At 39.5% G+C, this 130,360-nt stretch overlaps 2 protein-coding genes across 3 annotated transcripts; one reads left to right on the top strand and one right to left on the bottom strand.

Annotated features, from left to right (window-relative positions):
* Window positions 1-17,327: 17,327 nt before the first annotated feature.
* Window positions 17,328-59,827, top strand: GFRAL (GDNF family receptor alpha like). 2 transcript variants are annotated; one of them, XM_072142262.1, is made up of 10 exons: window positions 17,328-17,395; window positions 23,286-23,420; window positions 29,773-29,925; window positions 32,354-32,773; window positions 42,410-42,466; window positions 45,136-45,466; window positions 47,193-47,443; window positions 52,146-52,214; window positions 53,874-53,955; window positions 56,428-59,827. In XM_072142262.1, the coding sequence occupies exons 1-10, from the start codon at window positions 17,374-17,376 to the stop codon at window positions 56,495-56,497; spliced, it is 1,590 nt and encodes a 529-aa protein (XP_071998363.1). In that variant the 5' UTR covers window positions 17,328-17,373; the 3' UTR covers window positions 56,498-59,827. The 2 variants fall into 2 exon arrangements, with proteins under 2 accessions (XP_071998363.1, XP_071998362.1); XM_072142261.1 differs by having other exon boundaries at window positions 53,853-53,955.
* Window positions 59,828-63,741: 3,914 nt separating this feature from the next.
* On the bottom strand, window positions 63,742-129,436 carry HMGCLL1 (3-hydroxy-3-methylglutaryl-CoA lyase like 1). The gene is made up of 10 exons (XM_072142260.1): window positions 129,329-129,436; window positions 128,676-128,806; window positions 124,419-124,496; window positions 122,198-122,305; window positions 102,978-103,073; window positions 94,089-94,237; window positions 84,310-84,373; window positions 79,762-79,950; window positions 70,447-70,572; window positions 63,742-67,080 (listed from the first exon to the last, which is right to left on the bottom strand). The coding sequence occupies exons 2-10, from the start codon at window positions 128,769-128,771 to the stop codon at window positions 66,979-66,981; spliced, it is 1,008 nt and encodes a 335-aa protein (XP_071998361.1). The 5' UTR covers window positions 128,772-128,806; window positions 129,329-129,436; the 3' UTR covers window positions 63,742-66,978.
* Between the last annotated feature and the right edge of the window lie 924 nt (window positions 129,437-130,360).

Genomic DNA, 130,360 nt, shown 5'->3' with positions numbered 1-130,360 from the left:
GACTCTTCTGAGTCTGACTGAGCTCTTCCTCAGATAACTGAACTCCCCTCTCAGAGAGAACACTCTAGAAGTTTCCTGACCAGGGGTATTGTTACTCCCACTGGTCAGGTGGTGGCTACTCCTCCAATTACATCTCAGCTCACAAATACAAGATCTGAACATATGTGATTGGCTGACACATATTACATCACATTTAATACTTAACTCCTGCCTTACCAGGCAGACTCTACCACTGCAGTGTTCCCCTTTGTTATGTAGTGACATGCTGTGGGGTTGATCAGACCCTACACAGGCTGCAAGCTACATGGTGGGACGTATTCGCAACAACCCCACTGCCTTGCATCGGTGTTGCAAATGCATTTCCCACCCTAGGCTTATGCTCGAGTCAATAGGTTTTTCCAGTTTTTTTGTGTTAAAATTAGGGGTCTCGGCTTATACTTGGATTGGCTTCTACTCGAGTATAAACGGTAGGTGCATCACAACTCCACTATCTATATCAGTCAGAAGGACCCACAATTTAAAGGATCACCTTACAAGAAGGGATTTCACAAGACCCTCTATGAATTTGACAAGGGGCATTATATGAAAAGGTTCCTTTCAATGCATTATTTCTAAGTCTATGAAATCACCAGAAACACTAGAGGACCCAGCTGATAGTATATGTTATTCAGCAAAATTTTATATCAGTTGCACAACTAAAATGTGGCAAATATCTTGATGAGCTCATGTCCAAAGATCTATGTAGAGAAAAATCATTATCAAAGCCTAGCAGAATATGACATGAGGTAAGAATGTGACCTCAGTGGCAACACACTGTTTACTTGAATATGGAGGTAAGTTTATAGACATATGAGTTACTTTTTATTGTTTTTGAAAGCATAATATTCAAAGCATAACTATAAAGTTTTAGCAAAGCTCTTGAGAACTTTTATCAACAATTTCAATGATACCTGCATCATTCTGGATTCTTCCTCGCTTGAGATCCATCCTAGTATATCTATCAGCCCTTTTGGTAAAATTTTCTCCAGCTTCTACTGAAGTGGGTGTGCACTTCTTGGTTGTGCCATCAGCACTGAGGGCATTAAGGCCAGAGCTGCTTCCCCCCTTCCCATAATGCTGAGCTTTCCTATCTAGCACTAGCATCCCAGCCAATCAGAACACAGAATCTCGGGTTGAAGCCTCTCCTCGGCATTACTGGTGTACAACACCCAAGCCTAATAAATTCAATGTCACTTTTACATCCTCACATTATACTTACATGCAATACAGTTACAGTGACCTATATACATAGATTACTACACACAAATACACCAAGTCACTGTTACACTAGTTGACCTATAATCTAATACAGCCTTGTGACTACTATAAATACCTGCTTTGATGTGTCAGCCAAGCTGTTTAGCAGAGGCCAATATTTTACCCTCTTCCCACTTTTAAACATTACCTGGCTCTCTCCCAGCTTGCGCTCACAGGTCATGGGTGTTGCAGTTTTGAAATGACAACTAATGAATACTCATCCCCTGCTGTTAGGCTCATCCCCCGCTCATTTTGATTCAATACAAACCCCCTCCCTGACATAGGCTACTACTACTAATGATGTAGGTTTTGTAATCCCGACATTAGCAGTGAGGCAGCTTTCCACACTTCGCTGCTCCCATTGCTATGCTGTCTTCCTTGGCAGTGAGGAGGTTCAAAAACTGTGTAGTGATCTGGGGAAAAGCCTATCATGGATTCAAATGAGCAGGCGCCATTATCTTTTCAAAAGTGTAAAGTCCCTGGGACTTGCGAGCACGAGCTGGCAGTGAGCCAGGTAAGTAATGCTAAGGTATTTTCACCCTCAATTTTGCTGGGGAACTCCCAGCCAGATGTATACAAATATAAGTTTATTAGGAGCGGTGCTACTGTAGTTTGGTTAAAATGAACATTTATCTTTAAGTAAATGAAATAGAAGGGCTTTGGGGGAGCATCACCACTGTATATTTGAGTTGTACATTCCTATCCTTTCAACCTAATATATTTCAATATAGTTAAATATAGCTAAAACTTTGTTGGAAGAAACTAAAAGGCATAAGAATACAGATACTAATAGTGCAATATGTTTAGCTTGCACAGTGAAAGCATTAATACATGAACAGTTGTGCCTCACCTGGTAAAGATATTCTGTATAAGCATATGCTGCATAACTACATAACTCCTTGTTGTGTCACGTAAGTCATCCGATAGCTGCTGGCTGCCACCTTGACACCGGTATTCGCTTCTGAGGAGCTGGTAACCCATAATCAGGTTCTTGGAGAACAGAACAGCGTGCTCAGTGACTGTGCTTATGCAGATGGAGGAGACTTCAGCAGTAATTAAGCTACTGCTTCTTTATTGTTATCATAAATATACATACAATGGGGGTCATTTACTAAGGGCCCGAATCGCGTCTTTCCGTCGCGTTACCCAAATATTTCCGATTTGTGCCCTGGGATTTTGGCACATGCGATCGGATTGTGGCGGATGCGATGGAAATCGGGGGCGTGGCCATCGGAAAACCCGTCGGATTCGGATTTTTAAAAAAAAATGTGTCGCTTGACACGCGCTTACCTGCACCCGGCCTGGCTTGGTGAAATTCAGTGAACTCCGACGGAATTCAGCGCAGCAGCGACACCTAGTGGACATCGGGCGCACTACCTTAGTGAATCGCCGGAAGACCCGAATCCTCCACAGAGAACGCGCCGCTGGATCGCGACAGGACCAGGTAAGTAAATCTGCCCAATGTGCTTCAGAGAAATAGTATTCAATTCATCGCTAAATACAATGTTGAAACTTTAGTAAATCTGTATACATACTAAATATTTGGCATGGTATTGAAAAGAGAGATGTGACATTTGAATCTTTGCTGTGTTTGGCATGGTAACAGATGCAGAAGTACAGCAAACAAGGCTATGTTTGGTTGCTATATTCAGATAAAGATTCAGCCGATAATTCCCTGCTGAGTGCAATGTCATACCTCTTTTGTGAACACTTAGTATTTATCTTTTTCATTGGATGATTTCATTGAAGAATGTATCTTTCTCTAAGAGTTTCATTGTGCTATAAGCCTTGAGCAATGAAGTGAATACTGCTTTATGTGTCAATATGTCATTTATTGTTTCCATTTGTGCTGCATATACTGTATCAATATCTGTAATACTAGCTGTAACACTTCATGTATTGTTATCCATATGCAATCTGCTGTTTTGTACTGTTACAGTTTTGTTCTGTTACATTCCTGCTGAGCCATTTAAGAAAGCCAATTTCTAGGAACTTGGTAATGTGCCATGGCTCTGTTATTCTTCCTATAAATGTATGAAAACATTTACAGTACAACTAGGTGTTAACAAACTTAGTGTCTATTGCCCTTTAAAACACTCATATAGACCCTATTTGTCATCCAGCATATTGCAAAAAGAAACGTGCGTTTTCCTTGTGGATCCGGATACATTTCTAAATCAGTTCCTCACACTTAGTGGAATTTATCAATGTGTCGCAAGGTATGCCAGTGTACAGCTAGACAACACTAAACTTTTTCTGCACCATATGTATCACTGTAATGTAAATTCTGGCACAGTGTAAGACTGTTGAGTTCTACTTTAGACTTACTTTCAGTCGGCCTTATGATTTCTTTGGTGCATCGACTATATTTGCCTGACCACACACTCTTTTCAGAGACCACACCATTTCACGGAGGCCACATCCCCTTAATGGGCCCAGTTGGAAAAATGTAAAACGAATGTAAAAGAAAAAGCCTTTATAAATGTCACACATTTTAAATGCAGATAAAGCCTGAAGTTAGATGCAAGTGGATTAACTAACTCCCCGCTATATGTAAAGTACATTAAAGTACATTTCATTCACAGTAAATTCAAGTAAAGTTTGAAAAAATAATTTAAAGAATAAATACATATTTATAATCACAGAGAATATAATAAAATGTTGAGGCATTGTAAAGTAAGATGATATTGAAATGGGTTTGGAATTTATTTATATGATATATATTTTTTACTTCTCTTCTTGGCTTTAACAAAAGAACGTGAACACTCATTTTCACACATTTTCTTGATTTTCTGTGATTTTGTTACATTAAGTTTTTATTAGTCCAAGTTTTTACTAGTTTGACTGCTATTTTCTCTTTTCTTGCTTTAAGTCTTATTGACTTCTGCATTTTGAATTCCTTGACCCTATGTTTCACCCATATTTGTTGACTACTGTTCTATGTTTTTATCATCTGGCCTTTGTCTCAGTCTTTGCACTTTTGCACAGGAAGGGAGCATTGATCAGTTGTCACCTTACAATTAGGGTGGGTTGTGCAATAAGGTAGGAACATCTGGAAAGGGGATATTACAACTAGCCCTCTCTGTTCTTGTCTGTACCTTCAGTCTATCCAGCCCACTCCCTTACTGCAACTTAACAACTGCCATGAACCTGTGCTTGAAAATTATCAAGTTCTGCTCATGGCAGGTGTTTTGAAATTGCCAATAAAATCTTATATATGCATATATATTGATATTAGTTCAAAGATTCTGCAGGCCATAGATGGATGTTTAGGCCACACAGCCTGCTTACAGTAGCAGTAGTCAGAGTAAAAAGAAAAAAAGACAACAGAGGACGGCGCCTCGGGTGATATCGTTGGGGAAACCTCGCAGACGTATGAAAAGGGGGTGCTCACCTGCTGGAGTCTTGTACAAGCAGCTTATAAGTCATGGGGCATATGGTAGCCTTCGCAGTCCAGTAGGGTCACAGCCTGTTTGGTATTTGTAGGGGGTATAACTAGACCTGCAGCTCCCACAGCTCTTAAAACCTGGAGACTCCACTGGGGGTCCAGTAGAGAAAATGTATATAAATGCACAAAAAAGAGCTGTCACGGGTGTGCTGGTGGTGTACTCTCCCAAAAATTCAAATACTTCAACAAGCCTGAAGATGATGGATTTATTGAAAAAAGTAGGGTATGTAGCATGTGAACGTGTAAGTATGCGAGTGTTGTCCTGACAACGCCGGCTTAACAATCCTTGCCAGCTACAGAAGGAACATGGCACATGCGCAGAGCGCAGTGAATAATTACCCACTGTGCATGCGCATCTTCACGGTTGTCCGTTTGTCACCCGGATTTGCACACAGACAGTAGGCACGTGCACTCCCAACTGGAACGTCCCCTCCCAATATGCTAATTGGAGTAAGTGAACTTGTTTTTGTAGACCATTTACTTTATAAGTGTGTAAATGCATTGTGTTGTCTTGATTGCCCTATGTTTGATAAAGGGTTGAGAACGCGAAACGCGTTACGAAGGACTGCTTAAGTTTTTGTCTTTTATGTAACAAATTTTTTATGGAATTTTACTGTTTTCAATAAATCCATCATCTTCAGGCTTGTTGAAGTATTTGAATTTTTGGGAGAGTACACCACCAGCGCACCCGTGACAGCTCTTTTTTGTGCACTTATTTACATGCTTACAGTAGCACACAGTTGCTCACAAGCAACACACATCCTTCTATTTTTGTGTATTAAAATGGTTACTAAAAGAAATGACCATTCCTGGGAGAAATTACCATACACATGTTCCATGATAAATTCAGAGGTCATAATGAGAGATGCTCAATTGGGTTTTTGTCTGGGCACTGACTGGGCCGGTTAATAATTGTCAGAGTTGTTCTGAAGCCACTGCTTTGTTATTTTTGCTGTGTGCGTTGGGTCATTGTCTTGTTGGAAGGTGACTGTTCGGCCCAGTCTGAGATCCAGAGCACTCTGGGATAGATTTTCATCCAGGATATCTCTGTACTGCTTTCATCTTTCCTTTAATTGCAACCGGTCCTCCTATCACTGTAGTTAAAAAACACACCATAGCATGATGCTGCAACCACCACCACCACCACAGTGATCTGGGGGATCTTGTTTACTTCTCTCACCAAGGCTCTTTTCCCCCGATTGCTTAGTTTTGCTAGATGTCCAATCTTCTTCCATTTAATTATTTTGTAACCTAAGCCAGATCTGTGCCTTGCAACAATTTACTCTCTGAGCTCCTTGGGCAGTTCTATTTAAGTCCAATCAGTTTAATTAAACACAGCTTGACTCCAATGAAGGCATAGAAGCATCTCAAGGTAGATCAGAAGGAGATGGACAGCATGTGAGTGTCACAGCAAAAAGTGTAAATACTTATGACCATATGATATTTCAGTTTCTTAATTTTTTCTTTAATTCATTAGCAAATATGTCTACCTATCTGTTTTGGTGTGCAGAGTGTACATTAATGACCAAAAAAAGAACTTTTTTGATCTTACCAATTGGCTGCAATGAAACAAAGTGTGAAAAAATTTAAAGGGGTCTGAATACTTTCCGTACCCACTGTATACATCAAATCTATACAAAGTTGTATTGAGGTATCTTATATTTCAATATGAGGAGGAATAACAGGTGAATGGTACAAAGTAGACCTTCCTAGCAATGTTGTCAGTTTTTCATGGGGAATATTTATGATTTCCCTGAAATGAGTGAGCACCTTCAGCTACTTAGTACCTCAGGGGTGAGGTGTTATGCTGGAAAATAACAACTCTAGTATTTATGTGCTTATTACGCTATAAGTCTGTTTATTGCTAGGTGGTTTATGATGCATAACATTGTAAAAACATTGTGCAGTTGTAAAATAAAACTGAAAGCAGAGTGAAAATAAAAAGATTTTACAGTAATCTCAGCATAAGACATAAGTCTTTTCAGCTGCTCTATATATAGTGAGCACAGGTATAATTCACAGCACTTATTCAAAGTACAGTACACGTTATTCAGGAGGCAGGATTAGCACTATAGTAAGAGGTTTCTAACTAAGAAATTGGTGGCGTATCAATAAATCTTACTACTGAGAAATCATTTAATACTAGAATAAGAAAGCAGCTTCTCATGTGATGATAACATTTCTAAAAGTCAGGGAGTGTATCTCTGTTCCATTTGTGTAGCCTGGGAACTTTATTAAAAGAAATGCAGGTAAATAGAGTCGGTCCATGTTGAAGGGGAAGTGTGCTGCGGGGGCAGTTTTGAGGCTTTCTCCTGTACACCATATTGTTCTATTCTTCTAATCTAAGTTAAATCATTTTGTACCAACTACTGCAATGATTATTTTTTATAAAGGTGAAATGTAAAATCTATTCTGGACACAGGTACTTACTGATTTACATATAAATCACTTTTAACTGAAAGTTAAGTTGCTAGATACATAATATAGACAGCGACACACGTCAAAGTAAAAAAAAATATGACCTGTTCTTTCATTTGCGGCCCAGACAATTGGTTATTGCACTGGGCTGTGGACATGAACCCATAGAAGTAAATGAGAAAATGTGCTTGCTGCTGACAAATGGTTAGAATATGGCTTCGAAGAACAGTCGTGTTCATGAAGCATCACAGATGAGGCTTTCAGGTTTATGCTTCATGTAGCTGGAATAATCAAGTTCATGTTTCTCATCTTTGTTCCACACTTACAAGGATGGTCCTTAGCTTAAATTCAGTGCTGAACACCAAGAGTAATTCAAGACTTTTATAACTTCATGAGAAACACGCCCTTTAAACTTGCAGCTGCTTTATCTCTAGTCCACAAGTTATATGCAGACACAGGGTATTACCAGTGGTCCCCACACGTTTCCGTACGAACGTCACGCAACACAGATTACAAGTGGTGTTGGGCAGACTCACACATAGCAGGTTTAACACCCCTAGCTCCAGAATCGAATAACAGCCTGTAGTTCTGGCATTGGGTTTGTCATGTTCAGACTCAGCACAAAAGCATAGTCTTTTGTATAAAACATAAAAAAGAAAGTAATATCTGACATATAACATCTAATAACTTAGACATATCAATGTCATATCTCTTGACACAAATTCACCTCACCAATCTAATATTCAGGCTAATTTTTCAAAATCAACACATATGTCTTATGATAATATCCACAGTAGCATTCAATAATATCGTACCATAACAATGTCTAGTCCAACATCCACCCTAAAAGGGTGCAAGAAAAGAAAAAGAGAAAAGAAGAAAGAATAAAGGAAAAAAAAAGATCAATAATAATTATATATTCACCTATTCCTATATAACACAACCCCCACACAAATCTGGCTTGGAATTCCATGGTTCCATCTCTCCGTAAAACTTGGAAGTTTACTTTTCTCTATAGCTGTCCAAAATTCATATTGGTAGAATTTATTTATTCTTGCTATTGTAGCTTTTAAGAAGGGACCCTGCTCTTCTCTCCAATGTTGAATTATTTCAATTCTTGCTACACATAATATATGAGACACCAGAAATCTTACTCTTTTTGGAAGCAAATCCAAGATCATTGTTAAAAGAGCCAATTCCACTGATGGAGATACCTCCTTCCCAACAACTTAAGATATAATCCTAAATATATCCATCCAAAATTTTTACATCAGTGCACATCCCCACCAAGAATGTAGAAAACAGGAAGTCATGTTTAGACTCCTAACAACCATCACCATGCCCACTATGGGCATGGCTGTGATTGACCAGGCAGGACATGTGACTTTACCATAAAAAAAGGAGTATAAAAAACCCTGACCGGAACTCCCAATGATTCCAATACGGCTGTTGTTCAAAATTCCTTCAAAGATCTTCAATTATATTCTACCGATGAGGAAAGTTTGGCAACAAGATGTAGGTCACTATTCAGAACGTCCTTAAGGTGCAGTTTTCTCCTTAAACTCACTCAACCGTGTGGTAGCAGAAACTAAAAGAGAAAGTAGGCACCAAATCGCATAGTACGTTCTTAAAACCTTGGATTTTATTCTTAAAAGTTATACTCACAAGAGTATGTTTAAAATGCGCATAAAACAGTATACAAAACGGGTCGCCAGCTCCACTCGCACGCCCGACCCTGGGTTTCGCCGTTCTCAGCTTCTTCCGGGGTGTGAGAAGCTGAGAACTGCATGTTGCTATTCATCAGCTTCGATAGTGCAGTATCAATCTGAGTACTGTTTGCATCGTAAAATACTACTTTACAGTTCCATACAGTAATACTAAAAGTTTTTCTAAATAGTTTCTGCTTTTTAAAAAGTTTTTGTTACATTGGGTTATGGTCTTCTGCCCAGACAAATAAGTAACAGCACGCTTGATACTATTTCCCAATGGCTGTGCTTAAACCGGTGGTGCAGGCACTATGATGACTGGATGAGAAGGCAGGAGAGGATGAGGCAGAGTAGAACTAGGAGGCAAGGAGTGATGTCCCACAATCCTGCTGCTGTAGAAGTGTATGCGCCAAAGCGCTTCCTGCCTCTGTCTAAGACACTATAAAATTAATCTAGTTGGCATTTAAAGAGATGTAATGTCCCTGTCTATGCTTACTTGTTAATTGTGATGTGCACCTTGAAACTAAATGGCATGTCTTTTAGGCAGTGACCTGAACAGCATTTCTTTTCCCTCTTTACGCCAGCTCCCCGTCAAAGGTGTAAGGAGGGGAGTAAAGGGTGTTTGGAGGGGAGTAAAGGGGGGAGGCAATGCTGATGAATATTCATATGACGAAGTATGCTAAACAACCCCCGTTGAATCCGATTTTGATAAATGATAATGTTGATATCACAGGTTCCCAGTGATGAAACACGTAACAACAGTTGCTATTTAGTATTAAAGGTAATGCAGGAATTGTCTTTGTAAGGAGCGGTGTGATTTTTAAGGGTAAATGGACATATGTGATACTCAGCTGCAGTATATGGAGCATATATCTGCAATTCATTGGCACTAGTGGAATAGTGGTTACAGAAAGGAATCCAAGTGTAAACTTTGCTCACATAAAGATGCAATCAGAAGTTTACATACATTATATAAACAGACACATATACATGTTTTTCTCAATATCTGACATTACTTCATAAAGTTTACATACATGGCCACCAAAAGCAGCCACCAAATGTTATACCTTCATCCATGAAATCCTCATAATTTGCACAGCTCTCATTACATATGTACACAAAAGCCATTTTAGAACCTTTGAAGGTCCTCCAAAGTCCTCTAGAATGAAAGCAGGCAGAAGGGACACATTCTTCATTTCCCAAGATTCCCAGTTTGATTCTAGTACCATATGTAGGCAGTGAATTCCAGACTTGTAGGGGCTACAATACTCATACTCCCCAGGGCCCGGGGCCCCTGCTTGCTGCTCTAGAGCAAGAGTTGGAAATTTCCAGATGTCCTGAAATATAGCGCTGTTCACACTACCAACTGAAGAACACAGAATAGAATTGGTCACAGAAGGTTTTTAGAAGCCACCAATACACGGTAGATCATCTACAGAACATGCCAAAAGCAAGATAAGCAGAAAGTCTCTTCATGACTTACTTGTCTATTACCATTGGTTATACTGTAGCTGCATAGATAACTCATAGATAACTCTATCTAATCTATTTATTGGGGATGTCAATGCTCAGAAATGTAATATATATGGAAGTACAAAGTAATTACTGCTAAATAAAGGAGGGGTTGTGAAATTATTGACAGAAGTTAGAATTTTTTATAAATTTTTTACTACCAATACCAGTTTGTTATACTTAAGGAAACTTTAACATGTATTAAATTTGTATTTTCTACTGCATCAATCATATTGCAGAATTGTACTGTGGTTTGGTGCAATCATTACATGGATAAGTTAATTAAACCTATTTAAATGTGTTGACAACAACCTTGGAAATGTCTTGTACTGCCTCTAGCACAAACTTCTTCAGAGCTTTTGTAAGCAATTTGATTATTCAGAAAGTAATTCTTCATTGGCTTGTATTCAATTACAACAAACACCAAGAGGGGATTTGTTCCCAATGTGTGTGACATGTGTAATTATAATGCCTATGATGTCTTCGTTTTGAATTTTCCTAAAGGGATTAAGATATTTTGTAACATTTTTAAGATATTAAGTTTTAATAATAGGCACATAATCCTTTTAAGTCTAATGAACTGTGGCTGTGGCTTTTCAGCCTGATTTCTTTACCTACTAATGTATGACAAAAAAATGTCATCATTGCCCAATTTTGATCTTCAGGATACAGAGATTTTTATCATGCTTTAATGTTGAGGATAAGTTGTTTCCTAGTGTTCCAGCGTTCCCAGGTTTCCTCTGTGTGTCTATTCTCCAGTGTTCCTCCAAGTTCCCGTGTTTCTGTGGTGTTCCTGTGTTCATGTGGCGTTCCTGTGGCATTCCTGTGCTCCTGTGGCGGTCCCGTGTTCCTGTGGCGGTCCCGTGTTCCTTTGGCGGTCCCGTGTTCCTGAGGTCTTGCCATCCAGAGGTCCTGCCATCCAGAAGTCCTGCCTAGCTGAGGTAGCCCCTACATGAGGTCCTGCCATCCCTGTGTCCAGTTTCCTGCTTCCCTACCTTGGCTGGCACTGTGGGCCTAGTCGCACCTGTGGAACAACCTGGTGGCTTCCTGCCGCAGCAAAACCATCCCGCTTTGTGGTGGGCTCTGGAGAAGACCAGGGACCACTTAGACTCCAGTCCTGGGTTGTGGCTGGTACCATCATCCCCTGGGGTGGTGAAAGGAGTCCACAGACTCCAGTCGTAAGAGACTCTCCCTCACCCCCATGTGTGACACTGCCATTTTATTGGAAGCTTCATTGTTTATTTAATGGGATGGAAACCTGTCCATGGTCATGTGATAAAACCACAGAATGGGACTAATAGCACCAATAAATCTCTCCAGAGGACAAATACCATACTATGTTTGCATGCGGGATCTTAATGGCCCTTCCTCAGATTAAAAAACAAAATAATAAAACAGGTTTAAAATAAAATTCAATTGGCATACAAACCACATATACAGGCAGTCCTCGGGTTACATACAAGATAGGTTCTGCAGGCTTGTTCTTAAGTCGAATTTGTATGCAAGTCGAAACTGTATATTTTATTATTTTAACCACAGCCAAAGATTTTTTGGTCTCTGTGACAATTGGATTTTAAAACTTTTGGATTGTCATAAGAACCAGGATTAACAATAAATCTTAATAACACCTTTGATAGCTCTTACAGCTGATCATTGTAGTCTTGGACTAAAATACAGTAAATTACCAACATCCAGAGGGCCGTTCGTAACTAGGGGTTGTCTGTAAGTCGGGTGTTCTTAAGTAGGGAACTGCCTGTATATACATTTCTTTTTGGGTATGTGGAATAAGAACAAAAGGAATAGGGATAGGGAAAACCATATAAAGTGCATGTACACAAATGCCAGGAGCCTAACAAACAAAATGGAGGAACTGGAACTCTTGATGTTGGAGCGGAAATATGATATAGTGGGTATCAGTGAGACATGGCTGGACAGTAGCTATGACTGGGCTATAGATGGTTATAGTCTTTTTAGAAAGGATCGTATAAATAAAAAAGGGGGAGGGGTTTGTTTGTATGTGAATTCTTACCTCAAGCCTGTCCTGCGAGATGACACCAGTGACGCAAATGCAAATGTAGAGTCCCTATGGGTGGAGATAAGGAGAGGGAAAAGGAATAATAAAATATTACTAGGGGTTTATTATAAGCCTCCAAATATAATGGAGGCAGCAGAGGAAATGCTGATAAGTGAAATGGATGCGGCTTCAAAGCATGGTGAAGTACTTATCATGGGGGACTTCAATTACCCAGATATTGACTGGGGGGCAGAAACCTGCAGGTCCTTCAAAGGTAGCAGGTTCTTGTCAACAGCAAAAGACAATTACCTGTTGCAACTAGTCCTGGAGCCAACAAGAGGGGGGGGGGCCTGCTGGACCTTATCCTTACCAACAGACCTGATAGGGTATCAAAACTACAGGATGGGGTGATAGTGATCATAATATCATTGATTTTGTATTACGCTTTACTAAGAGCGTTAGGGAAGGGGCAACCAACACTCTAAACTTCAGGAGGGCAAATTTTCAGCAACTAAGGGAAGACCTTAAAGGCCTACACAATGTTCTCAAAGACAAAAAAAATGGGACTTTCCTTTCATATATTCTGAAAAAGTCCTGTGAGAAATACAAACCTCATGGGAAAAAGCATAAGAGGAACAAGAAAAAGCCAATGTAAGGAAAGCAATAAGAGAGAAAGATAAGGCGTTTAAGGTGCTAAAACGTGAAGGTAGCGATGAGGCATTACAGGATTATAGAAAATAAAATAAATCCTGTAAAAAGCAGATAAAGGCTGCAAAAATAGAGACTGAGAGAAATATTGCCAGGGGAGCAAAAATAATCCCAAATTATTTTTCAAATATATAAATGATAAGAAACTAAATATGGAGAGTGTGGGCCCCCTTAGGAATAACATGGGGGTCATGGTAGAAGGAGATGAGGAAAGAGCCAATCTACTGAAGGTCGCCTTCTCAACTGTCTTTACCCAGGAAAATCCCCTGGTGGAAGACACAATGAGGAATAATGTAAATTCTCTTTGGAATGTCAACAGTTTAACCCAGGAAGAGGTACGGCGCCGCCTCACAACCACTAAGATGGATAAATCACCGGGGCCAGATGGCATACCCCCCCCCCCCTGGTTCTGCATGAACTATGTACCGAGATAGACAGGCCATTATTTTTAATATTTGAAGATTCACTGAGGACTGGTTATGTTCCACAGGACTGGCGCATAGCAAATGTGGTACCAATATACAAAAAAGGATCAAAAAGCGATCCTAGAAACTACAGACCTGTGAGTCTAACTTCTGTGGTGGGGGAAATATTTGAGGGGTTTGTTAGAGATGCTATCCTGAAGTATCTCACTGTGCACAACCTTATAACCCAGTGTCAGAATGGTAGTATAGCATCAGAATGGAGGGGGAAACCCTGACTCCCACATGGGGCTTATCAAAGCAGCTACTGAAACACATATTTTGCAGGGTTTATAAGGCAGCAGAATTTATCTTCACCTATTAACCCACTTCCTGCCAAGGACCTATCTTGTACATCCTGGCAGGGCGGCTCTTCAGTTGGATGTATAAGATATGTCCTTGGTGTTTAGAGGGATAGCTCATGATCTGTATGCTGTAGAAACATATGTTTGAGCTCATTTTAAAGATGAGAATCAGGATTCCTGCACAAAGGGATCCCGAGTTATAAGCTGTTAAAGGGAGTGTGCCCTGTCAGTGTGAGTCTGCATAATTCATCTCCTGAGAGTAGGTATAAGAGTATTTTACTCGTAAACTATTGTGAATGTGGTCATGAATTATAACTGTTATAAATGTTTTCATTGCATCTACCATTTAGGCCACTGCAGGCTCAGGCTCAGGAGGGAAAGCTGCAGGCTCAGGCGGGAAAGAGAAGCATAGATCCTCCTCTGTCTGACACAAGGGGTAATATTCAATGCTCTTCAGAGGCCTACTTAACCGATTGTATGAGAACACTTATTTTTTAATACATATAAATAAGTCTAAACTCATACACTGCACTTTAACCCTTTAACCTTTTTTTTTTTTTTCATGTCCATTTTTCACTCCCCACAATCAAAAATCTACAACTTTTTTTTAATTTTGCATGTACAGATCTGTGTGATGGCTTGTTTTCTGCGTAACAAATTGCACTTCAAAGAGATGGTATTTATTATTCCATGGCGTGTACTGGAAAGCAGGAAAAAAATTAAAAATGCAGTGAAAATGTTGAAAAAATGCATTTGCGTCGTTTTCTTGTGGGCTTGGATTTTACAGCTTTCGCTGTGCACCCCAAATGACATGTCTACTTTATTCTTTGGGTCAGTGCGAATCACGGGGATGACACATTTGTATAGGTTTTATAATGTTTTCATACATTTAATTACATTTCTTTTAAATTTATCTTCTGGCGCTAATAACTTTTTCATACTTTTTTTTAAAAACTTTTTTAAAATTCTTATTTTTACTGTTTTTCAGACTCTCTAGGGTTATTAACCCTCAGTTGTCCGATTGATCCTACCATACACTGCCATATTACTGTATGGCAGTATATGGGGATTTTCCTCCTCATTGATTACAATGTGCTGACAGTACATTGTAATGAAAGGGTAAAAACGAGGCAGCCTCGGGTCTGCTCCCTGATGAAGTCACGGGGAGCAACGATCCTCGTCAAGATGGCGTCACCCATGCAACCAACCACAGCTCAGTTTTCATTTTACCAGTGCTCATGAATATTTTAATGGGGGGCTGTAATTGATTGCTATGGGCAACTAAGCACATTCTTACTCTTAGACAGCTTGATAAATCTCCCCTTATGTCTGTATATGGTATTGTATGTATCTGTGTGTTTGCTGTGTATATGTGATGTGCTCTATATGTGTGTGCATATGTGATGCCTATATATTGTATATATGTCCATGTGATGCATGCTTATATATCATATCCCTGTCTGTCAGGAAAATTTATTACAGCTAGGATGTGAGCTGGCTGGAAACCCATTTAGCTGTACAACATGTCCCTCACCACATGCCTCCTGCCAGGTAGATCTTCCTTTGCCCCCCTGACAACATTTCTTCTCTTGAAGGCCTGACCAGTGTAGCAGGTATTAGAGGAGAAGAATGGGGAACCATGACACCAAACACTAGCACATGTGTGCTCATATGTGATCCCTATATATTGTATATCTGTCCATATGATGCATGCATATATATGGTACTTTATGTATATGTGTATATATGGTATATTGATTGTGTGATTGTAACTCATGTGCTAGTATAGAAATATTTCTATATAGAGAGGGCATTACTGTGAATTGGGAGCACTACATTATAAAGGAGATATTACTTTAAACTGTGGTGTATTACTATATAGAGAGGGGGTTACTATGGCCTTGAGCATTACTATATAGAGAGGGAATTATTGGACTGGGGGCAATAGTGTAGAGTTCAATGTACTGTATTTTATGTGGATTATGGGCATTAATCCAAGCATTGCTGTATCAAGTGTGAACTTGATTTAGTGGCAAGGCACTATTAGGTAAGGGGCAACTTTCAGTTGGCAATGTTAGGAAGGGAGCCACAATCGGGGAGGGGAATTACTAGGAGGGAGAAACCAATAGGGGAGGGGGCATTATCAGGAAGAGGGCCGCAATTATGGGGCATAAAGTGTAGTGTCCTTAATGGAGTCATTAGTGTTAGGGGTCTTAGTGAGGGAATTAGTGAGATCCATAGGGATTAAGTATGGGTGGTATCATAGCATGTAAGGCCACATTTATGTAACATTTATTGGGTAGGTGGCCACAAGAGAGAGGGGTCATGTAATGCAATGACCATATACTAGGGGGGTAATTAGGTGTTCATTATAAAACGTTATGACCACAATAAAGGTTGCATTATAAAGTGTGGGGGCCACAAGAATGTACAGTGTCTAATGCTTGTGGGTCAATACTCCGTTTGTGGGACGAAAGCACACTGGGGGAAGGGGGTTATTATACAGTGCATGAATCATAAAGAGGACTTTTTACTGTGTAGGGCCTTGAAGGGAGGGGATTTTAAAATGTGCTATACTAGGAAGCATTATTTGTATACTGCTAGTGATTTTCAGGGGTACGTACCTAAAATACTGTTGCGGTATCTGGAGAGAGTGTTAGGGGTAGCAACAGTTTGACACTGTTACGGGGCCTAGATTTTGGGGCAAAAGGAAAATGAATAACATAAGATGTGTATGTGGTAAACCACACAGGGAGGACACATGGCTGGAAGAGGAGAAATGGATATGCGGGGCCTAATAAAGATGATAGAGAACAGGTACAATATGAGGACACATCACCTGCGTTCAGTGGATGGAATAGGTAGGGATTTCGCCTGTGTTTTCTGTAGCTCTATAGGTACAGTTGTTTATGCTGCAAGAACATATGAACAGGTTATTTACAGTAGTGGACACTTTCAAAAATTTGGTGCATATGCAATGGGGCCTGTGCCCCGGATCTTTTGCTATCCTAGCAACGCCCCTGGTTAGACTCAACTTCCTCTTTTCCAGAACCCAAGCTTTTTACCCACAGTTATTAGAATTGGGTTTCCATCCTAATTTAAAACAAAATAAAGGTTGTGATGTATGTTGCTCAATTTTATCCTGATGCACACTCTTAAAATTTAGATTACTTTCAGTTGTATTGTTTGTTTTTTGTTTTTTTTTAAATTGCTTTTTAGAATAACATGATATGGAAAATTATCCATATACAGTTACAAAGTCCACAATTGCATTTGTATTGTATATTTTAGTTGTAAAAGCCTGTCCCCTTAACAAATCCTTCTTGTTTAAAATTGGAATACTAGACATACATGACAAACTACTAATGACAGGCAAATAGCTCAAGGTCCTGTGGGCTGGAGCTGTTCTGTAAGAGAGGTGCTGAAATCCCAGCTGATGGTTATTTGCTTGCGCTCATTAGACACTTGCACTTCACCAGTAACGCTGGATTCCCTCTCTCCTGCAATGAAGTACATCTGGTTCACAGGTAACTACAGTCATGGACAGCTTACACTGCTGAGAGATGAAAATTGAAAAATATGTATAGTTTGAGAGTTATCCTTAGTATAAATGATATTTTAGCATGGTTGTATTGGTATTATGTCCTTGTTTTCCACATTTGTGTCTAACTTTTACTAATAAACCAGTACAATATATAGTCTGTATAACTGACATTAGATTATATTTGAAGATTACTTTTATTTTATAAACAGTTAAGAGCTTTACATTATTTTTCAGGTTTTTTTCGGATCTTATGCATGTGTAATTTTAGTAGCTATTATTGTAGTAGCGTATGAAAGAAGAATAGCCGCGAGACACGTGTACTTACAGCTTGTGAGTGCATTGCCTGCTATTATTACCCAGCTGATAAACCACAATTGAACAAGTATATTTAGACCATTACACTGTGATAGTTTAAGCTCTGCAAATACAATCCTAGAAGAAAGCTTGTTGGATAAATGTAAACAATGATGAACAATGTAGTTGAACGGATAGAAGATAGTGATTGTACAAACCTATATAAAGTGCAGTGTAGAACAGGAAAATAGAACACAACTATACAATCCATTACAATAAACATTTCATGTTGACTAGTTTTTTTTGCCAACTAAATATGATTTTTATTTCTATTTTTTAATGAAGATAAACTATTTATTACATACAACAGAATCATAAAGATCATGTGTGGTGGTAATTTGAGTACAGCAGTGCTATTATACTGTTTTATCACACACAGAAATGTTAGTAAGATAGTACTAATATTGAGAAAATATAATTGTTTTCGAATGGTAATACAACTATTTTAATAATCATTATTATCAGCATGTTTTGTATTGGTTAAAGGCTCTAAATCAATAATTAATGATAGCAGTAATCACTCTAACTTTTTACACTGCTGAAGTTTCAGACTTAAAAAAATAACTAAAAAATTGACCATAATAAATTATTATGGTCAATTTTTTGTTATTAATAATACAAACTTTGTGAGTTTATCTGTGGTGTAAGGCTTGATAAGTCCCACACATTGACTCAAATTGATAAGAACATTAATGTTTTGGTATAATCCAGCTATATCTACTCCATTTTCATATGTATTAATGTTTAATAGATAAACTGGAAACTTTATCAGACAGTTAACTGTGAGTGGTAGCATATGATACTGAAACAATAAAAAAATGTCTGAAGGGCAAACAGTTTATCAAATCTCTTATCTTAAAGTAGTGAATAGATGGAGAAATCTGTTGATGGATTACAATGGGGCACAAGCACTCAATCAATAGAATTATACAAGAAAAAAAGATGAATTGGCAAAATAAATGAGCAATATTAGCTAAAAAATCTAAAATGACTAAAGATCTGCTGTAAAAGTATCCATAAAAGCAGGTCAATTACCGCTTTTATATAAACGGTTATTTTTAGCTTAAAAAGCCCTACATTGGATGACATATTGATTACCAAGTAGATGCTATTTCCTAGAAATGTTGAAGGACCTTTTCATAAAAGTTTCTGCAGCAACAATAAAGAGTCGATATTTAGTTTGGTCTGGCCTGTAATTTATCGTTAGAGTTTTATACTCTTTTTATTTTTTTTGTAGGTCTTTAGTTATTTTGGTTTTGAATTTATTCTGGAGTACATTTATTGCAGGGTTATTTTGAGTTGTATAAAGCTTAATTTCATACACATTTGATAACTGTTAAAGCAGCTTGTTGTTGCCTTAGGCCTAAGTACAGTAAATTACCAACATCCAGAGGTCCGTTAGTAACTAGCTGAAGTACCCAATTTTAACACAAGAAAATGGGAAAACCTATTGACTCAAGTATAAGCCAAGGGAGGAAAATGTATTGGTCACAGCTTATAACCAGTATACAGCTAGCCTGTTCCCTTCCCCCCAGTATATAACCTGCCAGCCATATTAATTAACCTACCATATTAATGGGAATGACATATTTTTTGTGGGACAAGCAGTACTTATTCTTGGTATCATATTGGGGTAAATGTTACTTTTTGTTGACTTTCAATGCTTTTTTTTTTAGGTCAGTTGTAAAAAATTTCATAATTTTTGTGAGTTTTTTTGTGTTGTGGTTCAGTGACAAATTTATTTTATTGTACGGGTTGTTAAAGCTTCTATTGAAAGCAGCTCAGGGGTCCTTCATCGGACCCCTGCCCTGCACTGAGGATCCCGATCAATGTGGCAATGTATTATAGACGCAGCAGTCACTATGACTGCGGCATCTAAGGGGTTAAAAAGGCAACTATCATGATCTCAGCTTATGAGCCCGGGCGATCACTATAACGTAACTCTACATCAAGGTGCGCAAACTACCCCCATCCTATGACGTAGAGTTACATCAAAGTGCAGGAAGAGGTTTTATATAGAATAATTTTAACTGATTATCTTTTGTATGAGTCTATCAAACTGTCATATTCTTCTGAAGAAATCTCTGGAGGAATATTTTTTACAATATTGCTTCATTTCATTGGGGTTTGTAGGATTTCATTTCTATACACCTCCCATAACCCTTTAACACTGCAGAGTTCTAGTCCCTTCTCCCAAATACCAGAACATTTTTTCATTTTTCCATTTACAGAGATATATGATGATTGGAGAAGTCAAGGTTTAATCACCGGAGGCGACAGGGCATTTTTACTAGGAGAACTGTCAATCTGTGGAATAGCCTGCCTCAGGCGCTGGTCACAGCAGGGACAGCGGAGAGCTTCAAGAAGGGTCTAGATGCCTTTTTACACCTAAATAACATTGATTGTTATGTTATATAGAATTGTTTCCCCTAAATCCCTTCCTCATCCTTCCTTGGTTGAACTTGATGGACAAGTGTCTTTTTTCAACCGTATAAACTATGAAACTATGATTATTTTTAATGCAGGTAAATTATATTCCCTTTGTAACCTTCATTAAATTTCTGTGTAGTATATTTGAGAGTTTGAAAAAAAAATGTAGTTTTGTTTTTAAGACTTTTACTGTGCAGTTCAAATGACACAAATGTTACTTTTTTTTAACTGTGTTTTATTATTTAACCTATAGTAAAAAGTTAGCATACTGCATTTTTTTCACATAATTTTTAACTTATTTCTACTTAAGGTCCTTTCACATTGTCGTTGATGTTCAGCTTCAGTTGCGCATCAGTTCCGTTTTGTCTCTGTCATGTCTCAGTTTTCCTAATGTTTTGTCTCCATGATGCATCAGTTTTGTCTCCGTGTCTGCAAAAAAAAAAAACTGAAGGTTTAACATTGCTTTGAAAACCTGGTTTTTAAAGCCTCATCATTGAAAAAAAGCGGATATTTCCTCAGTTTTTTTTTACAGACGCATAGACATAGTGGGGCACATTTACTTACCCGGTCCAGTCGCGATCCAGCGGCGGGTTCTCCGGCGCTGATTCGGGTTCTGCCGGGATTAACTAAGGTCCGTGCCGATATTCACCAGGTGTCGCTGCTGCGCCGAGGTCCGCCGGAGTTCACCTGCTTTTTTCTGGTGTATGTGAGTGCTTGATTTTGCGACACAAATGTCTTTTTAAATTCCGCGATTTTTCCGAATCCTTCGGGTTGGCCGGTGGCCACGCCCCCCGATTTCTGTCAGCCCCCCGACTGCGCCAAAAATCGATCGCGTGCACCACAATCCCGTGAAATACAGCGCAAAGCGGAAATATTCGGGAAAACCCCAACGGATTCGCGGCTGTGGACCCTTAGTAAATGTGCCCCATTGCTTTCAGTAATCCGCATCAGTGAAAAAATTAAGGAATGTTTCATAATTCTTTCCCTGTACAACGGATCAGTAAAATACAAGCCAATGTCAAAATACCCATACATATTAAAGTCTCTGTCAGGAATCCGTGGAAATGACTGAACCACGGACGTGATGTATGAAGCTGTTTCAGGTGTCCTTGTTGCTGGAGCTGCTTACTTTTGATTGATACCATTTTGTGAACTGCATGATCTTTTGATCCTATTTGTTTTTTAAAGGGACTAAATAACAAAAATAAAAGCAAGGCAGAAATTTGGGAGATGTTTTTATTTTGATAAATCTGTCATTTTGAGATGCAGAATACTTAATATGTTTATCATTATTGTTTTTATCAGATTATTATCGGACAGCACTGAGGTGTATTGTGGTTATCTGCTTTATCTTGCTGGGAATGCCCTTCTCCAATTAGGAATTTTTCTCTCCCCTCATGCAAAAAGCCAAAAATTTTGAAATAATCAATCAAAGAAAAAGTAGGTTACAGTCAGACCTCTACTTAAGAACACTTAACTTACAGGCAACCCCTTGTTAAAGACAGACCCCACTGCCCCCTGTGACCTCTGGTAAAGCTCTCTGGATGCTTTACTATAGCCCCAGGCTGCAATGATCAGCTATAAGGTGTCTGTAATGAAGATTTATGGATAATACTTGGTCCTATTACAGCAAAAATTTTGAAAATCTAATTGTCACTGGGGCAAACAAAAACTACAATTATAAAATATACAGTTCTGACATACATACAAATTCAACTTAACCTAAAGAACCTATCTTGTATGTAACCCAGGGATTGCCTATAATGATCACTTGTAGGGATCAAGGATTGCGAGCGGTGGGAGCGAGAATGAATCCCTTGGTTTCAAAGGAAAAAAATATGTGAAGATATTATACAAGTGTAATGTGCTATAACACATCTCTCCAGGGTATTCCAATAAGTATAAATGTATTGTCCCAATTACATAGAGACCAATCTATATAATTCCTTTGATAAATAATCAAATACAGGGTCAATCTGGCCCTTTGTATGGGGCGGTGAATCCCCTGGTGGGCCCTGACTTCTGCCACTATGGCAGGGGCCACCGATCGGATACATGGGAGGCCCCTGCCAGTGGCTGCAATAAAACTCGATGTGGCTGGGTGGGTATACCACCATGCGCTGGAAAGGCGGAGGAGGTAACCCCTCCTCCCTCCATAGAAAATAGTGGCACATGGGCGCAGACATGGGAAAAGATAGAGCATACTGTCTATGGGGACGTATATGCAGCCGCAAATTTGCGGCCACATATACATCCCCACAGACGGGCATCTGAATGAGCCCTAAAATTAATGCTCTGAGATAACGTCACCACTGCAGCCCTGAACACAAACCAAGAGTGAAGCACTAGCAGAGAGGGAGGGAGAAAGGGCTTAGTTTATCCTTTATTTCACTGCCCCACTAGTGATTAGAAATTCCAAATTCTCTTATCCCAGAATATTTCTATTTAGTAGTAGTGGGCCCCTAAAATCAATTTCACTGGTAGGCCCCAGGCACCCCAGTCTAACCCTGATCAAATATTTCTTTATTATTATCAAATTAATTAAATACATCATAAAATGAAAAAGTAACATACGGTATATAACACAAGACTGATTTAAAACATATTTTATAAACTTGTAAATTATGTTTCTAATTTGCATTGTGTGATACTTTTTTATTTGATATTTTTATCAATTATCGATTATAAATCGAGTGATTATTTTTATATAACCTAAGTGCAATAAAGGGTGACTTTAGTTTGTCATTGCTTAATAATAAGGAATAGATGTGTGATAATTTCTACTTTTTGTAAATTTATTTACCAATTACATAAAGGTAAGGTATAGAAAAATGAAAATAAACCAGATGATAAGATAAATCATTTTAATCAATGTATTACAAAAAAAAAACAACCCATACATTTAATATAATATTCCTTTGTGGGAAGATAGCCTTTATAGCCAGGGAGAAGCCAAGGACACTTTTAACGGCCACTTAAGTACAATAAGAGAACGCAGTGTTTATCTATGTTCATTTGCATTCAGTAAATCAATTCCAATAATTATAATATATATGTTTTGTTTATTAAGTGTTTTGTTTGTGTTTTAGTGCTTTGTTTAATTCTTTCAAACTTGCCAAGATCACGAGCTGTAAATTGTCTAAACCTGAAAGAGAGGTGCCGAATGTCTGGAGATGAATGTGCAGGACTTTGGAATACTACAGAACGGATGTGTGATCTTTCAGGTATGTGATAAGAGCCTCAAGTGTTTACTTTAATCAGTTGTGAAGAGGCTAATAGAATAAAAACCTACAATTAATATTCTTTGTAATGAAGTAACAATTTTATAGCATATATAATGCATCTGATAAAAAACAATGGGGTAAATCTATCAGTTTGTTTTTAATAGCATAAAATTTCTTAAACCCCTTGCACTATATTTATCAAGACTAAATATATAACAAGTACGACAAATGTGGTGTGTATTTGCAAGAAAAAGTTTGTGCCCCTAAAATTGGTCAGAATTTTGAAGCAGTTTTTTGTTGCAAAATAAACCAACTAAAAGTATGAAGTGATAGTCCTGCATTTGGACATTCCTGAACATCCTGTTGTGGGAGGGGGATTATGAAGAGGGCTTACGGTCTGTACAATGCAGCAAACACCAATAGCTTACACCCGTGATCAGTGCTAGCACCGATTGCGGGTGTAAACCCTTTGATCATAGCCAGCAAAGTGTTAAAAAGCTGTGCATAGGGGTGCCGCCATTTTGGTTTAGTTCATTGCATTGGGGAGCACAGATCTGTTACCATGACAGCATCAGTCATACAAAGACCCAACATAGTCTAATTTTAGGCTATTACAGTGTGCAATTTGCACATTCTAATTGATGATGTGCCAAATCCCCATATGCTGCTATACTGTAGTACCGTATGGCAGTATATGGTAGAATCAATCAGATTCTTTAAAACGTAAAAAATAAATTTATAAAAAAACAAAAATTTCAAATAACCCCCTTTTCCTAGATCTAAAATATAAATATAAATAAACAGTAAAATTGATATACATGTTAGGCGCATCCCAAAATGTCCGATCTATCAAGATATAATTACGGCTATTCCCGTCGTTTAACCCCGTAATGGAAAATAGCGCCGAAAGTCAAAAATGCCACCAAGTGATCAAAAGGCCATACAGTCTTCAAAATGATAGCATTAAAAATGTCATCAAAACTCGCAAAAAAATAACATCAGACACAGCTCCGTACACTAAAGTAAAGAAAGTTATTAGCGCCAGAATATGGCAAAATGAAGAATTATTTTTGGAACAGTTTTTAATTTTTGCAAATGTATGAAAACAATATACAACCTATATAAATTTGGTATCTCCATGATCACACCATCCCAAAGAATAAAGTAAACCTGTTATTTGGGGTGTGAAAGCCATAAAATACAAGCACAGATGAAAATGGTGCAAATGCATTTTTTCATCAATTTCACTGCATTTGGAATTTTTTTACCACTTCCCATTACATGGCATGGAATATTAAATACTGTTACTATGAAGAGCAATTTGTTACGCAGAAAACAAGCCCTCACAAAGCTCTGTAATGTAATGAAAAAATAAAGTTATGGATTTTTGAAGGTGGGGAGTGAAAATTAAAACGCAAAAATGAAAATGGGCCTGGTCGTTAAGGGGTTAACTATGCCTGAATTTTTTTTCCTTGAGCATCAGGTACTCTAATAAATGTTTTACAGCATAAGGCTTTCTAGTCCTATTTAGAGACATACTGGGCGTTTGCACACGTTTTGGGATCAACTTTGCACTAGTAAGACCGTGCAAACTGCTTGTACATTTTTTTTTAACAGTGTATGCACCAGTTTTTTGTTGCCGCTGCACTGTGTCCGATAAGACAGAAAAAATATGTCACAATTGTGTGTGTGCCAGAATTCTGCAGAATGAAGAAAATTCACCAGAAAAAAAAATGGTGCAGGGGTCACCAGATGCATGTAAATGTGTTACACCTTTCATGAATCTGTCGCACACTGCGCCCTCTACAGATAAGCTGGACAAAGTGCAGTTTGCACTTTTTTTAATAAATGTGGGCCACTGCCCCATTTTCTTGCTGTCTTCTGAATATAAAAGATTTTCTGTGAGGCAGAAACCAAGGGCAGTTTCTAGTTAATTTATTGTAGAGGGTGAGTCCCAAAGAATGCCCACCCACAAGGTCATTACAGTACATACAATGGTCCTCAATTTTAGCATAAACAGCCTCCCAAATAATAAAATAGTAATATTGTGCCTGGCATGAATATATACATACTGTAATAAATATAGACAGATACTGTACCCCCTGTATTAGCTATTTACTGTGCCCCACAATTAAATACCAGCCTCACTTTATTAGATATAAATATACTGTGCACCTCTTAATTAGATATGTATATAGAAAGATGCATCTGTACACATGTACATAATGACTGAAACCCTTTAATCACACGTTGTGCTGGACTAAATAATCCAAACAATGAATATTCTAACAGCAGCTTAAAAAGATGATAAGAAATACCCTTCAGTATTTAGTTGTCCAACACACTGCCTCACAATATATGTATCCAGTACACTACCCAGGAAATATATGTATCCAGCATACTTCATCCAGTGTATATGTTTCCAGCACACTTACCTCCAGTAAATAAGTAGCAAGCACACTGCTCCCCAGTATATAGGTAGCCAGCACACTGCCCTCCAAGTACATAGGTATATAGGTTTTCTGCTTTTCTGCAGACTGTCCCCCAGAACATAGGTATACAGCACACTGAAACCCCAATATACAGGTAGCCAGAACAGAGCTTCCCCAGTATATAAGTAGCTAGCATACATTCCCCCAGTATATAGGTAGCCAGCACACTGTCCCCCAGTATAAAGGTAGCCAGCATGCTGGTTCCAGTATACAAGTAACCAGTATACTGCACCCCCACTATATAGATCAGCACACTGCAGCCTTCCACCCCCAATATATAGGTAGCCAGTACAATGTACCTTCCCCCCAGTAAAGAGGTAGTCAGCACATTAAAAAAATAAATCAGTAATCACCTTCTGGTGCTCCCCATGGATCATCTTCTCCCCTCTTCTATCTTCAGCAGTAGCACTGGCAGCTAAGTCTGTGTACTCTGCTCGTGCACACACTATGATGTGTGCACACATGACGTCATAATGTCAGCGCAGGCAAAGCTCATGGAACTGGCCACTGGCGCTACTGCTAAAAATAAAGATGGGAGGAGAGGAGCCACAGGGAGCATTGGAAGGTAAATACTGATTTTTTCTTTACTGGGGGGAGTATAGCTGCTGGCACCCTCCCATTTCCTCCACTGCGTGGCACCTATGGCCGTCACCTGCCTGGCCAGCTGGAAGAAATGGGCCTGCAGATACCTATCAGTCTAAAGTCTCTTACTTGACATTTGATGAAACATGATTCTTGAGGCAGTAGTAATGGGCCACCATGGTCAAATTATTTTATGTGGACCATGTCATCCCATACAGCTAGTTGGCATAATGGTTAAGGGACTTGTGCAAATGCCTTTCAAGGCAAATGTGACAAGTAAACATACCATGGCAAGAAAAAGTCAACTACAAAAGTAAAATAAATTGTCTTTAGAGTTGGGTGTGTATTGTATAGTTCTCATTTATTTCAGTGGTGCTAAGATGCAATACCATTCCAAAGGGACTAATGACCCTGCTCCCCTCTTTTCAAAAGTAATAACTTTTTTATTTTCCTGCCTACACAGACATATAATGGCTTGCTTTCAGTGTCACAAATTGTACTTTCTAGTGGCACCATTTAACCCCTTCCCACACCTTGAGATAATTATATGTTCAGTGTTGGACTGGGATGCCTACAGCCCCCAGGACAATATGTTCTTGGGGCCTACCAGTGTACATCTCAAATGTTACCTGACACTCTGTAGCTTTCTAGTCCTTATCTCTTTTGGTTCTTTCAGTAATCTGTTGACTGTCTCCTGCATTGAACTTATCATATGACATGGAAATGTTTAGATGATGAATACTGAATATCTGTGTTACATACAGTGAGGGGACTAACAAACTCACACATGTAGTGTCAGGGGGCCTACCTAGCTTGGAGATTCACCGGTGGATAGATCTGTTTACCTGTTGCCCAGTCTAAGCTTGTGTAAGAGTTTTATTTTTTTTTTTAAACTGTGTGATTTTTTATAGGCCACAGACAAGAGTACTTGAACCCTAGTGGGGTTACTATTATATTGGGGTACACTACTGTATTGCAGTATATGGAAAATATATTTGAGATTTCTATTAGCAGACCATCAAAGATCTTGCGGGGAGTCTCACAGAGACTCCTGGTTGTCATGTCTTATGATCTAGCTAGATGCTAGTGGGTATTAGAGGTGGGTGTTTGTCGAGATATGCACAGAACAATACAAAAAAAATGTTAATAAATATAGAATTATTGTAGATATTATTCATGACATTATAGCTCTATTCATCACCAAATAATGAAGATACATTATAATAAAGCTCAACTGCACCTTATTTCATATGATCTTTCTTTTATATGATTTTGGCTGATAGTCTATACATGTTATTATTCTCAGTATCATACATGTTACTACAAGTTGTATGTGTTGCAATATAAATGTCCTGCTCAGGCCTGTGGTTTGTTGATTTTATGCCTCAGCGCAGGCATCAATCCCTTTTTATCAATAATCAGTGTTTGCTTTTAATATTTATTCAGCTGTCTGTAGAGAACAATATTGGTGTTCATCCATTATCATCATTTTATTTGGTCCCTCAAGGCAATATGAAAGGAATCTGCTTGAACTCTTAGCAATAGCAAATTAATATCTGCACATAGACTGCTGTTTTCTATATTTTAGGTTTCCATTTCATCTTCTTCTGACTACAACTTACTTGTAGAAGAAATAGAAAGTTTACATTTTCTGTACTTCTTTATATTTTCACTAACTTATTAATTACTAACTAATTAGTAATTGGAGAGATAACCAGAGCAAAATGTGACAAAATTCTATTCACAGTGTTGGTCTGTTTTAAGATATTTTTATTACTTTTATTAGACAAAAGGGTTTGCTTTACTGGAAAGGGGAGTTGAAATATCACGTAGGGGAAATCCACCAAATTTGCAACATGGTTTTCTGGAACTACGGTTAGTTCACATTTCCTTTAGGTGTTTGGTTTTTTATATAAGTTATTTTTAACCAAAACCAGGAGTGATGGAACACACAGGTGCAAGTATTTTCAGTGACAACACAGAGAGGAGGTATAAGGGAAATACTTGCACCTGTGCAATTGGGGGAGATTTATCATTAGTCCTATGTAGCTTCTTGGCGTATAATTGTTGCAAATTTTTGTGCAAACCTTGCTTTTAGCGAGAAAAAAACGTAGCTCTAAAGTCACGCAATGGCGGAAAAAATACACCACAGAGTATGCAACACCACATTTATCAACTGAGAATTTTCAAAAGAATGCAAATTTAATTGCAAAACTACACCACATAGGCGGTGGTGTATGTGGGTCCATTGCTACTACAGGAAAGTTTTGCTCAATTTTGAAGTTTTTGCTAAATTTTATGTTTGAGGTATCTAAGAATTTCCTGTGCAAAAACATTGCGAAAAGGCAGAAATTAAGCAGATGTTAAACATTTGGGGCGACTGGTGCAGTGTATTCACATAGAGCACACACAGCTGATGCTCACATCAGAAGGCATTTAACACTGCACATACACTGGACTATAAATCTGACTGTTGGAAACCTGCCAGTCTAACACATAGACAACTGCTCAAAATCCTGCCTAATGATAAATCTCCCCCTATGTATTTGACAGCTTATGGTTTTGGCTCCAAATGACTGAAGGAAATACAGTAACTGAAGAACTAACAGAGATGCCCCTTTGACAGTTAACATGAGTTTTAAAGCTAACTAAACAATCCAAAAATCTAACTTCATGCTTAGACTTACTCAGTATATCTCTTACTCAGTATACCTCATTGGGGGCACGAGCGCCAGCGTATGATAGCCCCACCACTGCAAATTCGCAGCCTGATACATCAAGAGGCTTCTGCAGCGTAGCGTTTATCCTATGTCAGGCAGGGCCTGGCTTAGAAAAAAACGCAGCCGGCGACTTTTCACATATGACAGTAATGGCCCGCGCCCTCTGCTCGGCCGCCCGCGCCCCTCCCCCCTTCACGCCCCTTCACGCCCCTTCACGCCCCTTCACGCCCCTTCACGCCCCCACTGGCGTGAAGGTGGCGGATCGGGGCAAATATAATCGCAAAAGCTAGCAATAAGCTAGCATTTGCAATTATTTCAGGGCCTCTGCGCCACTGGCGGTGCACAGAGGTCCTGATAAATATCCCCCATTATATTTATCATTAAATAACTGTACTCTGGTGAATGTATCAATGCCTAATAAATATATATATATAGTTATTTTCCATAAATTATTTTTGTTATCTATATGATAAAATAAGGTTTTTCTGTCCCTAATAAACTTCGCTTAGCAATACTCATTGTTTAATTGACTAATTTTGGAAAGATTCTACGTTTTAGGTGTCAACTGTCAATTAAAGAATCTGATGAACTGCAATCTGACTATTTTCTACTTCACTAAAACATATCCAGATTTTAAAGCTTGTACTTGTGAGGAAGATATTTACTGCACTATTAAAAAATTACTGGGAAAGAACTGCAATTCAAAAACTGGTGAGTAGCTTTTTAATCAATTTATTCCTTGCTTTAATTCATATATACATCCTTTATATATTAGAAATCTACTACCATGACAATCCATCATCCTTCTCAAAGCACAGACCTTTACTAATGTAACCTTTACTAGTTGGTGCCTTTATTAAGACAGTAGGGCAATGATACTTTTTGTAATTGATAGTAGGGTGTATTGATACTTACGGTACTGATATTTTTTACAGCCAATTTATAGCCTGGCACATTTTTAATTGTAAATAGTAATTTACTTAATAGTAATACCGTATTCTGCTCCAATATATTAGGGAACATGTATAGTGAAAAAGAAACTAGGAAGAAGGCAACACAATACATTGTAATCTTACTATACCTGGGTAAAAACACAAATACATATGACACATTTATGATAAAATATTATTTTTGCTCAAAATATTCATCAAATGTAAGGTTTCACTTGTCTTCCTTTGTGAATTCTGCAGTACAATAAAAGATGAAGACACTGCTTTGAGATAATGAAAGAATATTAGCCTTTTCTCTCCTATGTGTATTTCAAAGCTGTACAGATAATAAAATGTGAAGAAAGTTTCAGTAAGAGGAACAAAAGTCACTGCATGCAATTCTTTTTAATATTATTTTATTATTCTAAACTTTTACTAATCTCAGAGGTTCCGTTTTTTCTGATCTTTCCTTGAAGGAAATGTTTGCTGCATGTTGAAATATGGATTTACACAAGTTAAAATGTAGGGAGGCACACAAGCAGTACATATAAATATACAGTATCCACACTATAAGGTTAAGTCCCAATAGACTGACGCCATGGCAGTATCTGCAAAAGACAGGGAAGAAAATTGAAACAGTCAGAGATATATCTTTCATATTCTATTAATCATACTAGTGACGTGACTGGCGACATCAGTGGCTGTGTGCTCCCTAAGATAAATACTTGAATTCTGATATTTAATAGTGTGTCAGAGGAAGTGTTGTGAACATTTTTCTAACAGGCTTCATTAAGAAATTCTGCTTAGTTTATAAAGAAATCCGTCACAAAGTTCCTTTTAGTAACACATTTTTTCCAAATAGCTATGGGGTTCTTTCTCTTCTTTCACACCCGTGCGCCTCTGTGTGCCCCCGCTTCACGCCATAGCTACTCACTGGTCCTCGCTCCTGCTTCCCAGTCCTCGGCCATGCACATGCTTTCCCGTCTACTAGGGCGTGCACACCAGCTTCAGAAGATTTAAAGGACCAGAGCGCCGTTAATTGGCGCTGGCCTCACACAGAATCCTATTTAACCCTGCCTCTTCCTGCACACCCTGCTGGATCTCTGGGCTTATGCCAATGAGAAAGCTTCTTTTGTGCGATACCTGTGTTATGACCTCTCGTTGTGACCCTGGACCTGTTTGACCTTGCTCCTTCGCTGCCAGCCGTGTCCTACTGCTCCGTTCCTGACCTTGCATCCTTGCTGCCTGCATTGACCATCTGCCTGACCCTGACCACGAGATTGGCCGCTTATTCTGTACCTAGACCTTGGTTGCCCAAGTTGCGTCTGTGGAATGACCTGGTGTCACCCCACCACAGCAAGACCAACCCGCTTTGCAGTGGGCTCTGGTGAAGACCGGGTGGCAGAGAGTAGAATGGTTTCATCCTCCCTTCTCAGAGTTGCATTAACACACACAGGGAGATTAGATTTAAGCATGCAGTCAGCCTCAAAGACACACACTATACAGGCTTATATAGAGTGCACATTTATTATGCAGAATTCTGGCATAGACTTGAAATAAATAGATATGAAAAGAACTAGATATATATGACCCCATATATTTATGAAGTATTGTGGCTGCACTATGCACACCGCAACACAAACCCTTGCACAGAAAAGTGCACGCTCTCTGAAAAAAGTAGCATATCCTGGATCCTGCACAGCTACGGGCTGATATATGCAGGTGACACCACCTATGACAAATGGTTCATCTTACCTCCCTGTGAGTCTTTATATAAAAGATAGGAGTAGTACTGTGCTGTGTCTATGTATATAAGATAGGTGTGGTTGGACAGAACAGTTTCCATATTTGTTGTAAAAGTGTAGTAGCTCTGGACATTGCCCATATACAAAGGATAGGAAGTAGTGATGTGCTGTGCCACTTATTATCTCTAAGTATTACCTTGGTATCATCTTCAGTAAGTGGTTTCGGTGTCAGTGGACCACCCTGGCACCTTAGGTGCTGTCAGCTATCCAATACATCCATATTTGAATCCACCACTGAGCAGGTGTAAAACTTTCGTGGGACCGGAGGGTGCATCCTCTACTATTTAGGTCTTTGCATGACTGTATAGGCCATCTGTCTCCTCTGATATTATGATATTAAGCTATGTGTTAATAGTTTCAGTCTAATTCTATGATTCCAATACTAAACCTCTCTTTTGCATGCAGTGCCTACAATCCCCACAGGACACATGAAGCAAGAACATTTTATTACTCAAAAAGGATTTTTGCAAAAAGGCGAAATATCAGTGAGAACTTCACTAGAAAAAGTATATGACTGCACTGAAGCCAAGCAGTTGTGTAAAGCAGACCATAATTGCCTTTCCTTGTATGAAAACTTTAAAATGAAGTGTATCCACCAACATGAATGCATTGCCAATCATGCTGTACAAAGCTGCTTAACAGCTTGGAGTGTGCTAAAGAAGACTCTTATGGGAAACTGTGTTTGCCTGAACTCAACTAAAAGAAGTTGTACAACAGTTTGGAATAGCATTTATAATAATACCTGTTTACAACACGCAAAAGATGGACAGATTTCCTCATATTCAGAAAATAAAAATTATTTCACTGCTTTGGAATTGGACTCATGTAAGTAAAATGAGTGAGTGTAACTAAACTAAAATATACAGTCCACGTAAACAAGCAATGACAAGTGATCCAGGACTTGAAATTTACAGATACAGGGGGTTATTTATCATTAGGCGGCTCCTTGGGACAGTTCTGTGTCTGATTTTGGAGCTACTCTGCTCATTAGATTGATTAAAGTGGATTTGGCCCTTTGAAAAATGTTCAGTTTCTCAAATTTCAAGTCACACCAAAGTCTCAAAATGCATAAAAGTCCCAGCACATACACCAGCATGGGGCAGGAGTAACTATGAGACTTTTTGCAAAAGTCCAGAGTCAAGAATCTGGCTGTGCACACATAGTCCTATGAGTCTTTTTGGCAGTGAACAGTCCCAAAAAACCTCAATGGGACTTTTTTACACCAAAAAAGCCCAGCAAAACCAATGATACATAACCCCCATAGGCTTCCTGCACACAAACATTTTTTAAACTATGGCTCTCTTTTTTGCGGTCAGTGTGTCTTACTATATCATATTATTTTTATAGTTTCTGACCCATCTGTCCACAAAAACAGTCCATGTGTTATTTGTATGATATCCATTTTTACAGATCCACAAAAAGAAAAACAAAAGACTGGTAAATATTGTTAGTAGCTTCTCCCAAACCCTTGGAGTTAATAAAAAGAGAGTCCATATAACCCGCTATAATGACTTGATTGAATTTAAGATCAACATTACATATTTCCCTTAAAGGAAACCTACCACTTGGGATAGGGCTTATAAGCAGAACATGCTGTGCACCAGCTCAGGGTTTGCTGATGCCGGCGCTTATCTCCGTTATGTTTTTAAACAGTTTTAAAGTGTTTTAACAGTTTATTAATCTTTATATCCTTACTAGCTTAAAAACATAACGGAGATAAACGCCGGCATCAGCTCACCCTGAGCTGGTGCACGGCATGTGCTGCTTAAAAGCCCTATCCCAAGTGGTAGGTTTCCTTTAAGTTAAGTAGACCCAACTGTCATGCCAGATTTCTATAACTTTTTAATGCTACACATTGTAATACTGTGGCATGGATCTGTTAAAGGGGTATTCCCATGAAGACAAGTTTCTGAAATATACTCAGGATAACAAAATAACACATTGGGATGGGGGGGGACGATGTGTCTCAGTTTCGGCCAGTCTCTAGCTGAAAAACACTTGTGTTTTGCTGTGCCAGTTTTTTAACAGTGATGATAAATGCTGGTGTAGTATAAGACTGTTGGTTCCGACTTTAGACCTACTTTTAGTCGATTTAAACTGTGCGCCAGAAATTTGGGTGCACGGACGATTTCCTGCAAGCCTCACCCTTTCTTGTGATACCATGCCCATATTGAAGGCCACACCCCCTTAATCAGTCAAGTTGAGAAAGTGCCCAAAAAAGGTCTAAAAGCCTTGATAATTGTGGTGCAAGGCATTTTAGACAGTGTTTTCGGCGCAAAACAACCAGAATTGTGGCGCAATTCACTGTTATTATCAAAAACGAAGCATTTCACAGATATAATTCCAACCTGTCTCTATCAGTACCGGTGAACACAATTTCAGTTGCCTCTGGTTTCCGACCCTGGATCTTCTGACTTTAGGGTCAACAGACATCTTGTCTGAGGCTGTGGAGTTGACCTGTTCTCTGCCCCCACCTTTGCATTCCAGGACGAGCTCACACACTGGGGCAGATTTATCAAGCAGCCTAAAAGTAAGAATGTGCTTAGTTACCCATGGCAACCATTTACAGCTCAGCTTTCATTTTACCAGTGCTTATGAATATTTTAAAGGGGTGCTGTAATTAGTTGCCATGGGAAACTAAGCACATTCTTACTCTTCGGCAGATTGATAAATATGCCCCACAGACTTTCTGCCAGAAAAAAACACATTACAGCGTGAGGAGAGCTACCAGCTACTGGCAGATAAGTTCTTTATCTGGGAAAGGGGAGGGAGGCACATCAGATCTAACAGTATTTGTGTTTAGATGAGATGTAGCAGAGCTAAGAATGATATTGTGTGTAATATGCATCTCATCGATCTCATTATCTCATCTTTGATCTGTCTCATCTCTCTTTCTATGTGTCAGATACTAGTACAATGTTTAGAACCTTGTACCCTGATAATCTAACAACATTGCCCGCTCACTGTATCTCACAGCACTACAGGGATCATAATGTGACCACCCACACTCTGGGATTTTACACTGACCAGGAGTGATAGGAAGAGAAAGACTAAGAGAGTAAATTTGTAAAGTAAGGGGTTTAAATTATCTTTATGGTGTAAACATCACAAGGGGATTGAAATTTGAGAATTTTCTTTCATAGGCAAATGCCTTTAAAGGAAATCTACCATTTGATTTCATGCATTATGAACCAAACATACCTTGAGAATATTGTAGCTACACTTATGTAGGGACATATCTTGTTTTTTTTTTTTTTTTTTTAACATTATTTTTATTGGTTCCATATACGCAATTACAAGTTCATGGTACATATATATCACATACATGTATATAGTCTAATTGGAAACCATATTTTATATTTTTACAACTATTAAACATTAACTACGAACATAAACAACAAATCATCAGGCGTTTAAATGTTCATACAATGAACGGTGTATTGCATACACTTTCTATGTTGGTCGTTTTTGTCTAAATCATTATAAATCTAGTGCTCTTTTGGTAACGTGTAATCAATACCTTGGGCTTTGTCTTTTCTCCTATTAGAGTAAAACTCTTGAGAAGTTAGTGAGTATTAATAGATTCTGTGATGCTGTAGTGTGGCGTTGCTTTGTAATAATGGGTTTCCATCCACAGTTCCCAGTTCTTATGGAATTTGTTTTGATGTCCTTCACTGTATGCGAAGGATCTTTCTAATGTGCAGTTATTGTTTACCCTTCTAGTAAGTTCTGTAAAGGAAGGGATTTTGTTTGTTTTCCACAGAGAGGCTATGAGAGTGATCGCGGTTACTGTAATATGAAATATTACTATTCTTTCATTGGGGAACATGTTTGCTAATCCCACTCCCAACAGAGCCATTGCCGGTGTAAGTGTTGTTTGAGTAGTTATGATGCTATTTATTAGAATCTCTAATTGTGTCCAGAAACCTCTCAGCACTTCGCACTCCCAAAATATATGTAATAGGGTTCCTTTAGCTTTAGAACATCTCCAACAACTTGCAGACGCATTGGGATAAATTTTACTGAGTCTTTCTGGTGTATAATACCACCTATATAATATTTTCCTCCCCGTTTCTAGATGCATAGCGCATTTTGACAATGTTTTTGGAATTCTAAAAATGAATTCCCAATCTTCTGGTTCAAGCTGTATATTCAGATCTTTTTCCCAACTCTCTATGCAGCTTAATGTTTTAATTTCTAAAACTGACTCTATGGCCTTATACGCCAATGATATACCTTTTTGAAGCTTGTTTGGATGTAAGAAGCTTCTTTCAAAAATGGATTTAGGAGAAGTATTACCCCTTGGGACATCTGCTAGGAAATGTCTAAGTCTGAGATATTTGTAAAAGTCTTTCTTTGTTATACCAAATTTTTGACATATTTCTGTGAAAGCTATTAAGTGATCTTTTTGCCATATATCAGATATCAAATGGACTCCTGCGTTAACCCAGTTTGACAGGTCCAGATTTTCAACTAGTTTAGAGATTAAAGCGATTGGGATCTCTTGAGGCCTTAAAGTTATTATTTTGTTAGTTATGCAATGCTTCTCCCATACTTTAAACCCCGCTTTTGCCGTCAACAAGGGTGGTGGAGATGTGTTTTTATCCCAAACCAATGACCAAATTTTTGCTGTCGCCGATCCTTCAGGGCTGACCTCATTTTCTATTTGTATCCATGCTTTATTGCCTTTGGGATCTAACCATTGTCTTGCTTGTTCTAATACTGCAGCTTCATAGTAGCTAATGATTCGGGGAAGTCCCAGTCCTCCTTTGTCCTGCGGAAGATATAATAAATTGGCTGCGGTCCTAGGTTTTTTATTTAGCCATATATGTCTATTAATTAGCTGTTGCAATTTGCTTAGGTATTTGTTGGATAATGGAATTGGTACATTCCTAAATAAATATATTATCTTCGGTAAGATCATCATTTTTATAGAAGCTATTCTCCCGACCCATGAGATCTGGTGCTTTGCATACTCTTTTAGATCTGTTTCGATGGTATTTAACAGGGGTATAAAGTTTAGTTGGTATAATTTTGATGCTGGGGATGTTAGTTGAACACCTAGATATGATATAGAATTGTCTGCCCATTTAAATGGAAAGTTGGATTGTATTTCTATTTTGGTTTGTTCTGGGACATTCATGCCCAGAATTATAGATTTGGTTGCGTTAAGTTTATAATATGAAACTTTACTAAATGTATCCAGTAAACGGGATACTGCTTCTAATGATGTTTTTGGCTTCGTAATTGAAATAATGACGTCATCTGCGAATAGCCCAATTTTGTGACATGTTTGGCCTGCCTGGATTCCGGATATATTGTTTGATTGTCTCACTTTCTCAGCCAATGGTTCCATAATTAGTGTGAATATAAGAGGAGATAATGGACACCCTTGCCTTGTGCCATTTGTTATATTAAAGGGCTTGGAAGTGTAGCCCGCTAGGGAAACAAATGCGGATGGTACTGAGTACAGTGCCATTATTCCCCGTTTGGCCTCTTCTGTGAAGCCAAATTTTTCCAATACAGCCTCTAGATATCCCCAGTGTACTCTGTCGAACGCCTTCTCTGCATCCAAGGAGAGGAGCAGAGAAGGCGTCCCTGATCGCCCTACCACTTCTATCAGATCTATAAATCTGCGCGTTCCGTCAGATGTCATTCTCCCTTTAACGAAACCCACCTGGTCTTTATGAATGAGCTCAGGTAAGATGGGAGACATTCTTTCTGCCATTATTTTCGAGTAAATTTTCAGGTCTGTACTTAGTAATGATATCGGACGGAAGTTAGATGGTTTGTCCGGACTTTTTCCCGGTTTGGGTAGCGTGGTTATAGATGCTGCCAACATCTCTTTGGGAATTTTACCTGTTTCTTGAATTTTGTTATAAACCTTCACCAAGTACGGGCCCAGAATTCCAGAGTATGTTTTATAGTAATCATTGGATAACCCGTCAGGACCAGGAGCCTTATTGTTTTTGAGTGTTTTAATACATTTAATCACTTCTGTTAATGTGATAGGTGACGCTATAGACTCTGCTTGTTCCCTTGTCAAGGAGGGGAGGTCTATTGAATGTAAAAATGCGTTGATGTCCCCATCTTGAGGTTGTATAGTATCTTTATCTTTTTTGAGATTGTAAAGATTCTCGTAGTAGTTAGCCATTACCTCAGCCATATCTTGAGGATCATATATTTTTTCATTGTTACTATTTAGGATAAATGGTAGCCTATTTTGTGCTTCCCTTCTTTTTAGCTGGTTAGCTAGAATCTTACTAGCTTTATTACCTAAGTTGTAATGTCTAGCTTTCATTTTCCTCAACGCATTTTCGTATTTATACATGTCTAATTGTTTTAATTGGTGCTGGAGGATAGATATCATTCCCTCTCTATGCGAGCATAAGTTAGATTTGTTTAATGCTAACAACAATGTTAGACTGTCTAAGATGTGGATGCGCCTTTCCTCATTTGCCTTCCTGTGTGCTGCTTCTATCCCCTTATAATGCCCTCTCATGAACATTTTATGAGCACACCACAAAGAAGCTGAGGTTAGCTCATCTGTTTGATTTTCTTCAAAAAATTTCTGTAGCGTGTTTACCGTTTTGTTATGAAATTTGGGGAGGTGAAGCAAAGAACTCTTGAGGCGCCATGTCCTTGAATTTGAGTTTTTATATCTTTCTTCTATTTCTAAATGTATTGAGGCATGGTCTGACCAGCTAATTACGTCTATTTTTGACGTGGTGATTCTTTGAAATAACTGGTGATCCGCTAGAAACATATCAATTCTAGAGAAGTGTTTGTGGGGATGTGAATAAAATGTGTAGTCTTTATCTAGTGGGTGATGCGCTCTCCACACATCTAAATACGCCTCTCGATGGGTATAATTGAATAAGTCCGTAGGATTATTTGAGTCACTAGGTTTTGAAGTGTCTACCGCTGGCCACATAGACATGTTAAAATCGCCTGCCAGTAAGACTGAACCCTGTTTGTGGTCATTTATTAGTGGGAAAAGTTTGCTAAAAAATTTTTTCTGGTGAGTATTGGGAGCATACACAGATACTATTGTGTATGTGATATTATTTAGGGAACATATTAATATTATATATCGGCCTACTGGGTCTATATGTTTATCTATAATTGTGCATGCAATTGTATTTTTGATGGCAATTAGTACTCCTCTTTTTTTGTCTACTGCCGGAGCTAGAAAAATATGGGGAAATTGTTTATGTTTGAGGCGACAAATGTCTTCTTCATTCAGGTGCGTTTCTTGAGCGCACAGAATATCTGCCCTTGAGTCCTGTGCTTCCCTCCACAAACGAGATCTCTTAAATGGGCTATTTAGCCCTTTAGCGTTAATTGATGTTACTCTAATTACCATATTTAAATATATGAGACAAGCTAAGTGCCCAAATTATTCTATACCTTACAATCATTGTTTTACATTGTATGCCATCATTTGTTAGCCTGATATTAACCATTTGAACAAAAAACACAAATAAAACATAAACAATGGTAGCTATTACTACCCAGGAACAATCTACAAGGATCCCATACTGGGATCTGTGGGGAAGTGAAATGTATATACTAGACATAGTATAATCCAGTATAGTACCGTGACCCGACCCCATATCAAACTTTAAGGCAAAATATAACCCCAATTATTATAAAGTGAAGTAAAGAAGAATTCACTTATCGACATTATTCGCCAATAGTCCTCTTTTCTTTCAGGTTTTCTTTACTGTATGCCATTCTTCTTCCACTCTCCTTGGAACTTCTGTAACGGATTCTTCGGGTGACAGCCCCCAGTCTTTCAGAAGTTGCATTAACTTTGCCGGTGAGGTAACCACAATTTGTTTCCCTTCTTTTAAGATGATCATTTTAACGGGGAATCCCCATTTATAGGGGATATCATGCGCTCTAAGGATTTTTGCCGCGTCCTGAAACTCCCTTCTTCTGGCCAATGTAACGGCTGAAAGATCCGCAAACAGTAATATGTCTTTAAATCTTTCCGGTATCTCTCTTGGTTTCCTTGCTTCTCTCATAAGGCTTTCCTTAAAGTGGAAAAAGTGTAACCGGGCTATAACATCCCTCGGTATTGTAGCCGGTAGGGCTTTAGCTTTAGGTAGTCTATGTACCCGGTCTATGAGTAAATCAGGTTGTGGCGCATTAGGTAGCAAGGCCACAAAAAAGTCAGTGAGGAACTCTTCCAGCATTTCTGGTTTAACCGACTCAGGAATACCTCGGAATCTTACATTGTTCCTGCGGGATCTATCCTCCATGTCTGCTATTTTTAGTCGCAAGTCTCTCACTTCTTCCTCTAAGTTGTTGCTCACATCTACAAGCTCATTATGAGCTGCCGTCACCTCCGCCATTTTGTTTTCTACATGTGCCGTTCTTTCTCCGAGTTCTGTACACTCTTTCTGAAATGTTTGTAGTGCCTTTTGAATATCTTGTTGAAGGGATGCTCTTAGATCACTTAGCATGCTTTTCAGTAATTCCTCTGATAGTGTAAGTGACGAGTTCTGAGGTATAATGGAAGCATGTAACTGCTGGTGTGCTTGGCTCACCTGGTATTGCTGTTGTTGGTGAACTACCAAGCTAGGGCTACCACTCGGGGTACCTTCTCTCCGCTGACATTGTTGAATCAGAAGATCATCTCTCGATGCTGGCGAGGAGCTGCTTGAGTAGCACTGCGACGGCGGCGGTGAAGTTGCCGTCTGTGCGCCGGAGTAAGCTGCTCTCGATCGTCCGCCGCCATCTTGAGACCTCGTGGAGGGGAAGAATTCTGTGAGTTTCGCCGGTTCTCCACGCTTTTTCGCCCTTCCCATCTCGGCCGGTAAGTATGAGATGCCAGAGGCTTCTATTGGGGTAAGTTTCTTTCTGCACAAGTGTCGTTTTTAGCCGCTTTCGGGGTCAGATCGCACGGAGCAGCAAAACACACGTCCTACTCCATGTCCAGCCGGCCACGCCCCCCGGGACATATCTTGTTTAATCCCTGTGCTGTGACATTGGGGAAGCTGGATTGCTTCAGCCTGCCATTGATAAATGCATTACAGGGAGCTTTTCTGAACAGTCTAGGCAGGGCTAAACAACCTGAGGTGGACCATTCATATACAGCAACTGCAGTGATTGATTACTTATGCAGTGCATATGTGAGAGGAAAAGCTACAGGCCCTACAGACCATTTCAACAAGCCTCCTGTCGTCTCTAGCTGTACTTTACTGTTTCCCCTGGCAACAAGAAAGCATGACAAATGGAGAGTAGACCTGGGGACAAGGTAAAGCCTCTGAAAGCTGCTAAACACCTGCAGATAGCTAATTATAGTAAATGAGAGAATTGCTTATTTTTGCTTAGTGCAGAGTTAGGAAATAGTTTTTCCACTTTAAAGTTGTACTTTAATGGTTATTATTAATATTTCTCTGTTTAAATTATATGTTATTATTAATATTTCTCTGTTTAAAAAGAAACAAAACTGTTCTCATTACATACATATAAGTTTCAATCTACAAATTTGTTAAACAAATGGACAATCAAAACACTTTTCACATTAATATTTTCTATAGAATTCTAAACTATGAAAATTCTCTATAGAATTCGAAATTGTTGCAAAAACTAAGTTAGTATTAATTTGTATTAGTTAGTATTAATACATACGATGAAAATGAAGTGATCTCCAAAAATATATTTTTTTGATGGCCAAGGATAAGCAATTAATATGTGATTATGGAGATCAAGAACCAACATTGCACATATTAGCAGTAAAGTGGCATGGGCAGTATACTGTACAATAAGCCATCTGCTTCAAACATCATACAGTGTGTAGTGCAGGATCATGTATTGATATACAATGAACAAACTCAGAATAAGATTCAGTAGCTGTGTCTACATTGCAATATACAAATCCTGGAAGATCTCTTTAGCCTCAACATTTGCATAGACTCCTGAGGATATCATTACCTCCCAGAGAACCCATTTAACACATCAAATTAGATATTGATTAAAATCTAATTTTTGCTGTAGTATAAACATCTCTACCTTACACCCCATCCCATCCTCTGGCTGGCCGGATGACAGTGGAGTATGCTCAAAAAAGAAAAAATAAGGCACAAATTTGAAGGCTAAAGATATATTTGCCCTGATATGTTAATGACTGAAAAGGATTTTTAACTGCAAAAAAATGCTAAAAAGTTTATTTTGTGTTTCTAAGGCACTGGACTGGATATTTTGTAAAAATTTGTACTATTGACTTTTGATTTTAAATGTGGAGTCAGTTGAATGAAGTTAAAATTGAATAGGTTGGCAAGAAATCATAAATTTGTGACAATTTTTCTCAACTGCAGTTATGCAACCCCTTCATTTCAATTTGCAGAAATAATAATTATATAAATAAATAAATAATTATTAAAGACTGAATATAATGGGCTTTGGTCTAAACATTGTCTACATTCACTGAATTCTTTTGCATTTTTTCAGATTCTTCTCAAGGGACAATTAATTTGGAATGGGATACGAGTTCACTGAAGAATATGAGTAAGTTATATCCTTAAAACATTTAACAAAACCAAAGTCTGAAGTCTATTGTGCTGTAGAAACATGGCCGATGCTACCATTTATGCTGCTAGAGGCAAAAATTAAAACGCTGCCCTCCACTAACACCTCCACCAATCATAAGAAATCCTAACCAAAAATAAATAATTACATATCCCTAAGAATAACTAATGAAACAACTAATATAAATTTTAGATGGGTGTAATATGTGTGCCTTTGTATTAGCACTGTGATTACTGAGCCTCCTATAGTTCATAGGAACTTGAGTTAGAACACCATAACTGTCATGGCTGCACCCGAAATCCTTGGTACGGAATGCAGGTAAACCTGTGCCCTTCCATGTGGCGCGGCAAACCCCCATCCCAGATTCACCTCCCCAACGCTCCTGCTTCCCAACTAAGCTGCATGCCTGCTGCCCAAGTAGGCCGCGTGCATGCCCACTCACTAGGGCACGCGACGGCTCTCCTAGCCTTAAAGGGCCAGTGTCCTCCTGATTGCCACTGGCTAATCCCGCTCGCCCTTATAATCCGGCACCTCCCTTCCTGCCTAGCCGGATCATCAGCATTGTTTCCTGTAAGTGAAAGCCCAATCGTCATTGCCTAAAGGAACTTCCATGGTTTCCGTACCAAGCTTCCCTAAGCTGTTCCTGAACTGACGTGAGAGTCTCCAGCGTCCCCAAACGCTCCTGTGTCCTGTGTCTCCAATGTTTCCAGACGCTCCTGTGTCCCGTGTCTCCAGCATTCCCAGATGCTCCTGGTGGCTCCTGTGTTCCCAGAGTTCCCAGACACCTGCAAGCCACCAACGCTCCTCCATGGGCTTGTCCATTCCTGTCTACCTGTGTCCTGTGCCAGCTCCTGCTTCCAAGCTGTACTCCTGCTTTCACCCCAGGCTCGGACTGTGGCCTGCATTTTGTCCTGCATCCCTGTTTCCCTGGCTGCAACCGCGGGCCTAGTTGCTCCCATGGAACGACCAGTTGGCACCCCGACGCAGCAAGACCATCCCTCTTTGCGGTGGGCTCTGGTGAAGGCCAGGTGCCACTTAGACTCCGGTCCCTGGTGTTGGCTAGTACCATCATCATCTCCCGTGGTGGTCCTGAGGGTCCACATACTCCTCCCGGTACTCCTTAGTACCCTCCGTGACTGTGACAGTTGTCCCTACGAACTGTGAAAGTTCAGTGACAATAACATACCCTTCAGTGACAATAACATAGGTAGAAATAGGTGAGGGACAGTGTAAAAATTTTTTAAAAACTCATTAATGTGTGTGTTACATGTTCTGTGCAACTGTTTGGACAAGTTCTGGACGGCAGGTGACATGAACGTGTGCAGATCTTGAGGCACATAAAGTGATGAGTGCAGATGACAATAAAATAGACGGCACGGGCAGTCTGTTCATAATATGCCCATGAAAACCATTGCTGTGTATGCGCCCATAAAAAAGTTATGGAGATGTGTTCTATAGAAGCAAAAATTTTAACTGTTTAAGTGTCCAACAGAAAACTGGCGCATGTGCCCCACTGTTTTATTCATTTTTTTAATGCAGCTACACAATAATTGCAGCACTGCTACATCTCAGCATGTGCATGTGTATATTGCATATATAATTCATGAAGACAGTCTGTTTAAAACCATGAAAAAAACATACCCATACACCAGGAGGGGCATTTATATATGTATGCTGGGATACCGGGACCTGCATGTCACGGACAGTTTAATACTCTGGTAAGTGCAGCAAGTCCTCACATATCTTCCAGCATCTAGTATGCTGTTTCCAGGGCCAGTCACCTGCTTGTCTGTGTCTGCTTGTCCAGCAAGAGGGTAAGGACTTCGGGAGAGGATACAAACAGTGTAATGAGACAATAAGTGATCTCTCTCTATCCTGCACGGAACTCATACTTCTACATACTGTATCAGCCACCAGCTTCTCCTGCTCTGGGTTTGGCAGGGAAGAAATTGATCTTCTGTGCAGCAGCATTAACATCTCTGTGGTGACACTCACCTACAAGGACTTCTTCTAGTGGAGCGGCTCTAGAAGCGCACGCTGAGGTTATTGTGCCGCCCCCTACAGGAAGCTGCCATATGCCATCTGACGCAAGATTTTCATCTTGCCTCATGGCAGATGTGGACCTGTGTAGAAAACAGTGGAATAAAAACGGAACAACACTAAATGAGTTTGGTCACAAAATACTCTTCAGGCCAGGTATACTAGGAGTCTCCGGACTTTTAGTAAATCCAGACTTGTTCTGAGCCAGGTCAGACGTGTTTAGACCATGTCTGACCTGGCGGAGGTTTCAGGTATAATCTCTGCTGGTTCTCTAGAGGAAACTATAGAAAATATATTTTCCAGAGCAATCACACCCCCTGCCTGTCTCTCTTTTCGCTATGACATACACCAAGAGGCGTTTAGGTTGGATCTCCAACAAAGCTGTCAGAATTGGGGCTTTTTACATGCCATGTCTGCCAGAAATTGGAGGGAAAGGCAGAGTACTTTCCCCTAAATGAGCCTTTAACACACATGATGAACTTAATTACTGTTTGTTAAATAATTAGATAAATACTTAAAATCTTAAAGCCTTCTTTAAACCAGTCCATGACTGTGTTCACAAAGTTCATTGTCTAAAAAGCTCTTATTTTGCATGATTTGCCTTGTAGAATTTGGAGGTCCAAAATCCTGCTTAGATGTTGCTGCACAGTGCCTTGGAGATTCTGTTTGCAATAGACACCTGGCTGCCCTTATGAAGGCCTGTCCAGTCAATGGAACTACATGTAATGTGAAAGACTGCAAGAGAACAATAAGAGCATTTTATGAAACGATGCCTTTCAACATGTCTCAAATGATGGCCTTTTGTGATTGTGATCAATCTCATGAAGCGTGTCATCTTGCCGGAGATGTTCTTCATAGCAAATCATGCACAGCTCATTCCAGTGTCCCAATATCTTGTGTTGATGTGGTTTCAAGTTGTCTTGACAACAAAACATGCAGGTTAGTTATGTTACTGTACTGCAAATATTTAATTTACTTAAATATTAAATCTACTTTTGGTCATCTTCCCTAAGAATTGCACTTGTTTCTAACATGTGAATCACAATCATATGCATTCAGATTCTCAAAATCTATAATTCAGCAGGAAATAATAAATCTATCAATATAGAAAAATAAGCAGCAATTATAATTGTAAAATAAAGGTCGTCAATGCAGGAGCAAAGTCAGTAGTTGGCTCACAAAAGTTCCCTTAAATAAAGAAAACAGCATGGTACTCAGAAGTATGTTACAAATGTTCTTTTTTGTAAAAATAACGGATAAGAGAGTTAGGGAGGCAATTGCAACATGCTGGAAAGTGAAGTGCTATGTGAAACAACTGTGATTATATTAACATTTCCAAAAGTACTTGTTGAGAATGATAAAGATAAAATTATTACTGTAAATAAAATCATCTCTAGAGTATAGCAACTAAATTATCTGGGACTCCATAATTTGACAAACAAGACAATTTCTTGTTACTTCCTGGTTTCATACATGTTGAAGTCCAAAACTCCAAATTAGCCAATATCTGACTTAGGTAGGTCACATAAAACTTCAAATAAAAAAAAAAACAACTTATATCTCTATATATAGATGCAATACAAATCTTCATCAATTCATTCATAATATTAAAATGTAGCAAACAGTAAAAAGTGGACATGGTTGGTAAAATATCCCATATAAAGCCCTACAAATGATAGCATAGTAGATAGTAATTCTACATATAAATATAGTATAACCATAATAATGCATTTACTCAATTATTCAATCTCTTTAATTCTAATATAATTGTGTGTTTTATTCTACCACTGCATCCTTACATACTCTCAACAGGACTACTGCCCCTAACAGAAGCCATGTATAGGGTATGAGGCACATACAAAGATTACTATATTGCTGGAAATACGGACAATATACAGTATTGTTCACAGTTCTTGTAAACTGTCAAAGCAACAGAAAACACATGAATAGATGCTCACAGTTTGGGGTAAACCTGTCATGTAGACAGTTGAGTCTCAGGAAGCACCAATTGTAGGAATGTAGGGGCTGTATCAGAGACACAGTAAGGTGCTACAAAGCCAGATCTGTGCCATAACCTACATCAGGAACTGGTCCCAAACTACACACTACAGTTAAGTATGGGCCGTAAAGCCCACTTGGCATGGAGGTGGAGTAAGGGGGAATTGCTACTTTATCAAGGCCCCAGCACAAGTCTAGATAAATCCAACCCAGGTCTTTTTACACCTTATGGTTGGCAGACATGAGCAAATTACTTGCTATATAACTATTAGATGGGGTGGAGGTGAGGTCACTTTCTCTAGTTAGCCTCAGGCAACAGAGAGGCTAGGTTCAACCGTTTACCCCTGCTCACAGACCGAACTATTGAATCAAAACAGAAAGCATAAACTGGAAATTTAATTCTAAATACATATTTGGTTTTAGTTTCTGAATTTTTCTGCTTATCATTGTGTTCATTTTTAAGATTGTATACAACAAATATAAACTCAATTTATTCTTTAATTTATCTAAAGTAATAAACTTGTTTCTAATATTAATAACATTTTATTACTCGGTCTTATAAATTAAAATTGAGACATATCAGATAACGCACATTTTTCCTCCAGCAGCTTCTTTTATTAACCTGCTAAATTGGTGAACCACATCCAGTAATATTTTATTCCTACAGAGAACGATATGCAGTCTATCAATCAAAATGTTGGGAGCCTGTTAGCAAATGTCACAATAATAGGAACTGTTTGCTGGGTTTACACAAAGAAAGCCTGACTTGTTCTGGAAGTGATGAATGTCGTGCTTCATACATCCGCACTCTTGGGACAAAAATTCAAATTCCATGCACATGCAACACTGGACTTAACTATGAAGAGCAGCATTTATGTGCATTGTACTCTCAAATTTTGCACAACAAATCCTGTATAAGTAAGTATTTGCCCTAATGGTTATTTTTATAGACCACTTGGTGTGTAATTTATTATATGTTTCACATGGCAATTAAAATACATTCAAGTTTTTGTTAAAAATAATAATAATAAAACAAAAATTGAAATAATAAGTTCTTTACCCTCTGTCTAATGCTCGCGAAATGGTAAAGCAGGTACTCGATTCAGTTGTGAACAGCGGTAACTCTACTACTACAGCAGCCAATGAGTCAGCAGTCAGCAGTATAACTGGGCCCAATCTGCATAGCCCAATGCATAACTTATCTGAAACTTGTCACTTATAGATGAGATGGAGTGGGAGAATTTGTTCAGGAAACTGTATTATATACTTAAAGGGGTATTCCCATCTGGGCATTCACATTTAATTTAATTCATTTGCCATATGTAAACATTTCTTCAATTAGATATTATTAAAAAAAGCTCCTGTGTGAACATAATTTCTCATAAATGTAGTCATGTTGTCCCTTAGAAGCAAGATAGCTTCCTCGGATACGACCACCCCAAACTCTGTCAGCGGTTGCCAGACATGTACTAATGATCTCTGCCTGACCTCCTGGATTCAGCGTTCATTACCACAGAACGGCTGTGGGAACCTTTTATTTATTTGTTTAAATCACTCCAGCAGAGGTGGTCGTTTCCAAGGACACAGTCTTGTTTCTAAGGGACTATAAGACTACATTAATGAGAAATTATCTTCACACAGGTAATTTTTTTTAATAACATCTATTGAAGAAATGTATATATGTATATGGCAGATTAATGAAACTGAATGCGAATGTCAAGACAAGAATACCCCTTTAACTCCAACTGCTGCTTTTACTATGATGCAGTCCCCTTCTGCTGCAGCGAGTTTCAGTAGAAATATAAAGTGTGTGATCTGCAAGTGTGTGTGCTGTTTATATGTATGTCTGTTGTACAACATATTACAAAAGAATATGATGGTCATAATTAGAGAACAGCATTGACAGTAGTACAGAAATAGAATAACTAAGTTTTCTGAAGGTAACACCAGTCACCAATCAGTAGGAGGTGTACAGGCCTTTGCTTTGAATGATTTCAGCACATCTGCAGCCATAGGACATCACTAGTCTCTCACATTGCTCTGGTGGGATTTTGATCCACTCTTATTCCAGTCTCCTACAGTTCTGTGACTGTTGGGAGTCATTTTGTCACTAAGGATTTTCCAAAGGTTTTCTACTGTGTTTATATCACAAACTTGGCCCTTTTTCAATGCATTCTATTTCAAAGAACTGCTGTATTGGTACCTGTCCAGCAACAGCACAAACCACTACCAAACTTGGCGCTAGCTGTCAGACTGGGTAAGTGATAGCTAACTCACCCTGTGACATCTCTGCGGCCTATGGATCATCTGCCGCAGCGAAACCGCACTGACAAGGGCAAACCCAATATCAGGAACCTAACTTACAATCCCTGAGAGACCCTAAAAGGTGACAGGAAAGATTTAGTTAATCTGCCAGCTGCTGGATGTTGTAACGGACAGGTATTAGGAATACTGATGTTCACACTAGTCTACAGAAAAATGTCAAATCAGAACCAAACAAACCTGGGATGGGGAAGCGAGGTAACACCAGGAGATACACATCACTGATGGACAAACAACAGATACAGACAGACAAGCAGAATTGGGAAGAACCAGGTCAAAAACAAGATGGCGGCAAAGGTACAGAATCATATAGCAGTAGACAAGTTGGTAAGCAAAGCACAGTACAAATAACACAGAATAGAAAACAAAAAAATAGCAGAGTATTACCAGGAACTGGGCAGAATATAAGGAAGCAATGGACACTGCCTCTAGCACTGACTGGTTCAGATGTCCATCTCTCAAGCCACAGCTGAAGACAGAATGAGCTCAAACACACACCCAGCTTTCCCAAGGAAAGATCCTGCAAAGGAGTTGTCAATCACAGGCAGCTCTGGGTATGGTTTTCAATCACAGAAGCCTGAAACCTGATCCCATTCAGAACAATTTTCGAGTTCTGACAACTTTGTTACCTGTTTTGCAGTGTGAGAGATAGTATTGTCCCATCTGAAGCTTTCTCTGACTTCTTTATGAACATAATGTTTTCTCTGAGATCCAAATAAATTAAACTTGCTCTGCTGAGCAAAGTAACTACAGGCGGTCCCCTACTTAAGGACACCCGACTTACAGACAACCCATAGTTACAGACGGACCCCTCTGCCTACTGTGACCTCTGGTGAAGCTCTCTGGATGCTTTAAAATAGTCCCAGATTGTAATAATCAGCTTAAAATTGTCTGCAATGAAGCTTTATTGATAATTCTTGGTCCTATTACAGCAAAAAAATTTGAAACTCCAATTGTCACTGGGGCAAAAAAAAAAAATTGTCGGGAACTACAATGATAAAATATACAGTTTCGACTTACATACAAATTCAACTTAAGAACAAACCTACAGTCCCTATCTTGTATGTAACCCGGGGACTGCCTGTATAGTCTTTTCATTCCTTCTGCTAATGAGAGGTTTGGTCACTGCAGAGTGAGCTTTCAGTCCAAATGCTCTTAAACTTTGTGACGCTGTATCACAAGACAGATCCTTACCCTGTTCAGTGCTGAACTGGCAAGCAATTCCAGCTTAGTTTGCGATGTTAGGCTACATGCACACGATGTATGCCCACTGTACCGTACTACAGCGGGCATACATCGGCGCTGTGGAGAGGAGCAGGGGATGAGGGCAGCTCACCCCTTCCCCTCTCCATAGGACTATACAGCGCCGTATCACGTAGAAAGATAGGACATGTCCGCACGTGTGCAGCACCGTACCGCTCCCGTACAGGGCCGTGAGCCCATAGCAATGTATGGGGGATGTATGTCGGCCGTATATACGTCCCCCATACATGTGTGTGAATGTAGCCTTGAAGATGCAATATTCTAGAAATCACAGACTCTGAACAACAAACTTCTATTTCTATGGCTGATAAGGTCACTTTGTTGGCCTTCATCTGGGCAATATGTTACCTAAGGGGCTTTCAGTTTAAACCAGGCAAACCATTTTTGTACAGCCAGTGCAAACTGGAAAGTTACGCTCCCAACTCAGGGCGCGGTCATACATTGTTTTTGGTTGCGTTTTCATTGCGACATGTCATTTAATTGCTGCAGATCATAAATCATTTTTCCATTAGTATTTTTATGCATATAAGATTGTCATAAACCCTAAACACTACATTGCTTCCCTATTATATCATATATTATAATTTCTGCAATTTGTGCACATACCCTAGAGGTTTTGTTCCAGAAAACCCTTTGAGTGAACCCCCCCCCCTCATTCTGAAGAATATATCAGTGCAAAACTATTGGGCCATTTCTGAAAATCCTCCTTGGATTGTGCTCTACAATAAAATGGAAAAAAAGAGCTATCTCATATTGAGTTCTAGTTGATCAAAAGACCAGTCTGAAAGAAGCAGAGAAACAAATATAATACAGAAATTTTAATATCAAAGTGAGCAGAATGGAGAGAATTAAGACCAGAATTATGCCTGTGGTAAAATCTTGGATCACAGCACATAGAATATTCCATAGAATATTGCACATATGGCAACTGCACATATCTTAAGAAAAGTAAGAAAAAGGGGTATTCCAGGAAAATGAACTTCTGATACATAAAAAAGCCATAATGCTATAAATAAATAAATACAACAAAATTTAATTTCATTAATCACAAAATGGAGTCTAAATAGTTTGCTTTCGTGATTCACAACATTTTAGGGACTTTTTAAAGTAGGTGAAATTATCTCCAAGATGGCACTCCGCTTAAACTACAAGTCTCTTGATCCGGCAGTTCTCTGGCCATCCTGAATGCACTACAACCTACCGACTATAGCCAAACATAGTAATGACCACATAACCAGCCAAGGCAGATACAGGGCATGTGAGAACCTGTCTACTGTACTACAGGTCTACTGTCCTGTTCCTCCTACACTGGGACTGAATAAAGGGTCGAAAGTATTTTTATGCTCCATCATAGTGTCATCATGTCCACAGCATATTTCTGCTAAGGGGAGCAAAATTTTAAATAACAATTAATAACAAATTATCGTATATTTTATTGACCCATTTGAATCGGAATTATGCAAATTCACGGAATACCTCATTAAGTTCAGGCCCTATGAACCTGGTCCTCATTTAAGACACTTACAGTGAGCCGTCACATAGAATTATCATATCTAATATGATGCTAATTATTATTCTTATCGAACAAAATCTGAAACTAAAAAACAATTGCAGTGTTTATTAAATAAAGAGAATAAATGGAACCAAAAGAATAAATTAACCTTAAAGCAAATGGGAAGAGTCATTGTTTTATATAAAGCATATACGATAGAATCTGAAATAAAATCTACAGTAAAAAAGCTACATTCACACATGTAGTCTTATACTGTACAATTTTTCAGATTTTATACACGGCCGTTATGGGAACTGGTTGCAGTATACAGTATATACTTCTTCAACTCTTTTCAATACAATTTTTCTGAATCTTCACCTTGGATGACAAAAGCCATAGAAATACAGTAACACTTCACTAATTATGTTTTTCTTGATAAGAAGAGCAGATAAAGCTGTTTGTATTATGTGAAAGTGATTATTCTGCTTTTCTGGACAATGTACAGAGCACTCACTGACTATTGTAACTTATTTCTTTGTACAGAAAAAATGACTGCAATAAACATTCATGCATCTTACAGTGAATCACAAGAGGAACAACGATTTGAAACTGGTGAGTTTTTCAAATGTGTATGTTAAAAAAAAAATCAGCTATTTAACAACCTAAAAAATTGTGAAGAGGGATTTGATATGTATCAGCTAAAGCATTATGAGGATTTTTAGTAGGGAATTTTCAAGTTATTAAAGGGGTTTCTAGTTATTAAAGACCTATCCACAGGATTATTTAGTGGGTGCAGCTGCTCCACTACACTTCCATCAAAGTGAGAAGTGGTTAGCTATGTACAAAGTGTAGTGGCTGTCCAGACGTGATCCAGGTACCGTGTCCATTCACTACAATGAGAATTATACCTGCTGTGAGGATGGGCAGCTGATAATCTATGGATTGAGCTGGGTGTATAGCAGCTGTTTGGTGGGATTGTCATGTGTCACACTCTTACCAATCAATTATTAACCCCTTTTCGCCACTGCTCTTTTTCATTTTTTGGTTTTCATTTTTTTGCTCCCCTTCTTTGTAAATCCATCACTTTTTTATTATTCTGTGTCCTGAGCTTTATTAGGGCTTGTTTTCTGCGTAACCAAACTTTCTAGTAGTAGTATTTCATTTCCATGCCATGTACTGTGAAGCGGGAAAAAATTCCAAAACCAGTGAATTTGAGAAAAAAACACTTTTGCAGAATTTTCTTGTGGGCTTTGTGTTTATGGCTTTATGACACCTCCCCTTTATTCCTTGGGTCAGTGTGATTACAAGGATACCAAATTTATATAGGATTCATGTGGTTTTAAAACCTTTTAATTGAAAAAGTCTTTATGTTGCCATTTTCGGACACTAAAAACTGGTTCATACTTTGGCGTAAGGATCTGTGTAAGATGCCATTTTTTGCGGGACATGAGGATTTTTTTCATTGCTTTGATTTGGGGAACTGTAAAATCTTTTGATCACTTTTTATAAAATTTTTTATATGCTGCAAAATGACAAAAAAGTGGCACCATCACGTTTCATGCATGAGCCGCCATAAGCCCATGAGCCCATGAGCCTGTGAGCCATTCTTAACCGATATGTGATATACAGACATGTCAGATATCAGTAATAGGCTAAGGACCTATGTCCCTAGTTAAGATGATTAATATTATGTGGCACATTTACTTACCCATCTGAAGGGGTTCGCCTCAAGTGCCATGTCTGACGAGAATGCACTGTGCCGTAATTCACTAAAATCGTGCGCCCGATATCCTGCATGTGTCTCTTCCCCGCTTCACCTTCTTCTTCCCGGTGTATGTAAGTGCTTGATTTTGCGACACATTTTGAATGTTAAATCCTGCGCTCAGTCCAAATCAGTCGGATTGTCTGACGGCACGCCCCCCCCCCCGATTTGTGCCGCATGAAAGCCAGTGCAGCTTTGCCAAAATCCGATCGTGTGTGACGCAATACCCGGTTACATACCTGTCAAAGCCTTGCTCTTTTGGTTAAAATTATTGATTATATTATCAACAATTAAACCCAATATTACAAAACTGAGATGAAATGTAGTTTATTTAATGTTCGTATTTCACGCTTTTGACAAATTGCATTGGAAAATAACTAGGGAAACAATCAATCAGCAATATTTATGATAATATGTAAGCAATATGCAATAAGCAATATGTTAGAGATGAGCCACAATTCTAAATTATTCATGTTTTTATTAACCAGCAGATTACGTTTTGTCTTTAGATGCTGTGATTTATATCACTGCATACACTTCTGGGATAATACTGATTTCTGGAATTATTCTTCTGACTTTACTTCAATCACGGTAATAATTTTATATAAAAGAAAATTATCAGACAATTATACACCCTTTCCATGAAAAAAATTATATTTAAAACAAATGGTGATAGCATAAGTTTAATTGTTTTTATACACTTTTTAGACATCTGTATTTTTTTGTTTTACTGACATGATAACTTGTTTTACATTAAAATGAGCACTATATCCAACAAATGGCCTCAGCAGTGATTTCCTGCATGTATGGCATGATAACATCTATGAGTGGCTATATAAGCATTGTGACAGTACGGACATGTTGGACGGCATGACTTACAACATACGGCACAGATGTATGCCACTGTAAGCGTATACGTCAGCATGAGATACCTTGCACGGTGAATCCTCCTCTCCCCTGAATGCCAGCAGACAGAGATTGGCTGCTGCCAATGTACGGAGTGTTTTCCCCAAAGATGTCACTGTCCTTTTATGTACAGTGACATCACATATGGTTACTCCAGGCCTGCTACCTTAAAGGGATATATCGACGAAGACAAGATTTTTATATATACTCAGGATAACAAAATAACACATTCTCTTATTCACTGTTATTAACAAAAATACAGTATTTCACAGATACAATTTCAACTTGTCTCTCTCAGTCCTGGTGTGTACAATTTTGGTTGCCCCAGGATCCAACCGATGGGCAGGAAAATTCTTCTCATGAATAGCTTCTCCTGTCCGCTTCATGCAGTGTGATCTCTGCCCCTCTCCCTCCATTACAAGACAAGCTCATACATAGATACTCATAGACACTTCCTCCCAGCAAGCAGTGTGCACAGACTTACTCTACAAGCTACACTACATTGTGTGTTATATGCATCTCATGGATCACATCATCTCTGGTCTGTCTCAATTTCTCTTTCTCTATGTATCAGATACTAGTAGAATGTTCAGAAGCTAAATGAAAATGTAAATAAACCCGTACCCTGATAATGTAACTACATTGTCAGGAAAGAGGGATCATAATGTGTCTGCTTAGAGAATCCCTGCACATACCCTGGAGTTTTATACAGACCATCCCTGAGTCATAGGAGCTAAAACAGTAATAAAACTGTGTAAAATTATAAAGTAAAGGGGTTAAAAATGATCTTTATTTCTTTCATGGGCAAACCCTTCAAGTGATATAAGCGCCAGGACTGCTACTTAATATTATCCATTGATTAGTATGATCAAGGCTGCTGTTAGTTTCCTTTTAGTAAAGGGACAACAGTATTACCACTTTCGTTAGCAACAGGTAGAATAGTATTACCATATATACACGAGTATAAGCCGACCCGAGTATAAGCTGAGACCCCTAATTTTACCACCAAAACTGGGAAAAACTATTGACTTGAGTATAAGCCGAGGGTTCATGCATTGGTCACAGTCCCTCCCCAGTATATAGCCAGCAAGCCCCCAGTAGTATATATTCAGCCAGCTCCCAGTAGTATACAGCCTGCCAGCCTTTGTAGTATACAGCCACCAGCCCCTAGCAGCATACAGCCAGCCCCCAGTAGTATACAGCCAGACAGCCCTCAGTAGTATACAGCCAGCCAGCTCCCATGTAGTATACAGCCAGCCTGCCCCCATTTAGTATACAGCCAGCCTGCCCCCATGTAGTATACAGCCAGCCTGCCCCCAGTAGCATACAGCCTGCCAGCCCCCGGTATTATACAGCCCACCAGCCCCCAGTAGTATACAGCCAGCCAACCCCCAGTAGTATACAGCCTGCCAGCCCCCAGTAGTATACAGCCAGCCCCCAGTAGTATACAGCCAGCCCCTAGTAATATACAGCCAGCCCCCAGTAGTATACAGCCAGCCCCTAGTAGTATAAAGGCTGCCCCCCAGCACTTAAAAAATAATTAACTTTTATACTCACCCTGCGATGTCCGGCACGGCTCCCCGATGTTGGTGCGGCTCCCCGATGTCCCCTACGACTGCGCGTCCTGTCTTCTTTCTTCTCTGTGGCTCCTTTTCTTTCTTCTCTCATGGAGGGGGCCATGTTTTCTTCCAGCAGGTGCATCTATGACACGGCCGCTGCTGACGTCATAGAATGCGCCGGGCAGGAAGAAAACATGGCCGCGTCCATGAGAGAAGAAAGAAGAGGAGCCGCGGAGAAGAAAGAAGACGGGACGCGCCGACATCAAGGAGCCTCGCTGACATCGGAGGGTGAGTATTTAAGTTTATTTTTTTTAAGTGGGTTATTTTTTTAAGTGGGTTTTATTATAGACTCGTGTATAAGCCGAGGGGACGTTTTTTCAGCAAATTTTTTGTGCTGAAAAACTCGGCTTATACATGAGTATATACGGTAGTCTAATTTACAAGTTTATAGGTATATTTCATTTTGACTATCCTTATTATTAGTATTAGCAATCCAGACTATCCAATGTTTTTATTTATCCAATTTTGTTATTGTTTTAAAGTAATTTGCTTTATAATTATTGACCATCTTTGTTTTTTTTTTTGTTTTTTTTTGCAGGGCTTGTAGGTCTCAGAAAAAGACTGTTGTCCCACAAGGAAATGTTTCAGAAAGCTTAATAAATCCCTAGTCATTGTGAAATATGAATGATGACATGGGTGTCACATGACTGGGATGTCTGAGCCCAATTAGAGTACCCGAGCTTTAGATTTAAGTTAGCTCTTTGCTTTTTATACTGCAAGGTGATGTTTTCAATATGTATTTATAATGATTTATTATATGCATAGAAAGGACAACTTACATTAGTGATGTCTGAGACCAATCGGCCTACCTACAACACTCCATTGTCTGTCAGAAATAGAAGGTGGTACATATAATTGTTCAAAAACAGTGCAAAAATATGTCTAAGAAAGAGAAATAGAATGTCTTGTATGTTGTGCTACAATTGTGGATTATATATTGTAAGATATTTGTCATGTAGGGCTTTTTGGAAGTATTCAAGTGTACTGTATTTTTGGGAGAGTATGTATACGTACATTCAGAGGTTCTTCTATATTTGTGTAATACAAATCAATAATAAGCAAACATTTGCTTTTTTAAGAGAACGACATTCTTCAAACAACATGCATACATTGTTACTGTTATTAATTATTTTATTGCAATTATTCCTATATAGTGTTTTGTATTTTATTTTACAACTATTGCAATAGATTGAAAATATCTTCAGCTGTGATATAAAAAGAAAAATGTCCCAAATTACCCTGGTGTATTGCATTTGCTCTTGCCTCATTTGGTACCAATGATGAATTGTGAATTATTATTATTGTAGGATAGTTGACCATAATATGAATAATAATTATTGCCACCTGTCCACAACAGCAGCCAGTGTACTCGGTGTTTCCCCAGTGATGTCACTGTATTTACATGGATAGTGAGATCATTGGTGTCCTCCCTGTGCTGAGAAACATCAGCTCAGCCATCCTAGAGAACGATAGGCTTTTATTACCCATAGGCTTCTATTATTTCCACTGACCTGAGTGAAGTTGGCCCCCCCACCTTGTTCAAATCAAACAAAATTGGTGTCAAACGTTTGTGCTGGTTTGTACAGCAGAAATTTTCGTTTGTGCCTCTACTATTTTTAAGATATTAATGAAAGTTTCCAGAGGTCAACCAGCCTCCCCACATTGCCAAATCAAACAAAACTGGTGCCCAACAATTCTGCTACGTTTGTGCTGCTCAAATTTTTTTTTTCGTGCTGCTTTTGTTTTGAAAATATGAACCAAAAAATTAAAGGCCAAAAGTCCAACCAGCCCCCCCACATTAATTGAATCAAACAAAACTGCTGTCAAACGTTAGTGCTATGTATGTGCTGGTTTGTCCAGCAAAAATTTTTGTTTGTGCCGCTATAATCTTTAAGGTATGTTCAGGTGTTTACTTAGGTTAAGGTGTTTAGGATGAGCTGGTAAAAAACAAACCTAGTGACACTTCCCTTTTTGGATGTACATTCTAAGCGTATACCAAAAACAAGATGTGAACCCAGCCTAGCGTATACTTTTTTTTCCAGTAGGAAGCAGGATGATATGGTGCTATCTACTATGCCTTTTTATCCTGTATTTCATGCTGGATACAATGTAAACTGTGCAGAGGGAGACCAAAAGGATGTCTCTATCTGAAAGGAAAATTTCTATAGACATGTTTAGTGTGTACATTTCGAAAGTTGTCCTATTGAACAGGCGATACATGGCTGTTTGGTATAGAAGATTAACTTCAAAAAGTTTAAAAATCCCAGGTAAGCACATATTTCCTGAGGAGAGCCAATCAACTTTCTAATTATTAGATAGTTCATTTGATATAATAACCAGTATGGACTAATGTAATATGCAATGTTTCAAAATTGCAACCGTGTGTAATATTATGGACAGCACATAGCCATTTTTATTGTTATGACCTTGAGCCCTAAGTTTTTTCAAATCTTCCCCCACTTCTGCATTTCTTAACCACAGTTGGGAATAGTACTTTTATGGTTATGTTATCTGTCCTAATTACATAATACAAATGTAGTAATCATATTGGCACCAGCTAAAAAAACATCCACTTAATTGTAGTGCTGGTGCCAATGATATAACTACATTTGTTTTCCTTTCTTTTCCCTGTCATACCCAGGGTTGTATTTGAGCTATTGGCTATTCAGCTATTATACCCCCTATCACTCAGCCATTAATGACCTCTCAGCTAATGTTTGCAAAAGACAAAAAGCTACATTATAACAAAGATACTGAGGATGAAGTGAAGAACATCAATATGTGTCTAGCAGACTATTAGTTAATGAGATCTATGTCCAGAGGATTCAAAACACTCAACCAATACAAGTTGTAACAAAGTCGTTTATATCAGGACTCTGTACTTGTAAGGCCCCTTCTGCACTTGCATTTTATGCACGTGTTCTGGGTGTGCTTTTGAAGCGCAGAACTTGCATTGAACTCTGACCCATTGTAATCAATGGGCTTTTTCAGACTTGCATTTTTTTTTCACGCACACACTCGCATTTTTCTAACGCGCGTTTAAATCTTTGCATGCTCTACTTTTGCAAGTCACGGGCGTGAAAAATGCACCATACAAGTAACATCAAAAACACATTGCACTCTGAGACACTTGCAAGTGCAATGCGTTTTTCACGCATCAATTGCATAGAAAAGATAGATCTCAGTCCTGACTCCTTTTCACGCGTGAAAAATGCATTGAAATTGCATTGAAAATGCACGTGAAAACTGAAAACTGATTGAGCTGATTGATGAGAAATGTCAGTTTTTCACTGACCAAACCCTGATCGTGCCCATGATCTGCAACACAAGTGTGGAAGGGGCCTAAAAGTTAGCAAAATTTGCTTCAATACAAAGGACCATATCATTGTCTGAGCTAATCGTAAGTGGTGACCAAACTAGTGTCACGTGATAGGCAGGCTTTAAGCTGCCCAGAACCCAGAACCATCTCTGACATGCCGAATGCCATAAGCTTGGGACGCGGAGCAACATTAGGTGAACACTGAATTGACACCGACACCTTGGGTAAATCTCAAGCTTTACAACTGTTTAAGCCATATGAAATATAAATGTATACCATCGACAATTATAAACAACAATATGGTAGACAGTCAGATGAAAGATTCATGTTGAACAATATTTAATGTGATGTCCATGGAACCATTACCACTAAATCATAACTCAAAACCTTAATGGTGCAACCATCGATACCAGTATATACTTTACAACATTGTGGTGTCCCATATATGTAGAATATATCTAATCATATCTGCTTAAACCTAAAAAAATATTCATTAGTACAGTTGTACAAGAGATAGGTAGGGTCTTACCATCCTGCATCCAACTTCATAAGTATATACAATCTTTAACATACAAAGACAATAAATGCAATGTGTCACTAGATGAGCTGATATGTGTAAATAAAGACATTTACATTTATTTCCTTTTTATTGTATTTTAATACTATTTTTTATATGTATAATAAATACTTACATGTAAGATTTTTGCCAGTGCCTGATTATATCTTCTTCTTTAAATATTTCAAATACTTACAAGTGTAATTACTTTAAGAAATGCAAATCTGTCATGAAAACCATCAAACAGTATGATGAGCTTGTCAATAGGAATGAAGATAAGAAAAGACAATACTCAATCCAACTATATATATGCTGACACTTTATTCACATGTCTTTACATTGTCTAGAATGGGAGAGAAGCAATGTGCTGGTTCTGATAAAATACTAGGTATATTCCTTCCAGCATAGGAGGTGCAGAAAGTGAGTTGCCAACCTGTGCCATATTCTTACAGCGGATGGTATGATAATCCCTGTGTCTACAGATATGATGGATAGCCATCCATCTTGCCTCGTAGTCTATCTGGGCCTTTCCCTACAACTCCCATCATCCACCGCAGTCCAAGATTGCTGCTATTGACTGGTCAATTCAGACCAGTCATATGATGGAAAGAACACCAGAATTGCGTCCAGAAGTTAGTGGCAAACTTGTTTGGGATCCGTGCAACCACTACTGGATAAGGGTTACCATCTCTATGTGTATAACTTTTATACTAGAATTCCACTATTACAATCCATCAATTCCAGTAATACCATAGTAAGCGGTACGTAGAACCAGATAGGCCTCCCTGGGTCCCTTATTAGACAGCCACTGTACAAGGTACCACCACCACTGCCTGTGGTCAGACTACATCCTGGCCCACAATATAAATACATGGCTGGCTTCAAGCTGTCAGATCAAGTGCTAAAGTCGTACAGCACCCTATGGAAAATGAAGATGTGGTACAAAAAGCTGGCCATGTACATTATACAGAGGGAACTAAGCAACTCTTAAGTGGTGTTCCAAAGTGCAGGTCATGACGTATCATTTCTCCATTTTCAAGAGGTGGTGATTAAGATACAGGGCCCCAGTACCTGTGGATCAAGTGTCCCCTATATTGTGCCAGGTCAACATTTTCCTGGTGAAGTCCCCCAGACTGCTAAAAAAGGAAAGAACCAAAAAAGATGCAGAGTCTGGTTCAAAAGGAAAGCAAGAAAGACACTTTATACCCCTGTAAGACCCAATCTGACAAACCTGGCCTCTGCATGAAAGAGTCATGTATTCCCTACCGCTCTAGTGTAATACAATTTTATTTGGTGCCCTGGTTTATTCTACCATCTCATACCCATTACACTCTGAACACTCTGCTGTGCGTTTATTTTGGTAAAAGTAATTATTGTGTCAACTGTTAGGACTGATTAGTGCCTATACCCCTTTATTATTTATATAAGTGGTGTGGTTTGCAAGCTAGGGCCACCTGTTGGTCTAGTTTTTTAAGATTTTCTATTTCCCCTCTAAGCCTCTGGAGTTGTCAGCAGAACCTTTGTAATCATTCAAATGAGGCTTCATTCCTGAGCCATGTTCTATTTTGTGGCTAGGGATTAGGGTCACGCTTTTGTGTTTTTTCTAAAGTCAGAAAACATGACTTAATTGGAGTGCTGATTATTCACAGTGGCACAAACTGGGCATCACATATTGGGCAAGGAACTTGTGTATTTCCAGAAATAATTACAATTTCTCTTTTTTAACATACACTGCACAATACTTTTGGAAACCACCTGTAGATTCAAAATGCTCACTTGATTAAATGTATAAGGGTATAGAAGGGTGTAGATTGTCCCCCCCCCACCCAATACTTTCCTATTTTCCATATGTCTTGGCCCCATATTAAACCCAATCTTTTGGCTTGAAACTGTGATGGTCTGCTCTTGACATTAAGGAATCGGAAGACTGAGAGTAGATAACTTTTATTTAGCTTTTCCTTTATGGAAATATATATCTAAAATTTTTTAAATATAACATGACTACGATGGGCAATTCTAGGTAATAGTGAACGCGTTTCTCTTGTTTAACAGCTTTATAGATTAACATGCCTATTTCAGCTGTTGTAAAATGAGAGATTGTTTGATTTCAGAATCTCTGTGGTGCTCTAACAGGCTAATGGACAAAACATGTGTTTCTACAGTGACTAGCTAAAGATGAGTCACAATAGAGTCATTGCAAATAAGTGCACAATGTAAGTGCTGGTATAAAAGACAAATCAGAAGTGCACAATAAGCTTTCAAAGTGAGTGATTTTAAGCATTGTCAATAAAAGGACAGTGTACAGAGGTGACATCTCCTTGCATTATGTAGTCATCTGAACTTCCTGATTAGGCCAGCTTCTCAGTAACCAGCACAAATACAGGGATGAAAAAAGTTTCAGTAAAACTGATAGTTCTGCACAATTTCTTTTATTGCAATGATGTAAAAAACAGACCTTTCCATGCTTAACTGCACAATTACTGTATGGTACTTAGCATAGGATATCACTACATTTAACCCCATGTGGTTCATTTAGTACAACTGAAACTTGTCATTATATCACAGATTTCAGCTTCAGTAAATCAATGAAGAAGGCACAGTATACAAAGTAGCCAATATGTTCTATTATATTATATACCTTTTATTAACACTTTGGATATAGCAAAATAAAAGGAGGACAGTTATCATAATACAAACAAGAAATCAATACATGATCATAAAGTTTTAATTACATTCAAACACTGTGATGACCACTGTTATAACCATATAAATATGTAATTTTAAGGGTTTGTTCACATGGGACATGTTCACTGCTGATTTATCTTTGTGGTAAACAGAAAAGGTTGAAATTTGTGAGTTACTCACTTTTTTTGGGCTTCTTTTGGCATCATACAAATGGCGTACTATAGGAACATGTAAGGCTTTCTTTACACATCAGTATTAAGTATGGGGATTTGAAAGGACCGACTTATGAATCAGTAATTTTTGAATCAGTAGAGGTGGTGCCCTACTTAAAGGGGTATTCTCGTCTGGGCATTTACATTCAGTTTGATAAATCTGCCATATATATACATTTCTTCAATTAGATGTTATTAAAAAAAAAGGTTCCTGTGTGAAGATAATTTCTCCTAAATGTAGTGAAATGGTCCCCTTGAAACAAGATAGCTTTCTTGGATCCGGCCACCTCTACTGGAGAGATTGCACAAAGAAACAAATTGTTTTTGTATATGAAATGTCCGGGAGTTACTGCATGCCCTACAGCCGTCCTGTGGTAATGATTGCTGAATCCTGGTGGTCGGGCAGGACTCTATAGCGCATGCTATCTTCACACAGGAACATTTTTTTTTTATCAACATCCAATTGAAGAAATGTTTACTTATGGCAAATGAATTTAATTAAATGTCCAGATGGGAATACCCCTTCAAGAACACCTGACTTACAGATGACCCCTAATTACAAATAGACTTCTCTGCCCATTGTGACATCTGAAGCTCTCTGAATACTTTACTATAGTCTAAGACTGCAATAATCAGCTGTAAGGTGTCTGTAATGAAGCTTTATTGATAATTATTGGTCCAATTATACAATTTTAAAACTCCAATTGTCATTGGGCAAAAGATTTTTTTGTCTGGAGCTACAATTATAAAATATACAGTTTCAACTTACATACAAATTCAACTTAAGAACAAACCTATAGAACCTATCTTGTACGTAACTCGGGCACTGCCTGTAATTGTAGGAGAGGAGACTGCATAGAGATAACGTATACTAGACAGATCACTCCTGTATTAGGTCTCAGTAACTGATGAAAAAATGGAGAAGCTGTGAAAATCAAAAGTGGAGACTACAAGAGAAAACTAAAAATTATGTATCAATTCTGTTTTTGACCTCCTCTTTGGTTTACAACAACTGCTGTAAAATACTGACAACATGCTAACGTGATGCGTAATGACTGGTGATCTTCTCAGTGCTAAGGCTGGTTTTACACAAGCTTTGCAGATATTTGAAATCTATTACAGTAGTTAAATACTTATGATTTTTTTTTTTCAGATTTATTCGGTTTTCTGTCAAATTTTATTCAATGTGTCACTTTTTAATATCAGTTTTACATGAGCATTCCATTTTTTTATAGCAATGGATTAGTAAAAAATGTATTACACTTGGATGATGTACATTACTCTATTATTGACTTGAATGGTCAAATCTTGTCCATGAAGACAAAATGACATCCTGAACATTTCTCTACACTCCAGCACAGCACATACAGGAAAAACAACTGCGAGGTGCAAAAGGCTGTAAATTGCATATATCATACATTTTTCAAAAAAGTCGTAAGATATGATACATGAAGGCTATTGACATCTTTTTGATGTCTGGATGAAGACTAGTGCTTTAAACATCGACTCAATATTAGGACTGTGTAAATTAGACATGAAATAAAGTGGTTGAACTACTTTACATTATGAGGTAGTAGTTCAGGCCTGGGGTACAAATGCAGTTATGAAGAAAATAATGGTAATAACACAATGAACTTTCTTAAATTTGCTAAATCCACATTAATTACAAAAACATCATAAAACACCCATAACAACTAGAATAACATCTAGAGTTCTACCAACTTCTCAATTTTTTCGTCACCCAAAAGCATCAAAGTGCATGAGTGGTGTAAGGGCACTAAAGTGCATTGGACCTACTAGAACATCTAGTGTATGTGAAATATAATAAATAACGGTAACTATTAGACAATGGATTTGTGGCGTTCCCTGCACTGGCCTGCAGAGTGCACCAACTTTTTTTTGGTGTACTTTAACCCCTTAACGACTTGGCCTTTTTTAGTTTTTTCACTTCCATTTTTCACTCCCCACCTTCAAAAATCTATAACTTTTTTATTTTTCCACATAAAGAGCTGTGTTATGGCTTATTTTCTAAGTAACAAATTGCACTTCGTAGTGATGGTATTTAATATTCCCTGGTGCGCACTGGGAAGCAGGAAAAAAATTCCAAATGCAATGAAAATGGTGAAAAAACACATTTGCAACGTTTTCTTGTGGGCTTGGATTTTACAGCTTTCACTGTGTGCCCCAAATGACAGCTCTACTTTATTCTTTGGGTTGCTACGATTATGTGGATACCAAATTTGTATAGGTTTTATAATGTTTTCATATATTTAAAAAAATTAAAACCTCCTGTACAAAATTTTTTTTTTGATTTTGCCGTCTTCTGGCATCAATAACTTTTTCATACTTTGGTGTACGGAGCTGTGGGGGGCGTCATTTTTTGCAACTTTTGATGGCGTTTTCATTGCTATCATTTTTAGGACTGTGCGACGTTTTGATCACTTTTTATTAATTTTTTTATATTTTCCAAAATGGCAAAAAAATTTCATTTTTGATTTTGGACGCTATTTTCCATTACGAGGTTAAACGCAGCGAAAAACCGTTATTATATTTTGATAGATTGGACATTTTTGGACGCGGCGATACCTAATGTGTTTATGATTTTTACTGTTTATTAATATTAATATCAGTTCTAGGGAAAGGGGGGTGATTTGAATTTTTAGTTTTTTTTATTATAATTTTTTTTTTTTTTACTTTTTTTTACTTTTACTATTTTTCAGACTCCCTAGGGTACTTTAACCCTAGTTTTTCTGATCGATCCTACCATATACTGCCATACAGCAATATGGTAGTATATGGGGATTTTACTCCTCATTCATTACAATGTGCTGTTAGCACATTGTAATGAATGGGTTAAAACGAGACAGCTTCGGGCCTCCGTGAGGCCCGAAGCTGTCATGGCAATGGATCACCGCTCCCCGTGACGTCATCGGGGAGCGATGATCCGCGGCAAGATGGCGGCGCCCACATATGTGGCGCGGACACTTCTTAAATATCTGTGCAAGCAGTTTGCACATAAAAGAATGTGCAAAGTCTGGCACAAAAATGGCGCAAGGACCTTAGTAAATCTGCCCCAAACAAATATAATCAATATAAAATATAAATATTTATTTAGTATACATCATTGGATTTATGTGTATCAGCACAAGAAATGTGGTGATACATGAGGGGTGTGTGGCACCCATTCCATTTTTTGGCTGTTTCCATTTTTTCATTATTTCTTTATTTCCTTACCATTTATTGGTAATTTGTTTGTCTGCATTTGTGGTGATGATTAAAATATACTATTCTCTTAAATCCACACAACCATTACTGTTCACATACACAGCAGAGAGGGGTTAGTTCTGGCAGTTAGTTTTTATATAACTTTTTATTCTACACATGTACATGTTTTTCAGGGATTTTACGGTATAGTCAATAAAGTATTTTATATTTATTATAAATTTTTATTTTATATTTATTATATAGTTATTATAGTTTTTAGTAGTTACTCTGTATTGATGACATGATGGGGCTCATTTACTAAGGGTCCGCGGACTGCATTTTTGCCGGGTTTTCCAGACGATTTCCATGTTGTGCCGCATTTAACAGGGGTTTTTGACGCACCCGATCGGATTTTGGTGCATCGGCGACAGCTTTCACGCTACACAAATCTGGGGGCGGGCCGTCAGACGATCCAACGGATTCAGACAACGTGCGGGATTTAACATCACAAATTGTGTCTCAAGACATGCACTCACATACACCGGGAAGAAGAAGGTAAACTCCGGTTGACCTCAGCAGTGAAGCGACATATGCATGATCTCGGGCGCAAGATGTTGGTGAATCGTGCCGGACTTCATCTTCTTCGGACCGTCCGGATCGGGGATCGGAACAGGACCGGGTAAATAAATGTGCCCCATTGTCTTCTTAACCAATACTTTGTAATATATTAGTATTTGCATGCAAATATTTTGGGTGTGAAGGGAGCGGGATGCAACTACATCCTAAGCATGTTCAGTATTGAATAGGGCGCATATAATAGTGTAGTTCTACACCCCCCAATGTCTCCTCTCTAGTGATTTTGTTACTACTCCACCCAAATGTGGCTAGTATCTTATAAAGCTATGCTGATTGCATTTTATATATTTCCCATGCAAATTACTGCATATACTGTGCATAAGAGTAATCAGAGTAATCTTGACAATAATATGGCTACCTATAGTACAACTGTTATCTGCAGTATGATTTTATATCTTAGATTACAAAATAAAAATTTACCCTAAGATAGAGATCATTTACTTCTTGGAATCTAACATACGTGTACTGATGTATTAATTAAGTGGAAAATGATGCTAAAGAAACTTTTGAGTTTGTCTTCTTCTTTAATGCAGAGCAAATAAAATGGCCGGCTTCCATGACTTTGTAGAGGTCAACCCCCTGGAAACAAAAAACGATGAGACCAACTGTTAATGAGAGAATGTATGGACATGAGGCATTGTAGATGTACCAACAAGATGTATAGGTTATATCTTGAAGAATAAAGGAGGAAAGAAAGCCCCTATAATACAGTGACCAACATTTATCAGAACTAGTGCAGTCTGTACTATGTGTTGTTTGCCTGTGTAGTGTGCAGAGTGCAGCAGATCAAAACTGGCGCACGGTCTTCATTAATCTGGCGCCCCCTGCACTGCTCCGGAAGTGTGCACCATTTTTTTTTTTGGTGCTCTTTGTTCATGCTGCCTAATTGTTGTCGCACGTCAGTAATAAATGTGGCGTATACTCTGAATAAGCAGTAACACGCACCTTTAGGTGCACATTTTTTCTGTCTTGTCGGACACAGTGCAGCCGCGATACAAAACTTGCGCAGACACTTTATAAACACATGTGCAAGCAGTTTGCACGTTCTTTTCAGTGCAAAGTCAGACAGAAAACTGACACAAACACTTCAATAAATGATGGGCAGTAACATCTAGAAATAAAAAGACTCAGATACAGGGATAAATAAATACAATAAAGCTGCAGGGTGTGTACTGTATGCGCTAAGCAACGGGTGCTGCAAGTCATTGTCTTGGGAATAAAAGCTATTTCTCTTTTTATGAGAGCAGAGCGGGTGTTGTGACCAGCAGCTCATAATATTTGTGTTATGACCAGAGACCATAAGGTATAGTGAAGAAGATAAATGGGCAATATTTGCTTTCTACACATTAACAGCTTGAGAGAGAGCTACAATCATAATGGCAAAACAAATACATAAATTGGTCAGATGAGTGCTGGACAGAACGGCCGTGTATTACCGGCAGCCAAAATCATCAAATATACCCTAGGATGTAGATTTTATATGGTACAAGTACATTTAGATAACACACATGATCAGCTCTATACAGGACACATTGAGATTTTCAACACACATTGAAAATTTCCATTTAATGTATCTTGAATGCAAGATTTCAGTTTTCTGGAACAAAATACATTTGGCTTTTACACTGAAAGACCTGAAATTATAATCACCAAATCAAATTTACTGAAGTGAAAAGGCCGAAAATAGAGCAAGTGGTTTTTGTGGCTTCGCAGAGCTTTACGATTTCCTACCCCCATCACAACTAATCATTATTATCACTATGTGTGGTCAGTTGTAACTTGGCTACCATAAAATGTTTGCAAAATTTGGTATGTGCACGTTTTTTTAATGCTGTATTTTAGCAATGTCTACAAGTTTGATAATCACCTTGAGAATAAAGAAATGTGCACTGCATTTTATAAGCTTTCTAGATACTATTCCTGATTCCAAGTCTATTTAAACTTTATTTTTATCTATATGCATAACCAGCCCAACACATTAAATTACTTCTTCAGTAGGAAAAAAGACCCGAATCCTCATCGGACAACGCACCGCGGGATCGCGACAGGACTGGGTAAGTAAATCTGCCCCTTTGTTTTTCTTCTGCTAAAGGAGATACACTAAGGTCTTTTTGTGTCATTTTCAGAATCTGTGGAACAGTACAGTGGTGGTGAGTTGCAAGCCTACAAGCCTTTTGAACGGGGTGTTCATTATTTTGCAAACTCATGGTAGAAACACCATCCTCAGGTTTTAGGAAAAGGCTTCATGGCACAAATATACACAGTATTTGATGTAACTGTAAATAGTATTTAAAGGGAACCTGTCACCAGGGATCTCATTTTCACTAAAGACAGGTTGCAGAAGGGTATCACACCTGCAATGCAAATATGCCTTTCTGCCTTCTCTAAGCATTTGCATTAAAATATACACTCACCGGGCACTTCATTAGGTACACCTGTCCAACTGCTCGTTAACACTTAATTTCTAATCAGCCAATCACATGGCGGCAACTCAGTGCATTTAGGCATGTAGACATGGTCAGGACAATCTCCTGCAGTTCAAACCGAGCATCAGTATGGGGAAGAAAGGTGATTTGAGTGCCTTTGAACGTGGCATGGTTGTTGGTGCCAGAAGGGCTGGTCTGAGTATTTCAGAAACTGCTGATCTACTGGGATTTTCACGCACAACCATCTCTAGGGTTTACAGAGAATGGTCCGAAAAAGAAAAAACATCCAGTGAGCGGCAGTTCTGTGGGCGGAAATGCCTTGTTGATGCCAGAGGTCAGAGGAGAATGGGCAGACTGGTTCGAGCTGATAGAAAGGCAACAGTGACTCAAATCACCACCCGTTACAACCAAGGTAGGCAGAAGAGCATCTCTGAACGCACAGTAAGTCAAACTTTGAGGAAAATGGGCTACAGCAGCAGAAGACCACACCGGCTGCCACTCCTTTCAGCTAAGAACAGGAAACTGAGGCTACAATTTGCACAAGCTCATCGAAATTGGACAGTAGAAGATTGGAAAAATGTTGCTTGGTCTGATGAGTCTCGATTTCTGCTGCGACATTCGGATGGTATGGTCAGAATTTGGCGTCAACAACATGAAAGCATGGATCCATCCTGCCTTGTATCAACGGTTCAGGCTTGTGGTGGTGGTGTCATGGTGTGGGGAATATTTTCTTGGCACTCTTTGGGCCCCTTGGTACCAATTGAGCATCGTTGCAACACCACAGCCTACCTGAGTATTGTTGCTGACCATGTCCATCCCTTTATGACCACAATGTACCCAACATCTGATGGCTACTTTCAGCAGGATAATGCGCCATGTCATAAAGCTGGAATCATCTCAGACTGGTTTCTTGAACATGACAATGAGTTCACTGTACTCAAATGGCCTCCACAGTCACCAAATCTCAATCCAATAGAGCATCTTTGGGTTGTGGTGGAACGGGAGATTCGCATCATGGATGTGCAGCTGACAAATCTGCGGCAACTGTGTGATGCCATCATGTCAATATGGACCAAAATCTCTGAGGAATGCTTCCAGCAACTTGTTGAATCTATGCCACGAAGAATTGAGGCAGTTCTGAAGGCAAAAGGGGGTCCAACCCGTTACTAGCATGGTGTACCTAATAAAGTGGCCGGTGAGTGTAAACTTACCTTACACCCTGACACAATCCTTTGTGTAGTCCCAGGGGTTGGGCTTTGGTTTGGATGCACTTAAAAAAAACATTTGACTTGTACAGCGCCTCCTTTCTGCTCCTTCACTCATACAGAGACAGAAGTGGGGGAGGAAGGAGCTGTAGAAGAGCAGAAAGGTGGGGGCTGAGAGCTGAGGAGTGAACCGCACAGACAAGACATGTTTTTCTTTTAGTGAAAATGGGGTCCCTGGTGAAAGGTTCACTCTACTGTATTCACTTTACAGTGTAGATAATAAAAGAAACTCTAAAATGTTCAGACAATATTACCGTATGGATGCCAAGGCCATTTAGCATGTATAATACATCTTCAGTTGCAACATTCCCTGTTGCGCCATTTGCATAGGGACAACCTCCAAGTCCAGCAACTGCACAGTCTACAACACTGACCCCCATCTACAAAGAAATGAGAAGATTAATTCACAAGATATAATTACTCTTTTTCTTGGTATTTGTTATGCTGTGCTTAATAGAAAATACATTTGACGACTCAATCACTAGGAAAGGATGCAATATTTTACAAACAGTAAGTACACACAATCAGAAATGTTAGCACACTCTCTATACTGCACACTTGAACTATATTTTTGCATGGTTATAGACTTATTTATATGACAAACTATTTTCATTGCTTTCTGAAAGTCTTAAAATGTTAGAAGCCCCATTAACCCCCAATATAAAAAGAGTATTGTATTGCCTCTGGTCCTGAGGACCTACCACTCTCTTATCCACTCCAATATCTTATGAATAAATATATACCTTCTACTGTTACAAGTGTAGGACAAATTTGCTACCTGGAAATAACTACTTAATTACTAATCTGTGACCTACATATTCTATCTACCGCTAATAATTGTAGTAAACACAGCGCAAAACGTGTCAAACCTTTATAAAGTAAGCTATACTTGTGAGAGGCCAGCAATTTTCATACAGCCCAGGGTCCAGAATAGTTTTAATCTACCTCTTAATATCTTTAAACTACCTCCTACAGCTTTTGATAATGTTCTTATAGATGTTTATAGTGTGCAAATAAGATTTTATAGTGCCTCCTTTAGTGACTATAGTGTCCATAATGCACAGGTGTTTATTGCGCTCCAATTGGTGTTTATAGTGCCCTTACAGGTGTAAATAGTTCTCCCATAAGTTATAAGTGCCCACTTAGAGCACAGTGGACTCCAAAATCCTTAAATAGAAGAAGTTTGTGACAAACACAAATCTATCTCAACCTGGCCATCCAGCAAAAGTAAGCAATAGTGGGAGAAGATCCTTAGTGAGAAAAGGAAATAAGCAGCCCAAGATCACTGTGGGTGAGCTTCAGATATACAGTAGGGAGATGGGAGAAAGTTCCACAAAGTCAACTATCACTGCAGCCCTCCGCCAGTCGTGGCTTTATGACAGTGTGCCTACAGAAGCCTGCAAGACATATAAAAGCCTTCATACAGTCTGCAAAAAACACATGAAGTACTTCCAAGCTATGAGAAATAAGATTCTCTGGTCTGAGGAGACGAAGATATAAACTTTTTGGTGTTCATTCTAAGCGATATGTGTGGATAAAACCAAGCACTGCTCATCACCTGTCAAATACAATCACAACAGTGAAATATGGTGGTGGCATCATCATGTAATGGGAGTGTTCTTAAGCTACAAGGATAGAGAAGGAAAGACGAATGCGGCCAAGTACATAGATATCCTGGATGAAAACCTCTTCCAGAGTGCTTTGAACTTGGGCCAAAGGTTCACCTTCCAACAAGACAATGATCCAAAGTGCACCTCTAAAATAACAAAGCTGTGGCTTCATAACAACTCTGTGACCAGCCAGGCCCAATTGAGCATCTCTGGAGAAACTTGGCTTTGCCCCAAAGTTCACCATCCAGCCTAAGGGAGCTGGAGTGGATCTGCAAGGCAGAATGGCAGAGGATCCTCAAATCCAGGTGTGAAACTCACACAGAGTTTAGACTCATGGCTGTACTAGCTCAAAAGGTTCTTCTAGTCAATGGTCTGAATACTTATCACCATTTCAGTTTTTCTTGCTTGATAAATTAGCAAAAATATCTACATTTCTGTTTTTTTCTGTCAAGATGGGGTGCAGAGTGGACATTGATAAGCAGAAAAAAAAAACTTTTTGATCTTACCAATTGGCTGCAATGAAACAAAGAATTAAAAATTTAAAGGGGTCTGAATACTTTCTGTACCCACTATAGATTAATGAGGGAAGTAAGGCAGGGTTATTAACATGTGCTGAAGGTAAATTCTCACTTTACTAATAAAACTGGAGGTACACTAAACTATATTTGAAAAATCCTGGATTGTGTAAGGTTACCAGGAATTATAATTTAAAAGATGTGACAGATAAGAAACACACGGCCCCTCAAAATTTATTCCATTCCTAGGGAACTCCAAATAGCATTAAGACCTCGAAGAAACATGGCAGGTAAAGTATATTAGAATTCTTGCTTATTTTTGTATGTTCCCTCCTCGGCAAAATGTTCCATAGTGTGACCCCACTATGCCCCTAAACTGGTTTGAGTTAGGAATACACTTAACTGTATTTTCTAAATGTTCCTCTGGTTTTCCCTGTTTACCCCCCTCGCCACAAGAGATTGACTAAGTCTGAACTGGACATGCAGGGAGATGCAGGTAAACAGCATTGGTACAAGTTTAATGACTGCTAACCTCCAAAAGTACAAAGCCACAGGTTGGTAGCACAGACAGAGACATTGTCAGAGAATTATCCATAAATGTTATTTGTTATTTCATAACAGAATAACTGGCAGAGGTCAAGGCAGGTAGAACTGGCCTGAATACTATAAACAGGTGGGGTCAAAACAAGAGCAAACAAACTTAGGTAAAATGTCTTTGAAGGACTGCCAGGAACTTTCTTGCACTGGTTGGCAAATTCGGCACATAAATTATTGTGTTAAATATAACTTTTTTTTTAAATATATATATGAAATTAAATATGTGATACTGACAAGACCAAAACAGATAATAATTTTTTTTAAAATGCTTATTCAACATTGATCGCATATAAAGAAAACTGTAAAAATTATGCAGTATATCAAGTAATAGCAATATGATTACCTTGAAAATGTTAATGAGGGGATTTTCACAGTCCCTACAAATATGTAAACCTTTGCATTTACTGAAGTCTTACAGGGAGAACCATATACAGTCTTACACGGTTCTCAAGCTCTAGCACTGCCCTCTAGCTGCTACAAACTAAAACTACACTGAAATATTGCACAATTTCCCATTATAGGCCTTCCTTTCTTTTCTTTTTACTTAATACTACTTTTAAAATCATGATCTACCATAACTTACATGTTAAAATGTTTATCATTATTTTAAAGCAATAACCAGGATTAATTTTAGATGTAAATATTCTGTTATAAAATGCAACAAATTCATTGGATCTTTGCTACATGGATGTAGCATAAATGTAAAAGTATGTTTTTTCTTATCTTTTTATTAAAATTAAGAAATTGGTGTATTTTTATAGCATTCACAGTGCTAAATGAACTAAGGCTACGGCCATAGGTCTCCATAGGAAACCATTTGGACGATTCCAACATATCCTTACAATTGAGGCTGACAGAGTATACCACTGTATGACTCCTCTACTCCAAAAGAGGGAAGAGGAGTGAACATCAGAAGCAGCCAGTGATATGTTGATGCTCAAGAATTTGTTAGGCAGGTTTCAGAAATAAGCCGCCCATTACATGTTTAATATATTAATACAATTAATACAATACAATTAATACAATAACAATGATAAATGTAATAAAAATATTAATAACCTACAGAACCTGCTGTAAAACATCCTAAGACCCTATTATGCATACATCAGCTGCTGCTGAACATCTTAACAATACATCAGAGGCCACATGTCTCCTTCATATAACTACATATATTGCAATATAATGATTGGATCATGTTCATCTGCATGAGAAACCAGAATAAAACAAGTTCTTTTACACCACATAGCTCCAAGGTGTTACATCTTTTATATGGGCACAAAATAGAACTACCATGACAAAGTGGCATGTCGTCCATAGTCAGACCATGACTAAGGACGACATGCCAGTATTTTTTTTCCGAAACACATAGGTCTGCCGTCTCTAAACATTTTTTAACAGGGAGCATTTCAGCTCATTTTTTTTACCAAGGCTTTTTTGTTTTTTGTATTTGCATAAAATGGATTAAATAAAGAATATGCAATTTTAACATATCTTCAACGAGTGCTGGATCTATCAATTCCTTCATTCTACACCTGAAGCGGCACAGGCTCCTTCTTTCAACCAGGACCCGAGCACCGTTCACATTTGGACTTTGGAAATCGCATAACAAGAAGCGGCCTATATACAGAACAGGTGAGCTGGATATTTATATACGAACTATCTTTACCTCCCGGGTGTTAGCGCCTGGCTTGGTTGTGATATCACAGTCCATCCCCGGCACCTGTAGATCTCTTAATGACCACCGAAGAAAACATGAGGGGATCATTAAGGGGTTAAGGCAGTAGCGGACTCTTCCTCAGTTGCATATGCAGATATGCAATTGAGGAAGATTCCGATTCCGATACGGACCTGAAACGTGCCTTTATACAGCTCTGTATTTGGAAAATTAAAGGGAACCTGTCACCAGGGACTTATTACACCTGCAGTGCAAATGTGACTTTTCTAAGCATTTGCATTACAATATAATTGTGTGTTATAACTTACTCTTGCACCCTGACAAAACCCTGGGGTAGTCACGGCTGGACCTTGGTTTGATCACAAACACAGCTGATCTCAGAAGTAACTCACTCTGCACTCAGTTGCAATTGTTCACTGCACCTCTACAGTAGTCCCAACAAAGCCCTGCTTTTCACAGGCAAAATAGAGTTGCTTATACCTCTCTACAGATCCTATTCTGAGCAGTGCAGCAATGGTAACCACAACGCAAACGTCGCTGTCAGCAGTACTGGTGCCGCTGACATGATGCGGTCAGTCAGCGGTCTGTTTATGAGCCACACTGAGAGGGAAAGTTGGGAGTAGTATGTTATCTGGTAAGTGTCATTGCTGACCAAGCTGTCCCTAAGAGAGACTATCCCTGCATTGATTCAAGCACTAAGTACCGCCGACGCACGTTTCGCCTAGTACCCTCAGCTTTTTCTGGGGGCGGCCAGGCATAGCTTCCCTTTAACCTCTCCTTGTAATTGACACATGGATAAGCCTATCACTACCACTAAACATTTTAACTCTTAATATACCAATGAAAAATGCTACAATGTATTGTTATTATTTCAAATAAGTATAATACAATCAGTATGTACTTGAATTGTTCATTACTTAACTTTTTATTTTTAATATTGTACTATCTTATAACTAACAAATATACAGACTATCCTATTAAATTTAATCCTTTAACCCTTCGTCTTCAGGGCACAGGAAACCTTAAAGGGGTTTTCCCACAAACATAAGTTTTGTCCTATCCACTTGCAACCCCTTATTACTCTGTCATAGTAATGGAGCAGATGGTCGCACATGACCGTTCAGCTCCACACTCCTTCCTAAGGCTGATGCCACATATGGCGTTTTTTAAGCATGCGTTTTCAAAGCATTTAAAAACGCATGCATTTTTAAAATTCATCAGTTTTTTTTACTGTTTACCATTAATTTGGCTGCTTTGAACCTGTTTATCTATTAAGATAAACAGGTTCTAAGCAGCCATACGCATGTATGTGATTCCCTCAAATGACCTCAAAAGGATCCAAGCGTATAATAGAACGCACCCGATCATCTTATTTTGTTATCCTGCGTATATTTAAGAATCTTGGGAATATCCCTTTAAAAAAGCATTATAAGCCTGTTTGATTTGTCTGCCTGAGTACTGTACAGTGGTGGCTAAAATTATTGGCACCCCTGCAATTCTGTCAGATATACCCAGTTTTTTCCATAAAATGATTTCAATTAGAAATTCTTTGGTATTATTATCTTCATTTAATTTGTCTTCAATGGAAAACCACAAAAAGAATTGTCAAAAAGCCAAATTGGATATAATTTCACACCAAACATAAAAAAGGGGGTGAACAAAAGTATTGGCACTGTTTGAAACCTCATGTGATGCTTCTCTAATTTGTGTAATAAACAGCATCTGTAACTTACCTGTGGCAATAACTAAATCACACTTGCAGCCAGTTGAAATGGATTAAAATTGACTCAACCTCTGTCCTGTGTCCTTGTGTGCACCACATTGGAGCATGGAGAAAAGAAAGAAGACCAAAGAACTTTCTGAGGACTTCAGTATCAAAATTGTGAGGAAGCATTGGCAATCTCAAGGCTACAAGTCCATCTCCAAAGATCTGAATGTTCCTGTGTCTACCGTGCGCAGTGTCATCAAGAAGTTTAAAGCCCATGGCACTGTGGCTAACCTCCCTAGATGTGGACAGAAAAAAATAATTGATGAGAGATTTCAATGCAAGTTTGTGCGGATGGTGGATAAAGAACCTCGACTAACATCCAAACAAGTTCAAGCTGCCCTGCAATCCAAGGGTACAATAGTGTCAACCCGTACTACCTGTCGGCTTCTGATTGAAAAGGGACTGTACTGAAGGATACCCAGGAAGACCCCACTTCTTACACAAAAACATAAAAAAAAGCCAGACTGGAGTTTGGGGCTGGAGTATGAGCCTTCAAAGAGAAGAACACAGTCCCTACAGTCAAACATGGTGGAGGTTCCCGGATGTTTTGGGGTTGCTTTGCTGCCTCTGGCACTGGACTGCTTGACCGTGTGCATGGCATTATGTAGTCTGAGAACTACCAACAAATTTTGCAGCATTAGTAGGGCCCAGTGTGAGAAAGCTGGGTCTCTCTCAGAGGTCATGGGTCTTCCAGCTGGACAATGACCCTAAACAGACTTCAAAAAGCACTAGCAAATGGTTTGAGAGAAAGCACTGGAGACTTCTAAAGTGGAAAAATGTCAGTCTCAAAATGGCAGTTTGTAGAAGGCACCCTTCAAATCTAAGGGACCTGGAGCAGTCTGCCAAAGAAGAGTTAAAATTCCAGCAGAGCATTGTAAGAAACTCACTGTTGGTTACCAGAAGTGGTTGTTCGCAGTTATTTTGTCTATAGGTTGTGCTACCAAGTATTAGGCGGAGAGTGACAATACTCTTGCACATTTTTTTGTGTAAAATGATCAATGATTTGATTTTTTTTTCATTCTCTTTTGTGTTTTTTCATTGCAAGCAAAATTAATGAAGATATGAAATTGCAATCATTTCCTGGAAGAAAACGAGTATTATATACACTCACCGGCCACTTTATTAGGTACACCATGTTAGTAACGGGTTGGACCCCCTTTTGCCTTCAGAACTGCCTCAATTCTTCGTGGCATAGATTCAACAAGGTGCTGGAAGCATTCCTCAGAGATTTTGGTCCATATTGAAATGATGGCATCACGCAGTTGCCGCAGATTTGTCGGCTGCACATCCATGATGCGAATCTCTGGTTCCACCACATCCCAAAGATGCTCTATTGGATTGAGATCTGGTGACTGTGGAGGCCATTTGAGTACAGTGAACTCATTGTCATGTTCAAGAAACCAGTCTGAGATGATTCCAGCTTTATGACATGGCGCATTATCCTGCTGAAAGTAGCCATCAGATGTTGGGTACATTGTGGTCATAAAGGGATGGACATGGTCAGCAACAATACTCAGGTAGGCTGTGGTGTTGCAACGATGCTCAATTGGTACCAAGGGGCCCAAAGAGTGCCAAGAAAATATTCCCCACACCATGACACCACCACCACCAGCCTGAACCGTTGATACAAGGCAGGATGGATCCATGCTTTCATGTTGTTGATGCCAAATTCTGACCCTATCCAAATGTCGCAGCAGAAATCGAGACTCATCAGACCAGGCAATGTTTTTCCAATCTTCTACTGTCCAATTTTGATGAGCTTGTGCAAATTGTAGCCTCAGTTTCCTGTTCTTAGCTGAAAGGAGTGGCACCCGGTGTGGTCTTCTGCTGCTGTAGCCCATCTGCCTCAAAGTTCGACGTACTGTGTGTTCAGAGATGCTCTTCAGCCTACCTTGGTTGTAACGGGTGGTGATTTGAGTCACTGTTGCCTTTCTATCAGCTCCAACCAGTCTGCCCATTCTCCTCTGACCTCTGGCATCAACAAGGCATTTCCACCCACAGAACTGCCGCTCACTGGATGTTTTTTTCTTTTTCGGACCATTCTCTGTAAACCCTAGAGATGGTTGTGCGTGAAAATCCCAGTAGATCAGCAGTTTCTGAAATACTCGGACCAGCCCTTCTGGCACCAACAACCATGCCACGTTCAAAGGCACTCAAATCACCTTTCTTCCCCATACTAATGCTCGGTTTGAACTGCAGGAGATTGTCTTGACCATGTCTACATGCCTAAATGCACTGAGTTGCCGCCATGTGATTGGCTGATTAGAAATTAAGTGTTAACGAGCAGTTGGACAGGTGTACCTAATAAAGTGGCCGGTGAGTGTACAGGCGGTCCCCTACTTAAGAACACTCGACTTACATACGACCCCTAGTTACAAACGGACCTCTGGATGTTGGTAATTTATTGTACTTTATTCCTAGGCTACAATGATCAGCTGTAACAGTTATCAGAGGTGTCTGTAATGAAGCTTTATTGTTAATCTTGATTCTTATGACAAAGCAACATTTTTAAAATTCAATTCTCACAGAGACCAAAAAAAGTTCTGTCTGGGATTACAATGAGAAAATATACAGTTCCGACTTACATACAAATTCAACTTAAGAACAAACCTACAGACCCTATCTTGTATGTAACCCGGGGACTGCCTGTATATATACACCCTGACCCCAATGTTTTATATATGTATATATACACACACATACAGAAGTGCAGAATGGATAATTAGCATAATATCAGATTCGCTTTTACAAAGAAACGGACGGTTTCTGTACTTAACCAAGACATGTTCCTGCATCATCTCAGCTACACCTATGTGCAGGTATGTGGGTGTCAGAATATCCATTTTCAAATGGTAGGTTTAATAATAATCCTGCTTACAGTACTGAAGCTAAAGCACCAGACTTTTACTAGTTTCAAATCAGAATAGCAATATAATGTAGGTATTTATATTTAGAAACTAACTGAAGAATAAAGGGTTTTTTCTCAAATTCTATTCAACCATTTTTAAGTATAAAAGACAAGCAGCCTATTTGCAGATTACAAGATGTAGAAAGTACAGTCTAGACAGAGATTATATAATGTTCAATGTAAAATTAAAAAAAAAACGTGAAAGACGGAGCATAATTCAAGATAGGGCATACATCCAGTGCCATGGAGAGGAGGAGGGGTGACCCCTCCCCTCTCCATGGAAATGCATTATGTACGGGCCGTACACACGGGGAAAGATAGGATATGTCCTATCTTTTTCTCATGTACAGAGCTGTACAGTGCCACACGGGACTACAAGCTTGCGTCCATACATACCTGCCCCATAAGGTCTTGTGAATGTAGCTTTATATTGTAAATACCAGTTTTGCTAAGTAATTGTGGTATCAACATTGTGAAAAAAATGACAGAAACTAACCTGCATTGCTGTAAGAATATTGGCTAACGCTTGTCCATAAGTGTCATGGCAGTGAACAGCCAGGGCATTGACTGGTATTTCTTTCATCACAGCTTCCAACATTTTTCTTATGCTGCCTGGTGTTCCCACTCCTATCGTGTCCCCAAGCGAGATTTCATAACAGCCCATACTGTAAAGCCTTTTAGCTACCTGTGTAAAACAGCAATTATTATATATATATATTATTAGTTCCTTGTAATAGCAGTAATAAAAGTGTCTAATTTCAATCCTTTAAAGGGGTTATCCGAGTTCCGGAATAACTTAGGGCTGGGCTGGGGTGGGTTATTTGAAAATAATAAACGTGTACTTACTTCCTCTGGCGCCGCTGATGTCCCGCGCTGCGGTCCGTCTGATCCGTGCCCCTGTTTCCTGGTTCAAAACCAGCAAAGTTTGCAAGAAATGCATGAAATACTGGCATGAAATAATTTTTGTAATTTCTCTGTTAGCAGAGAAGGAAATCTGCTGCTCTAACTAACTTCAAACTTAATCAGTGTCCTGAAGACACTCATACAGTTAAAGGGCTCTTTCCTGTTGGCTTCAGCTGTTACGCTTCAGTTGCGCATCTGTTGTGTTTTGTCTCCATTGTGTCTCCGTTTTTCTTCCATTATGTCTCCATGATGCCTCAGTTTTGTCTCTATGTACATAAAAAAACGGAAGGTTTTTCAGCCTCATCAGTGAAATAAAATGATTCATCAGTTTTTTTTGTGGACCCATAGACTTCTATTGCCTTTTGTGACCTGCATCTATTAAAAAATAGGACATGTTTCATATTTTTTCCATGGACAACAGATCAGTGAAAACCAACGCCAATGTGAAACCACCCTTAGGCAGGGGTGCGCAAACTTTATTGGGCCACATAGTCATACTGTTCAACTTCAAGGGGCAGCACCTTTGATGCACAAACAACCACAAATATCATAGTACATAACTAAACACCACCCTAGGAAAAAAGAGCTGCATTTTTACAATAAGTTATACAGATCCCGAGCCTGTCAATGTATAAAATATAATATATAATGGGCAGATAATAATAGTGGAGACCCACCCAACATAACAAACACTTAAAATGGAGACCCCAGGACTGAGAAATAATAAAAATGGAGACCCTAGAGCAGACAAGTATAATAATGGACACACCCCAGAGCAGGCAACTTAAAAGAAGGAGATGCCCCAGAGTAGACAATAATAATATTAGAGTTCCCAGAAAACACAACTTATACTGGAGACCCCAGAGAAGGCAATATTGGAAGTCCTTAGCTGACAACTGGAGACCACCAGAGCAGGCAGATACTGGAGACTTCCAGAGCAGACAATAATCATGGTGACCCCAGAGTAGAAATATAATACTAAACACCCCCAGAGCAGACATATAATGCTGGAGACCCCCAGAGCAGACATATAATACTAGAGACCCCCAGAGCAGACATATAATGCTGGAGACCCCCAGAGCAGACATATAATGCTGGAGACCCCCAGAGCAGACATATAATACTGCAGACCCCCAGAGCACACAATAATGTTTGAAGGGGCGTTATCTATGTGTCTCCTCCCTCTCCCTTCCTGTTTCCTGCTCATTATAAGGGACTGGCACCCTGTACTCGCCCTTTTTGAACTGTGGCACCTGAAGCAGTAGGAGGTGCTCGCTGAGAGTCTTTTCAGCGTCTGTGGCTGGTAATTATCATAGATGACCCTTTGATTGCAGGTTCTGTCACTTGTTGCTTTATGCCCCCTCCATACCGGTCATGGCGCACTAGGTACTCTTTATCGCCATCCCCATGGGAGGACCGCGGGCTCAGGCACAGGGTCTCTGCAGAGCATTTTTCCCAGAATACTGGCCGCAGGTCACCTAGAACTAAGCGTAGATCCAGGGCGTCAAGTTGGCGTTCTCTGTCATCTTCGACCTCTCAGCGAGGTCTGATCCACGTCCCCGTGTACGGCTGAAGTGTGACAGTAGTGGGTTGTCCAGGATAGCCAGCCTGGTTTTGGCGGTGCAAGCATCATTGCCAGTGGTTCCAGCCTCGGGTGCTCCACAACAAGGTACTTTTCAGTTTGCATGGGCTTGGGGTGGGGGTGAGGATGCTTCTGTGGGTCCTGAGCTTGTAGCATCTATTAATATAGAAGAGCATGGCAAACATGTAGAATAATCTTTCTTCTTCTTTTATTTAGTGCAAAAGAATTTTTATCTTTACTAATAGCCTTTACCATAATGCATAATAATAAAGAGGTAAGTATAACAGATCAAATTTTTTTACAATGTTTTGGTCATGGCGACCATGTCAAGTTAGATCTGGCTTTCTCTGTAGTGTGGTGAGGCAATATGGATTGAGAATATACACAAGGATTCGGTATATTGTATTGTTAGTCCGCTTGGCGCACATCTGGACGCAGAGGTGAAGGATAAGATTTGGGCCAATTCATACATAGATATATGGTCCCTAGTATTGGTGGATCAGCACACAGTCGACCGTGAAAGGGCTGTGGATACCACCTGACCACAGAATCAGAAACCTAAGGTTGCAAAGACAATAAATAATTGGCTACAGGCTTTCTCGTTCTTGGGTCATGGCATGGGCCAAAGGCACCCGGAACGTTGTTCCAAGTTGTTTTTGTACCAGGATGTTATGTATTCATCAATAAAACACATGGCGGTAGCGCCTTGTGGGGCTTTGATGAGGATTTTAGGCGGCGGTTATAGCTGCAGCCTGAGATGGGGTGGGGAGTTAATGTGACGGACGTCTGGTTGTGCCTCATGGTATCTCAGAAGCCGCCTTTTCAGTCCACGTCCAATGGTTCCCCAGTTTCAGTGGCTCAGGGATCGGTGGTTCCCCACCGCCCTGGGGCATGCTGGCTATTTAACAATGGGCACTGTTGTTTTCACGGATTGTGCAAGTAGGCACGCACCTCCCACTGATTGGAAAGATGCCGGTGAACGTACTCGAGATGGCGCCTTGGCTCAACCAGCATCCTGATAAGGATGCAGTGGAACAGCTGCAGCGCGGCTTTACTTATGAGTTTTTTTATCCCCTTTACGTATAGGGAGGACAGGGTTTTTCACAAAAATTTAAACTCTGCCACTGAGCACCGTGTTGAATCAAAAGGAGGTAGAACTGGGTAGGATTGAGGGCCCCTTTCCTTCCCCACCATTCCCGAACTTGAGGGTTTCCCCCTTGGGAGTTGTGCCTAAGGAGGAGCCGGGGAAGTTTTGTCTTATTCACCACTTGTCCTTTCCTAAGGGCTCGTCGATGAAAGATGGGATATCTCCTGAGAAGGCATTTGTCTCCTATGTGTCCTTTGATAGGGGGGGTTTATCTTCTTTGCAAGGTGGGGCGTTGTGGCCAAGTCGGACATTGAGTCCGCTTACATGTTCATCAGTGTGTTATCACCTTCTAGGTTGTTGTGTTGATGATCAGTATTATTTTGACACTTGCCGACCTATGGGGTACTCGATTTCTTGCAGGTATTTTGAGTTATTTAGTCTTTCTTAAAGTGGGTGGTACATTACGAAACTGGTTTTTGTTCCGTCACCCATTAACTGGATGATTACTTTTCATGGGTCCTGTGGATAGTGTAGTTTGCCCTCATTTGTTGTCTACTTTTCAATTTTGCATGTGCCGTTTCGGGGGTGCCTTTCCCTGCTGAAAAAACTAAGGGGACTGCCACGGCCCTTTCCTTTTTGGGGATTTAGCTTGACTCCGTTGCAATGGTGTATCGCCTCCCGAAGGACAAGTTGGAGAGGTTGCTAGCAGTAGTTGCAGGTTTTTGTAAGGTTAAGCGGGTGACTCTTTGTCAGATGCAGTCTTTGCTAGGTCTGTTGGTGTTTGCCTGTCGCATCATGCCAATGAGCCATGTTTTTTCCGACGTCTTTTCCTTGCCACTAGAGGGGTTGTCCACGCTGCTCGCCACATCCGCATCTTGGCTCCATTGAGGGCCGACTTGCGGGTCTGGCGACAATTTTTGCTGTCCTATAATGGTAGGACCTGCTGGCAGCCGGAGGAGCTTGATAATGCAGAGTTATCACTCTTTACTGATGCGGCTGGCAGCACAAGCTTTGGGGCTGTCTTTGGGGATGATTGGTGTTCCGGCGAGTGGCCGGTTTCATGGGTTGAGTCTGGTCTTATCCGCAACCTGACACTATTGGAACTGTTTCCAATAGTGGTGGCCGTTGAGCTTAGGGGGAATTCCTACTTGCCCGTAGCAAGAGATGACCCCAGTGAGTACCGAACATCTGACAAGTCCTCACCCCTTCCTGGTCTTCTCCTGATGCATGTGCATACAACCAGCGGAAAAAGTCAATGGACCAGGGAGTGGTGGGTACTTTTCAGATGTATATAGAGCTACCCAGGCTCCTGTACCAATCAGTGATGAAGTGCTCATTGGTCTCTGGAGGATAGCAGGGTATGTGCCACAACCTGAGGCTATTTTAACAACAAGCATAGCACTGCAAATTGACACAAGTCTACATTATTATTAGTCCTAGAAATTATATTCTTACTAGAAATTACATCTTACCTCAGCTACTTTATGAGCTTCAATGTTTCCTTCATAAGGGCAGCCTATTACACATGACACATATCTGTAAAGCAAACACATGTATACATCAACAAAAATGTAATGTGTAATGAATTCACGCTTGGGCCATAGAGAGCAGTATCAGTATCCACTCCTCCATATGACGCACACACAAAAGATGCAGGCAGTGGTAACATTGATGCTTGCATCCAGTGATCAATGCTGTGTGCGTCTTAGACGCACACAGTTCTGATTGCTGTTTATAAGAGATTTGTCTGCGAGCCAGATGCAGCCATCAAAGGAGCCACATCTGGTTCGTGAGCCATAAGTTCCCGAGCACTGCATTAGCCTATGCCAGTGATGGCGAACCTTTTAGAGACCAAGTGCCCAAACTGCAAACCAAAGTCCGTGTAATCATTGCAGAGTGCCAACCCGGCTATTTAGCCTACAATTACAGTCAATCCCCCTCTATAAGGGACATATAATAAAGTAGTATCATGACCATTACCCCCATCCAGTGAGGAGCACTACCCCCATCCAGTGAGGGACACTACCGCCATACAGTTAAGGGACACTACCGCCATACAGTGAGGGACACTACCGCCATACAGTGAGGGACACTACCACCATATAGTGAGGGACATTACCGCCATACAGTGAGGAACACTACCGCCATATAGAGAGGAACACTATCCCCATACAGTGAGGAACACTACCCCCATACAGTGAGGAATACTACCACCATCCAGTGAGGAGCACTACCCCCATCCAGTGAGGAGCATTACCCCCATACAGTGAGGAGCACTACCCGCATACAGTGAGGAACACTACCCCCATACAGTGACCAAATAGCAGGGGCAATATGAAGGATTGTTGAATTCAATTCGGAGGGGGGGGGGGTTGTAGGGCAAAGTGTGTGTTGTGGAGTGGAGGGTGGGAGCACTGCATAGAAAAGGGCAGTGTAGTGCACCCTGGCATCACTGGCAGCATGGCACAGCAACAAGGGATCCAGCCAGGGGCAGTAGATATGTGGCCATGGGAAGCTGTCATACAGGGCAGTTTGGGACACTAAACAATAAGGACCTGTAGTTGTTTAGTGTCCCAAAGCTGCCTGCCTGCTGCCTGTGTAATGCACACAGAGCAGCTCCTGCTTCCATGTACTCACCGGGCGTTGTGTAAGCTCCGGATGTTCAGCCTCATTCTCACGGAGTTCCTGGCTGCAGGGGAGGAGGGAGTGGAGGGGCGGGCACTTACCTGCTTTGTGTCTAAGGCAGCACAGAGCAGGTCAGATGCAGACTACAGTATGAGAGATCACTGAAGCTCTCGGTGAGCGGCAGATTTTCCTGCATTGCCTGTGCTTCAGTGATTAACAGGGAAATGGAACAGGAAGATGGTACGCGTGCCCATAGAGAGGGCTGTGCGTGCCCTCTCTGGCACGCGTGCCATAGGTTCGCCACCACCGGCCTATGCTGTACTGATTTTAAAATGTCTTTTACAGCATTCTGCATTATTTCAGCACTTTATAATAGTTGATTGCAAATTACCTGGCTCCCTACCGTCAGTGTGTAGTGAGTTCATGGTGGGGAACAGCTGCAGCAGCCTGTGTGCATGTGTGTGTATGTCTCCTCATTCATTATCTCTCCCCCTGCCTACTCAATGCATTGACAGAAATTGGGAGACTGACATAGGCACACACAAGAAGCAGCTGCCCCTCTCCCTATCGCCCAAGACACCCACTTGCTGCTAGCAGAGACAGGTAGTGCAAAATAAACTATTATAAAGTACTGTAATGATTCAAAGACAAAGACATTTTTTAAATAAACATAGTATAAGCTATTGCCACCTGTTACCAGCTAAAAGTGACATTTCTGGTGACAGGTGTGCTTTAATGCAGTTTAATATACACATAAAAGAAGGTAAATACAATGCTAAGTACATTGGATTCTCTAAATATGAATTACACTGCAGGAAACATCTCTAGTAATTCAATGAGCCTGAGTGGCTACCGTAGCCTGTCTGTGATCTGGCTTTACAGACTGTTACAATCTCCTCCTCTCTGTTGCGTCTCAGCCTCCTCCCTGCTTCCTCAGCACTTGTGCAGTGAGAAGACTCAATAACATAATTTTAAAAGATGACTTTAGAAGGAAAAAAGACATGGATATGAAATATAAGAGGATTACCACAGCCACAGTGCCTGGATCTATGGGTAAGTGTCCCTGGTTTATCATCCTTGATTATAATGGTAGATTTCCTTTAATAAATGGAAATATCAATGTTTTACATATCTACATTATATGAAAGCAAAAAGTGTAATATTCAGTTACAGCCTCAAGTAAGGTCTTATTTTGTCAACATGAAACAAAGTTGGGAGAAAACTCAGGATTATAATGAAGCCTGCCCTCCATATAGTGCTGAATTGTATCCAACAGTGAATAGAATTTTATGAATTTCATTGATACTGAATCAAACAGACAAAAACCTCAATATGCCTTGGTATATGTTGTTATGGTTTTGTCCTATAATCCTACACAGACTAGTTTGTGGTTCCATAAAACTATCATTGGCCCATCTAAGATTTAAGCAGTCTGTGATCGTTACAATTCTTGAGAACTGATGCAAAACCTCCACCAGGCAAATATTTCATGCTAAGTGTTTGGGTCTCAGAATGTACCAGAAATTTGTACGAAATGAACCAAGACTGCTCGTAACAAAGTTCAAAGCTGCTGAAAGTGTTTTTAGTACTCATTATGTCAAATATTTTGACAAATTGAAATATGATTTTCATTATAATCTTTCCATTTGGTGTTACAGTATATCTGTTTTTAGTTATATTTTTTATCCTACTTTGAAAATGTTTATTTTAGACATCTGAAGAGAAACACGAGCGATATTCCTTGTGCCTTTTATGCTTTAAAAATATAAACAGACAGATTCCTCTATTGATGTATCTATATTGGTCGCTACACATTCAGTGTAAATTATGAGCAGCTGGACATCACTGCAAGTTTTAAAGATAATCTAGGTTATGATAGTTTAAGGCTGTGTTCATGTCTCTTCTTTGGGTCTTTGTTATGCTTCCCTTAATAAGATCAGAACAAGGGAAAGGTCTTTCTCCAGGATAGACCATCAACATTAAGCCAGGGGGTTAGATCACATTATTTATGGTATGTGTACAAGCCAAGACATACTATTAAACCAAAATGATGGTGCAGCTTGGAACTGAGACCGGTCCGTGCCACAGATAGTGGTGCATGTCCAAACAAAAGATGGTGCTACTGGAACTAGCAACAGCTGGGGGAAGATTACATAATAATGGAGAAGCAGGCCTGTCAGCACTACATAAACCTTCCAGAACACTTAGGGGATCATTTTCAAATACTATGTAACCACATTATGTAGGTCTCTGTCCAAATCAGATTTTTGAGAGCAATATATATTAATTTAACTTACACCACACCAAAATATGTACAATTTGTACAACATACTCATTACCATGAGAGGGGGATTGTTCATGGACAGTTAGAGATCATGACCCTCCATCTGCCATTTTATGGGTAGGAGTGTCTGACTCATGAGGTAAAAAACAGGAAGCAGGAAGACAGACTTTACATTTCAAGAAAGCACCTAATATTTTGCCACCCCGCAACACAAACATTACATGTGGGAAAGTGGCCAACCCCTTTAAGAATGAATACATCTGTTATTTTAAGCCTAAAACAAGGTCTCCAATTGTCCAATATATTGGTCAGTTATAATTGGTCACCTATAATAGAATATTATTCTGTTTTTAACAAACATACATAAAACAAGGGAATAAATGCTTTTAGCATAGTGTTTACTCACTAAAGCATGAAGCACAAGACAGTCCAGATGGCTAAAATGTGTTGTTCCTCATTATGTTTTACAAAATTTTATAAAATAGAAAGTTTGAGATTAAAGACCTGGATATATTCCAGAAAATGCCTAACAGCTTCCCAGATGGGGCAGAGATTTTCTTTTTGTTATAGAAATGCAAAATTTTTAAGACAAAGTAGCTATTGGTTGAAATGTATCAAATTATTGTTGTCTGTTTGGCACACTAAAACCAAAAAAATCATCTACACTGGAGAGCAAAATTTGAGAATAGTGTATGGTCACTTGATCTTTTTCAGAAATAATGTAATCTCCATTGATCAACATTTATGGTATATTTGTGTAAGGGGTGCACCCTGCCAATATAACTTTGCTTTTCAAAATTACCAAAGAATAACACCATAAAACCTTTAATTCTGCAAAAAAAAATAATAATAATTAGAGAAGCACAAATAATGAAAGAACTAAATGTTCTGAAGGTTACAAAAGTCACCAATCAGTAAGTAGTGTCTTTTGAGGAAGACTAGCCTTTTTGGGAGACTTGAGCAAATTTGTGATTTTGTAAACATGCAATATTCTAGAAATTACAGACTTGGAACAACCAACTTCTCTTGCTATGACTGACTAGTTGACTTTGACTAGTCGGTATAAACATGTTTTTGTTTCTTAGTACAGTTAATAATCTTGATATCAGATACAGAGCTTCCTATAGGATAGAAGCAATTTGGAAGCAACAAAGACAAGGACCCTCCTTACGGGCTGTTTGGTATCCGTTACAATGAGGTGCAGATGTGCTACCTATTCAACATAACGTGACATAAAGTGACACAACACATGACATTCATGCTATGACCCATTTGATCTTCACATGTTTCCTGCACATCTGCACCTCTCACTTTCCTCCCAAAAATTGTGCACCATTTTCTACAGAAAAAAAAGAACTTATCATAAGAGCTTAACCCACTATCCAACTAGCTGTAATAACAATCATACTCCAACCAAATGAAGATTCAGCGCAGAAATCGAATCACTTACTGGTGTTGATATTAGGATATTATAGTAGAAAAATACTAACCTTTAATGGCTTTTGTTACTTCTTAAAACCATTAAATGAGTTTTCCCATGAAAGAAAATTCTCAAATCGGAATCCCTGAATGATGTTAACACAACAAAGATCATTTTTAACCCTTTACTTCACTATCCCACCGATTTCCTGACGATCAGTCTATAGCAGAGCGAGAGAACAATAAGTTCCCTGCTCTACCATAGACGATAAGATGTAAACAGCGTGTGACGTCACAGTGGCGGTGGTGTCTGTAGCAGGGTGCCGCCATCTTTGTTCAAATCCGATATCCACCCTAACACAGTGAGGAAAGATGAGGACAGCGCACATCGGGGGAACGATGGAAGGTGAGTACAATTTTATTATTTTACCTATGACTGTATATAATTATTATAGGGGAATTGTATATATTTATTATGGGGGGAGTATATAGTTGTTATAGGGGGACGTTGGGGGCTGTCGATAGTTATAGTGGGCTGTATATAGTTATAATAGGGGGACTGTATATAGTTATTATAAGGGGACTGTATTTAGTTATAGGGGGCTGTATATATTATAGTTATTAGTTATTAATAAAAATATTAATATATAGTTATTATAAGGGGTGTATATAGTTATTGTAGGGGGACTGTATACAGTTATTATAGGAGGTGTAAATACTTATTGTAGGGGGACTGTATAAAGTTATTATAGGGATGTATATAGTTATTATAGGGGGGTGTATATCATTTTTACAGGGGTGTACATACGGTAGTTATTATAGGGGGACTTTATACAGTTATTATAGGGGGTGTATATAGTTATTGTATGGGGGACTGTATATAGTTGTAGGGGGACTGTATATAGTTGTAATGGACTGTATATAGTTATTATAGGGGGAATGTATATAATTATAGGGGTGTTGTATATAGTTGTAGGGGGCTTTATATAGTTATAGGTGGACTGTATATAGTTATAATAGGGGGACTGTATATAGTTATAATAGGGGACTGTTTATAGTTATTATAGGGGGTGTATATAATTATTATAGGGGACTGTATATAGATATAGGGGGCTTGATAATGCCTTGATTGAATTGGCGAAACGTCGCACATTTTTGGTGGAATAAACCTCTTTCTTCAGAGATACCGGAGTGCTGCTTCTCAATTGTATACCAATATGCTTTGGGGTTGCTGCCAGACCTCTTAAGAAGACCTGCACCCGATTATTGTTATACGCACGGTGCCGCTCAATAACACATTGTTTGGATAGATATAGGGGGCTGTATATACTTATAATAGGGGGCTTCATATAGCTAATGTTGGGGGGCTCTACATAGTGATTACTGGGATTACTGTATAAAGTGATTGCTGGGGAGCTGTATATATTTATTACTGGGGATGTACAGTATAGAGTGATTATTGTGGGCACTGTATTTAGTTATTGCTGGGAGAGCTGTATGCAGTGATTGCTGGGGGCTGTATATAGTGATTGCTGGGGGCTGTATCCAGTGATTGCTAGGGGAGCTGTATACAGTGATTGCTGGGGGGGCTGTATACAGTGATTGCTGGAGGAACTGTATACAGTGATTGCTGGGGGGCTTATTATAGTGGTTGCTGGGGGAGCTGTATATAGTGATTGCTGGGGAAGCTGTATATAGTGGTTGCTGTGGGGGCTGTATATAGTGATTGCTGGGGAGCTGTATATAGTGATTGCTGGGGGAGCTGTATATAGTGGTTGCTGGGGGAGCTGTATATAATGGTTGCTGGGGGAGCTGTATATAGTGGTTGCAAGGAGGGCTGTATATATTGGTTGCTGGAGGGGCTGAAAATAGTGTTTGCTGGGGGAGCTGTATATAGTGGTTGCTGGAGGAGCTGTATATATTGGTTGCTAGGGGACCTGTATATAGTGGTTGCTGTTAACTGTGTATAGTGATGTCTGGGGGCTGTATATAGTAATTACTAGGGACTCTGTATATAGTTATTGCCAGGGAGCAGTATATAGCGATTGCTGTTCCCTGTCTGGACTACATTCAATGGGGCCCCCCACTATACTTTGCACCCAGGGGGCCCCACTGTTCTTAATCCAGCCCTGATGATAGGGTTTCCCCATCTTTCCTTAATATGCATTCTAGAGCTCAAACCTTTGGCTTAGGACATATGCAGTGATATTGATGTTCATTACATTGACATTTAGCCCACCACCAACAGCATTCATTCCTAGACAAGATCATATTTACATTCACTTTTCTGTAACCATTTAAAGGAAAAAAAATGCCATTGTATAAAATACTGTGCACTCTGAAAACACTGTAGATATGTCAAGCTATAAAGGTGTCTTTCAAAGAAAAAAAAACAGAGAGAATGTAGTGTGAATGCAACCCTAAAGGCAACCTGTTAATTTAGGCATCATGTTAAAGAGCAGGAGGAGCTAAGCAGATTGTTTGCATGTTTTTGATATTTATTTATATCACTATAAGAATTAGCAGTAATCTCTGTATACACATTAAGCCATGATAGGAACACCTCCATGACTTTGCAGCATAAAAACAAAAGAGATATAGATGTAGAAAGTATCCCTGAATAATACTGAATCTATTCCCACATAACTGCTCATTCTGCTTAGTTTCTGTTCTGTATCATGATGTCTGTTGAATACAATCCTGATGAAAGAACATCTGTCTTACAAACAACCCCTAGCTACAAATGGACTGCTCTGCCCACTGTGACCTGTTAACTTTAGTCCAGGGCTGCAATGATCAGCTGTCAGGTGTCTGCAATGGAGCTTTTATTGTTAATCCTTGTCTCTTTGTCAAGCTAAAATTTTAAAAACCCAATTGCCTCCGGGACAAAAAATAATTTGGCTGGAGTTACACTTACACTTTATATACCTGTTCCAACTTACAGTCATGACCAAAAGTTTTGAGAATGACACAAATATTATATTTTCACATGATCTATTGCCCTCTGGTTTTTATATGTGATTGTCAGTTGTTTTTATCACATAAAGAAATACAAGTGCAATCGATTTATGATTGCCAGTTAGAATGAGTTAATGCAGCAAGTCAATATTTGCAGTGTTGACCCTTCTTCTTCAGGACCTCTGCAATTCTCCCTGACATGCTCTCAATCAACTTCTGCACCAAGTCCTGATTGATAGCAGTCCATTCTTGCACAATCAATGCTTGCATTTTGTCACAATTTGTTGGTTTTTGTCTGTCCACACGTCTCTTGATGATTAACCACAAGTTCTCAATGGGATTAAGATCTGGGGAGTTTCCAGGCCATGGACCCAAAATCTCTATGTTTTGTTCCCTGAGCCATTTAGTTATCACCTAAGGTGCTCCATCATGCTGGAAAAGGCATGGTTGATCATAAAATGACTTTACCCCAGTCCTCAGATGTCCACTCCCCTTACCTTTTGCAGAATATCTGCCTGTCTCTGATGTTTTTTCTGGAGAGAAGTGGCTTCTTTGCTGCCCTCCTTAACACCAGGCTTTGCTCCAAGACTTTCCGCCTCACAGTGCGTGCTGATGCACTCACACGGAGTAACTGTCTCCGTCTTTGGATCCAGATCCGTGAGTTGAATAAATTGGACATTCAATGGATGGACTGTTACTACGCTTATGCGAGTTCGAAAGTATGTTGATATACTCACGGAGTCTTTTGGTCTAAAAAAATGCAAGCAGCTAGTACACTACTTGGAAATTTTATTGTATATTTACTGAAAATGCGAATGTTCTATGAAGAATTTTGAAGTAAAAAAATATTTTTATCGTGATATCCTTTGTGTTCAATTTTGCTCTTGGACACTATTCACTTGAAGCTTTATGGAGTAAGAGGTGAACTCCTAGTCCTAGACCGCAGTTTAATTTTATATTATCTCCACTGTTTGCCCGATCCTGAAGCTGAAACACTTTTAAGAGACAGTCCTGGCGGTTGCTGGTCCTTCTTGGGTGCCCTAGGGCCTTTTTGGCAACAATGGAACGAATCTCCTTGAATTCCTTGATGATGCGATAGATTGTTGACTGAGGTGCAATCTTTCTAGCTGCGATACTCTTCCCTGTTAGGCCAGTTTTGTGCAGTGCAATGATGACTGCACGTGTTTCTTTAGAGATAACCATGGTTAACAGAAGAGAAACAATGACGCCAAGCACCAGCCTCCTTTTAAAGTGTCCAGTGGTATGATTATTACTTAATCATGACAGATTGATCTCCAGCCCTGTCTTCATCAACACTCACACCTGTGTTAATGGGGCAATCACTGCAACAATGTTAGTTGCCGCTTTTAAGGCAGGCCTGCAATGAAGTTGAAATGTGTTTTTGGGGGAAAAAGTTCATTTTCTAGGCAAATATTGACTTTGCAATTACTTGCTGTTAGCTGATCACTCTTTATAACATTCTGGGGTATATGCAAATTGCCATTATAAAACCTGATGCATTAGACTTTGTAAGAATTAACATTTGTATCATTCTCAAAACTTTTGGCCATGACTGTACACACAATTTAAATTTAGAACGAACCTATAGAATCTTGTATCTAACCCAAGGACATGCATTTTCATGGTCACATTAACGCCGGTTTCACAATAGTTTGTGATCACTCCGTGATCATTGAACGTGAGAAGTTCTGTGCCACTGTACTGTCTACTCTGTTGCATATCATCGAAACAAGAACTCAGTACTTCAGATATCAATATTATGCACTGAGTACCGTCACCAGCATATTGATCAGTCTGTGGCATGGCACTTATCTCGTTGGTGATCACAGACTGATCACGAAACCAGCCTTAGGTCATAGCTGGATAAATAAAATGAATACTGAATTATTAATCTTAAACTACTTATTTCTGATTAGACAGTTTGAGTAAATTGTATTCAGATACCCGCGAACTGGAACATTTATACTGTGAGCTGACTTTATAACTTCTTCAAATCTTTCCATGCTTTCCTCAATAGAACAATTAATATTCTTCTCACTAAATGACTCTGATGCAGCTCCAAAAACAGCTACTTCTTTGGCTCCAGCAGCAATCTGCAAAACAAATCAAAAAATAAAATTACTTTAAAAACTTTGGATGCTGCAATTAATCAATCTTCTGAAAAAATGTTTGCATTCATATGTGTTTGGGTAGTCTGGTAATACCTAATTGGGGCATATTTATCAAGCTGTATGAAAGTCAGAATATTCCTGCCCATTCCTGCCCATGGCAATCAATCACAGCTCCCCTTTAAAATATTCATGAGCACTGGTAAAATGAAAGCTGAGCTGTAATTGGTTGCCATGGGCAACTAGGAATATTCTGACTTTCAGACAGCTTGATAAATCTGCCCATTATGTCTGGTACAGAAGGCAAGAATGGGCATGCAGAGTCTGGCTTCATCCGTCAGTTTCTTAGATCGCTATTCCACTCAACATCTCTTTGGTATGTTGATGTGGATATGCTAACAAGGTACTTAAGTGTCATGTTCTGGATACCATTGACTGGAGCTCTAACTTTCTAGCTGTTATTACCTATACAATGAAAATATTTTTTTCCAGAACAATATATTGTACAGTATGTATAAAAATAGTTAGATGTCCTGTACCGCAGGTGAGCTCCTCAGTCCTCCTCTCTCTACAGAAAGCTGTGAAGACACGGCTGTATTCAGCTCTGTGTTGGTGCGACAAGAAACTGTGTGCCATGTGTCATAGACCTCTGTGCAGGCCATGATCTGGGCACAAATTTTACGGACAATCATGGCTCCCATAACTGTCATGTGCCTAAGGCCTAGTTCTAATAATGACTGCTATTGCAATTGTAATCATAGGTCCTTATGATGACTATGAATTTATACATTTTTTTTCATTGAGTAGACTTAAACTGTTTGCAACTTTATGATTTATCAAGAGTTTGAAAACCTCTGCTTGCAGTCAGTGAATGCATATTCTATTCTGTATAGAAATATGGAAATCTTCTCCTTCTGCCATTGTAGCATTCTATGCAGTGTGTAGGTTGAAGTCCTATAAAAAAACATTTTGAGGCTCCTTGCTTAGTGAATTGTTGTATATTTGCTACTTAAAGAGGTTCCCAGCTTATTAAAAAAAAAAAAAAGCAGGGCTTAAGGACAGGGGGCACGGCCTCCTCTATTTTGACTAATTGTCTCAGTTCCTAAATGGAATATATGTAATTTTTGGAGCATGATGGCAAGGTTAATTTCTCTTTATGTACAAGGCATGTCTAATTCCAATACAAAGTTCTTAAAGTTCTTAAAGCCTGCCCTGTAGAAATTCTGCTTATCCCGATATTGACGTTAAAACCTGAATAGTGCTGTGGGTTAAAATTCTGATTACTAATAGAGTTTCTTGAAAAAATACATTGGTCTTCTAAATGATAATGTCTCTCTACAAAAAAAAAATGTAATAGAGACTGCAGAATACATCTTAGAAAATCAAATGGGTTCCAGATGTAAAAGCAAAGCTTATCCATACAGGTGTGACCCACCTATGGAAGCACACATGTTAAAATCCAATCATTCCACTGTCTAGGAAAGCGTGAATAACTACAAAAGTAGTAAAATACTATGCAATTTATTGATCTGAATCTCTTCAGACAAGATTTGTGTTTTAAAATCTTGGATGGCCAAATTCAGAAACGTGTTATGTACAGTGCAATGTAAAACACATGTGGACAACATCTGTGACTGGATGATACAAAACCGTGCTATTGTTTTAAAACATTACAATTGCAAACGTGTCTAAGATATTAGACAGTGTAGCAGAGTCATGCATCAAAGGGGTTTCAGTTCTCCATGCACAAAAATAAAGCCAGACATAGTTGAGAAGATACATTTCAGCAACGCTGATAGAATGCACTGTGCTTTATTAGAAAGGCCGCTACTTACTGAAAGCAGATGAAACAATATTTCATACTAGTGTTATGTCCAATAACACTATTGTTAAAGCCAAAGCATGAGGCATATCATAGACTTGGTTTTTGGTGAAAACTGATATGATGCTTGTCTGTAAGGTTCCATTGCTAATGGTGTCATATGTTCTTTTGCTGACTAACAACTACAGAGTTGAGTTACTCATAATGAACAATAAACTGCCTGCTTAACTAATTGTTATCAAACCACCACCACAAACTACATACAAAACCTCATGAAACCTCACAAAATGCATTAATATTCTAGTCTGAAAAATAAAAAATTGACAGAAAAGGGTGAATAAGGGGGAGTCTGGAATATATAAAGTCACTTGGCTTTACTAAAGCTCTTGAGTGTCTGTGAGTACAGGCCTGTCAGGTTACTTTTCTCTTTATACAGTAAGTTAGCACTTCACTATTACTGATGACAAGTATAATGGGGGACAATATAAATACCTGATAATCCATTATGGGGTATATAAGCATACAAAAACATAGATAAAAACAACCGCTACCATTCAATATATATTATATATATATATATATACAGGCAGTCCCCGGGTTACATACAAGATAGGGTCTATAGGTTTGTTCTTAAGTTGAATTTGTATGTAAGTCGGACCTGTATACTTTATCATTGTAATCCCAGCCAGAACTTTTTTGGTCTCTGTGACAATTGGATTTTAAAAATGTTGGGTTGTCATAAGAACCAGGATTAACCCTAAAGCTTCATTACAGACACCTCTGATAACTGTTACAGCTGTTTATTGTAGCATAGGACTAAAGTACAGCAAATTACCAATATCCAGAGGTCCGTTTGTAACTAGGGGTCGTATGTAAGTCGAGTGTTCTTAAGTAGGAGACCGCCTGTATATATATATATATATATATATATATATATATATATATATATATATATATAATCTTTAAAGGGAACCTGCCACCACAATTCTACCTATAAAGGTAGAGGATAACCCTTTTTAGAGCTAATCCTCACGTACCCGCTATCTTTTTAAAACTTTAATATGTAAATGTAAATATGTAATATTTAATATGTAATATCTAATATGTAAATTTTCTTAAGTGGGCTACTGGGGCATGGAGTAGCCATGATGTAGCCTCATGTCCGGCTACTCCACGCCCCAGTAGCCTCTTTTCTCCTCCTACCCTGACATCTTCGGCGCGCAGCTCCTCGTAGGGAAGAGAGCGTTCTGCGCAGAACTCCTGCTTCTTGGATGAGGGCATGCAGCTACGAGGTGCTGTGTGCCGAAGATGACAGGTTAGGAAGATAAAAGAGGCTACTGGGGCATGGAGTAGCTGCGACGTGTAGCCTCATGTCCTGCTACTCCACGCCCCAGTAGCCGCTTAAGAAAATTTACATATTAGGGTATTCAAGTTTTAAAAAGATAACAGGGACATGAGGATTAGCTCTAAAAAGGGCTATCCTCACGTCCCATACATCCACCTAGTTCTACCTGGTAGGTTCCCTTTAAGAAAACATTCCTATAATCCTAGATTACTTTTTCATGTGATCGTCATTGCCATTTTTCTTTTATTATTAGTGTAGGGTGCTTAGTTCATTTTTGATAAGGCGTTTTTATCCTGTAGCGTCTCTATTTCTTTTTGGTATAATGGGACAAAGAGTAGTGCAGTCTGTACTAAATGCAGTTTGCCTGTGTAGAGTGCAGGGTGCACCAAATTCAGGATTTCTGGCGCATATTCTTCATGAATCTGGCGACCTCTGCACTGCCTCGACAGGCACTTCTTAAATACCTGTTCAAGCAATTTCCACTTTTGCAAAGTACGATGGAAAACTGGCGCACCACCCTTAGTAAATGTGCCCCAATGTTTTGTCCATAACTCTTATGGGTTATGGTTCCTTATTTATCCGAGTTACATATAATGATATTTATAGACCATCTACCACCAGGATGAAAGATTGTAAACCAAGCACACTGGCATACTGGTGTGTTGCCCCCCCCCCCCCTCTGGCAGGATCCACTCCTTTTTTAAGCTCCCTTTATAAGAAAAAAAGCCTTTAAAATTATGCAACTGAGCTTGTGGGGCTCCAGACTCCATTAACACCAATGGAGCCGGGAGCCCTTTAGGCTCATTTGTGTAATTTTAAAAGCCATTTTTTGTAAAAACCAAGGCATAAGAAGCTAAAACCAAAGCCGATCCTACCAGAGTTGACACAAAGCAGGCTGTCATGTGCTTGGTTTACAGTCCATCATCCTGGTGGTAGATGTCCTTTCTGTGTAATTCTTTTTCTGAATTCTTTTTCATTTTGGTTAAATTATATTTCTTATTTGTATTTTGTCATCTTGTAGTTTCATTAAGATGAATACAATGCTTTTCAATGCAAGACTGAAACTGATCCATTATCATAGCTCTAAAATGTATAGGGTAAAAGAGCGGAAAACTGATATAGATCATGCAAGAGGTATTCACGATTTGCTTTATTATCTATTGTTGTGTGTAAATTCATTAAGCGCATATGTAGGGTGCACTATAGGTTTTATCATTTATTAGGGTTAAAAACAATAAAGGGAACACTGAAACCACACCAGGCAAAATGTTTCATTTTCTCATTGCTCTCATCCCTAGAGGTATCATGAGGCTGTGTCTACAACCCACAGAAGTAGCTCAAGTAGTACAGCTCACACAGGATGGCATGATCTGTGCAGGTTATGCCCAAGAAGTTTGCTGTGTCAGTAGCACACTAATCAGAGCATGGGGCAGATACCAGGAGACAAGCCAGAACAGTAGAAGACATGCACATGGAGAGGGCTGTAGGAGGGCAACAAGCAGGGCTTGCTGCAGGATTCAGTGGGCCCCTGGGCGACAGAGCCTCAGTGGGCCCCTTAGCAGTAAACTCATGTGGCAGCATTGAAAAAACATAGAATTTAATGAATTAACCTCTTAGCACTCTACCGTACATGTACACATTGTAACGAATCCTATGTAAAAATGCCATATACTGCAATATAGTAGTATTGCAGTATATGGTAGGAGCGATCAGGTCATCTAGGGTTAAATTACCCTAGAGGGTCTAAAAAAAAACTAAAAAAAAAAATAAATTTAATAGGATTCACTCTTTCCCTTCAACTGATATACAACTAATTAAACAGTAAAAATCACAAATATAAAAATGGTTATTCCTGACGGTGAACCCCATAATAGAAGAAAGTGCCTAATTAGCCAAAACGCTACCTTTACACCATTTTACATCACATAAATTTTTTTATAAAAGGTGATCAAAAAGTCGCAGTCCTAAAAATGGTAGCTATGAAAACTTTAGCTCATCTCAAAAAATTACAACACACAGCTACTACACCATATAATGAAAAAGTTATCATTTTTGAAAATGTATTAAAATGCAATAAAACTTATATGGAAAAAACTGAGCCCACAATAAAGTGACACGGGTGCGTTTTTTCGCTAATTTCCCCACATTTGGAATTTTTTCCAGCTTCCCAGTACACGGCATGGAATAATAAATAGTGTCACTTAAAAGTAAAGTTTGTTACTTCCGAGGTCCTGCCAGCCGTCCTTCCGAGGTCCTGCTTTCCCGTGGTCCTGCTTCCCGTGGTCCTGCCTGCCCTGTGTCCCTACCTTGGCTGCCACCACGGGCTATGCGACCTGGTGGCTCCCCGTCGCAGCAAGACCATACCGCTTTGCGGGCTCTGGTGAAGACCAGGAGTCCACTTAGACTCTGCTCCCAGGTTGCGACTAGCATCTTTATCCCCCTCGGTGGTCCAGGGAGTCCACTGACTTTAGTCCCAAGGGACTATTCCGATAGACTGTGAAAAGCCCCTCTTAACTGTAACAGCCAGGGTCCATTAGTTAGGTATATACTGACCCCTGTCCTATGAATTAGTTAAATGCACATTAAGCACCTTATAGTGGGCAGTAGAAAAATAATAAATGTTAACTTACCTCATGCTCGTAGGTCCAGGGCTCCATCCCGCACTATGAAGCATGGACCCTGGGAGCGTGAGGACATGACGTCGCCAGCCAACGTCCTGCACAGTGAGCAAAGACGCTCTGTGAGTAAACTGCCGCCCCCTTGTCGCCCGCGCCAGCACGCTGGCTCTCAATTACATTGGCGCCACAAGGAAGCAGATGTAATTGAGTTTAAAGATCTTGACAGCTTGTGCCGTGGGCCCCTCTGGGAGCTCTAGGGCCCTGGCACTTGCCCGGGTAAGGCAGGTGCTTGAGCCGGCCATGGCAACAAGCCTTTGTGCATGGAGGGAGAGGAGGAGCAGTGCCAGAACCCTGATCTCCAGCAGACCACTAATATCTACATGTTTGCACAAACTATCAGAAATAGACTTCATGTGGGTGGTAAGAGGCCCTGACATTCAGAAGTCGGAGTTGTACTTACAACCCCAAACCGTACTGGGTTAGTGCCATTTGCCAGAGAACAACAAGATTGGCAGATCTTTGAGTCGAGAACATTTTGTATGACCGTTTTTGCAGTGGGTCAGTTATGGCGTGGAGAGGCACCGCCCTCCATGTGCTAGCTTTAGAAACTGGGATTTGATCCTTAGATCCATTGTGAGTCCATATTCATACGCAGTGCGTCCTGGGCTCTGTCATATGCATAATAATCCTAGACCTCATGTGGCTGTAGTGTGTCAGAAGTTCCTGCATGATGAACCCATTGACGCTATGGACTGCTCTGCCCACTCCCCAGACCTGAATCCAATCAAACACATCTGGGACATAATTTTCCCCCCAAGTCATGTTGTACCACAGACAAGTCAGGAGTTTACTGATGCATTACTCCAAGTCTAGCAGGAGATCCCTCATGAGAAAATCTGCCACCTCACCAGGAGAATGCCCATACCTCGTAGGGAGGTAACACAGACATGCGGTGGCTACATACACGACTGAGCCTCATTTCCTTGTCTTGAGGCATTTTCACTGAAGTTTGATAAGCCTGAAATTTGATTTTCCACTTTGATTTTGAATATCATTCCAAATCCAGACATACATGGGATATTAATTTTGATATTCTTTGATCTTTGATTTATCATTTTTCTGTTTTATGGTGTTCATTCCACTGTGTAATTAATAAAGAATTGCAGTAGGATATGGTATTTTAGTGTTCTTTTCATTTTTGAACACTGTATAATATAATAAATTAGAGGGGGACACAATAATTAATCTTTTTAATTTGGGAACAGTGCAGTGGCGTTGGAGATGTAGGGCCCCCATAGTGGACTTCTGAATGGGATCCCCTTCCATCTTAAAAAAATATACATGTTTGTATATTCACACATTATATACACACCATATATACATACAGAATACATACATACATACAGTTCTATATACACTCATTCATCATATACCCAGACAAAGCATATACATTACCATATACACCCATGCATCATATAAGCATACATACAGCATGTACACAAACATGCAGTATATACACACACATAAAGCATAAACACACCCAGTAAACACCCATTACCCCAGATGTCCCCTGACACTCTGGGCCCCATAGTAGCTGCTATGGCTTCTACACCTGTAGTTATGCCCCTGGAGCAGTGTATATAACTCTTTTTGGAGTTTGGATATAGGGGTAAACATAGTTTTTATCCAGGGTCACTATTCATAAATTGTTTTTTCAGAAGTACAGTGTACAGTTGTTAAACAAAAGCAAAACACATCTGTACATCGAACACTAGTTGCTAGAAGCCACTTCTGCTTGTGTCTGTTGAGTACTTTTGTCATCATTTTTAATTGAGAATTTGGGTGCTTTTTCACATTGGCTTTTTCACATTGTACATTAGTAATTAGTGTGTGATATGGTTTATAATGGCCACTGATTGACTTTATGCTGCCAAATGCCGTAACACTGCTTATGCCCAACTCGTCAAATGCCTCTGCATTACACTTTCTAAAGCATTAAAAAACCCTCTTCACTCTCCCATATACACGCACGCTTTGACAGGAGTGTTTATGTTTAAGAGGTGATTCAGTTATACTCTGATAGGGACTTATTTTTTTGTAAATACAGTTTACTGTACATATACAACCATACAAACACACATTTATTTTGCTATCTCTGTGCCCTATGACTCTAACAAGGTTCATTTTCACATTAGTATTCACTGCAGCTCCCTGCAATTCCCTTCCCCATTTATGAGATTAGGCCACACTAAACATCAGATGAAGCTCCATCAGAGGATGGAAGGCAATTTGTGCCCTCAGTAGTACACATGTGTAGTTTACACGGGCCAGCATGTATCCACAAAATACAGTGGGTTCCTTTATGCACACACATATAACCTTATTGCAGTATAGTAGAGGAGTAGGGGAAGGAGAAAAACAGCCATTTCCTAAGGGTCCGGGTGGCCCATAGCAGGAGCTGACTGCAGAAATACACAGTGAGGGGCATCAGGTCCAACGCTCTCTGCAACACAACCTCCCCACATAGCGTCAGGTCCTTTACTAGGCACATAGTGCCAGCAGCACTGCATATCTCTGGAACCACTGTGTGCTCAGGCTAACCACATTTCCTTATCATAAATATCCCCTCCCCCCTCTGGCTGCCCCCTCTACTGGCTTAGGCAATGCAACTTCAGTGTCTAGAGGAAAATTTACAGCCATGCATATGATATATGCAAGGTTTTATCACACTGTTTCAGTAAAAAAAAATTTAATGAGTTCAAAAGTCTAAGCAAAAATTTAGAGTGAATAATGTTACTTTTAAGTACTGCTCATTTGACACAATAATGTGTATGTTTCATTATTGTATAACCATGGAATGTTACTTACACTTTTAGTAAAGAAAGAACAGAAACAGAAAGTTTATCTTAATAACATAATCTACTGGCCTAAAATACTTACTGCAGATTGAAACCCCTGGATGTTTGGAGTGAGAACGGGATAGTGTACACCACTGGCCATCTTTATTCCTTGCATAACTTCTGTGTGATCTGACATCTATGACAAAGAAGAAAACACATTTCACATTTACATTACTGTTCTGGTCCCATATGAAAGCTATTCAATTACAGAAGGTCTAAAGCCTTGTCACAATTCTAACTGTACTGTACACTCTATCTAAAGGTTATTATATAGGACAGTGAGGGTGAACCTATGGCTCTTGTGCCAGAGAGGGCATGCAGATGCCTCTATTTGGGCAACCACACCATTTCCCCGGCCTTGTTCAAGTTTATCATTGGAGCTCCGGCCAGACAGGAAATGCTGCCGAACACTCCAGTGATCTGTCCTACTGTAGGCTGCATCTGACCTGACCTGCTCTGCTCTCACTAGTTTTGCCATAGTGAAGCAGCAAGACAGTGCTCGCCCCTCTACTCCCTCTCCCTCCTCCTCTGCACCCCATAAAGATGGAGGATCGTGAGGCAGAAAATCTGGGAGCTTACTACAGCAGCCTGCACAGTTCAGGTAAGTAAATGCATTCTATCAGTATGAGGAAGAAGGGCAATGTTAGAGCTGTAAATACTTGACCCCCTCCCAACATAGGGCACAATAATACAACCCTTGCCGTACTATTAAGTCCTGCTTGGGAAGGGGAAAGAGGAGTCAGCTGTGTATTAGAGCTGAGACCTACCTGTAACACACAGTAACATCCATCGGTTATCACATATGACCGCGGCATGTAAGCGGGGTATGATTCTCCAATGGCAGCCTCGGGGTCTGACAAAAGTCCCGGGGCCTGCCTCCACTGCACATAATACAGTGCATAAAACATTTACCTACATGATACATTTGTATTGCTGTGTATTAGCTCCATATGAGCTTGAACAAGCGATCAGAGGCTCGCTTGTTCAAGCCTATATTAAAAAAGTTTTAAAACAATTAATAAAGTTTTTTCGAATAAAGTTAAAATCCCCTAAACAAAAAATCACACAAAAAATTGGCAAAATATGTTATGTTTTCATAAAATCCCTTCACTAAAAAGTGGTAAAAAAAATATGAGCACCAAAATGGAACCACTGAAAAGAAGCCCTCAACCAACTCTGTCAACCAGAAAATACTAAAGTTGTAGTTCTGAAAAGATGGTGATATTAAACAAATAAGATTTGTTTTTATTCAGTAAAATTGTAAAAACATGTAAATGAGGTATCACTGTAATCCATAGTGATCCATAGAATTAAGATAATATATTATTTGTATGGTGCGGTGAATGGCCCCGTCAAAAAAAGCAAAAAATTGGAAACCAGAATTGATGTTTTTTCTTTTCCTCCATACATTCAGGAGTCAATAAAATCTCATCAATAGAGATCTGTGAAAATTATGTATTTGTATAGTACGGTACAAATTCATACAGAAAATAAGCCCTTATCTGTCCAAATTGGCAAAAGATATTGGCATGCTTGCTAAAATTGGTAACCACACTTTGTGGAGTATTTTGGTATTTTATCCACTGAGAATGTGTACATTTAAAAAAAAAAATACATGAATTTAGCTGATTTTGTTTTAACCCCTGTGAAACAATTAAAGGGTTAACAAACTTCATGAAAGTTGTTTTATATATATTATGGGGTGTAGCTTCTAAAGTGGGTTAATTCATAGGGTATTACTACTATACAGGCCTCTCAAAGAGACTTAAAAGCTGAGCAGGTCCCTAAGAGGTATGATTTAGACTTTTTATAAAAATGTGAAAAATTGCACATAAAGTTCTAAGCCTCATAACATTCAAGGAAATTAGGGGACACATAAAAAACATGTCAAATAAAGCAGATATTCAGTAAAGGTAATTCAAGTTTTTTCGGTGTTATAATGCTGTTTCAAAAAAGTAGAAAATTTTGAACTTCGAAAACCAAGAATGTTTACAAATTTTTGCCAAATATGTGTTTTTTTCATAAATAAACACAAAACATGTTTCCCAAATTTTTAAACTAATATGAAGTGCAATGTGACACGAGAAATTGGAAGCCTCTCCACATAACATGAAGGACTCCGACACTATGAGAAATAAAATTCTCTGGTCTGATAAGAGGAAGATTGAACTTTTTGGTACGTATGGAGGCACTGCTCATCATCTGCCAAATACAATCCCTACAGTGAAACATGGTGGCAGCATCATGCCATGCTAAAGGGGTGTTTTTCAGCTGCAGGAACAGGACAACTGGTTGCAATTGAAGAAAAGATTAATGCGACTAAATAGTGATATCCATGATGAAAAATTCTTTCAGAGTGCTCTGGCGTTCAGACTGGGCCGAAGGTTCACCTTCCAACAAGACAATGGAGCACATTTACTAAGCTCTGTGCGCCAGTTTTCTGTAGGACTTTGCACGTTCCTCATAGTGCAAACTGCTTTCACAGGTAGTTTAGAAGTGCCTGCGTGACATATGTGTTGCACGGGTCCGTTTTGTGGCACGGCTGCACTATGCTTCATGCGGCACAAATTTCTGCATTGAAGGGGGTGCTCCAGTGCTCAGTCGGACCATGCGCCAGATTTAACATGCAAAGTCCGACAGAATTGTGTCACATGCCCTATGTTAAAGGTGCACCAAGAAGTGATGCACTCTGTTGGGGCAGTACAGAGGACACCAGATTCATGTAGAACTTGTGCCAGAAATTCAGAATCTGGCGGCCTCTGCACTATACACAGACAAACTGCATATAGTGCAGACTGCACTGTTCTTAGTAAATGTGCCTTATTGACCCTGAGCACAGAGATAAAATAACAAAGCAGTGGCTTCAGAACATCTCTGTGACCATTCTTGACTGGACCAGTCAGAGCCCTGACCTAAACCCAACCGAGCATCTCTGGAGAGACTTGAAAATGTCTGTCAACCAACGTTCACCATCCAACCTGAGGAACTGGAGGGGATCTACAGGGAAGAATGGCAGAGGATTCCCAAATCCAGGTGTGAAAAACTTGTTGCATCATTCCCTAGAAGACTCCTGGCTGTACTAGCTCAAAGGTGCGTCTAATGAATACTGAGCAAAGAGTCTGAGTACTTATCACCATGTGATATTTCAGTTTTTCTTGTTTAATAAATTAGCAAAAAATATCGACATTTCAGTTATTTTCTGTCATGATGTGGTGCAGAATGTACATTGTTGACCAAAAAAAGAACTTTTTTGATCTTACCATTTAGCTGCAATGAAACAAAAAGTGAATACTTTCCGTAACCATCGTACACCTTTCCATCATGCGGGAAATCTCCTACACAAGCTATGCTAGTCTTCTTCTCTCTGGGGGCCCCTAGCTGATGGATGCACTCATAGAAACATGTCTTCTGGCATACTTACTCAGTGATCAGTGATGTTTACACATTTTAACAGTAAAATTGCTTATATAATAATATATTTTAAAAAATCAGCATTAAACGTTATATAAATATGTTTTATACTTCTATAAAGAATACATGCTTTCCACCTAGAAGGAATTATGGGCCCATCTTTTTTGTTTTCAATATTCCGCATCACTGTTTAATTTTCCAGAAACATGTCTTCTGGCATACTTACTCAGTGATCAGTGATGTTTACACATTTTAACAGTAAAATTGCTTATATAATAATATATTTTAAAAAACCAGCATTAAAGTTATATAAATATGTTTTATACTTCTATAAAGAATACATGCTTTCCACCTAGAAGGAATTATGGGCCCATCTTTTTTGTTTTCAATATTCCGCATCACTGTTTAATTTTCCAGTGGCTTGGAAATCCTTTCATCCCCAGGAAATCATTCTTTCTGGCTGTTTTCCCAGAAGTATAGCCTTTTCCCAGTTACATTTATGATTTGTTCATGGTGGTTAGAAAGCAGCACAAATAGATTTCCTATTCACAAAGTACTTTTTGTCACATCGATTATATTTCCATGTTCTTTAGCCAAAATAATCTCCATGTTACATAAGTAATAAACTTTTATTTATAGATCCGTATTTACTTAACAAAGAACTCCCCTACTTGACACCAAAAATCATTGCAAGTGATCATTGCAAAGAAATATCTTTTATAAGGTCTTAAAAAAATACATATTACTATTTTATCAACATGCTAAAAATGTATACAACACTATTTGCAGTGAAATGAATATGCAAATAAGTTGAGTGAGGTGAAGTGGCAAAGTAGCCAAACCAGTAAGACTTTTCCAAAAGGAATAGACACCTCTCTGTAGACACCTTGCTGTTTCATTGTTATGTTACAATACATTTCAAGAGTATTGGGAACTGGTTTGGTAGGTTGAGAGGCTGTCATGGTCTTTAAGACTCTTTACACCTGCAAAGGACAGATCTCCATAAGTAGTTTAGTTGAATCCCTGAGCAGCATTATTTGTATTTAAAGGACATCACCACCAGGATCAAGGATTGTAAACCAAGCACACTGACATACTGCTGTGTGCTCCCTCTGGCAGGATCTACTCTTCTTTCAGGTTCTTATGCCCTTGTTTTTAAGAAAAAAAAGACAAACAATTATGCAAATGAGTCTGATGGCTTCCAGCTCCATTAAAAGCTATGGAGCCCAGAGCCCCTCAGACTTATTTGCATAATTTTAAGAAGCATTAAAAAAAAAACATGACATAAGAAGCTAAAAGAAGAGCGGATCCTGCCAGAGGGGACACACACCAGTATGTAAGTGTGCTTGGTTTTTTAATCCTTGATCCTGGTGGTTGATGTCCTTTAAAGTTGAAGGATTTATACTTAGAATAGAACATAAGTATTTGATTGGGGGGTTCCTGCCCATCAACAAGAATTATTTACATTCTGTAAAGCTTCACATATGGTTACGCTACGATCCTAGGTACTGTTACTATCACAAAGCAGTTGAGGATGTGTAAACAATAAGGGAAAATATGCAAAGTTTGCCAGGAAGGGATAAGGAAAACCATGCTGCTTTTAGCTACCTTGTAAGGCAGCTCCCTTTACATCCCCTTGACCTTCAGGAAGCCTTATGATAAGAGGCTGGATTAAAACCAAACCAGAATATCTATTCCAGAAGGAACAGATTCCCAACTGTAGACAGTGCTGCTTAGACCTAGTTGGGTCTCTTTAGTACAGCGTAGGGAATTGGTTTGGTTGGGTGAGAGGCTTTTGACTAGGGTCGGAAAGTAAGAGTTCTCCTTACGGAGACTGCCAATTAATGCCCCCTATAAGACTCCACACATCTACACGGCAGCCTTAATTGGCAGTCTCCATAAGGAGAACTCTTACTTTCAAACCCTAAACAATAGAGGGGCATTTGTTGGCATCTTGCTGATTGGCAGGGATTCTGAGCATGGAGTCCTAGATGAGGAATAAATATTTATTTAGCTGAAAAGCTAGTGAATCAGAAGGTATCTCATGTAATGTTCTGCCTTTCACATTCTGTAGAATCCCCTGCCAAGGATTTAGCAAGTAAAGTGATTTGCTAATTTTGTCATTCTAAACTGACAGCAAGCTCATAAATGGATTTATTAAAAAATATATTCTTGCTAAAATTTGTAGAAATTGCTTGCTCAGGAGAGAATGTTGGCTCAAAGATAAGAAATTATTGACTAGTTAAAATCACAGCTAATAGGTTGAAGCATCATAAATCTTTGTTAGCCCTCAATGTACACCTAAAAAGCTGGAGGTGCTGCTGTACAGTATGAGAGGACTGTCTGTCTGTCTGCCTGCATACAGAGAAGATATATAAGCTTATGTGACATGAATAAAGATTTATTAGTAACAAACCAAGTACCATATATACTCGAGTATAAGCCGACCCAAGTATAAGCCGAGGCCCCTAATTTTACCACAAAATACTGGGAAAACCTATTGACTAGAGTATAAGCAGAGGGTGGGAAATGCATTGGTCACAGCCTCCCGAGTATATAGCCAGCCAGCCCCTGCTCCAATGTGTATAGCCAGCCAGACCCTGCCCCATTGTATATAGCCTGCCAGACCCTGCCCCATTGTATATAGCCCGCCAGACCCTGCCCCATTGTATATAGCCCGCCAGACCCTGCCCCAGTGTATATAGCCCGCCAGACCCTGCCCCAGTGTATATAGCCTGCCAGACCCTGCCCCAGTGTATATAGCCTGCCAGACCCTGCCCCAGTGTATATAGCCTGCCAGACCCTGCCCCAGTGTATATAGCCTCCCAGACCCTGCCCCAGTGTATATAGCCTCCCAGACCCTGTCCCAGTGTATATAACCTGCCAGACCCTGCCCCAGTGTATATAGCCTACCAGACCCTGCCCCTGTGTATATAGCCTGCCGCCGCTGCCGGACAGATCGCACAGAAGATATACAGGGGTCGCCGGAAAGGTTTATATATATTTATTTTTTGACTCGAGTATAAGCCGAGTTTCGGTTTTTCAGCACATTTTTGTGCTGAAAAACTAGGCTTATACTCGAATATATAAGGTAAATCCTAACCTGTTTCCCTGTATCAGTGTGTGATGTACACAATTTTTAAGTGTGTAGAGCAGTCAGCAACACTTTTTATGTAATCTTGGTGGATACCAAAAACTACAATTTTCTCCAAGGTTAAAAATAGGAATAAAAAAATGATTCTTTAAAATATTTTAATGATTTGTTTTAAATATACATATCTAATTAGAATAAACAGACAACACTCCATGGACCTTCCAGTTCGTGAGCATTTTAAGAATGGTGGACATAGAGAGGGACAACTCAGAATTACAATTATAGATAGAATCGTACCATTTAGATGTGGGGGCGATGGAACAAACCAGTTGTAAACATGTGAAATTGAATGTATCTTCAGATTGAGTACATTGAAACCAAACAACTTTAATATCTAATTTATAAAGCTGAGTGTGTGTGTGTGTGTGTATGTATGTATGTCCACTAAAGGAATCTGCACCATCGTGTTTACTATCAACAAATTTTGCACAGACGTTCTCTGTGACTCAGGGAATGTCATAGACATGGTTTTGAGCCAAAATTTTAACCTCGCGCTTGGTAAGATTGATATGGATACAGAGATAAGGGGAGATTGATGAGAAATGTCTGAGGTAAAACTGTTCCAGTTGCCCATGGCAACCAATCAGAGATCAGCTGTAGTTTTGTAAACAGCTGTGGGAAATTAAAACTTGAGCTCTGATTGTTTGCCGTGGGCAACTATAGCAGTTCTGCTCTCAGACACTTCTGATCAATCTCCCCATGACAGAGACAGTCACTAAAAGAGATGGTCAGAGACAGTCACTAAAAGAGACGGTCAGAGACAGTCACTGAAAGAGAAGGTCAGAGACAGTCACTGAAAGAGAAGGTCAGAGACAGACAATCATAGACGGTCAGTGACAGTCACTTAAAGAAACGGTCAGAGACAGACAATCAGAGACAGTCAAAGACAGAGAAGATCAGAGACAGTAAGTGACAGTCTTTTTAAAAAGACATTCAGAGACAGTCACTCAGAGAGGGTTATGACAGAGAAAGTCAAAGACACAGACGGTTTTTGACAATCACTGAAAGAGATGGTCAGTGACAGTCACTGAAAGAGACAGTTAGCGACAGACACTTAAAGAGATGGTCATAGACAGTGACTGAAATAGACGGTCAGTGACAATCACTGAAATAGACGATTAAAGACAGAGAAAGTCAGAGAAAAAGATGGTCAGTGACAGTCACTGGAAGAGACGATCACTGAAAGAGACTTCAGAGATAGTCAATCAGAGAGACGGTCACAGACAGTCACTGAAAGAGACAGTCAGAGACAGTCACTGAAAGAGACGGTCTGAGACAGTCACTAAAAAGATGGTCAGAGAAAGTCACTTAAAGAGGCGGTCAGAGACAAAAAAGAACATCAAAGACACATTGGTGTGCATCAGATACAAAGTTTGGAACTAGAGATGAGTGTACCCAATAGGTTGCTTTAAGGCTTAGATTCAGCTGCCTGACCCATACATATTGCTGGATTGGTGGGTGAACAGCCGAACCCAAACCTGACCACCGGGTCCACTCATCTGTATTTAGGACTTATATCTTACCCTGTACAGGTATGCATGGTCAGCCTTAAAAAAACCTGTGTTTCTAGGTGTCAGGCAACCGGAGATATTCATGTTCAAAGTGAGAATTTTGGTGCAATTTTTATATATATAAAAATCACTCCCGACAGCACTTTAACAGTTAATTTCTCCATCTTACTGACTCCTAGAAACATAAAAACTCTCTTCTTTCATAGGGAAAAAGAAGTGAGATTCTAGGTGTCACGGAGCAAAAGATATAGCCCTCTGAAGTGCCCCCCCTCCAGATTCTTAGGCTACAGGGAGAATTCACTGCACACAGGAGCTGCTGCACCTCACAAATTCACTTTATATGTAACTACATTTTGATAAAGGATAATATCAATGTTCATGTTTTTAGCGCTCTCCTATCCAGAACAATCTAAGAACACACTTGCTCTCTGACTTTTATTTCCATTATTTATATCTATGTTATGACGTTCTCAGTCAAATTCTTATGAACGCAGAGGGTTCTGTTATTGCGCAGCTTATACAATGGCGCACATCTAAAAGTGACTTTTCATGGCCTTTTTAGTTAATAATTTGTGTTTGTCACTAAGTTATATGATGGTGGTACAGGCTGTCAACTGTTAATCAAGGCAAATGCCTATCTCCTATCGCATACCTAATTAGGCTCTATTGATGTATTTTCATTACTCTCATTATGTTCTTTTCTCATTCCGTTCCATTTTCATTTCATTATTCCTCACTTAAAGGTAGCTGGTATGGGGCTCTGGGTACATTATCCTCCATCCATGCCCATGTGATATAACATTGATGTCCGCATACTGTTATCCATAACCATCATGTTCAATTGCCTTTCGTCCTGTCGATCCAGTCCTCCTCGGCACACACAAGAAGAAGGAACCTATTGATTGATTAATTATTCTTAATAGGGATTAAGTGTCTTTTTACATTTTTTATCAATTATTTCCTGTGCTGCTATGTATGTGTGGTTTGGGTGTCTGTGCATGGGCCCATGCGTGCATGTGTTGGGTGTGAATGGGGATGCGTGTCTTATTGTAGTACATATATATTCATATCCATATGTTGATATGAAATCATGCATAACTCATGCTGGGTTCTAAACCAACAACCTTGAATCCATTTTTTCTATCTTTAGCCATGCTGCTGCACTGTCACTTTATTCATGCACTATATCTTATAGTTTTTAATTTTTTACCCCTACGCATCTCTTACGTTTTTCACTATAGTTGTAGATGTTTTTCTCAACTACTCCAACTTTATTTAAATTCCACATATTTTCATGAGTTAAGGAGACTTATCTAGTTCTCATTATACTTGTTTTATTCTTAGGCACTTACACTGTCCAAATTGGCAGCTTGGCAAAAACACAGGAGTCTGTATCTCCTTTGGCTATAATACATGTGCACATGCGCGGTCACGGATACCCACGTCACCGGACGTGATGTCATTAGGTCACGTGAGCCCTCCCATGGCATGTCCCGGCATGGGCGCCGCCATGACAGTTGGGCCGCACACCGGCAGCGCAGGACACACTCATTACACCAGGTATTTATACACAGACACCGCATCATTTGGGCACCCCTGAGGAAGCCACAATTCGCGGCGATACACGTGGGGCATTGCCTGGGCTCCCTCCGGACCTCCACAATACATTTGGTAACACCCTGTCTTTAGCTCTACATGTAGTTATCTGGGTCATTTGTTTTATCTGGGTAGATAGTGTGGCACACACACTCCCTATTGTTTGTATGTACAGCGAGGACTGCCGAATTCATTATTTGCCCTGGTGGCGTTTTGTGGAGTTGGTGCATACTTGGTCCTTTTTGCTTAGACCCCTACAGTGTGTAGTTCATCCTTGTTGCAGCTAGAGTACATTGTGTGGTATTGACTTTGTAATTGTTTCTGTGGTGTGTTCTGGGGGGCCCTGCAGTAGGTTTTTTGTCACTATCATATGACATTACCTGCTATGTCTGGTCACGAAGGCAGTTGATCTGCTTTTTCGTGTTTTAATTGTTTTTATATTTCTGTCCATTTGAGTCTCTTGCTTTGTATAAATTTCAATAAAGTATTGTTAATAATTATGGCTACTTGACACATGTCTTTCTTGCTTATGTATTTTTCATGTGTTCAAAATAAATAAACTCCCTATATCAAAATTTGTGTTCACGTAAATTAGAATAATTATCTGCCTGAATTAGAACACTTAAAATTTCACTTTTATTATAAATATTAAAATAGAGACCGCTCTTCAGCCTTAGACTGATGATTTCAGGCTTTCAGTGTATACACCAGACCAAAAATTGTTTTGTCTGAGATTATTGTCTATACACTGAATAAAGTGCTGTTATAATGATTTTTTAAATGATTCATCATGTGCGGCACCCAGCGAGATCAGGGTAACGGTGGTTGATGAGATCACGCTCTTTTTGTAGGTGTCCACACACACAATGATCTAAAGTGCTACTATAGAGAGACAATAATGCTACATGTCATCTCCTATTTCAACCTTAGCACTTTGCCGAGTGTTGTATTATTCATTGGATGCTGGCTATATTTTAGTCAGTCAGTATCCTACTCTACCTAATATATTTTACACCTGACGCGTTTCTACGATCCCATGATATGGGTATCGTGTCATCAGAGGCATACATGAGAGGATGTAGGTAATAGCGCGGCTGCACATCACATTGTTTTCTTGTGTGCAGCCGCTTAGATATTCTCGGCATTGTCAGGCGCGCGCGAGCGCACGCCCGATATATAAAGGGAGAGGCCCCGCCCACAGGGGCGGTCCTATGCGTCTTCCTGTCCAATCCGGTTTTAAAAGAGAGGGCTCGTATCTAAGCAGCCAATCATGCTGCCTTTCGGGGCTGCCCTCGACCTTCATCCAATCCGGATCCAGGGGGCGTTCCCTAAGAAGAGGGCTCGTACTTCAGCAGCAAATCCCGCTGCTTAGAAGTATCAATACATATCGGGCATATACTGGGTATTGTAACATCACCAGAATGCCCGTAAGAGGATATATTATGTCCAAAACAATGCCCCATACCGTACCGAAGCCAGAATCATCTGGCCCATGTTCGGGCATCACATATACAGTTCCGACAACCTCTTGTCATATATCACGTACATGCGGGGGATCGTATTGCAACATTGCCAATTAGAGTTGAACATTCAACAGGGCAAAATGTGTGCCAGGTAGGACAATTCTCTGGAGAAGGATTCGAACAAGGTAAGTAGGTAAGTCAGAAAGGATTATGCACCGGTGTCCAGGCTGTGTCAGAACACAGACCGATAAGGCGTATCCGATATGAATAGAAGCCCTTTGTACTGAGGGACATGCATAGTAGAATAACTGAAGAGCTGGATTAAAGATAAGATAGAGTTCAAATGATACATGAATATATCTTGCTGAGGGACATACAGCACGTATTTATATGGAAGGACTATGCATAGATTTAGAGAAAGCACGCGTAGCTGATCAGGTCATTTAGCCCTTGCGGTTTCTCTGTAGACAACGTACATATCCATCTAGCTTCACGTTGGAGTAGGGTGCGGTCCCAGTCACCCCCTCGTTTGGGAGGCATGACCAGTTCCACACCCTGGAAACCAATGCTGAGGGGATCCCCCCCATGTTGGTCCCACACATGTCGGGCTATCGTGGTGTCCTTCTCATTTTTGATGTCCCTAATGTGTTCGCGGATGCGTACACGAAACTCCCTATACGTCTTCCCCACATATTGGGCTCCACACACGCATGTCACAAGGTAGACCACTCCGGTGCTCCTACAATTAATGAACTGTCGGATGTTAAAAGAGCGATGAGTCACCGAGCTTGTCACTGTTCTTCCTAATGTGATGAACTTACATGCCTTGCATGAGCCACATTTATGTGTTCCTGGTGGGGGTTTCGGAAGCCATGTATCCTGTACAGCTGGCATCAGATGGCTATGGACCAGTTTGTCACGGATATTTTGACCTCGTCTATATGTGATCTGCGGAAAGTCCCCAATTTGGTCTCCCACATCGGGGTCCAGTTTCAGAATCCTCCAATGGGCTGCTAATATTTCCCTTACTTGTTTAAAGTGGGAATCATATGTCCCTATGATCCGCGTTTCGTTCACCTCCTTATTTCGCATTTTTGGAGTGAGGAGGGTATCCCTATTGCTCTCGATGGCATGATGATGTGCTTCCTTCAGAACCTCGTCGGGATATCCTCTTTCACGAAATCTGGATCTCAGGTCAGATGCTGCAGACAGATATTGGGCCATATCTGAGCAGTTCCTCCTCACGCGGAGGTACTGACCCTTGGGGATCCCCCTCTTTAATGGCTTTGGATGCCAACTATCCCACACTAACAGGGAATTTGTAGCAGTGGTCTTCCTAAAGATGTTTGTAGTAAGTCTTCCAGATGGAGTTTTACTGATTGTTAAATCCAAAAAGGAGATTGTCTCCTGATGAATTTCGAACGTAAAGAAAATACCAATCTGGTTAGAATTCAAGATGGTCACAAATTCTTTAAAACGTTCTTGGGGTCCTTTCCACAGAATCAAGACGTCATCTATAAATCTTATCCATAATAAGATGTGAGACGTATAAGATTCCAGATCTTCATTAAATACATGCTCCTTCTCCCACCAGCCCAGGAAGAGATTTGCGTACGTGGGGGCACACGGGCTCCCCATCGCAACTCCCCTGAGCTGGTGGTAGAATCTGCCGTCAAATGTAAAGAAATTATGCTCAAGCACAAATTTTAGGAGTTGAAGCGTAAATTCGTTGTGGTCGTTATATTGGGTACCTTTAGATCTTAAAAAGGTCCCCACGGCCTGATACCCAATCTGATGTGGTATGGAGTTATACAGGGCTTCTACATCCAGACTCGCTAGATGTGTCTCTGAGTCCACATGTAGCCCTTCAATACGTTTAAGGACATCCATTGTGTCCCTCACATAGGACGGTAGCGTCAAAACATAGGGTCTCAAAATCTGGTCCACATACAAGCTCACATTTTGGGTCACACTGTCTATGCCTGAGACTATGGGGCGACCCTTCAAGGGGTTGCACCCCTTATGGATTTTTGGAAGTCCATAAAATGTGGCTATTTTGGGATGGGTAGGTTTCAAAAATTCCATCTCCACTTCGCTAATCAGATTTAGGGATCGTCCTTGTTCTAGGATCTTGGTCAGAGCATTCCTAAAGACCATTGTAGGGTTGCTATCCAATATTCTATAACAATCCCTATCCCTAAGGATGCTCTTGCACATGTTTATATATTGTTCGCGATCCAAGATGACCACGTTGCCCCCTTTGTCCGAGGGCTTGATGACGATGGAATCATCATTCATCAAGCCTCGGATAGCATCCTGTTCATCTTTGCTGATGTTTGGATGTGCCCCTCTTCCTTCCCTGTCAAGGTCCCTAAGTTCCTCAGTGACCAAACTGAGGAAGACATCCAAAGGTGAATCATTACTAACTGGAGGAAACCTTGTTGAGGCTTTCTTGAGGTTGGTGAAAGGACCTTCACCCAAGGCCCGCTCATTCTCGTTCACCAACGCCCTCATGGTATCTAAGCATTCAAGGTCGCTTTCTTCCAGACCCAACTCCTGACACTGTCTCCTATTGTGCTGAGCAAAAAACTTTTTCCATTTGAGCTTTCTGATAAATAATTGCAAATCCTTCACCCAGTTGAACATGTCAAATCTGGGTGTAGGTACGAATGATAAGCCAAATCCCAGAACTTTGTTTTCCATCTCTGTGAGTGCTCGTTTCGAGAGGTTGATAACCTGCAGTTTATTACTCAACTGAGATGGATGACCCGTATCTTTTGATGTGTGTTTAGCTATTGTTTTGAAGGTTTTCGTCTGACCATATAGTCCGAGATTGGTGGGTCTCTGGCTAAAAAACCACCCCTCCCTGTTTTCTTGGGGGTATACCCCCTACCTCTGTGTCCCCCTCTGTGAGGAACAAATTCTGCGCCCCCCCTGGCCTGCTGGTACTGCTGTCTCCCAGTGGGCGGCACCGTTTTTCTCTGGAATTCACTGTCAGACTTGTCACAGTCCGAGGAGGAGGGTTCGATCTCAGATTCAGCCTCTGCACTGGCCGAGTTATTAAAGTTGAAGATATTGCCCTCTTTAAAATCTTGAGTGTCTCGACAAAACTGGAATCTCTCTATAGACCGTTGTAGGGTTAATTCCTTCCTTTCAAAATCACTGTTCCCAGAGAACTTTTTGACGGCTTCAATGCCGGCTTCAATCCGGATTGGACAGGAAGACGCATAGGACCGCCCCTGTGGGCGGGGCCTCTCCCTTTATATATCGGGCGTGCGCTCGCGCGCGCGCCTGACAATGCCGAGAATATCTAAGCGGCAGCACACAAGAAAACAATGTGATGTGCAGCCGCGCTATTACCTACATCCTCTCATGTATGCCTCTGATGACACGATACCCATATCATGGGATCGTAGAAACGCGTCAGGTGTAAAATATGTTAGGTAGAGTAGGATACTGACTGACTAAAATATAGCCAGCATCCAATGAATAATACAACACTCGGCAAAGTGCTAAGGTTGAAATAGGAGATGACATGTAGCATTATTGTCTCTCTATAGTAGCACTTTAGATCATTGTGTGTGTGGACACCTACAAAAAGAGCGTGATCTCATCAACCACCGTTACCCTGATCTCGCTGGGTGCCGCACATGATGAATCATTTAAAAAATCATTATAACAGCACTTTATTCAGTGTATAGACAATAATCTCAGACAAAACAATTTTTGGTCTGGTGTATACACTGAAAGCCTGAAATCATCAGTCTAAGGCTGAAGAGCGGTCTCTATTTTAATATTTATAATAAAAGTGAAATTTTAAGTGTTCTAATTCAGGCAGATAATTATTGTATTTTTCATGTGTGTAGCACCAAAAATTCTTTGGTTTCCCCTTAGTGATTAGATTCCGTTTTCCTGTACCATATCTCCTATCTATAATCTATCCATCTATCAATCTTCTATTTCTCTTCTAATGTATTTATCTCTCATATATAATGTCTTATATCATCGTTCTACTGTATTTATAATCTACTTTACAGTTCTGCATCTATAAATCTTTATCATATTTATCTTCTATCATCAATCTACCTATCATCTATCTATCTCCTACAGTCCTATATTACACCCATACTTCTGGGTGTAAGTACAAATAGTTAATATTGTGCAGGGGTAAAGGAGCCTCTTACTGACTGTGACTGCTCATAAAATAGTTATATTTTTGGGGACCAACTTTTAGTTTTGACCAGGGCCCCACTTTGTCTAAAACCAGTCCTGCAGTTATGATCTCTAAAAGCTGGATCTTCTTGGGAGGTGGAGCTATTACTTTATAATGCGATTATCATTGCCTGCATTCTGTATAAAATGGTAATGCAGGGCCTGGGGACAGACAAATTAAAAAGACAGTGAGCCCTGGTGCTAAACCCAGTCCGCAGCTGCCCCTTCCTATTGCCCGCCCCCTATAGGTAGGGGGTGGAAAACTAGAAAACAATCTCTCCTTATGTCTCAGTGCACACACAGAATATGACAAACAAAAACAGAGAGAGGCAACAACAGAGACCAGATACCAAGATGATAGTAATTGCACAACAAAGCTGGTCTGAATAAGGCTTGACAGCAGTTTGTTCAGCAAGGAGTGTAGGCTTAGCTGGACACTAAACCTGGGCCCAGCCGCAGGTGGAAAGAACAAGCAATCACAGGCGCACAGAGTCAACTCTTAGGCCCCTTCCACACTAGCGTTGCGTTTCACGTCAGGGTGCAATGCGTGAAAAACTGACGTTTTTGGCTGCGTTTTTGTTCCATTTTTCCTTGGAGTAATTAGCGTTTTTGCGTTTTTCACGCGCGTGTTGTTAGCGTTTTTTTTGCGTTTTCGGCGCATTTTTCACACGCGAGTCAATGGGAGAATCGAGCATTTTTCAAAGGGACCATGGTTTGGGATTAAAATGGGTTATTTAATTGAAAAATAATGTCTTCTGATAAGTTGCAAACATCTGCGATCTATTCTTCACTGTTCCCCGTGTATATTATCTCCCGACAAGTTAGCAGATGTGAAGAACAGTGAAGAATAGAATAAAAACAGTGAACACAGTGAACACAGGATCATTTAAGAGAAAAACACAGTGCAGAACACAGTGCAGAATAGATTACAGATGTTCGGCACATCTGCTTACTTGTCGGGAGATACGCGCGGAACGGTGCGCCCAAAATAGCATGTGAAGAACAATATATATGTGTGTGAAGAACAAATTGCAGATGTTTAAATTCACTGTGTTCACTGTTTTTATTCTATTCTTCACTGTTCTTCATTGTGTTTTTTTAATTAAATGATCGTTCGCGAGCAGGGGAAATACTGTTATTCTGGTCACCTAGCAACCCTTACGTTTAAAACGCATTGCACTCGCATTGCACTTGCAATGTTCGCGAGTGCAATGCGTTTTTGATACGTCCCCATAGACTTGAATGGGGCGTGAAAAACGCGCGTGAAACGCAAAAATAGAGCATGCTGCGATTTTGACGCGCGTGCAAACGAACGCAAGCACGCGCGTGAAAAACAACGCTAATGAAGAAAGAGCCATTGAATACAATGGGACAGAGTGCAATGCAAGTTCTGCGCGTCAAATGCACGCGCAGAACTCGCGCGTGAAAAACGCCAGTGTAGAAGGGGCTTTACAAGACAAAGGCAGAGTGAGGTGTGTGGCAGATATCAGATCAGTCAGCCACTAGAGCCCAATTCAGACTACTGGGCGAGACAAAAAGAGTAAAACTTAACATCTCCTAAACCTACTAGCAAGGACTGAGGAAGAAGCAGGTGCAGCCGTGACAGTAATCATATATGAATCATATAATTGTTGATGCAATATATACATATATGATTTATTTACATTGGATACACATTCTACATTGAGCTTTTTTATTTATAAATTCATCAGAATCATTCTTTTTCTTATCACTGTATAATCATGACATCATCATTGTCAACCTTGATATTTTGCTTGAGAAAGGCTGAATGGCTTATTTTTTGAATCTGCTGTAGTGCTGCCTGCTATTCTTTATGCTACCTGTCGATTTTCCAGAGCTGAAAGGATAGGGATGTCACAATAAAATGGTGCTGCTGTCTTTCTGTTACACTTTACAGAGGTCATATGTAGCGGAAAACTATTCAGAAAAGACTTAAAAATGAATCTTCAATTCAATCCATAGATTTATAGGTGATCTGATGAAAATACCAGTGTGTCTGATCAGACATTGCACATGTGTGGAAGCTTATGATTATAAAACACAAATGTCTTCATTGTCTTATATCAGTTAAGTCCTTGCTATTCTGTTCCCATTCCTGAAGGCATGTTTGTCACTGGAAATGTAATGTGTTATCTGAGTTGGAAGATATCTTTTCCCTGACCTCAAGGTTAACCTTTTACTCCCCCTCTAGCTAGATGTTCAATAAACTCAAAAGCTTATTGTTTGGGTCATTAAACCTTTCACCTTTCCGGTTCAGGTTTCCATCTTTTAGAGTATCATTTTCCCTTTGTAGATATGTTTGTGCCTTAATATTTTCTCATCGGTAGGTAGATTGAAAAATGAAGATACTGAAGCCTTATACTCTAAATGTAAACCCAAATGTTGTGAGAGGCATTGAATATCTAAAAGAACATCTTCTTTAAATAACAATTCAAGGTAATTTGGGGACATTTTCATGTTTGCTCAAAGTATTTTGACTTTTACTCCACTCCCCTGCTGGCATAGGAAAAAGCTTATAAGGGGTTGATAAAGAAGTTGCAAAAAACTCACACTCTACCACACTCTAAGATAAATTAAACAAGTCTCCCACAAACAGATAGGACAAATTTGCAGAGTAAAGATAACTGACTCCCCAATGTTTATACAAAATTAGTGATGAGGAGACCAATAAAAGCTTTGCTGAGTTCGGCCAAACCCATCTGTTTGGGTCCTAGTATGGACCTTACAGATTTTCAGACGTACCCTGAGGGCGCATTCACACGATGTGTTGCGTCACGTTTTTTGATGAGTTTTTGACCCATTCAAATGGCTTCAGCCTAATCACTTAATCACATGTTGAAGTAACATTGCGTTTTAGCAAATGCAATGGAAATGCAATGTTACTTCAACATGTGATCAAGGTTGAAGCCTTTGGAATGTGTCAAAGCGCATCAAAAACGTGATGCAATGCATCGTGTAAATGCACCCCTAACACGCATAGTAACACACAGGTGTTAACTGTATAACTGTCACTTGCAAAGTCTCTAGCAGCATTTTAATTGATGCAGCTGCCATTTTGGAGAGGATCGGAGCTCCACACCCACTGCTTCAATTTAAATACCATTGGTGCCAGCACAATACCAAGAGGTCTGCCAGGTGGATTTAACCAGACCACAACATCTGATGAAGTTCGGGGTCACGTCTGTGGACCCAAACTCCCAAAGCTCGGTACAAAGTACCTGCCATGCAACATGATACAATTTGTATCTTATATAAGCACGTTAAATATGTAACTTCTTTCTTGAAATAAGACATCACCACCAACATTTCCATAGCAGAGGCACCAAATGGTGCTATATAATAATAATATATAAATGGCATTTTGACCATGCCATACTGTAGATGGTGTTAGATAGCTATAGAGCTTTTTAACCATATCTTCATGTGTGAAAAATGTAAATAAACTATTATATTTCATGATTGTAGCTGGACTTTGACCATTTTGTGAGCAAGTGCGATAACTCTTCACTGAACAAAGAGCTCCTTATTGATGAGTACCTCTCACAATGCAGCTACAATCCTGCAGTACAAATACATTTTTCACAGTTCTGCTGATAGTAAGAACAAACACAATGGTATGCCTGCAGAGAGCACACATGATGTCATATTTGATGTCCTAGGCTTGCTCAGGTATTTCTGTGACACCCAAGGAAGCAAATTCAAGACCTCAACCCCATAGAAGAAAAGGGTTACAGTAGGTTAGGCCATGGATTTGCTGTACTGAGAAAAATGTTTTAAAACGGAAACATGTAAGTGACATCTGGTAAACCTATAAGATGTCCCACATAATGCTGCATTGTCTTCTCCAGCCACTGAACAAAAAGAGAAACTTTTCTATAGTGAATCCTCTTACCTGTGGCACCCATTTGGAAGACACAAAACCAGTGACTTCTATGACCGGTAGACCTGCTTCTGAGAGGCGGTTTATCAACTCAATTTTAATGTCAGTTGGTACAAATGCCTGAGAAGAAAAACATATCATCAATATTCTGTTCTTTGACTCCTATTATCCTTTAGATTAGAGAATTAGTATAGCAAACATTGTTGTTCAGCTTTCTACACCTTCATACAGAAAACTAACATTTCTTGACTCAAATATATGAATATATACATATATCTGCCTCAGTGCAGTTTGCCTCTCTAAGGTGTGGTTTGCACCAGATAATACAAAGTGGTGCACGCTGTTCAATTATAGGCACTACTCATGGAAAGTGTGTACACAGAAACGCCTTCTACTTGTTGGTGCACTTTCAATCTACGTCATGCGAGTCTAAACATAAATGTATCAAAACTACTAGTAATTCCCACAAAGGGGCACAAACACGTAATAAATATACATGAAAGCACAAAAGACCCTTAGTGCAAACATAGACAAAAAACGGGCACATAATATATAAGCGCCTTTGTGTGCTGTTAATAGAAATTCTTATTTTTTAATTCTTTGCTTTTTATAACACCTATGTCCCCTGTGAAAAAAGCCCAGAAGTATTCAGGCAGTGTTGAATGCCAAATGTGGGGTTCCAAAATACTAACAAAATAGAAAAGAGTCAATTTAGAGGAGAAAAACAGTAACAATGCTGTTTAATGACACAGATGTAGATTACTATCTATATGTTAAATAGTTGCAGATCAAATTTGAATGAAAAAGCCAAAACATAGTGTAATTTTTTATTTCATTTATTAATGTGATATTATACAAGGAAATTGCACACTGTTAAATTTATTCTGTAGTCAATTAAATTTTTGATATATCCTGTACTGTGGATAGAGGATACTGTAAGTTTCTATAATAGCATAGTGTACAACTGAGGATGCCCTGATTGTGTCAGTTTCTTTCACTTGTTGATATTGCTGGTGTGAACACTGGTTTATTCTTGTTAGCTGATTTTATTCTGAGCCACACCCAGCGGTCTCCTGTAGCTATGCTCTGCTTCTTCACAATGTTCCTCTCCATTCACCTTCTGGACTGGGACTAGGGTTTGCGAGGCAAACAGGTAGGGAAAGCTGGAAAGTGCGCTTAAGGTTAGGATCCACTATATTTGTGTACTGCATTACACTGCTCCCAAAATGTACATTACAACCAGTTAAAGAAATAATTTAATAAAGTCTATGTGCAATAGTGAGAGTTTGAGGCTACGGTCCTGCCACATATACAATAGTGCGTCTGAAAATTTTTTATTTCATTTATTAATGTGATATTATACAAGGAAATTGCACACTGTTAAATTTATTCTGTAGTCAATTAAATTTTTGATATATCACTGTAGTGGTTAGCTGTATTCCGTTATTTACTGAAGTACTAGAGACATACTCAAGTTTGAATTGTATACTATACGCATTCAACTACTATTGTTATTAATATTACTGGATTGATATATATATATAGGGTTTACAAAATAAAGAAATTAATAAAAAGATAAAAACTAACTAAAAGCTAAGATAATTTTTTTTACCAAGTACCATGGTTCTTTCACATTCCACACTTGGTTGCTATCAGCTCTGTATGGTCAGTAAAATGCAACTAAATGAACAGACTAGTAAGCAGAATGCTACCTTTACATTTCTCCATGTGGACAGTGGCTACAGAGCAAAAGCAGCATTGCAAAGAGGGACACACAGCTCAAAAGGTGAGGTGTTGACTTCAGTGTCTACAACTTTCCATGACCCTTGGGTCAATTTCCTACTCCATGTATATTTACAAACAAAACAGTTTTTATTGAGTGAGGATGCTACACTTACTGCAAATGCTAATAGAGATAGGACCAACAAAGACTGGGCCCAACACTAAATAAATTATGTTCATATAAGGTATGTACAACCAGGGGACTAAAATACTGCCATAGGGCAACTTAATCATGGTATATAAAAAGTAATCTATGACATTTATTCATGCAAGTCCAATACACCAAAAACTGAGTGGTTCCTTTTATCCCCTTAAGGACCAGGTCTTTTTTGGGTTTCCATTTTTCCCTCTGTCTATAAAAACCCATCACTATTTTATTTTTTTTGTGCACAGAGCTCTTGTCCAACAAAATGTACTTCCTAGTGACATTTAATATAGAACCATGTGTTACCTTTTCATTCTGCAATCCATCTCGTGGTCCAACTTCTACCATTTTTACATATTTTGGTAGCCCACTTCCACATGGCTCCTAAAAAATAGTAATTATATTATATTAAAATACAAACATTATTTTACTAAAATATAAAAATTCGAGCCACATTATTTGACATTGCAATATAACAGGAGTCTTGAAATTTGTACTATGAACATTAGGTAAAATAAAATACTTTAAATTATTTAACCCCTTAGCGCTCTGCGCCTGTACTGTGCGGGCTCCCGAGATTACTCAGCGCGCACCAGTACGGCGCTGAGCCGATGGCGTTTCGGCTCTGCACCAGAGCCAAGCCGGCATCAAGGTCGCCGGGTGTCAGCGGTAATCTACTGCTGACATCCCCGGGTAACACACATGTTCTGAGTGGGCTCCGATCGTGGGTGTTTAACCGGTTAAGTGCGACAGCTTGCCTTTGGGGGGTCTTTTAACTTGCCTTTGGGGGGTCTTTTCCCCACGCTCGGCAACCCCAAGCCGTTTTTGTGGGGCGCTGATGGTTGCTATGGCAGCCCTGGGGTCCCATCAGGACCCCTGGGCTGCCTGCTGCCACTGCCTGAAAGATTGCGTCTATGACGTCATCTTAAAGGCACAGTGTAAGCCTATGCATATGCATAGGCTGACACTGCTAATACCCTGCAATGCATCAGTATTGCAGAGTATTGTCATGAACAAGCATTCAGATGATTGCTTGTTCATGTCCCATGGTGGAAAAAGTAAAAAAAAAATGTTTTTCAATTAAAAATAATAAAACAATAAAAAATGTCCATAAACCCCATAACATCTAAAGAGACATATAATGCAAAAAAAAGTCTTAATCATAAAACAAACCCCACATATATAGTATCACTGCATCCATAACAACCCGTAGAATAAAATTAAATAATTGTTGAACCCGTACGATGAACGCCATAAAAAAACTCTAAAAGAAACTGCAAAAAATTATGATTTTTTACCTATTTAATCCCACAAAAAATGTAATAAAAAGGGGTTTAAAAAACGTATCTATTCCAGAATGATACTGTTGCAAAGTACAACATGTTCCGCAAAAAAAAAAAAGCCATCAAACAGCTCTGTAGCAAAAAAAGAAAAAAATTTATGCCAGTTGGAAGACAGCAATGCAAAAATGATAGATATCCTTTCTAAGTGACTGCTATAGTACCAAACCAGATTCCTCTGTAGCTTTTACTCAGAGCAGAGTAGAGAATTTGAGAAGCTTCTCAGTTAGTAGAACATAAAGCCCTTGCAGGAGATGTAGATCTGGATTACTACTTTACTTTTCACAGTTCTGCTGCTATTAAACCTACACGCACAAAGGAATGGTAATACAACTCCTCAAGGCTGCTACCTAACAGCTACCAAGGGAATACAAATTCTTTAGCTCTGACCTTAATAATGTATGTTTTAATGTATGTTTTCTTAATACCTAATTTCTAAATAAAAGGCTTGTGATTTTTCCAAATGGAATTTTTTTGTGGCTAAACGATAGCACCAAACAGTTTGCCCTTTTACATCTGACCTCAAAAAAAATTCTAATAATCAATATAGTCTGCAGAAAATATACATGGAAGCTGTTCAAGATACAAATTAAAATAACAGGCTCCTGAGAAACCAATTTTAGGTTATATATTTTACATTTTAAAATTATGTAGAGTGTAATATATATCCTTTGATATAATTTATAAAATTGTGTTTGTGGTGTGTTTTTCTAATACACTTTATTAACAAATTCTGCTTAATTTGTATGAAACAGTGCTCCCTCTTGTAGTGATCCATATTCCAGCCTCTACAGTGGGAGAACTCGCTAATTTCTCTGAATGGGATCAGTTTTCAGCTGTGGCTTGTGTGATGGATGGCTGCACCAGTCAGTGCTGAGGGCAGTGTCCGTTACTCTCTTTATAGTGTGCCAAGTTCCTTCTGAGGATGCTAGTTATTGTAGTCCTACTCCTTGCCTTTCTTGTGCTATTGCTACTTTTGTGTTTCTCTATATCCAACTACTGTTGTATATGGTTCTGTATATCAGCTACGGTTATTGACCATTGTATCACTTTTTGATTCTGTACCTTTGCCGCCATCTTTGTTTTGAGCAGCCAATCCAGAGGATGTATATTGCATAAGCATACAGTGGGATATGCTTCTGCCCTCCATTGTAAGAATACTTTGGAAATACGGAAATATACAATTTTCCAATATACATTTGCCATCAATTCTTCATGTACATCTCTAAATGCTGTCATTCAAAAGTAAGCTTCAATGTTTACTTCAAGTATATATAAATCTGTCCTTGGCCATGTGATGTCACACAGGTGCCTGGTTCATTTCCGTCACAGCCCAGTATTCAGAGCCGTGTCATGTAACACCACGGATGATGATGTAAGCCGAAACCGGGAAGCAGAGTCTAAGAGGCACCTGGTTTTCACCAGAGCCCCCCGCAAAGCGAGGTGGCGGCCAAGGCGAAAGACAGAATCATGGTCAGGTACAGGTAGAAGGGCAGGACAGGTGGCACAGGATTGGAGTCAGGAGGAAGGCAACAGGTCAAGGCAGGTAGCGGAGGAGCGGAGTCAGGAATGGAACCGGGGTCACAACGGGAATTTAGTAGTCACAAGGAATAGGGATACAGCTTTCTCTCAGGCATGAGGCACAAAGATCTGGCATGTGGCAGGGGAAGAGGCAGTTCATTTATTAGGGCAGGCGGCCCTTTAAATCTCACCGAGACATGGGTTGCAAGGGCACCCATGACAAAGTGTAACATTTTGCTGGACATGCCCATTAATGAAATATAAATTGTAATATGAAAACAATACTAATCATGTCTGATAATTGCAAATGTGTGAATAGTCACTAAATTGTCATCTTCCGATTTGCATTATTCCTTACATAATTCTTTTACAATGCGCCACATTTATCACTAAAATCCAGATGCTTAAAGAAAACCTGTCACCAGGAAACTGCCTTTTTCCCCAGGAACATGTCACCCTTCACCCATCCCTACCCCAGACTGGTAAAATTAACTATTATGAAAGTAGTAAAATGATAAAGAATGCTGACAAAGGCATTTTTTTTCAAATCAGCATAGCATAGGCTATTGGAACCCATCACAAGCCAAAAGTTACATTCCTGGTGACAGATTCACTTTAAGTCTAATTTATGATGTGCAACAATTCAAAAAAGTGCAAATTTTGGCACAAACCACTATAATCTGGAGCATAAATCCTGCCCAATAATAAACCCACCCAAAAGTTTTTACAGTTTCACACATCTAACACACAGTTAAGATCACACATCTCATTTTTTGCATCCGTTAAGACTGGGTTCACATCATGTTTTATGTATACATACATTGACATATAGTGGCAGACTGAAGCATAGATGTAGCAAGCTACGTTTTTCCATCCTGCTGTCCCCAGCTGAGTGATTCATGCCCTCAGCAGAGAAAATAGAAGACTATGGGGAGCATATGCAACATATCCCATCCCTCCCACCAGCCTCGCCAGAGTGGATACACCCCTCAGCAGGAAGGGGGTCCCGGTGATGTCACAATCGATGGCTGCTGCTGATGTGCACACCTCATCTGTATTCAAGGGGGAGGGAATGTCCCCCGGGCAACATAATCCACTGCATACAGTGGGATACATCTGTGCCTTGCGTTGTAAGGACACATCAGAATGTATGACAAATAACGTGATGTGAACCCACCCTTAGACGTATGCTGCAACATATACACTATGTCCAAAAATGTACAAAACTGATGCATTTTTGGTCATATGTCTAGGTTCTTTTGATACATTGTAGACATCACATACGTTTGTATCTGTTTGCATCCTTTTTTACAATTAAAAACTCTCGTACTATTAGTTTTTTAAGATCCATATTTGGGCATAAAAACGGATGTGCAGCATTCATGCATACGCTATAACATATGTCGTCTATAGACACCAATGTTAAAAAAATATATATATGTTTTGCAAACGTCTTCCAAAAGAAACACAGCAGCCCACGTTTTTCTCAACCCCAAAAAAAGTATACAGATGCACAGGACAACAAACATACACTGTTTGTGCATCCGTTGTGTCCATAGACATAAATGGATACGCCGCATCACGTTTTTTTCAGTAAAAGACGTGTCCCTCAGTAGTCTGCAAAAAACGAGATGTGAACCCAGCCTTATACGCATATAGCAATACATACATTAACAATGTGAAATGTATTTATATATTTTACCTGTTCAGTAGTTGTTACATCTCCAATCCAGATTTGATCTTTTAGGAGGTGCTGGTAACTGAGACAGTGTTTGACTGCAGTTGGGACGTTACCCATCAGCTACAAGGTATAGTCATGCAGACTTCTTCAAACTAGCAAATAAATGAAACAGATAAAAAAAGAAAAAGTGGTATACAAAATTGCCTTTTTTATTTGTGGAACCTTATTCCTTACAATCTGTTACTTACTAAAACATTGCTAAATTACTAAGCAATAATACATGTCATAGGTATTGTATAAAAACCAGAATATAAAATCATAAGAAATTCCTATACCGCTAACATCATTATGTAAACACACAAGGACATTACTGCCCTGTCATGGCACACACTAATTATAAACCATCATATTACCTGCGTCACTTCTCTGATCTCCTCCATCTCTGTCCTAAGAATTTCATGTTAATTCTATAACATGTCAAAGCCCTCCTGTCATGTAAAATAATTGCCAATAAAATAATTACTATTTCCTGCCTTATCTTACTGTAATGTGTTCATTCCTTCAGCTCACTGATGGCATTTTGCCATCACATTACAGAAAATTGCAGGATTTACACATCTCCTTTCATAATGGATTGTAAAGGTCACCTTTGTATTTTGTGCTTTTATTCTTACCCATAATACACAGATCTGCGATCTGCTCTGTAGGCTACTACTCCATCAGGTTGTCTGTATAGATTTCCTGACTGTATCACAGGGCTGCACTAGGCATGCTCAGCTAAAGATGCTATCACATCTATCTTAAAGGGGCCACAGTACACAGCTTCTTAAAAGGGAAACACCACAGTGTGCAGGGATCACTATATATGAGCAGAGGGATGATTAACATTTATGAATGTAAAACTGAAGCATACAAGACTCCATGCACATGTGGAAAACAAAGATTATTACAGTGAATTATGCTGGATGAAAATGTAGTGCCTCCTTGTACTGTCTGAGTATAAATCACATATTAGCTGGTTTATTTTGGTTGTATCATATGCTTTCAAATACTTTAGACAAACAGATTGTTTAAAGGGAATTTACAAACACAAAACTACAAGTAAGTTAGTTATTACAGAAAAAGGGGTAAATCACTTTATTCACTAACTCTGTGTTATCACTTTTGGTAAACGGGCTAAACCAGTCATGGTAACTAAGGAAGAGAGGCAGATGAGTAGCCAGATGCTAAGTTTAAGGTAGGAAAACACAACCAAGTGTGCTCCCAACCTGGGTGTACCATTATCAATACCATATATTGTATATATAGTGATAGATACCAGTTCTACACAACAAATCTGTAGGACATATAGGTGAACCCAGAACATCACACAATGAATGACTTATAGATAAGCCTTTCTTCAGCCGTCAGCGATGAGGAAAAATCTACAGTGAGTGACTGAACCTGCCAGCATTACAACCAAGGTGTATTCAACAGTACTACCGACTGCTGAGGGTAAACCAAAGAAGTGCCTGCCTCCATCAACTGCTATTGATCTCTGTGTGATCTACAGCACCATCTGCAGCAGATGACTCCCCATCTATTTCGTCACCTCCAGCTAAAGATCCTGGTTGTCCTTTGCACCTTTGCAGGGCTGGTGCCAGCACTGGGCATACCCGGGAAAGGAATCCATGGGGGTAGGAGCTGTATCTAATGAGTCCATAGGG

Source organism: Engystomops pustulosus, chromosome 3 (genome assembly GCF_040894005.1).
Source record: "Engystomops pustulosus chromosome 3, aEngPut4.maternal, whole genome shotgun sequence".
NCBI classification, from domain to species: Eukaryota; Metazoa; Chordata; class Amphibia; order Anura; family Leptodactylidae; genus Engystomops; species Engystomops pustulosus.
This window is presented reverse-complemented; position numbering and strand designations above follow the sequence as displayed.

Coding starts and splice junctions, on each gene's coding strand:
- HMGCLL1 (XM_072142260.1), bottom strand. CDS start 128,771: ATGGGTAACGTCCCAACTGCAGTCAAACACTGTCTCAGTTACCAGCAC. Junction 103,074..122,197: donor CTTCCAAATGGGTGCCACAG/GTAAGAGGATTC, acceptor TCTTTGTCATAG/ATGTCAGATCACACAGAAGT. Junction 67,081..70,446: donor ATGGCCTTGGCATCCATACG/GTAATATTGTCT, acceptor TTTTGTTTCCAG/GGGGTTGACCTCTACAAAGT.
- GFRAL (XM_072142261.1), top strand. CDS start 17,374: ATGAAGTACATCTGGTTCACAG. Junction 32,774..42,409: donor TGCTTTGGAATTGGACTCAT/GTAAGTAAAATG, acceptor GCATTTTTTCAG/ATTCTTCTCAAGGGACAATT. Junction 47,444..52,145: donor GCACAACAAATCCTGTATAA/GTAAGTATTTGC, acceptor TTCTTTGTACAG/AAAAAATGACTGCAATAAAC.